Source organism: Patiria miniata, unplaced genomic scaffold, assembly GCF_015706575.1.
Source record: "Patiria miniata isolate m_02_andy unplaced genomic scaffold, ASM1570657v1 HiC_scaffold_4, whole genome shotgun sequence".
Classification (NCBI taxonomy): Eukaryota; Metazoa; Echinodermata; class Asteroidea; order Valvatida; family Asterinidae; genus Patiria; species Patiria miniata.
The window spans coordinates 7,999,064-8,143,242 of NW_024037071.1; the positions used below are offsets into that span (position 1 = coordinate 7,999,064).

General features: G+C 40.3%; 6 protein-coding genes across 11 annotated transcripts; 3 read left to right on the forward strand and 3 right to left on the reverse strand.

The window, feature by feature from the left end:
* Window positions 1-3,834: 3,834 nt before the first annotated feature.
* Window positions 3,835-65,493, forward strand: LOC119739682 (mitogen-activated protein kinase kinase kinase kinase 4-like). Of its 4 annotated transcripts, none has more exons than XM_038214699.1 (29): window positions 3,835-4,262; window positions 5,346-5,411; window positions 14,296-14,352; window positions 27,457-27,501; window positions 29,637-29,717; window positions 30,595-30,705; window positions 38,106-38,196; window positions 38,953-39,138; window positions 40,121-40,199; window positions 40,858-41,024; window positions 43,882-43,963; window positions 45,017-45,324; window positions 48,127-48,210; window positions 51,522-51,631; window positions 52,605-52,759; window positions 52,987-53,042; window positions 53,644-53,726; window positions 54,474-54,605; window positions 55,589-55,723; window positions 57,274-57,354; window positions 59,516-59,777; window positions 60,080-60,223; window positions 60,769-60,854; window positions 61,354-61,530; window positions 62,706-62,855; window positions 63,217-63,295; window positions 63,719-63,799; window positions 64,478-64,617; window positions 64,879-65,493. In XM_038214699.1, exons 1-29 carry the CDS (start codon window positions 4,215-4,217, stop codon window positions 64,954-64,956), a joined length of 3,354 nt encoding a protein of 1,117 aa, XP_038070627.1. In that variant the 5' UTR covers window positions 3,835-4,214; the 3' UTR covers window positions 64,957-65,493. The 4 variants fall into 4 exon arrangements, with proteins under 4 accessions (XP_038070627.1, XP_038070628.1, XP_038070629.1 ...); XM_038214700.1 differs by having other exon boundaries at window positions 53,644-53,720; XM_038214701.1 differs by lacking the exon at window positions 57,274-57,354 and having other exon boundaries at window positions 3,836-4,262.
* A 15,160-nt stretch (window positions 65,494-80,653) lies between these two features.
* Window positions 80,654-90,825, reverse strand: LOC119739914 (putative protein TPRXL). Its single transcript, XM_038215049.1, has 2 exons — window positions 89,433-90,825; window positions 80,654-81,042 (listed from the first exon to the last, which is right to left on the reverse strand). The coding sequence occupies exon 1, from the start codon at window positions 90,497-90,499 to the stop codon at window positions 89,471-89,473; it is 1,029 nt and encodes a 342-aa protein (XP_038070977.1). The 5' UTR covers window positions 90,500-90,825; the 3' UTR covers window positions 80,654-81,042; window positions 89,433-89,470.
* A 1,820-nt stretch (window positions 90,826-92,645) lies between these two features.
* Window positions 92,646-97,717, forward strand: LOC119739973. Of its 2 annotated transcripts, none has more exons than XM_038215140.1 (2): window positions 92,646-92,724; window positions 96,001-97,717. In XM_038215140.1, exon 2 carries the CDS (start codon window positions 96,070-96,072, stop codon window positions 96,475-96,477), a length of 408 nt encoding a protein of 135 aa, XP_038071068.1. In that variant the 5' UTR covers window positions 92,646-92,724; window positions 96,001-96,069; the 3' UTR covers window positions 96,478-97,717. The 2 variants fall into 2 exon arrangements, with proteins under 2 accessions (XP_038071068.1, XP_038071067.1); XM_038215139.1 differs by lacking the exon at window positions 92,646-92,724 and adding an exon at window positions 94,436-94,836.
* Window positions 97,718-99,818: 2,101 nt separating this feature from the next.
* Window positions 99,819-119,475, forward strand: LOC119739680 (tyrosine-protein kinase HTK16-like). Its single transcript, XM_038214696.1, has 13 exons — window positions 99,819-100,196; window positions 102,374-102,595; window positions 102,905-103,059; window positions 104,786-104,987; window positions 107,419-107,662; window positions 112,126-112,331; window positions 112,931-113,230; window positions 114,248-114,425; window positions 115,668-115,870; window positions 116,290-116,475; window positions 117,253-117,344; window positions 117,635-117,761; window positions 118,615-119,475. The coding sequence occupies exons 1-13, from the start codon at window positions 100,014-100,016 to the stop codon at window positions 118,819-118,821; spliced, it is 2,505 nt and encodes an 834-aa protein (XP_038070624.1). The 5' UTR covers window positions 99,819-100,013; the 3' UTR covers window positions 118,822-119,475.
* A 5,441-nt stretch (window positions 119,476-124,916) lies between these two features.
* Window positions 124,917-135,646, reverse strand: LOC119739681 (neutral cholesterol ester hydrolase 1-like). 2 transcript variants are annotated; one of them, XM_038214698.1, is made up of 5 exons: window positions 135,275-135,646; window positions 134,589-134,811; window positions 133,874-133,937; window positions 133,330-133,670; window positions 124,917-126,411 (listed from the first exon to the last, which is right to left on the reverse strand). In XM_038214698.1, the coding sequence occupies exons 1-5, from the start codon at window positions 135,410-135,412 to the stop codon at window positions 125,966-125,968; spliced, it is 1,212 nt and encodes a 403-aa protein (XP_038070626.1). In that variant the 5' UTR covers window positions 135,413-135,646; the 3' UTR covers window positions 124,917-125,965. The 2 variants fall into 2 exon arrangements, with proteins under 2 accessions (XP_038070626.1, XP_038070625.1); XM_038214697.1 differs by lacking the exons at window positions 133,330-133,670; window positions 133,874-133,937; window positions 134,589-134,811; window positions 135,275-135,646 and adding exons at window positions 126,955-127,018; window positions 127,561-127,783; window positions 128,419-128,913 and having other exon boundaries at window positions 124,917-126,752.
* Window positions 135,647-135,687: 41 nt separating this feature from the next.
* On the reverse strand, window positions 135,688-140,921 carry LOC119740160 (monocarboxylate transporter 13-like). Its single transcript, XM_038215370.1, has 4 exons — window positions 140,676-140,921; window positions 139,610-139,750; window positions 138,060-139,037; window positions 135,688-137,038 (listed from the first exon to the last, which is right to left on the reverse strand). Exons 1-4 carry the CDS (start codon window positions 140,914-140,916, stop codon window positions 136,893-136,895), a joined length of 1,506 nt encoding a protein of 501 aa, XP_038071298.1. The 5' UTR covers window positions 140,917-140,921; the 3' UTR covers window positions 135,688-136,892.
* Window positions 140,922-144,179: the final 3,258 nt, after the last annotated feature.

The following is a 144,179-nucleotide window of genomic DNA, read 5'->3' on the forward strand; positions in this document are numbered from 1 at the left end:
TTAATTATGCAATACAGCCTAACCACCGTAACATCCTGTTTCCAGAGCGAGCTTTATTAAACTCTATTAAAACCAACCGACAAAATTTATAAAAATCAAATTTAAACATTTAATGTGTCTAAATAAAGTAATTTCTGCGTTTTCTTGTGAAGTCTAATAACCAAAGTATACAAGAGCAGTCAGTACTTTTAAATGATTCAGTCCTTTCCTAGCTATAAGTCTGTAAGTCTAAAATGTAAAAAAAAAAATTCACAGTTGGTTTATTCATCAACTGGTTTATTCGAAACATTTACAAATTGGGGGCGGGGGTTTGGCCACTTTTTTCTTCATATATATATCATCTCAATGATGGTAATTCATTGTAGAAATGATGGTAAGACGTGAATCTTGGATAAAAACATCAGTTCCATAATATTTTCACGTAGCCTAAGTCTCTAAACGTAACGGCAGACTGCATCAATGTCACCGTGCACAGACGTCCATATTGACCGGTCAGCGCGGCGCAATAACCGTGTCACTTTGCACGGATGCCGCGTGGGCCTGTGCATGCCGCGCACACAGTGCGTGTAAGCTGCCGCGGCCGGCTTCGCGCTAAATAAATTCCTCTTTTTGGGGGCCCGGGGAAAGAGACCCCATACCAAAAAGAGATTCACCTTTATTTTAATAAGCAGTCCACTTCCAATGAGTTACGGTCCACTTATTTCAGCCTCGGATCATAATCCTGATTGACGGTACGACTTGTCTTACGCGTGATGGTACGAGTCGTCTTAACTGAAGGTACGACTTGCCGAAGGTACGAGTTGTCCAAGGTACGACTCGGTATAATGACGTCGAGTTGAAGGTACGAGTTGTCCAAGGTACGAGTTGCCCAAGGTACGAGATGACCTGTTACCGCACAGAAATACAAGCTCACGTTCCTGTGCACGGCTTCCATCCTCACTGTTTACGAACCCTCAAGTGCATGGCCCACAATATGCTCAAGTACTGAAGAATTCGAGGGCATGCAAATCGTGATTTGGCCGGCGCATGCTACTTCGGACCCATTTTACTGCCTCAACCCTGTAAACAGCCGCAGCCATAATTTTGTCTTTTAACCCTTGCATTTTTTCAAATTTCTTCAAACTTGCTTGAAAGATGCCCATAGGGCCCTAAAACACATTTCAATTCGATTTATGGACAGATGTGCTTTTTAAAATGAAATTTGGACGAAAATTTGGGATGAAATCGGTTAAAAATGAGGAAATTTTTCTCTAAAAATCCATGATTTTTGCCCAAATCTGCAAAATATTGGGTGTTTGAAGGTTGATTAATGCTCCTCTTACCTCTAAAGAAATTTCTGCCTCGTTTTGAGAAAAGTCATTTTTTGGCCAATTAGTTCATCAAAAAAGTAAGGCTATGTAGGTCATGATATATTACCCAGAATGCCATCCCCACTTCCTTCACAAGATTCTGTGAATAGCATCAGCTCTTAATTCCCGGCCCAGCGCCCTAGCCCCTGCTTGCAGGGCGGGGTTACGAGCGAAGCGTTATTTTACGAAACATAAAATATGGACATCATGAACAGGGCCCCCCAGTGTAATGTGGTGTCCTGGTTAATGTTGTTTTCATCTACGTTTAAATGTTTGTTTTTGGTTGTTTATAGAATTAAGGATGAGAACGTACTGTTCACATTATTTTTGAGGAAACAAATCCGTAAAAACAAATTATCGTTTCATTTTCTAAAGACGTGATAATGTTGAAATAGTAGTGACGGAGTTGAAAATCGGTAGCTGTCCAAATACAAATAGTAGAAGTCAGGCGCGGATCCAGAGGGAGACGAAACACCCCCCCCCCCCCCCCCCACCGGTCAGACACACACGAAAAATAAATAATTTTTAATCAAATATAATAATGACACGGTCCGCCTGTCCTCAATAATCGGATTTAAATATCTAAGGTGCCCGGACATCCCCCGCAAAAAATCCTGGATCCGCCCCTGAACGCACCCGATAGCACAAAAAAGCCTGCATAATAATAGTGTTCACTGTTGCGTAACTCTAAGACATTTAAGCACAAGATGTTTAATTTCCCGTCGTCAAATACCAAGTACCTTAGCTTAATCGGTAAGCTCTGCGGCTGGTACTGTCCGTGAGCTCCAGGTTGGCGTCTTCGTACAGGTTAAGGGCATGTGGTCCACTCGGAGGATCAGGGCTTAGGGTGCCGCCCTGTTCCTCCCTTAGCTCTTTGCTTTTACATGGCGCCTGACCCTCCGGGGTTACATGGATGGACAGGGAAGGAAGTGTGTATTGGTCGGGGACGCCGAGACACTGGAAGAGAACTAAGGGGTTGGCTGGGGCATTGTTATGGCTCAGACCGATCCCTGAAAGCTTGGCTAGCACATAACTTTTTGATTTTTTTTAAATCTTTTTTTTTTTTTTTTTTTTTTTTTTTTTAACTTTGCTTTAGTTGGATATTTACATCTGCCCGGCAGGTCTCCGGTAGTATTTAAAAAGGAATCAAAGGTATACGTCGTGAATCTATGAATATTAATACTTTTTAATACTTGACATCGACATGAGCTGATTTTTTTGGTTCATAGACAATTAATTAATTTGGATTTTCGAATTAAAGGGAATGTACATCATTGGCTTTTGCTGTAATTTTCAGAAATGAACTACTTGAGGGGTTAGTATAATAGGTCAAATATTGTTACACTGACATGTTTGAAGTTTTGTGTTCGAAAATGCTGGAAAAACCAAGAAAAACGAAAATGTTCAAGTAGTCTGGTTCCCTAACTCCACTAAGGATAAAATGGATCAATTTATAGATGCCGGAAAATTGTAAGGTAAGGGAATCAGTGTAGCTGGCCTGCACCCGTTCATGAACATGTTACCAAATAGCAAACAAAATTTGGACTGAATAAAATGGTAAATTTGAAGCAGAAGTTGAAAAATAGTTAGGTTTTTCCAACGGTGATCGGCCGACCACTGTTGGAAATGTATACAAAAATGCCAATTTCTTGAAAATGACTTCACACCAGGAGCCATAATTTTACAGGATGCTTTTGACTGTCATTTACCAACATCCAAGTAGGGTATTTCGTAAAAACCTGATAGTTTTATTTTTCGATGTTTGCAAATGTTGTATATTCCCTTTAAGAGAGTGATGCTCGGATCCTTATTCGTTTTGAATAGTGTGCGCAATTTCAAAACTGGAGCGCGCAATTTAAAACCAACTTTTCAAACTGTGTGAAGGCCTGCAAACTAGCTGGATATGTTTGTTCCCAGTCCTGTGCACGGCTTCCACCCATATTTTTTTACAAACCCTCAAGTTCATGGCCCACAGCATGCTGAAATACTGAAGAGTTTTAAGGGCATGCAAATCGTGATTTGGCCGGCGCATGCTACTTCGGACCCATTTTACTGCCTCAACCCTTTAAACAGCCGCAGCTATAATTTTGTCTTTTAACCCTTGCATTTTTTCCAATTTTGGCCCAAAAAAAATCAAATTTCTTCAAATTTGCTTGAAAGATGCCCATAGGACCCTAGAACACATTTCAATTCGATTTCTGGACAGATGTGCTTTTCAAAGAGAAATTTGGACGAAAATTTGGGGTGAAATCGGTTAAAAATGAGGATTTTTTTTCTCTAAAAATCCATGTAGGCAATTTTGGACCGATTTACTGGTCTGCACCCCTAAACGATTCTTTGGCAAGCAATGGTGATCCGAACTTAGTAAAGCCCGCCCTCAATCCAGAAGCAGCGGTTCCCTTTTGGGGCGTGTAAACAGTTAACGTACACGACGGCATAGCCGGGTACCAGTGTCGACCGTCAATATTTACATGCATGCATTCTATGGGATATTCTTTTCTACGACGATCGCACAATGCAATAATGGTTTACTGTGATGGCCACGGAGAATTTTTTGCCGTGAATCACTCTAGATTCGATCGGAATTCCTAAGCGGAAGTGGATGGTTAGTCACCCCCGAAAAAGCTGGCCCACTTTCGTGCACTCTACACACTCGCTTGTTGGCGACTTTGTCGTGTTGATGGATTTGTAAGCAGGCTGGGAGAGCGATCGAAGATTATCAAGAGCACCAGAGGGATACCACGAATTGTGTTCATGATCTTGGAAAGGTTCGGACCTCCGCTGCTTAGTGTACAAAATAAGGCAATGGTCGTCACTTGAAGAACTCGCAGAATCTGTTAAAAAAAATTACCTTTTTTATTAGCCATGGCGTCGATGCGAAGTTTGGACGACATTGATCTGTCAAGCTTGAGGGTAAGATTTTGTTTCACATCAATTGACGTTCCGAGGAAATAATGTATTTTGATTTTTCCCCCTAATTATTATGAAGATGAACTACCCAACCCAACTAGATCATTGAGGCCAACATGTTACTAGACGTAGACTACATGTGTTTGCATCATGGTCAGTTGTCAGTACAGTGTGTATCTGTGTTGTACAATGCGTGCTTATTGAACAATGGGATGAACAAGCATGACAAGCAGTTGCAGACTTCAGTGCAACACATAGGCCTACATTGTAGAAGACAAAAGAGTAAAGTCTGCAAGTGTGAATCTCATATCATAGTCATACTCATCACTCATAGACTCCCATAGTCATAGTCATACACAGATAGATTGCATTTTCCCTTTTGGAAATGTTTTTTTTTTTTTTTTTTTAAATATAAAATATAATACAATATACATGTAGTTTGTACTGTCATGACTGTGGGCTATTATATTCACAATCGTATCATGCTAAATGAAGTAAAAATAAAGGTAGGCCCTATCCTCGTCTTCCTAAATCGGCACAGAAAATTAGGCCTAAGGCTTTGCAACACACGCGCGTTGTCAAACCCAAATTAAAAGTGAGTGCTCACATGTAGATGTAGGGTCACATACTTTTTAAAGGGTCAGACGATATCCACAGTCTTTCCATTCATGTTTTTGATAAAATGTTGAATAATTTTTTTTATTGTTGGTATACATGTCCAACAATAATCAAAAGTTAAGGGAGATAGTGCGCTTGTTTAATGTGAGTATATCAGTACATACTTTCTCAGCACCTTGTAAACCCTTATTAGGTGCTACATAATGGGTCTCATATTTCTCATAAACTTTATTTACCTTTCCTTAATAAAAGACATAATTTCCAGCGCCTTGAGTACCGTAATTGTTGGTAGATACGTGCACTATATAAGACTTCATTATTATTATTATTAAATACTTTTCAGTCATACGTGTTTCATTGTAGCCACATACCTTTTAACATTTTACTTTATTAGTCGTGAGTAATCAATCTTTCAATCAGACGATCTTTTACTAATTTCAGCGACATTTTCAATCTTTTAAACCCCAGGATCCTGCCGGAATCTTTGATTTGATGGAAGTTGTTGGCAATGGAACCTACGGCCAAGTGTACAAGGTGAGTATGACACAAACATGTGTGCTTTGGAAAATGAAAATTGGATTTAGGACTGTGCACTTTCAAATAATTTTGTATACCTGTATTTCTAACTTGGTTTCAGTCAAATAATTAGTTGAAACACAGCGATCAAGCTTTGTGAGGCTTTTTTTAACCAATTACTGTTCATCCTTAATCCTAACGATCCCTAACCAGCCAAACTCCAACATCAGGCTTTGTTGGAATCTGTTTGGATGAGTACATGTACTGCACTAGTAAACTGAATTGTGCTTCACATGGGGTTAGGCATACCACAAATAAACAGAGTCCAACTGTTTATGTGTACAGTTTACCATATATGTAGACCCGTGAATGTGGCGTTGTATACAACACCACGCTGTTGTGTATTTTCGAACCTAGCGAAATCGATCCGCCATACATAATTTCGTATGGATGTTGAGTACTCACCTAGAAATCTAAAGTTGTCTGTCCGCGTGTTCAGGATGTGTCATTTCGACGAAATTTGCCATCAATGAAGACCCATACGAACGTGTAAAAATTAGATTTTAACCTGACAAGTGACCCTGACAAATGACCCTGGACAAGTACCCAGGGTCATTTGCGTGCAAAATTATCGGAGCCCTCCGAGCTACCCGTCTGCTTCATGCGGCGCATATGATAGGGGGCGTCTGATTGGCCAATAACGAGACCACGTGATAAACGCAGCTAATAATTTGGAATCGCACTTATGATCCGGACAAAAGGAATGCCCGGAGCATCAGTGCGATACCAAATTATCTGCAGCATTTATCACGTAGTAAATCACATGCATCAGGAGGAGGTTGCAGGACGTTGAGATCTTGCCAGATTTTACCTCGAATTTCGTTTAAATGCCAGATTTGGCGTAAAAGCAGATTTCAACATGTTGAAGAAAGCTTGATATGTGAATACTTATCACATGGTAAGGCAATGTTCAGTCTTTGTCACGGAAGGACGATTTCCCTTGGTTCGAACATGTACAGAGCGTGGCGTAGTTTACAAGCCACGTTCATGGGTCTACCATATATGGTGTTGGGATTTGCTACTTAAGGAATAGTTTGACTAGCCCGCCGCTGTTTTGACTAGCATTTGGCTGCGTGCCCCTTTAAGTACATGTATGCACACAAAGGCGTGTACTTGAATTTCTAGGACAATTTTTTTCTTCACACATTCAATACAGCTTCCCCGTTTCTTCTTCCTGGATGGCACCCTGTCGTCCAATCACAACCAGTTTTTGCCTGGATGTGATGCGTTCCAGTCCACGGCCTTGTGTTTCTCCAGCAAACACACTCCACTGCCTCCAGATCCGAGGGCAAATAAAATCTCACTTTGGGTTCACACCCTTGGGTATTTCCCCCTCGGTGTGTGCAGGAAGTGAGATGATGGCAGTGAATGCATGCACGCACATGCAGGAATGTTTAGTGTACCGTACTGCCCATTATCCTGCAAAATCCACTAAGGTTTTGGGAGATTTTACAGGATGGGGTCCTCGTGTGCTTGCATGCTCAGGAGCATGGGCTTCAAACCATACATATGTACTTAAAGGGAATATACAAGATTTGCAAACATCGAAAAATAAAACTACCAAGTTTTTACGAAATGCCTTGCTAGTATGTTGGTAAATGACAGTCTAAAGCACCCTGTAAAATTATGGCACCTGGTGTGAAGTCATTTTCAAGAAAATTGTATTTTTGTATACATTTCCAACAGTGGTCGGCCGACCACCGTTGGAAAAACCTAACTATTTAGCAACTACTGCTCAAAATTTACCATTTCTTCAGTCCAAATTTTGTTTTCTTATTGGTTTCATGTTCATGAACGGGTGCAGGTCAGCTAAACTGGTTCCCTTACCTTACAATTTTCCGGCATCTATAAATGGATCCATTTTGTCTTTAGTGGAGTCAGGGAACCAGACTACTTGAACATTTTTGTTTTTCTTGGTTTTTCCAGCATTTTAGAACACAAAACTTCAAACATGTCAGTGTAACAATATTTTATCTAGTATTATACTAACCCCTCAAATAGTTCATTTCTGAAAATTACAGCAAAAGCCAATGATGTACATTCCTCTTAATGATTTACCGACCGGTAGGAAGATTTTCAACCAAAAAAACAGGCGAGCATAATTAACAATAGACCTTTCATGCGTAGTGGCCATCTTACAGGGCATCTTGTTATTTTTATTCAGTAACAATGAATGTGCAAAAGGTTCACTCCTGCATATTCCAGGAAAACAAAGGCATTGCCCTCTAAGATGGCTGCTACCTATCCTAGATCCTTCAAAATCAGCCAAAATGTTTTGTACTGCACAGCCCAGCCACGTATCACATCACAACGCACTGGAGGCCAAATGAAAGCACATGTAAATGTATTGTAGTACATTTGGTACACATAAAATATTCGACAGAGGATTTGGTAGGATTCAGAAAGGTAGCACTGTAACTTGGTACTTGGTACTTGGTTGGTTCTTCTCCTAAGGTCTTCCACAAGGGAGTATAACTAGGAGGTCAGAAACACCGGGGCAAACCCCTTATCTTAGCGATGAGTGTTACTGGGTTCTTTTACGTGCGTTAGGCCTTAACTACAACACACAGGACCTCCGGCTTAACGTCCCATCCGAAGGACGAAGCAATAATGGTTAAGTGCCCTGCTTAAGGGCACAAGTGTCCGGGCCAGGGCTCGAACCCACGCCACTGTTGCCTCTGAAACACCGGGCGTGAGTCCGGTGTTCTCAACCGCTAGGCCATGACACTCCACAACCGTAACGGTAGATGTTCTACATGTGTAGCAAAATTCTGCCTGTAGGCCTACAGGTTTCAAATTTTATGTGTAAATTCACACTCACAGTCACAGAACAAGATGTACGGTACACAACAATGTACATTGTGGACAATGTACATCATAACAAAACAGTTGACTAGTGTCAGATGCCCACATTTCCTGCATGCGTTATCCACACTGGCTGGGATATCCTGGCCACAGGAACTGAAGGTGTGTGACATTTGTAGCTCAGGATATGCCAGGTCCATGTACAATGTACGCGACATGTTTGCCTGCCAAGGAGGCCTGCCTTTTTGTGAAATTTACAGACTGAAAAACTTGGGATACTGTGCAAGCCTGGAATTTCATATGATTCTATTCACAGAGCTCTGTGTACATGTACATCACTGTTTCAATGATTATCAACATGGATTTGACATACAGTGTAACAGTACATTTGTACATGCCTACGTGAAGACATGATGTACCTTTACTGGTACTTGTGACCCTTCAGTCGCCATCTCCACACAAGTCGAAAGTAAAAAAATGCACATACAAGTACATATGACTCATCCAAATTCTCTGTGTCAAATTCTTGGCGCATCATGTGAACATTAATGTTGCATGACAATACGCACAGGGCCTAAATTTGAAGTACATACATGTGTGTACCTGCCGGTACATGTACCAGTGTGAGTTTGTGTTACATACCCTATGTGGACTTGTGAACAAAAGAGGTCCACATAATGCAGGTTGTGTTAACCTTATGTGGACTAAGCCGTGTCCACATAAGGTTTTGCCCTTTCTGGAAAACAGGTTTAGAGGCATTTTTGGGTTAGGTTTATCTGTAGCAGAATGAAGAGAAACACTATAGGGAATCATAGAAAAAAAATGGGTTGAAAGAGTTTTCACAGTTTAAGTAAAGTTATTTTTTGTAGCGAGTTTTCTTAACTACACGAAAACAAAGGAATGTCCACATAGCGTATGTAAAACAAACATGGGTGTGTACACGTATACATACATGCTTAAAATTGTACCCTCACCTCCTAAATACAAACAGTTGTGTTGAACCTTCTTTTTTTTGGCAAGCTTGTGTTGTCAACTACAAATCTGTAAAGATTAGCAGACAATAGCAAGTCTGGGGTGCTGTGATTTGGGTCAGTAAACAAGCTCTGCAAGTTAATAATCCGGCCCCTATTTTACATGTAGGTGATGAAGTCCAGATATTGAAACCCAACTTGACATGAGTGCAAACAACAAACCCTGTGTAAAGTATCCCTTTGTGTGGCCCAGGGGCAAAGTTCAATTATTTTCCAATGAGGGGTTTCAGATTCCACTTGGGATCAATGATTTGCTTTGAATCATCACCCCATTTCCTCATGTACAGTGTGCAAGGAAGTTACAGTGTATGCATGAAAGGAGACTTCAATTTACTAAATATTTGGTCCCCCCCCCCAATCCTCCTAAAACAATACGCAACCAACAGTGGGCAGTAAATAGTCGCCATGTTCCACAAAATTCAGCAGGCTTCCACACTTACATACTTGATTTGTAAGATTTTGCTGGATTCAGCAGGGTCCATCAAAAACAAAATACAGAAAAAAAAAACACACGTATGTACCGGTATAACTGCAATGGGAATTCACAATTTAGTCCAAGACCCGTACTCTATCAACTCTGCATGTACCCTTTGCAGTGTGCATTGTCCTATGATAGTGTAATGAACTGATGCCTATCACTTTCATTGCCTTTCCGTTTACAATGTTCCGGTACAAGTTCAATGTAATGCAGTTTATTCTGTAGCCAAACAATTAATTTTGCACTAAATTAGTTCAGCACATACACGGTACCCACAATGACATTCATATACTTGTATTCATGTACAATGTATTGAGAAAGAACATTCATGAGTGAAAGGTACATTTAGAAACAGCTCGCATCACAATTAGTTACCGTACATACAGTGTACATTTGTACACATGTACACGGATCATGCACAAATTCATCATAAATATTGTACAGCTAACAACCAGACAATGAGCCCTTTGATACATAGGTGTACAACATCATAAACATGCCAAATGCTTAACATGTCTGGTGGCCTTACTAAGGCCCTTAGATCTGAGCCTTAAATCTTTGCTCAACCTATCCAACAGCTGCTCACAATGCATTGCATGCCTCTTTTGTTGCTCTTCTTCGTACACGTTATAAACCCACCCGTAAAATTCGATAAATATAATTGGTAGTCCTCATCATGGACCCTTAGGCGAGCACAAAAGATTATGGTGGGTTCCCAATCCATGCAAGGTCAAAATGGTGGACATGTACGGTACGGGTTGAAAGCATTTTTGTTGCAACAGAATCCGTTTGTATGCGTTTTGCAATTTGCATTGTTATTCCATCTTTTACCACACGGAGCCTTTGTCATCTGGTGGGAACTTGGTTTCACCTGGTGTCAGCTAGTAAAAACTTGTGGAAAAAATAGTAGGGCTGATCTGAATCAGAATAAAGAGTGAACCATTCTATACTGCCCTGCATAACTTGTGACATGGGATGTGCCGCACCGGTACTTTTGTCCAAGATTGACAATGGTTTATACGAAAAATTATGCACTTTGAAAGGTTGCAAATTTAAAGATTACTTGAGGAGAAACTGCTTAGCGCAAACACACATGCCCATAATTGACCCCTATCGACTGCACAATGCCCAAACAAAGCGCCGGTAATTCAATTTCGCATGTGCCATCGATATTTCCTGACATTTGTTGCGGACAATGTGACGTTGTCACGCAGCAATTTGTTGCGGACAATGTGACGTTGTCACGCAGCAATTTCCACTCGCGTACTCTTTAAAATTGCAACTTTTTTAAACTGCATCATTTTTCAATGTTGTCAGTGTTGGACGATTTACAGTCTTTGGTACATGTTACAAACAGGGTATGTAGAGCACAACATTCTAAATGACATTATTATAAGACAATTAGAGTTTAAAAAATGACCCCTCAAATGAGGAAGGGGGCCTTTTCCTTTTTTTGGCGGTGTTGACAGTAGGCCTACTTTTAAATTCCTGCATGAAATACGCACACATCTGGGTTTACGAGAGGTCAACATTTTCCAAATCCCTTTGACATGTGTGTAAGTGTACTGCATTATATTCCTGGCAGGGGATTTTTTTTTTACGTGGAAGGGAAGTCGTGAAAGAACCCTTTCATGGATAAAAAAAAAATCTGCTACGTGCCTCGGATCGGAAATTGTGTTAACACTGAACAGGCAGCAGGAGCTTTGTGTTACCTGTATGATAATGTGGTGGGTTTAAATGTCATCAAGCTGTGATGGGGGGGGGGGGGGGTGCCTTGACAACAGTGAGTTATTGTGTCATACATGTAGTCCCCCCCCCCCCCCCCAAAGGTTTGTAAGTTAAAACCCTGAGACCTAGCCTAGTGGATAGATAATTTGGTTTGATCATTTGGTGACAGCAGGCATGAGATTTTTCAGTCTTTTGTCTGAATTCAGATTTTTTTGAATCTGAGAATCACCCCATTTTCAGACTTTTTTGAAATTGACAATGTCATCCCTTTGACAAATAGGCCTTACGGTACTGGTATACGTTACCGGTATGTACGTTTTGTGTTAGCACTCGGCTGCAGTGCTCTGTGGTGGTACCCATACAAAGGAGTGATGGTACATGTACATGTACGTACATCACTACATGTACAAGTACATACATGTAAGGGGCAATTGCATTGTATGTATTGTAACAATACAGCATTAGTCTAACAAGGGTGTTTGCAGACAACACAAGTCTGACCCTGGGCTAACATGCCATGAAGGATTAAATGGAAATCACTACAGAGTGTGAGAATAGACCATAATCATGTTGCAGCCATTTGATTTTTTTTCCCATTCAAATCAGTGTAACCAAAGCGAGGCTGGAGGGAAAATAGTCTGGTTCCTTTTTTGCACAAAAACATTATCATTCAGTACTGTTATTGGATACAGGGAACATGACTAAAATGGCGGAAGCATGATATTAGGTCTTTAATGACAAGGGCACTTACAACATTAATCAGCTTGTTAGGGTCAAATACTAAACGAATGTACACAGTATGAGGAGTACATTTTACAGTGTGGTGTTATTACAATGGATATTATAAGAGGTGTGCATCCCCCCCTACCCGACCCCGCCCCTCCCCAACTCAAAATATTCTATTTTTATGCCCCGCGGCGAAGCCGAAGGGGCATACTGTTTCCGCCTTGTCCTTCCGTGGGTGGGTGGGTGTGTGGGTGTGTGTGTGGGTGTGTGTGTCCGGACAAATCTTGTCAGCGCGATAACTTGAGAAATACTTTACATATGAACTTCAAATTTGGTTTGTGGATTGTCCTTGGTAATCCTAAGAAGCCTTTTGCATTTGGGGCCGAAAGGTCAAGGGTCAAGGTCACAGTGACTGAAACAATAGAAATTTTGTCAGCGCGATAACTTGAGAAATACTTTACATATGAACTTCAAATTTGGTTTGTGGATTGTCCTTGGCAATTCTAAGAAGCCTTTTGCATTTGGGGCCAAAAGGTCAAGGGTCAAGGTCACAGTGGCTGAAACAATAGAAATTTTGTCAGCGCGATAACTTGAGAAATACTTTACATATGAACTTCAAATTTGGTTTGTGGATTGTCCTTGGCAATTCTAAGAAGCCTTTTGCATTTGGGGCCAAAAGGTCAAGGGTCAAGGTCACAGTGACTAAAACAAAAGAAATTTTGTCAGCGCGATAACTTGAGAAATACTTTACATATGAACTTCAAATTTGGTTTGTATATTGTTCTTGGTAATCCTAAGAAGCCTATTGCATTTGGGGCCGAAAGGTCAAGGGTCAAGGTCACAGTGGCTGAAACAATAGAAATTTTGTCAGCGCGATAACTTGAGAAATACTTTACATATGAACTTCAAATTTGGTTTGTGGATTGTCCTTGGCAATCCTAAGAAGCCTTTTGCATTTGGGGCCAAAAGGTCAAGGGTCAAGGTCACAGTGGCAAAAACAAAAGAAATGTTGTCAGCGTGATAACTTGAGATATACTTTACATATGAATTTCAAATTTGGTTTGTGGATTGTCCTTGGCAATCCTAAGAAGCCTATCGCATTGGGGGTCGAAAGGTCAAGGGTCAAGGTCACAGTGGCTAAAACAATAGAAATCTTGTATTTATTCTGAGATCATAGGGATTAGGGATTAATTCATATAAAACCTACAGAAGACACTAATGCTGTCAATGAACGTTCCATTTGACCAAGGTACATGTAAGTTGATGTTAGAGTGGTGTTATGTCATGGAAACAGTCACGGTTGCGGGGCATTTGTGTTTGTAAACACACCTGACTTGTTTTTATTCTGCATTCTTTTAAAATCAAATGCAGAAATAAGTATTCCATAGTGTTTTTCCAGAGCCCTTTCCTGAACCAGAAATTATACCCAGCACAATTTGAGACAAAGGGGTAACCCCCCCCCCCCCAATCTCGCTATACCCCATGCAAACCCTAGACTAATGTTACCTAATGCATACTGGTGCCCCCTAGATATCTCAACAGAATTTCTGAGATTGTGGTAACACAATGACCAATACTAAGGAGGGGGGGGGGGGGGGGAAGGGGGTCGTTCCGTCTCTTACATGTATCGTGCTACATTTGCCAGAATTAGTTGAAACGTAAGTTCAGGCCAAACATGGCATGCTTGGCCTAATGGCTGAACACAAACATCAGTTTCAATTTGAAACGTACACATTCCCCTTTACTGTTTCAAAAGTTGGAAACGGACAAAAAAAGTATAAATGTAGCCTAGGTTTTAAACAAGTAAACTGCATACCGCACGCTGTATATTTTATAAGAGTCAGGTTGGCGTAGCGGTACTTTCCTCGCCTTCCACCGCTGTGACCCGGGTTCGAATCCCGCCTGGGCCAATATGTGGATTGGGTTTTCAGTCCCTGCCTGAAAACTGTAACTTCTTCTCATTGGCTTCTCTCCATTTATCCATCCTGTTATTGGCGCTTGCGCTGTTGGATGTGGCTGAAATAAAATAGAATAATGTACTGATTGTGTGGGATTCTTTGTTTGTCTTTCCCAGGGTCGCCATGTCAAGACAGGTCAACTGGCAGCTATCAAGGTCATGGATGTCACAGAGGTGGGTCAAATGCAATGTTGCATTTGTGGTGTTCAATACCTCCTGGTTGTTAAGTTTAGGGGAAAGGATTGCATGTTCTTGAACAGACAGGGCTCTGGAGTGCTCTGAAACATGCAAAACTAAATCAGGCCCACTTTACTCACAGTTTAGCCAGCAAATTTCTCAAAAAATTCCACTGGGGCAAAGAAAATGTCCTCAGTATTTCACCAACCAAGTTTGCAGACTCAATTCAATTTTTTAAGGAGACTTTTCTTCAATATTTTGCACATGAGAGGGAAGTCAAGTGATTTCAAAATGGGGCTAAATACTAGACTGGTACATGTCCAACCATGGTCCAACTATTTGAAAAGACTGACTTCTTTTCAGTGTCAATAGTCTGGTGGCTTAACTATGGAGAAATGTGTAGTAAATTGAGACTAGTTCCCACTTCATGCCACATGTTTCTTAAATTCTTTTGGCATGGTTGATTGATGCAGTACTGAAGCTGTCTTGGACTGGTTGTTTTAGGCGCCAGTCTATTTTCTTGATTTGCATGTTTTCAGTGCCTTAAGTTTTTGGACTCTCATACACAGTATTGAGAGTCCCAAATTTTCGGACTAGTTCTTGATGTAACCCATTGGCCCCTGTGCAGTGGATCATGTACTGGTAGTCAGTCTGGGAAATATACCCATAGCTGAGTTTGATGACACATGTGTTTGATTGTTGGATAACAATTGGGAAAGTTTCCAAGGTTGTTGAAGGTGGAGCCAGATTTTTTTTTCATTCATCATTGTGGTTAGCAGGTTTGCATTGTTCTGGAGGAAAAAGGCAATTTGAAATTGTTGGCTCGGTGGAACAGGGGACTCCATTTTTGGAGCTGGTCCAGGAGGGGGCATAAATTAAACAATAGACAAAACAAGGCAGGGCTGCTTTTTATAAATTATATTGCTGAGAATTTGTTTTTGGCAAGATTGGAGACTGGTTCCTACCGGTATGCACTTCAAGCAAAAGCGAAGCGAATTTCATGAAGTCAATATTGTGAAATTTGCCGTTACCCAAACGAAGTTGCTGCGCACTGAAATTTGCGTGTGAATTATAATATGAACCAGCCTAGGCCTTACGGCAGCTAGAATTTGCAAAACAGCAGTGATCTGTGCACGTTGGTTTTAAGCTGTTATTGATGAGCAGAGCGTTTTTGTGCTGAACAAATTTGTGTGGGAACCAGTCACACACAGCATTTGCCCTATGACTTTTTGGCTGGTGACATGGGGCTGATTTCATTATGCTGCTTAACAGTATAGTTGAGCTACATGTGCATAGCAGAAAATTGTGCTAACCTAGCACCATTTCATGGCGTGGATCATGTACGGTACTAACGGTTGCTGAGTGCATGGAGATTTCTATTGATGCGACGACAGTTTAAGTTTAATCTTCGATGCAATAATTGCTTAAATTTTAAGCAACTTTTCCTCTGAGATACCTTCAAGCATTCCTTTTGCTGTGTTTATACTGCTTACGGTCTTGAAGTAGATGTAGGCTCTGTAAACAGAAACTGGTGTGCTTACATGTACCGTATGTGCCATGAAATTTGGCACTGTTGTTAAGAGCTATTAACTACATACATACATGTACATGCTTGGCAATTTTTTTTGTGCATAGCTGATTACATGTATGTACATCCAGGTCATTATCGCAAAGCAGCTCAAAGGTTGCACTTTTAGCTTTCTGTTCACTACAAAACAGTCAATATTCGCTTTGTCTGTGTTCACTGTACTGCATGGACTGGGGAGAGCAGCCACACTTACGAATGCAAATCCTCTGATAAGCAAATGAGCATCCTCCAAATCGCTCCATTTGGAGTCTTTGCCGATAAGGATTCCCATTTCAGATGCACTCCACATTGCATGCATTGAAGGTGCACAAATGTTTTATCTGGCCACGATCTGGCTGACAGCCAAAAGATCCTTCACCTAGGGGACCTTCCTGCAGTAGCCCACACATGTGCTGTGGCCTTGGGTCTCCCCAGCTCCTGTAATTTCCTGTTGATGGATGGGAGAGACCCAGTCAAAACAATGGGTGGGTCAACCAAGGTCATGTCGGGTCATGAGAGGTCATCAGGTTCCCCTGGATAGGCACTGTATGTCAACACAGTGCTGTTAGTGTTACAAACTTTGGAAAGGCAATATCAAACATTAAAACTTGCTTTAAATCTTAAGACCGAAACATTAGGACAGCTGCAGTACTTTTGGTGATTAAAAATTATTAAAAAGTACGTGTGTACCTGGCTGTCCACTTCCAAATATTTTGGTATTCCGTTATTCAAAACAGACCCAGTAGCGGCGTTTGACCAAATCTTCGAGTGTTCAAAACTCGCCGATCAAGTTTTAGACTACATGTGCCAGCTGCAACAGCATGCTGTGCCGCACCGGTGAAAAGTTGCATGTAAAGCGCGCCAGTTAAAATTCGTGTGCGACAATCGATGCTGTCGGCCGCTAGAGCCTAGAGTGTTCTGCAGTAGGCCTAAGTATTTTTCTGTCAATTGCTTTAACAATAAAGTGCTGCAACTTAACGATTAGAATAACATCACAGTCGTGTGTATAGTTTTTATTCCCAAATAACCAAACCAAATTCTGTGTATTCGGGACAGGCCTATTAAAAAAGTTAAATGTGGCTCTTTGATTGGCTGGTGCGATAGCGCAGAATTTTAATACGACACAGGAGTTGTCTGTTCTGCCCTGATAAAATAGCTCGGCATCACTGCTAGTGCAATAAGGAAGGTCTATAGTTACAGGAAATGCAGCCAGAAAGTTGATGCCTTCGTTGGAATGTGATATGACACAAGATCGTACCTTGGGTCTCAGATGCTAGACTAACTCGCTGTTTCGTACGTGCACATGTACATGTATGTTAATGATTATGTACCGGTACAAGATGATATGTATGCCGGTACATGTTTGTACAGTGCAGATTTTCCACAAGTCTGCAAAAATGCGTACACTGTACATACATGTAATTGGGCATTGTCTGATGACTGAGTTCCATCCAGAACTGTCGAAGATCAGTACATGTATGTCCTTGTATGGGTTCATGTGCAAATATCCAACTTGAATGTTCTTAGTGCAGTTCATCCAATGAGTGGGACTCCTTGTCAAGAGGTCAATAACAGTACCAGTACATTGTACATGTACACGCATGCAAACTGTACATACAGTCGACTCTCGTTAGTACAAACTCTGTTAATACAAAAATTCTGGTTATAACAAACATAAAGCCTTGGTCCCGACTGTGCATTTACAAATGTATGTGCACAATGAATTTTCCTCTTAATACAAAATTCTGATATAACAAACAATTTAGATAGGTCCGAACGAGTTTGTTATAACGAGACTCGACTGTACATGTACATGTATGTAAATGTACATGTAAGGCACATGGAAAAGTCGAATGCACTGTACTAGGTACATGTACCGTACCTGCATGTACGCAGATGATTCGTATGCAAAGCATCTGTGCAGTAATTACATGTACCCTACCACATACAATATTCATCTTCAGGCTATTGTCTGTTGTTCTGGGAATTAGAGTGAACAGCCTGTCCTACATGATTATCAAGGGCCCTCTATATATGCAGAGAGCCCAGGATTGGGTTACAGTTAAGGGCAATGATTGATTCTGACCCACATTGTTATTGCACAGATGGTCATTATGAATGTGCCGGTAGCTTCCTGTACTGCAAAATACACATAAAGGGGTGCACGCCAGCTTAGAAAAATACCTGAATCTGAACATTTTATTCAAATACAATATGTACATGTACAGTACAGTACATAAAAAATACATGTACATGTACAATGCATAAAAATTACATGTACATGTACAATGTACATGTACTTAATGTACATGAACATCTCATTAATTTCAAATAATTCCAGTAGTTATTGATATAAAGTAACTCTTGTTTTAATCATCGAATCCTCCCTATCATTGTGGCAGGATCCTTTCCATTAATAGCGGACGGGTCTCGCTTCGCTGAACCGTGGAAGTGTTTCTATCCCCCAAGTATTAATATCAGACGCTTTTTTGCAACTGCAAGAGAAACGAGGGAACTGCCAGCTAGCGCATTCATGTAGTGAGTGATAGACAAGCGTGGCGGTTGAAATGAACCGAAGTTTTGGCACCGGAACATGGCCCAGACAAAATGAATGTTAAAGCCATCAATGGTTCTACATGTACATGATCCCAGAGTTATGATTTCTATACCATATGCAGTGTGGTATATTTTGTCTTCATGGGAGTACATGTACATGTACATGTACATGACACGACACTTAAAGGTGCATTCCCTAGTGCTCTTCAACAAATTTTTTATTTTTTTATTGAGATTTCCAACTTGATTGTTTTATTCCAACAAAAAAAAACCCACTTTTTTCCCTTAGTTTGGATGTCTGCAACCGGCTGGGAAAAAAAAGGTTTTGTTCTGAACACAAACAGATCTGCTTTACGAGCAGACTGGCTCCCGGTCAGTACATACATGTATGTATTGATACTGATTGTGAGGCGGGAACCAGCCTACCCAGCGAGAAAGGAATTATAGTCTGGCACTTGCAGCCAGTACATGTAATTCAAAATAGTTCAATAAGATATGATGTTGTAATTTTGTGAAAACGTGCAACAGTGACACCTTTAAAAGGTGGAATACATACACATTTCAACTAAATAAATTCCGACTCATCTTGGCATCTGACCCCAAAAGCCCAAATGTTCTCGATCCCAATGGAATCAGAGGCTAAAATTCATTCACTTTTCAGGCCATAAAAAAACGGTACATATTTCAGAGATGACTCTTTCATGAACCAGGTGTCAATGACATCAATGAGGCACTATTCACATAAACACTGATAATTCATGTTTATCACCCAGTCCAATTTCAACCACAGTTGTTGTTTTTAAAACCAGTAGCCGATATTCAAATGTCAATATAAATGCATTGTGTTTAAGGGTGGCTTTTCCCATTAGGGTTGAAGTCGAGTTATGAGTCATCCGCATAGAACAACACTTGCTGGTAATCTATACTGTGATGATGGTCATTAGATGAATGGCATTGAGGTTTGGTGGAAGACAGCATCAGCAGCATCCTAAGGCCAGTTGTAAAAAAAAGTCTTGTTGATTGTTAACACTTCGAAAATTATTCTGGTGAGCTAAAAGTAAAATTCTGCAAAGATCAGGCACAGTACAGTGCACACCTATGCACACCTATGCAGTACTACATGTGTTAGGCCAATAAAAAAAAGTCTCCGGTTTCTGGTATGGAGCTTGCCCAAAAAGTGGTGCGGCGACACAGCTTTTTTTTTTTTTTTAACCTGATTTTTTTGCTTCAAATGTCGGCTGATGACTGCAAATGGTGCCCGACTAAACTTAATGCAAATATATGGGAGTCCAGAGAGGCCACATAAAAAAAAGCTTATTTTTCTCGACCATAACGCAATCTAAAAACATGTTAAAATTGTGCAGCAACAGGATTCCAGTCAAACCAGTGAGTTTGGCTGTTTTGAGACATCATCTTTCATTAAAAAAAAACCTTTTTCATTTTGCCGATGCGCATGGCTATTGCCACGTGCGCGCATACCAGAAACCGGAGACTTTTTTTTTGGCCTGAACTACATGTAACTGATGTGTTAACCTTAATCTTCCCAAAGCCGGCAAAATACTCTTTGAAGAATGGAGGATTTTGCAGGATTGAGGCTACATGGTACCTTACAAATGTGTGGCTGATTTTGGAGGATGCACTGTATCAAGTTCTAATTGGGCCGGACCTTCTGTTGTTTATGGTCAGCCGTGCATAAATTTAGGCCTAAGATTACATTTGAATCCTGCGAATTGCTCCAGGATGTCGTTGGCTCTGCCTCAACATATTGACAGTGATTGCTGGAGAATTTTGCAGGATTAAAGCTGTACATGCAATTTTTGCATGTACAGGGGGAGGGATGTAGAACACGTACATGCATACGTGTACATGTACAATGTACATGTACCTGTACATGTATGAGATTAAGCCATGCCATTGACCTTTTTAATTGTGGGGCTGAGCAAGGGGTTATAAACTAGACTACATTTGTATTTTATTGGCTGTCCCAGTGTCATTGTGTATACATGTACATGTACCTGTACCAGTGCTCATACGGAACATGAGTTTTTTGGGACAAAATCCATCCACAGTGCATTGTTTTGATGGCAAGGGAGGGTAAACAAGACTAAGTTATTGATTAGCCTCGGGTCGTTATGAGGTTAGAATGGCAATGCTGGTAGATCAGAGTGCAGTCTCCGTGCATTCTCATTTCCTGCGTGGTCTTACTGGACATGATAACCATATTGATGGATTGCTCTGTCCAGGTCATGTGCTTGGTTATCAATCATTCTGATATATTGCATTATGCTTTGAATTTACTGAATGTACGTGTATGTTTTAAACAAATACGCACTGGTAGTGAGAATGTAGTTCATTTTTGTGCATGTAAGTTGTAACATAATGTACATATATACAACATCACTAGGCATTCTGATGATTGTCGGAGCATACAAATGTATACTGATTGGAATGACGAGTTAAAGGGTATATACAACATTTGCAAACATCGAAAAATAAAACTACCAAGTTTTTAAGAAATACCTTACTAGGATGTTGGTAAATGACAGTCTAAAGCATCCTGTAAAATTATGGCACCTGGTGTGAAGTCATTTTCAAGAAAATTGTATTTTTGTATACATTTCCAACGGTGGTCGGCTGACCACCGTTGGAAAAACCTAACTATATTTAAACTACATGTACTACTCCAAATTTACCTTTTTAAAGTCCAAATTTTGTTTGGTATTGGTTACATGTTCATGAACGGGTGCAGGCCAGCTAGACTGGTTCCCTTACCTTACAATTTTCTGGCAACTATAAATTGATCCATTTCATCTTTAGTGGAGTCAGGGAACCAGACTACTTGAACAATTTTGTTTTTCTTGGTTTTCCCAGCATTTTCGAACATAAAACTTCAAACATGTCAGTGTAACAATATTTGATATATTAAACTAACCCCTCAAATACTCCATTTCTGAAAATTACAGCAAAAGCCAATGATGTACATTCCCTTTAACACCTCTTGTTCTACGAATAATTTATTTCCCAGAAAAATTCACTTCACGTGGTGTGTCTGTAAACTTTAATGACATATACAAATTTACAAAGAAGCACGGTTACAGGAAGTGGTAACAAAAAGGGGCTTATCAAGCAGTACCGGTAGTGACCAATGATGGAAAACGGTGAAAATGATGTCAATTTATGCAAATTAGTGAGAGAATTACTGGGTGACCTCAGTCGTAGCCAAGCTCCTTAAGGTGATGAACGTGTTGCAAGGTGATTTGGAAAAAATGCTCTGTTCATTATAAGCTCTTAAGTTTATCATGACCCTGAGGCATGAATGTGTACGATTTATACAAAACAAATGTATGTATCCCGCATTATAAACACTCGGTGTAAACACAGGGTGTGTTATGTCCTACATCGCTGCATTCAACAACATTTTCTGTTAAATGTCTTTTCTTTAAGCCAAACACAGAAATGTTGTGAATTACAAGGTAAATCATCACACCAGAACCTTAAAATCCATTCAGCTTTCCTGCTTGATGTGAGGAGCTACCGGTGTAGTCTATGGAATAGACGCTTGCACGGCTAGCGTCTTTGACATGCAAAGCAATACTGCATCTTGACCTCCAGATTCTGACCATTCAGCGGGCGCCCTCTATCGTGTCTTCGGTAACTTCATTGTTTTATGACAAAAACATGGCGGCTATTGGCCAATCAACAGCTTCTGCTGAATTTCTGCTCGAAGTGATGTCACAAATTCTAAAGACAGCTCCGACTGGCTGGCGTGTGGGATCGCATAAATTTTACATGCATGGAGCAGACATTTGTTGTGTGGCTCTGCAACATTCGTCTGGTACATATGTACTTCCACTGTTACGTCGCTGACTTGCGGGACATTTCTACACACATTGCCACATATGTACATGTGTATGTAGATCTCTCTCAAATGTCATCACTGCCTACAGATTGTCACATGCATCGGCATTTTGGGAGTCGAATTTTTCATATCGGCATCGTCTGTGCCGTATTTGGAAGAAATTTCGAGCAACATGCGCGCATGTTTAGAACAGTTTGCACACTGCGAGTACACATACCTGATGGCATTGAATGTACGCAGTTGTAATTTTCCTACGAAGATGGCTGTCTATTAGAGGAGTCTATTTTGCCTTGTACTGTATAAGTAACATGTACTCCCCCCCCCCCCCACTCCCCCCTCCCCTGATCCCCCTCCCCTTGCCAAAAAAAGTAATAGAGTAGAAAAGAAATCAGGCAATTTACGGCAATCAGTCTAAACTGCATGATTGATCTAAGCTGGGCTGTTTATGGAATAAACACCGGGGGGCATATGATTCATGTCGGAAAGTAGACTGCAATTTTTTTTCTGTTTTTTTTTTTTTTTTTTTTGCCAAAAAGAACGTTATTCTTATGCCGGTATGGCTGATCATGAAGGATTGGCGTACCCAGGGAAATAGAGTAAACGGAGCGGTTTGGCAGTGATGAAATTTCAGTTGATTAGTCTGCAAGATTTGGGTCATGATAACGCGCGAGCAAGAGACGCATGAATCATGTCTGTATGTTCATTGTAAATGTGTACATACAGCTACCAGTAGACATGGATACATGTATAACAAGCTGTGATTTTTCATAGATCTTGCATGGACAGGGTTTTTGTTTAAAGCTATAGTCCATCATTTGCAGCCATCCGAAAAAAGTAACTGGCGTATTATTGTTGAAAAACATACTTGGTTGAAAGATAGTAAGTGGACTAAACTCCCTGTGAAATTAATCTTTCTGGCAAGCTATCATTTTGAAGTAATCAACAAAAGAAGGCCTTTCCAACGGTGTGTCTTAAGACGCACCGCAGGAAAATTTAAATTAGTAGTTCGTTTTGCTATTCAGCGCAGCGCGCGCAAGCATTGGCACGACGCACAGGCGCACGCGGTTGCTATAATTCGTCGGATCAGTGCGCGACATCGCGTATAGCTGCAATTCAAAGCAATTCAAAACATGACTCAGCAACTTTTGATTTGAAATTGAGATCCTAGAATGCTGGTTTTCTCAGAATATACAGCTGAAGCTGAGCTGAAACTTCATCAGGTTTGTTGTTCAGTATCCTTCATTAGATTTTGAACACTTTTGTTGCTTCAAACGAACAAAATGCACAAATTACAAATGATGGACTATATCTTTAATATGAAATGCAAAATACTGGAGTGTTTTTTTTTAGTGATTTAGTGACAATATTTTAGTGTTGAAAAACAGCTACCAGTACTGGTACCTGGATAATCCTATGTGGATAAACAATGTGCAGTATTGTATACAGTACAAGGTACAAATGTATATGTATGTACAATGCTTTAAAGGGAAAATACAACATTTGCAAACATCGAAAAATAAAACTACTAAGTTTTTACAATTAACCTTACTAGGATGTTGGTAAATAACAGTCTAAAGCATCCTGTAAAATTATGGCACCTGGTTTGAAGTCATTTTCAAGAAAATGGTATTTTTGTATACATTTCCAACAATGGTCGGCCGACCACCGTTGGAAAAACCTAACTATTTTCAACTAATGCTCCAAATTTACCATTTTTTTTTCAGTCCAAATTTTGTTTGCTATTGGTTATACATGTTCATGAACGGGTGCAGGCCAGCTAGACTGGTTCCCTTACCTTACAAATTTCCGGCATCAATACATTGATCCATTTCATCAAATAGTGGAGTCAGGGAACCAGACTACTTGAACATTTTAGTTTTTCTTGGTTTTTTCCAGCATTTTCAAACACAAAACTTCAAACATGTCAATGTAACAATATTTGATCTATTATATTAACCCCTCAAATAGTTCATTTCTGAAAATTACAGCAAAAGCCAATGATGTACATTCCCTTTAATTATGCTGGGGTCCTATTGGGTGATTATCATTTCAGTTACCCAGTAGTCTGATCATAGTGAAAAGGGACTCTTAAATGCTAAATTAGTCGCTGATTTTCCAGAAGTGAACCACGTTATATTGCTGTCGACTGGTTTCTCACAAAGCAAGTCTACAATGTATGTCAGCACTTTCAGTACAAAGAGATGTTCATGATCTGTACATGTCCACATGTCTGTCCATACATGCTGTGCCGTTTGCAGTCTCCCTGTGGTTACAGATGGTGACCTCATCATTGGGAGATTCACCAGACACAAATATTTCAGCTGTTTGTTTAAGTATAAAAGGGGAAATTATGTACAGTATGCATGTAATATGAAAAAGTGGGTGTTTGTTCCGGTATGTTGCACACTAGCTTGTACAAAACAGTGTTAAAAACATACATTGTACATTGTACTTACAACCACTGTCACTTTTATGTAAATACCGGTATGTACATGTACATAGTACATGTACTGTATTAAAGTTGTATGGTTGTACATGTACATGTATCATGGAAGACGATTACATTCATTTAAGTTTTCCAAAGTTTTACTTGCAGTCACCATTCATTTTAAAGCAAAAGCTTAAAAACCTTCTTTTGTCGGGCTGGCTAAAATGTTGACATGTAATAGACCTGAGACTTAATGACGTAATGGCTTTGTTTACGTACATTGTATGCGCTTTCCTATGGGAGTGAAGTCGGACGCCAGACATAGAAGGGACCGTCTACCACATAGGAAAGCGCACAAACAAAGCGTGACGTCATTAGGTCACGTCATTAGGTCACGTCATCGGCACAATATTTGTCATCATACATCATTTACATGCAATACTATAATTTACACACTAAAAGCTGCTGTACCGATAGCTCAGCAACTCTGCCATGTACATTCTGTATATGTATTGTACCTTGAATATGTATTTTATGTACCGGACATGTACATGTACAAAAATATACCATGCAGTGCCAGTCATTACTGCCCGAAGTGGGTCTAATTTTAAAAACGATTGAGCTATTTGAAGCCCGCCCCACGTATTTGGAAAATTGCAGTCAATTTGGCCGGTATCCAAAATTAAGTTGGTTGCCCTTTTCTCCGGGGTTCAATCGGGGGTCGTTTCCTCTAATCCTTTGCCCATATGGCCAGGGATGGGATCAAGCCAAGTGAAGCGAATCAGTTATCCACCTACCGGTATTTCTTTGGAAAGTTTTTGTGTTGATCAAATGCAGTACGTTTGTTCAGTGTTTCATTATATCAATACAACTTGTTCTTAAGAACTTAATATTTTTCTCAATGCAATCATGTTCTGTGAAGTATTCAAAAAGGTCCAGACGCAGTCTTGTTTTTCATAATTCATTGCAGAATCTGCACAAATATCATACTTCAAAAAGTGGAATTGGCTATTCCATAGACTAGAAAAGCCTGTCTCAGGCCAAAAAAAATAAATTCTTCAGTCTTCACGTCATCTTTGTACTGAAGCATGCAGTGCGACGACGCTCCTATTTTGACAGAGCCTTTCCCTGCATTGCTTGCAAGGTCGGGGTGAGGGATGAGATGTGGTTAATAATGTAATTTACTACATTGAGTGTGGCACCAGACATTGTCAATTAATCGAAGGCTTTGCGCACACGTGGCAAAGGGCAGTTGCCAGGCAGTCGATATTAAAGAGAAATTCTTGGGTTGTTAAACTCGTACAAGAATGTTATGAGCAGATAAGCAGTGACCTGAAATGAAGATCATGTACAAAAAAAATGTGTGAACAAAATACACATTATGTCTTGTACGTGTGAGCGCAAATTTGTATCCATAATCCTTGTGGAGACATTTCCACAATAGGGAACAAAAGATTGTATAGGTCTCCACAGGGCAATTTCTATAGATGCATCGGTCTCCACAAGGTTTTCACGAAATAGATATATGGATTTTACTCAAAAACTAGGAATTTCCAAGGTGGGTTGATCTGTCGCAAATGGAAGAGTTTTAGAAAAGGGATATTAAGTCCGAATTTCAGTCAAGGAAATTAATTCTGGTTAGAATAAGAGCATTTTGAAACTTCACTTTCAAACTCGAAAACTTTACTACACGAGAACAAAGAAATGTCTCCACAAGGATACAAATTTGAGAATGTGTGCGTGCACACGTTGCCTATACTCATGTAACAGTACATGTATGTATTTCACTTACACTGTACGACACTGACATTTAATCATGCCATTTCCCCTTGTAGATGTCTCAAGAATAACAGACCTTAATTTGTTTACCGGTTAATATTACCATTGGGCTCCATGATATCACTATCTGTTTGCAGTTACACCCTGTAATTATTATGAAGACAGTTCCTACATGTACATGGAACCAAATACTTTCTGAACAGTTTCATGTGTGCTGCAGTTGTCAATTATACAAATAACGAATGTTTGTGAGTGCAATGGTAAGAATAATTTCATGAGGTGACAGATGAAATGTTCCATTCCACGAGGCGAAATGTTCCATTCCACGATGCGAAGCCGAGTGGAATGGAACATTTCATCTGTCACCTCATGAAATTATTCTTACCATTGCACGAATGTGAAACATTCATTATTTGTTTTATATAACACCTGTATAAATCCTTGTCATCTGATTGGTTGACTTTTAATAGCCAATTTATTCAGGTTGAAAATTGTTTAAAAGTTCGACAAGTTCATCATATTTATATTAATGCAAACTATTCAACAGGTTGAGAACAATCATATTCAATTTATCAATTTATCTCGATTTAAAACAGCGCCACCACCAGCAGCAGTGACAGCGTGCAATGGAAGTTCTATTCACCGTGCAATAGAGCTTCCATTGCACTGTGCGCTGCGCGCCACGCGCGCGCCGTGCGTTGGTACGAATAATTCAATGACATGTGATCAACGATCCTCCAATCAGATGACGGGGATTTATTCAGGTGTTGTATAAAAGATAATATTTTTAAGTCAATTGTGCAGCATGTATGGTACAAAATGGAGAGAGCAAACGCCCAATCAATAATTCTGAACATTACGTTTGTGCAATTTGTTTAATTTTTTTTTTTTCCTCTTTCCTTTTTTTTACAGGAAGAGGAAGAGGAAATCAAGTTGGAGATCAATGTTCTTAAAAAGGTAATAAATATGATTATATTATGCAACATTTAGGCATATTATCATCAATTCAAATAGTATTAGAGTGTAGTTTGTCAGTGTCCTGAATATTGTTTTTCTCGGTTTAGATTCCCCCCCCCCCCCTTATTTCAAGAAAACATTCTAGTTAGTAATTTTGTGAGCAAAACGCTATTGATTTGTAAATTAAATTAATTGCATGTAAATAATTAAATTTTGCATTTTCACAAGTTTAATTAATATGGCTTTTGGCTTTTGGTACAGAAAAGTTGATCTCTAAATTAGAACAATGTGAGTGGTTTCTTATTGATTGCATCAATGTTGTACTTGTTACGGTTTAAAAATACTGGTATCAGGAACTATCAGAAAAAACATGTTTTTCTTCAAAATTACCCTGCCCCTTCCTGAGTAAAAAAGTTAACTATTTAAACTCGACTGTATCAACGAGAGTCAAAACTTGTTAACCATCAGAAGTTGTTTTGCTCAATTTCCTTTGAAGATGCATTTTACTTACAAGGACAAATGTTAATGGTGTTGACAACATTTGTTACATTTACAAAAACTTCTCCCTTGACCTCACGCACCGTCACAACAATGAGTGATATATACGGGTACACACACATTAATATTGTGGTTGGAAGGTCAGAGTCAATAGTGCAGGATTTAAACCAGTAATCTTCAAAGGGCTTTTGGAATTAGTAGGAGGGTTATTAATTATAACTAATGGGTTTGGCTCTCTGATTGAGCTTGGCTTCTTTCTTTCTTTTTTTATTCTGGGTGGGTGTTGTTGAGAGCTAGTAGGTCAGTTTTGGTAGATGTAAAGTGGACAGGAAAGGCCATACAGTAGGCTGTTTGTATTATTGTAACACAAGTGTGCTTGATCCTTAGTAATTTTGTTTTCTTTACGGCCACCCATTTGCTACTGTAACAACAGGCACTGTTGCAATGGGCACTGTAGTACTAGTACTGTAGTCTGATTATTTTGGGAGGCACAAGCATTATTTTAATGATTAACTTATCAATTGCCTACAGTCAAGCATCTATAGAATTTACATGTACCTGTATGTTAACAGTCGCAGCCAGTCAATCCTGCTTTATGTACAGGTAGGCTGGGAGCTCTTAACTGTCGAAAACAGTCACTTGATTGAGTTTGACTGAAAGGACAGCTTGTCACAGAATGGATGTTCGCATCTGGGTTAAAGGCCTTTTTCTCATTGTTATCAATCATTACATTACATACATTTTGTACGCCGTAGGCAACCAAATCCTAATAACATTCATATTTTTTGTGTTTAATTGCGCAATTGCAATGAAACAAATGAAAAATTGTGAGACACTTTCATCCTCCAAGAATCCTACCAGTAATTGACATGCATCAGTTTTTACACAGCACTTTTTGAAATGAATAAAATGTTTGATTGTGGATAAATATAATAGTTTATTTGGGAGGTTTTCTCAACTCGTGTACCGGTTAGAGTGTCCAATGGCAAACGTATTTGCCCATGCTTGTATTCCCTGTGTTTCCATTTTAACCTGTGCACATTGCCTAGGCCTAAAGTCTTATCAGATGTATCTAGGATTTTTGGATAAGGAACATTGGTTTGAATTTTTGGAACTGAATAGTTTCCTATTCTGAGTGTTTCCTATTTACCAATAACCATGGCAACGGGTATCAATACAGGAAATGACATTGGTTTGTGCAGGAAGTTCTTCCCTGTTTGCTGTCAGTCAAAGAAAACTTGCGTCACAACTAAACTCCATTTTCCCTTTCGTTATCGTGTATGGTTTGGCATAAGAAAAAAAAAGTAAAAATGTATTTAACGTCATTAAGGTTCTCGGAAAAATTATAATAACGAAAAAATATGATTGTTACCTGCTGACACAAAACAAGAGAGAAAGTCACTTACATGTATTAACTTTTAGATTTTTAATCACTTTGAAAGAGAGCAGAAAATGAATTTGACGTAACTTTCCCGGATCCTTCTAAATCTTACAGGAACATTCTAGCTTGGGTAATTATCTCAGACTGAATAAATAATTAATGTAATATTAATTATTTTAATAAAAAAAAAATGTTTGTTTTTGGATTTAAACCTAATTGGTTAATACAAATGTTCCCCCTTTCTTTCACCACACAGTATTCACATCACAGAAACATTGCCACGTACTACGGGGCGTTCATCAAGAAAGGACTACGAGGGACCGACGACCAATTATGGGTATGTACATGTGTACATGTATGCAAGCTGAGTTTGCACCGTAACGCTGACAGCATACATACAGCTCTGTGGTTGTTCACAACCACAAACTCTAGTTTTTTGGGGTTTTTTCTTTTTCCACTTTTCCCCATAGGTTTTGTACACGTTGTTATTCTACAAGCCACTTTGGCAATTATTTTAAATCCGATCCGTGTACAAGAATTAGTCAAGACAATTGCCCATTAAAAATACGTATGTTGTTATTTGATTTGAATTGTTTTGTACCATGTACGTGTAGTCTCTGTTGTGCCCTTCCCATATGGATGGTACATGTACGTACATGTGCATGTACATGTACTATATGTGCAGGAGAAAATAGGGGTGTGCAAAAAAGTACAGGAACCGGGAACCGAATACCCTATTGAAGTAAAACACGGATACCCGGGTACCCGTAAAAGAAACCCAACCCCCAAATTCAAATCCCGGAAGTTGTCTGAAGCTTTGCAGTGTACCGTAAACTGCAACTTTTGCGAGCATCATCTGTTATGCATTAAAATGCGCATAAACGTGAAATCTGTTTTGGTTTTCCATGCAGCCTGGTTTTCATTTTTTGAAAATTTCCCACAAATGGCATTCAAAATCTTTCTTTTACATTGTCGTCGAAGTTGTTAAATGTGTAAAATTGGGTACCGGTACCCGATCCCATAATCTGGAACTGGTTCCTGACGTTTGCAGTCTGGTACTCAGGTCCCTGGTTTCGATGCACACCCTTACATGTAGGAGATAGGAGACAGCCTTTGTAAAGTATCAACTGTTTAATGGCGCCTGCATGAAAGTTTTAGTGAACGTTTAATAACCAAATTACAAATGTAGCGTGAATTCACATCCCGTTTTGCAGTTGGTGATGGAGTTTTGCGGAGCGGGATCCGTGACAGATCTGGTCAAAGCCACGAAGGGCAACGCTCTGAAGGAAGAGTGGATCGCGTACATCTGCAGAGAAATCCTGAGGGTGAGTCTGGAAAACCCTCAGCAGGTTGACCAGGGTTTTCATTCAGGGTTGGGGGGAAAATTCAAAATGGCAGCTTTTAACAAAGTTCAAGATGCAGGGGGAGGGGGGAGGAGTTTTTTGTTTCTGTTTGTTTTGAATGGGTATCGCCTAAACATTAAGGCGAAGGACGCGAAGGTTTGGGCTACAAACTAGAAAGAATAGAGAAAGAAAGAAGTCACAGTGAAAGAAGGTATCTTGAAAGATTGAATGTACATGTAGAAAGGAAGCATGATTTTGGTAGAGAGTTCCAAAGAGAGGCAGCATGAGGAAAGAAACTAGAGGAATACATGCACTTTCCATAACTAGTCTTGGAAACTATGGCAGTGAAAGAATGTGAATTAGGTAGCGAAGCGCATGGATTGCTAGAAAGAACGGTCGGGGGATCAAGTCAAGAGAGGCCGTTGGAACGATCCCGTGGTGGTTTAAAAAAAAAAAAGCTTTAGAGAAACTTCAGATCGTTGGACGTGAAGAGGTTCCGGGAAAGATGCCAGGTCCTCAACCACCAGCTTGGAGATGCGTCGCTAGATTTTATCTAAGAGGGATCAGGTAACACGCCGGCGCACCACTCCAGATGCGGCTGCAGTATTCCATCACGTTTCAAAATCGTGGTCTTGCACACATGGAGTATGGCCAATGCAGGGAGGAACTGTGAGCACAATCACATTATCATGTGGTTTTTTTTTATATTTTCTGTGCATTGTGGTGACATACATGTACATGTACATGTACAATGTAGGTAACTCACTACTCATTTTGAGCACGGCACTAATTTTCAAAGTGGCCAAAAGTTTTCCAATTTTTTTTTCGGTGTCAGGGAAAGCATTCTCAGTTCTTCCACAAGTGTGGAAGAAGTGCAGGTGCCTGGTGAGACTGCCGGTTGTCGATACTGCCTGCGAATGGGACACAAACATTCAAAGAGAAAAAATAGACAGGCTGTTAACAGAGTACATACATCACCACTTGCTGCTGGCTGAACAGTGAACATTAAACTGTATTGCCCCCTATCAGATTTCAAGTTTATTTGGTTTTCTAGTATACCCAGATAGAATAAATATACACAGAGTATGTTTTTTTCCCTACAAACCCCTCTGTGTTTATAAACATTGGAACCAGAAAGGGGCTACAAATGTTGTCAGTGTGACACATGTTCATTCTCTATGATTTGATGTAAATTGCTGTAGAAAAAAAATGTTCATTTTCTGTACTGATCACCTATAAGGCCCCCCCAAAAAAGTCTCCGGTTTCTGGTATGCGCGCGTGTCGCCGTAGCCATGCACGTTGGCAAAATGAAATTTTTTTTTTTTCCAATGAAAGATGATGTCTCAAAACCGCCAAACTCACTGGTTTGACTGGAATCCTGCTGCTGCACAATTTTAACGTGTTTTTAGATTGGGTTATGGTCGAGAATAAGCTTTATGTGGCCTCTCTGGACTCCCATATATTTGCACTAAGTTTAGTCGGGCACCATTTGCAGTCATCAGCCGACATTTGAAACAAAAAAAATCAGGTAAAAAAAAAAAAAGCTGCATCGCCCCACCACTTTTTGGACAAGCTCCATACCAGAAACCGGAGACTTTTTTTGTTTGCCTAAGAGAATGCATGAACTGGTTCCCACTTTGTAGGTTGAGTTTATTGTACACACAAGTTATTGTTTGGTCCTGGGTGATTCATTGACTTCCCTGCTTTTCACACTCTGTGTGGTTTTTTACACACAGATCAAACAATTCCCTTTTCAATTGGCCCTCCCGAAGTGGCTGTATCAAAAGCAGAGATTGACACACTACCCAGGACATTGTCCATTAACAAAACATGGGGTTTTGTGAACTCAACCATTTACTTGGAAATCTGTTGGTGAAGGTGTGAATTTCCGACAAATTATATATGAAGATTAATACAATAATCAGGATATTGTCCGTTAACAAATAATTGGGTTATGTGAACTCAACCATTTTACTTGGAAATCTCTACCGGTAGATGAATAAATATCTTTAAAATATTGAACAATTTGAACTTTGGGTCAAATATTTTTCTATCAGAATTATCAGAAAGGGGTTTTTGTGGGGGCAGTTGGATTTTGAAATCCTTCCGGTAATCATTTGAATTTGTGATATGCTCACACATGTTTTAGAATGTACAGACTATACCATATGCATGCACTTAGTTGTTCATGTACATGTACAGTAGGATACATGTACATACATTGTACAATTTACAAATGCATATTGACCACTGTGGGGAGATTGTAGAGGTCATTGACACCAGTTTGCCTGAATAATCATACCTCACGATCCTGCGGGCAAACTGAAAGTACAATTTCTTACAATGAGGTTATGTGTGTACACGTAAATGTTGTGAACATAGCAGTACATGTATTGATTACATTGTGCATACGCACATGTATAATGTCAATGGCCACATAATGTATACAAGTTCTGTACCTTTCAGCAACGTGCACGTACATTTGTACAATTACGTGTAATGCACGTATGGCAAAAGCCATCAACCTTCGTCAAACTTGGAAAGGAACTAGAAAGGAAAATCTGATGACTTGTGGGAGTCTATACACTGTATGCCTATGCTAATAATGCCAGAGCTTATACGTGTACGGTACAACACACTCAGTGTAAAAATATTATCGTTTGTTGATCTTGCAATCAAAATAGCTGGGCCCTAGAGTTGAAAAGGTCAGCATAAATACATGTAGCCTTATCTCTACAGGCAAAGACTGGGAAGAATTTGCACTGTCAGACTAGTAGTACATGTATGGTGAATTGTGTGACTGACCCAATAGGTGTTTTGATTGTTCAACTTGGCGAGCCCATGACTGGTCAAATTCTGCATGTCTATATTGTTATGGTCTTGTTAACAGGATTGAAATAACAAGAGGTCAAACAAACACGTACCGTGTATAATTTGTAATTTTACAAGTAAAAGCACGTCAATACTTGTACATGTACACATATGTAAACAGACCTCACAATATACATCCATGTAGTACAATATGTGCCCCAAAATGAGACAGACCTGGCACAGGCCCTAATGGACAAAAATGAAAACAAACTGAATGGAGGTGATTTTTTTTCGATTTTCAAATTTTAATATTTGTAACCTTTGATATAAATAGTATAAAAATCGTTGAATTAAAGTGTTCTTCAGGGGAAACAAAATTGGCATCTTTCATTTTCAAGGCCACAAAACTCAAACTTTAACGGCCTTTTTCTCAGTATGTTACTTTTTTTTAAAATGCCAATAAATGCGAAGTTAAACAGCCACAACTTGTCCACGGAATGTCCGAATGGAGTGCATCAAACAGTATTATAAGGAATCATTTCAATCTCTGCCCAGTTCTGTCTCATTTTTTGCCAGATCGCCTCACATTTATGACGTACGGCATGCTTTCACGCTGCGAATTTGCAAACGTTGAACACATTTCATCTCTGGGGAACTTCGCAGCGAATGTTTTATGACATATTCGCTTCACATAAATTTGCATTCGCGTGGACTACATGTACATGTGTCTGAGCCAGCATTTACATACATTTTGTGTACATACCGGTACATGTACATGTACATGTCTGCCCTGGATTGTTACATGTACAATCATGTTTAATGGTGCTCATGCATACAGACAATTATTTAATCATCTAAAGTTGATGGAAAATGACAGGAGGCTATGTACATGTGTATGTACAGTATACAATATCTGTGTTGCATCTTCTTTGAAATTTATTTACAACTTTTGTTTTGGCCTTGGCTATTAAAATGATTAAATATGGCCCACTTTATTTATTTCAGAGTTGAAGTACGGTAAGAGCATTAAACAGACACTTTATAATCATCATTGCTTAAAATAGTTTTAATGTACACAATGTGTAAGGAGTAAGCTGATGTCAAAAATTGGAAGTTACATGTAAATCATTAAACATCATGATACACCTCAGTTAAAGGTACTGCTAATATACAACATTTGCAAGCATCAAAAAACAAAACTACCAAATTATTATAAAATATACATTACTTGACTGTTTGTATGTAAATAATATTCTCAATCATCCTGTGAATTCATGGCACCTGGTGTGCTCTCATTTTCAAGAAAGTGGAATTTTTGTATCAATTTCCAACGATGGTCAGCCGACCATTGTTGGAAAAAACTGACTTTTTTTCAAACACTCGACTGCCCCCTATTTACCAAATCGAACTTTAAACAGGTCAGTGTACCAATATTTGCTATATAATAGTTTTAAACTAACCCCCAAGTCCATCCATTTCTGAACATTTACAGCAAAAGCAAATTACCTTTAAATCATTAAAATCCATGATACAGCTGAAGTTAAAAAAAACCTTCATAAGAATTTAAATACTGGTACATGTACTTCCCTTATTTTTAACCTGCAGGCCCTTAAAATATCTTTATTTGAGCTGGAAATCCGGATAATCTGCATTTGTCTACAGTCTTTCTTTCTTTCTTTTACCTGTGGCCACTTTGGCTCTGGAATACTCGGCAACAGAGGCATTTGTTTCCAAGTGGTTAGGCATGTAGGTCGACCGTGTGGTAATCTACATTCCCTGCAGCTGCTGCTTCAAGGAAATGAAAAGAAGCTGGATGTGAAAAGGTTTCTTCCCCTGGAGCAAAGAAAGGGGCTGAGGCGGTGGCGGAGGACAGAGGAACAACTTTGGAGCGGCGAACCGTGAACAATGTTGGGGGTTCTCTGATTGGATTTGCCTTCCTTATGGTGTGTGAACTGATGGGAGGTTTTGGAAGGTGCATGCATGTTGAGTGCGAATATATTTGGTCTACTCAGATGTGGGGGTTTTATTGAGATGAAGCTCACATTTATATGACGGTCTTAGTTTTTGCTACATTGTAAATTACCGGTAGTCCCTGAATTTATATATAGTGGATGCACTTTGCACACATACCGGTATTAGTATGCATTGTGTATACATACATATGTAAATTTGCAATACAAGAATTTTTTGTACTGATAGTAATCCTTTTGGTAATCCCGTTAATGGTTTCATTTGCCTATTTGTTGTTCTATGCAAGTCATTTTGTTCTGTGCGTATGTACGTACAAATGTAGGGGTATGTGTACTTCTTCAATTCAGTAGGGTACCACCTGAGACAAAAACTCGAAGGGGTTTCGGATTATAGAAACCATAATGTGACATTACAATGTACGGGCCCACGAAGTTGCATTGAAAATTTGTGAAGTAAGATGTACATGTACTGTACCGGTACATGTACATACGTGAACATGTACCGTATACTGCCCACATATGTACATGTGTCTTTTACCATAAAACCAGGGAGACAACAGATTATTCAGTAATTATGGTAAGAGTTGCATCTACCGGTACATGTACATGTATGTATATAGGCCAAAAAATACATGCTTACTATCTCAGATGCATGGGATTATACACACAAGTCACACTTTAATCCAAAATTAATAGCAAACTGAGTAATGGCTCTGTTTATCATAAGCGAAGAATCTTTGCATTTGTACATATCCTGCTACTAAGGATAGTGTGCTGACATGATTAACACAGAGTAGCAGAGACTATATAGCACAAATTCTGTGGATAGAGTCATTTTGCACTGTTGATCACTGCTAAAAAAAAATTAAAAAAATACCAATATGATCAAGTCTGCTACCAGTAGTAATGGGGCGTGGTCATCCCATCCAGATCTCACTGGTTAGTTCTGGATTCTCCTTATCCCTCCTCATCCGCGTCACCAGATCCTCTTGGTTTTCGGGAGGCTCCGCCTCTTGTGAGACTGCTGCGACGTTGGATGTCTGCGTATTGGTAGGGCTCCCTCTCTTGATGCAAAGATAGACCACCATCAGTGTTATCACGACATTAAGCAGAAGGCTCACGTAGATGCCAGTCACGAGATGCGGTTGCCCGGAGAAACGATTATCAGTTGCCGTGGGAGGGATTGAATCTTCGCAACGCCCTGTTGGCGCTGTTGGGCATGGCTGTCCATTGGGAAGAGCAGTCCGCGGTGACGTGGTCAAATCTTCACCTTGTGCTCTATGCGTTCTACCTTCTGTTGTGGGCATCATGCCAGACTTTTCATTTGGAGGGTTGACCACATCTACGTGAAGGATGTAATACTTCACTCGTTTGGCTACACATTTGTACACACCCGTGTCGTCACTGGTGACGTTGGACAAGTGAAGAGTTGAGGATGTTTCATTCCAAGTTATGAAGTGCTTGGTGTCATTGCTACTAATGATTCTTGGATGCCTCTCTCCGATTTTGAAAACTGACAACCACTTGAACGTCTCGTTAAACAATTTGCGCTTACTCCCGCATGAACAGTTACATGTGAACTGGACTTCACTTCTCTCTATTGCATTGAACTCTTCAACCGTAGGCTGTCTGCCCTCCGCTGGGGCTCTGGTCAGGAAGAACAGCAAAGCTGTGACAGTTAGGAAAACAGTGTATTGCATTGTTTTTGTATGACCCCAAAAATCATTCGATCTTGAAAAATGCTGAAGTTGCCGTTGTGAATCAGTTTTGTTGTGAATCAAACAAGGACCTGCATGTACATGTACATGTACGCATTCAACAAATTAAACACTGTGCCAGAGTGAATGATAACATGTATGATGACAGTGGTGATCGGCTTACATGCAGTGTTATAGGACTACTGGCTCGTTTATCATTGTCAAAATGTGTATTTGTGTGCGTGTACATGTACATATTTCTCACAAGGACATGACATGTACCGGTACGTGTGCAAATTTCTGTTTTCGGTTTCTGTTCGGTACGAGTACAGTTTAGTTTTTAAGTTCTTACACTAAAACAATCACAAAAGTGAAAGAAAGTGAGAGTATGGGAAAGAATGGGAACGTTATGGAAAATACTATTTTCTTGTTGTTTTGGTCATTACACCATCGTGACAACCCATCACATGCTGAAGTTGCGCAATTCTAGAAAAAAACTTCAGGATTCTCAACAAAATGTCCAACATGTGAAAGTTCAATAGCTGATATGGTAAGGAGTGACAATATGCACTATAAAAAAGAAAGCATGTCAAATCAGGCCAACACCACTTCATTACTGCAAGTTAATATTTGCACGTACAAAAGTTGTAAAAAGGAGCATCTGGATCCAAGACGACCAAGTCTCTCTTTCCATACATTCTCTCCATAAGTCTTGCCACCAGACTACTAGATTGTCGGTCTTAAAAATAAAAATGTGCAAATCTCGTTTTGCCTTCAATTTTTACTCTCTGATGAAAAAAAGGTTGAATAAAATAATGTTCAAACTTTTCATTACGACTTCAAAAGTATTATCAATTACAATTATTAATAATTGTTCGCATGTTTGTTTTTTTTTCGCTTGCAGGGACTAAGTCATCTCCATGCCAACCATGTCATCCACAGAGACATCAAGGGGCAGAATGTGTTGCTGACAGAGGATGCAGAGGTCAAACTAGGTCAGCCTCTTTCACTTGAAATGAAGTTATATATTTCAAGTGTATAATCTACTGTTGTCATTTTTAGTGCTTGGGATGGGTTATCGCCCCAGCGTGTGCAAGTTAGCCCATGGTCTCCGAACTTTCTATCACAAATTTCTATTCCGTTTCAAATGATAAGTGAAAAAATGGGGCAATCTACAATTCAAATTACACTGTATAAACATAATCACAACTTAACAGTGAAGGGAGAGTCTTTTGTCGCACTTTATTTGAATGTGGGAGCAGACATCAAGGGGGCAGAATGTTTTGCTGAAAGAGGAGGCAGAGGTCAAACTAGGTCAGCCTCTTTCACTTGAAATCAACTTATATTTCAAGTGTACAATCTGCACAAAATTGACTAGAGTTATGCATATTCAGACTTTTCTGATTATTTTTTTTGTGGTAAATTACAAAATGTGACACAACTTTTACATTTAAATTTATGGATTTGACACCAAAATGAAAGTTGAGAAAGCTGTAACAGTTTCACAGCTTTGCGGAAATGGGGAACTTAAACCTAACACATACATTTGCAATGCAACAGCATGTGGGCAACTCATGAACGATATATAACAGTACATACATGTCAAATCTAAACTATCATACCTTAAGTTAATGATGGGTATTGTGATACGTATCATGACCTTAGTATAAAGTTTGTAACATATCAGTAAGTTAACCTTACACCCTATACACAGAGTCTAAATGAATTTGTCCATACTTGTCTTCCTCCAGTTGACTTCGGCGTGAGCGCCCAACTGGACAAGACTATTGGTCGCCGCAACACCTTCATCGGTACCCCGTACTGGATGGCGCCTGAGGTCATCGCCTGCGACGAGAACCCCGACGCGACGTACGATAATCGCAGTGACCTGTGGTCCCTGGGGATCACCGCGCTGGAGATGGCTGAGGGACAGCCTCGTAAGTTCAGAGTCGGCATGATGTACATTATAATTAAGCATATCCAAAACAAAACAACATTGAGAAGGTCCCTAGATAGCTGATTATACAAATCATTTGGGTCCATTGTATTGCTTCTCTTAGCATAAGCGCAGAATTTCTACTAATTATCAGAAAGTTCTGTGTTAACAGAAAGTGCATTGCAGGGGCTAGCAAGGAATTTCGGCATGTGTAAATGCATATATTATCATCTTCAAGCAAACCTGAATTCTCGATCCTAATTGGTCAATGCATGGCAACAACAGTGTGGTGTTATTGGTCTGTATCGCACTAAGATTTGTAATGACTCGCGTCAATGACTCAACTGGAGTCCAACTTGAGTCACAATTTTTGGTGACTCGACTCGACACGAGTTCCTATGGGTAAATGACTCACCTCGACTGGAGTCACTGCGAGCAAGTGACTCGACGGAGTCACTGCGAGCAAGTGACTCGACTTGACTCGAGTCCCTCATCAAAAAACTCGACTCGACTCAAGTGAAGGCTAATAAGACTCAAGTCCCAAAAAATAAAAGCAAAACTTTGCAAAAAAAAGTTGCAATGACTGACAGTGCAACTTTATGTTCACGGCACTTTGCGAATATAGTACAGTACAGCAGCCGCTAGTCATGTTCAAACGTACAACGTGTCACAGACATGTTCCTCATTGTTCTTCTTCAACTTTCCCCATAAATGTCATCGACCTTCACTTCCTTGTCGTGATATGAATTAAAAACTTTCAATTTCAAATCTTCTTTGTCAAATCAAGGTTATTAAAATAAATGATGCTGCAGTGTATAATAGACACGCATCATAGTTTTACTTTCATGAATTTCATTGTGTGGTTACGGAAACCTTGTATTCACAACCATTCAGTGTGGGCTTGATTTCCAAAGTTCATCTTATTTTGTTTGAGGAACGACTTTTACATTGTGTTTTTTTCTTTTCCGCGTCTGTTTTTGCAGCTCTATGCGACATGCACCCCATGAGGGCGCTATTTCTCATCCCTCGGAATCCGCCGCCTAGGATGAAAAGCAAAAAATGGTGAGAGACAGGGTTGTCTGAAGAAAGCATTTAACTTGAAAATGTTAACTATTATATTGGGCTTTGCCCTTTGCCGACGCAGGCTCGGTGGTGGAGTGTGGCAAGATGTCCACACTAGTCAGCAGAAGGTCCTGGGTTCGAGTCCCAACTGAGTAAGCTTGTGATTTTTTTCTCACAAGCCATCAGACAACACTGAGTATACTGTATTTATAAATATGTCAGCAAAGGGCAAAACCCAATGTAAAAGGAACATCTCCCCATCTGATAAAAAGTTTGTAAAATGTACACAGACAAAATAATGTTTTCTGCAATAAACGGATATTCTCAACCCTAGTGTTTTCATTAAAAAATTTGAAACTACGGTATAAATTATTTTGGAAAATACAGGTATCTTTACATAATTTCAATGTTACATTTGTGTAGAGACCAACAGAAATGCACAAATACTTTCCAAAGAAACAAATACAGTTGTAGAAAAGGTGTTCCCCCCCCCCCCCCTGTGCCGTCTATTTGTTATTTTTGGCTAACCACTGCATTGATGGATGTCCAGCAGAAATATGCTCGTGTCTGAAACATGCACATGTTGACCTTAACAGTTATTCTGAAACGTTGTTTTGAACTGTCTGAGTGATCTCTTTCTTCCCTCCCTTAAACGCAGGAGTAAGAAATTCTCCAACTTTGTGGAGAAGTGTCTGGTAAAGAACTACCACGATCGGCCCAACACCACACAGCTGCTGAAGCACCCTTACATCAAAGACCTGCCCAATGAGAGGCAGGTTCGAATTCAACTCAAGGACCACATCGACCGCACCAAGAAGAAGAGAGGTGAGAATCCAGTTTTTTGCCTCTTTTTTGTTAATTTTTTTTGGGGGGGGGGATTTTTTTTTTGGAAAAAAAAAAGAAGAGGCCTCGTCATTCATAAAACCCTATAGTGTCCGTGTTGTAATTAAGCCTATCACATTAATAATAATAACTGGATTTATAGATCGCAAAATTGCCAAAGGATACAAAGTTGTCCGTGTTGTAATTAAGCCTATCACATTAATAATAATAACTGGATTTATAGATCGCAAAATTGCCAAAGGATACAAAGTTATTATTACCCTGGGTATTGGGCCAATGAAACATTCCAAATACCATCTCAGCTCCCTGGGGGATATACGGCTCGATGCTGCAATTTTGGCGCAGGCTTGATGCCATCATCCTCGGGCAGCACACTGATATTTCTGGCCTCGCTTGCTGCGAGCAGAGCGGGTCGCTGACAGATACTGCTGGCCTTGCTCCCTTCGTGTTTATCCGTCAGCCATTCCAAGTACCGCAAAATCTATGCATGTATATACAGGGGTGTGAAATCTCAGCTTTTTAGCTGATTTCAGCTTTTTTTGTTTTGGATTTCAGCTATTTCCCTTCACTTGCTGTGTACAAAAGTATAGGAGATTTCCAAAATTCAGCTTTTTTACACCTTTTTCAGCTGTTTTCAGCTATTTTTATCAGTGGTCACTCACACCCCTGTATATACGTCATCCGGCGCAAACTGGTTAAAATTATGATGTAAAATGAAGAAGTTCTCAAAAAGAAACACCCCCCCCAAAAAAAATAACAAAATTGTAGTGAACTTTATAGCAAAATTGAGGTTTATTTTCTCTGAGAGGTTTTGAGGAAAATTAACATTTGGCATGCAATTTTTTTTTTTTTCAAGAAAGCGTTTCTACAATTACATGTATAACCATTTCTATAAATCCCAAAATTGGGAACGAAGTGGTAATGAAATTGTAATACCTTTACATACCGGTACAAATCAAAACCTAAACTCCAAGTACATTGGCTTTTGCTCCATGAAGAGTTTTTTCCTCTAGACACAATGTTGGGCTGCCATAAGTGAAGTAGTTTTACATGCACATTATTTTGTAACACAACAAAATGTGTAGACTGCTGTTTCGACTTCACATGTGCATACCCTTCATTTTATTGTCAAGACCGTTTCAGTCGCATCTGATAATTTTTTTTCCAAAATCACGTCGCAAAATCACAGAAATGTTTGTTCTGATTCTTCATGCCTAACGTTTTGTGTCGTAACATTTTCCTGCCGCCATAGGACAGGGTATCACGGTTCCCATACACGGTAAATGCAATTCATCTCCCCTTTCTGAACAAAAATTCTTTTGAGGGGGACATTTTGTTGAAAAGTTACGTTTTGCAACCTTTTTTGCTACCAGTATTTAAAGAAGTTTATAATTTTCACATTTTGGTGTAGTTTTGTATGAAAGTTTTGCACATTTTTGGTTTGATATTGCCAAATGAGTTTCTTTTAAGATACCCCATTTTTTCTCCTAACCTCAATATTTTTGCATGTCGTCCTCCATTGGTGGAAGAATGTGAACCCATTTATTTTTATCCCCTTTTATTGTCTAATTTATAGTAACAATTTTTAAAAAATCCTATTCATGCTTGCCTTTTGGGTTCGTGGGAGGTTCTGTGAATGTGTAATGTTGGTTGTATCACAGACTGTTAATAAGGGAATAAATAATGTGCTTGGCCTGTTTTAAACAAGTTTGGAACCGGATAGGAGCCTGTACGCTAATCCGTGTCCAGACTCTAGCCGGTTTTAAACGTACTTGTTTAATACCTGCCAATTAAGCACACATTTATTCCCATTCATAAATACCTTTCGGTCAAAAAGTCAAAACAAGTAAAAAAAAATGTAAATTTCCAACGATTTTGTTCGACAGTTTTACTTCATTGCGAAACACCCCTCTATCTATGTTTATGGTATGTGCCTCGCGCGAGTACCGTACTTACTAAAAATATCCTTATGTGGAGATTGGCACACGTGTGGTGCATACTGCGTGATGTGGGCCAGAACGCAGTGATGCCGGTTGGAAAAAGTGTTTAAAACCAGTCCGTGTTTTATCAACTGTTTAAAGCCACCCACGTGACAAGCTCCCGACCAATAGGAATGGGTAAACGGTCTGAAGCCCGGTTCATACTCTGCGTTAAAGCGAACTTGAATTTGTGACGGCGTGGCAAGTATTCGCGCTGCAAATTCGTAAAAGTTGAACATATTGTAACTCGGGCGAATTTCGCAGCGAATGTTTCATGACGACAAATTCGCTTCGCATTCGTATGGAGTATGAACCGGGCTTTAGTTTCCAGGTATTTATGAAATGTGTGTTTGATACACGTTCGCCGATTCAGAAGAATATTTAAAGTCCTGTCTTGTTGAATTTTTTACAGTGTGTTGTCTGGTTTCTGTTTATTCAGTTTTCTTTCTGTACAAGCATGAATGAGTGTTTTTAACAAAAAAATGACATAAAATGTTGTGCTATATGTATTGTACATGTGGTTTCTTAACAAGGATTTCTCTTCTTCCTGCTGAGTTGAAACCGAAAATATTGTCTCCTGATCCGTGCAGATTCCCTGAGAGATTTTGGACAGAATTACAAAAAGAACTCCAAAATCTCACAAACAAATTAAAAAAATAATCTATTCAAACAACATTCAGATTTTGGGCATTGGTTGCCTTTTTATTCAGTCTGGGAAAAACAAAATGAATTTTACATGTCGTTTGTCATCTGGTAATCACCTCCCCCCCCCCCCTTCTTTGATTTAATAGAAATTGAAGACATGAGAATAACTTCAGATTTACACGATTGGTTTGTTTTCTCTCCTTGACTTTTGCCAGTGGAGGATTCAGCCACTGACTATGACTACAACAGTAACGAGAGCGAGGAAGACGGGGAGATCGAAGATGAAGGAGAACCAAGGTAACTAGCAATTGCAGTGACCTAATTAACTTACCAGCAACTTACTCAGCAAGCTAAGCTGGGACCATTCCTTTTTTAATTTTTTTTATTGGCATTCCTAAGCACACAATTGTCTGCTAATAAAAGCTGAAGGCTTGTTCATGCTCAGTGCCACTTGTGAATGCAAATTTATGCAAATTTGTGACATGATGGCAAGTTAAGCGTCTGCAAATTTGCAGGCGTTGAACACGTTTCAACTCCGGCAAATTTCGCAGTGAATATTCCGTGACATCAAATTTGGCTTCACAAATTTGCATTCGTGTGAAATGTGAATATTAGGCTTTAATAAGCCCCTATCACTGAGTCTGTTGCAAAAGTTAAACATGTTTAAACTCCGGCGAATTTTGTAGTGAACTTTTCGTGAAGTCAAAGTTGCTTCACAGTCGCATTTGCATGAAGTATGAATCGGCCTTTAGCCTCTATCTCTAAGACTGTAAACAATAAGCGTAGCAAAACGCATTTTAACTTCAGAGGCAGAATATGCCTGAAATAGTGATGCAGTGGGCAATCTTCATATTCGCACAAATGTACAAATGTGTTTAGCATGCTTCACTTTCAACAGCATTCGATTCAAACTTTCCAACATTTGTGAGCATTTTTAGTACTGGTATGTGTTCTGTAAAGGATGTTGATATATGTATTCGAATGTTGGCATCATTTGCACAATTTGAACGCTTTCCTGATGTTCTATATAGAGGAACAAGGACTTCAAGGCCAGGTTGTAAGGAAGCTCACATTAACTAGTCTGTCAAATTAATTCAAAAGTTGAACAAATTATTTGACTGCTGAGGGGTTTGAAGCTGTGAGATCTGGAGCACTGCTCCGGTGCTCTACCAACTGAGCTACCGGAATCTACCAGTAGCCCTATGTTGGCGGTTCCCCATGTACATACATGTATGTCAAAATAAGAAAAATATAAGGTATTGGCTTTCAGCACGTTCATGGAGAAATTGGATGGTTTAGGGTAAGTGAATCAGGCTGGAAATGAAATTCAATTTTGTAAATCCAATTCAGTTCCATGCTGCCGGGCCCGAGCGAGGCCACCCTCCGCAAGAACTTCCAGCGACTGCAGGCGGAGGAAGGGCGGAGACGGGAGTCCCCCGCTCCCCGCTACCGGCCCCCGGATAACCTACGCCCCATCCCCAACCAGGCACCCCAGCCAATCCGGCAGCCCCAACAGCCGCAGCAACAGTATCAGCCCCCTGCCAGGCAGCCCCAGCCCCAGCAACAGCCCCCGAGACAGCAGGGCAGGCCGCTCAGCGCCCAACTGCCGCCAGCCGCAGTGCAGAACAGGCAGCAGGCTAGGCTGAGCCAGGCTGTGGGTAAGTTGAATCAGCTCGTTTCAGGCACGACAAAATGGCAGCATTAACCCATTAGCAGCACCTTTACTACGTTCTTTGACATGCTATTTATGCCCTGATAAATCCATCAAACCGTAGAGTAGTGGGACAGATTTGGGTGGTACAGGGAGTAATAGGAAGGTGTGAGGTTGGCCCAGGGCCTAATACGTTTTTGGGTTTTTTTTGGTTTTTTTTTTCATTTTTCATTTTTTGCTGGGACAGATTTGGGTGGTACAGTGAGTAATACGAAGGCGTGAGGTTGACCCAGGGCCTAATACGTTTTTGGGTTTTTTTTGGTTTTTTTTTTCATTTTTCGCTGGGACACTTCTTAAATTCTAAAAAAAAACGGAGTTGTAGTTCAGTCCTTACAAATCTACTGTAAGGCAATCACAAGTCCTCCAGTGTAACGTCAAGTTGAAAAAGTTATTCAATTGAGCAAAATATATGAACAACACAATCCTTGTCTTGGTTCATCACCTGTTACTTGCCACCTGACACGTCATGTGACTTTTGATTGAGTTGGGATTTGACTTGGGACTGGCTCGTGATGGACTCGACAACAGCTGTGGCAAAAAAATTCTCCACAGTGCAGAAACCCAAAGGGCGCATTCTTTGCTCGTACTAAGACTTTGCTTGCAAAACCGTCTGGTAGATTTTCAATGATCTCGGAGGGTTTTGGTTAATCGACAAAGATCAGGAAAAAAAAAAAAAACAGAGTTAATGATTTGTTTTCATTGCTTCACAAGTTTTTGAGTCCTGTTTGCTGGTTTAGTTACTACATTTTGTGTACTTGTCCGTTCACTTTACTAAACTCTTTCTACAAATCATTATGTGTTCATTAGATTTACTATAATCAAGCCCGTAGAAGTTCATTACTGAACTAAAAAAAGCAGTTATGAGGTTTCGAAGCAAGGTTGCAGTGTGCGTATATCATCGCGTCAGCGCAACAAGGTCGTAACTCGGATTTCTCTCATCTCAAGTAATTCCAATGTTAAACTCTTGAGGCACCGTGTAAAGGTTTCATTGATGTGAAGCATGCAGAGTATTCTGCACTTTGTTGTGTAGATAAAATAAACCTTGTTGCACTGACAGGATGATGTTTAGTTTTGTTCTGAAAACTTGTGTTTTCCCCTTCCGTAGGTTTTCATAGAACTCAGGGAACAGACACGACTGGGTCCAATAAAGAAAAAAGAAAAAGAAAAAGGGAGACTTAACAGGGGGACTGTAGTTAAAAGTATTTTTGGAAATACAATTTCATTCAGAAATTATTATTATCCCTTCATACAACAATATTGATTTGGGGAAAGATCCTATTACCAAAAACAATCGGTAACCAAATAAATCATTTTAAATGTGACACTTGGCATATTTCCTCAGACCCAGGCAATGTACATTGTTATTTTCAAAATGAGATTTGTGCGTCCCGCTTGAGAAATTTGGCATACAGTAATTTTAAGTGCCAACTCTTTCTCGGGCCAGTTTGTCGTATGTACATGTACATGTACTGCAGTGTCATGATAAGCACGCCTCATTACATCAGTCCAAGATTCCCCTAGATTTCCCCCAAACCCGACCCTATTCAAAACAATTGGAAATGGGAAGGTTTCAAATGTTGGTAAAACTTTTTTTTGCAGTGATGCAATGAATTAATCTTTGCAGCGAAAGTTTGCAATGCTGTTTTAAAAAAAAAAATTCTCAAAGCAACTTTGAAGAGAGGAGGAACAAGTGTTGGCGGGGCAAGGCAATTTTATTTTTAAAGCGTGCGTTCACACCCATAGCAAAGTTAGTTAAATTTTAGGAATCTGTTGTGGCATGTTAGTTCAACGCTGCAATGAATCAGACAAAATGTGGTCCTCATTTTGTTTTTCATTTTTAGAGTTATCCATGTTCAATGTGGTCTTGTCCGCAATTGTGCATTTGATAAGCATGTTGTGCAGTATGGTGTATTTTTGAATGCTTTTCATTTTATTTTTAAATTGTCCGTTTTTGCCACATTGCTGTTTAATTTCACTTTGTTCAGGTAACTTTTCACAAAAATGTGTTGGTGATGGCTATTTAAAACTTAACTCCACACATTTTTTTCTTCAAATTTATGTTTGCAAATATCTAGTTGATGAGATATTTTTCCTTTTCACACCTTTTCCTTCAGGAATTAATTTCATATTTTCTACTCCAAATGTTGCATTCCACTCTTCCATTCCTTTTCAAACACATGCCCGACATTGTTTAAAATCTCTTCCATAGACCTCCGAAAGTTGTTGCTAGGCGGCCATTTTTTTTTTTTTTAAATTAGACTTGTACCAGTCTGTGGTTTGACCCAAAAAAAGTATCAGTGACAAGAGTCTTAGAAGATATTAGTTCTGAGAAGAACTTGTCCTGCTTATTATCAACTTGCTAAGTAGTTTTTGTTCTGTTTAGAACAGCAAGCACTCCTAATCCTAACAAATCCTACTTAAGGAGTAGCATCTCCAACTATCTTCAGTCTCCTGACGATGACTAGAGCAGGCTAGTCGAAACGTTGAGACCAAAGACAAGTTCTTTTAGAACTTACAGCAGGACTGTTCTAAACAGAACAAAAACTACTTAGCAAGTTGATAATAAGCAGGACAAGTTCTTCTCAGAACTAATACCTTCTAAGCAGTAGTTATTACCACATGGTGTTACCGCAAAACCGAAACGATACCGATACCCCACCATGCAAAGCCTCAAATCTTAGACAAGAGTCTTGTTGTTGTGCCACTTATTTTGTTGTGCATGACCCGTTTGCCTTGTCACCACACGCAGAGGAGCATACCCCGCCCCCTACGCCAAAAACTCCTGTCAGGGTCGAAGCCCCCAGGGCACAGCCGGTAATTACGCAACACATGGGTGAGTATCACGAGGACGGAGACATTTGGGGTCGAGGTTGTAATCCGTCTACCGAGGCCTGGCAGAGCTGCACCTTTTACTGCATGCTTTTTATCTTATTATTTTTTTTGGCGGCCAACTTTAAATGCATGTGATGTGGATATTTTGCATGCGTGGCATGATACGCTGTTTCTGCTTCAGTTGTCACTTTCACTGCTTGCCCATCAACCATTGTGTGTATACCTTAGGTTGAGATAGTAGGGGTAGGATAACTTTTAAAATTTGATAGAAACGTACTGTGGCTTCTTTAGTTTCTGTCCTTTTATTTTATTTTGCTTTGGTTACATAATTACTGCCAAACCTTTAAGGAAAACAGTGGCTGCATGAAAATTAAGATTTGTACACAGCATTTAGGTGGCCACAATACCGGTAGATACGGTAGGTGGAGTTGGGGATGGATCGACATGGCTGGCAATCTTTGAAGGCCACTTTTGGTGGCCACTTTTGGCGGCCGCTTTTGGTGGCCAATTCTGGTGGTTATCATCCATTAGGCCACCCATGTTTATGGACTACATGTACATTATACGTATACATGTACCGCATAGGGCCACACTGGGTGGAAATCTATGGTAACCAAGTGGCCACATTAGAGGCCAGAGTACATGTACATGTAGGTACACAGCCAAGGATGCATACATGGTTGACCACTCTGAATAAGGTACATGTACCCGGGATTGTAAAGATGAGTGCACAGTTTACGTAGGTTGAATGTCGTCCAAGCTTGTAATGTCCAGATTGGAACCAGGAAGCCACAAAGTACATGTACTTCAGATGTAATTCAGATGGTTGATAAAAAGATTAGATAAGTTTGAATGAATAAAGCAAAGTTTTGAAGGCCTACATGTACAAGCTACATGTGAACATACATGTTCATTTTGTTCCCCCCCCCCTCCCTTCCCCCCTCCCCCAAAAGGGTGTCCATTGTGAGACACTTGGGCAAATTTTGAATCAGAATTGTCCAAAATTGCATCTGAGGAAAGCATGTAACATATCTTGTGTGTAACTTCTGCCCCATCTGCAAGCATACCCGGTATCTACTAAAGGCTGTGATACCTGTTTGCATCCATCAGATTTGCAGTTTTTGCCCCTCTTACTTTTTTACTGCCAAAGTTACCGAAGCATAGCGCCCTCTGCTGTCTTTGCCGGCTGGCATTTGCAGTTGAAAATGCAGTTTACAAGTGCAGTTAGCAAGGACTTCAACGCATCTTTCCTACGTGCCGTGCATTTGAAGCAACAGCCTTTTTTGCTGTGGTGCAGTAACAGCAATGCATATTTCTTTCAATGTAGTAGTCACTATAAATTGCAATTGCACCCTGGCTATTGACGGAACACCCTATCCAAAACTACGTTCCCCACCCCCGCCCCCAAACTTATATGTAGACTAATATTGAGCACGCTTGATGCTTGTAATTACAGTTGATTTGCATAACATGCAGATGCTGCTGTAACTTCTTTGCAGTGACAACCGCGTTGAAGTTCCTGAAGTGTAGCCTAAAAATTGCTGTGATATATTTATTTCTGCCTTAACCTAAATTATGTATTGATGGCTCTACCTAAACTAAACAATCCTGCTACCCTGTGTGGAAATATTACCCCAATTGCTATATACACGTATTCATTCCTGTTCTTTCTGAAGCTACATTTGTTTGGAATTTCCTTGAAGAGTTTTTCTTCTCATGCTTTTAACTGTAAAGCTCTCATTGTAGTGTGCGATCTCAAAAATAGTCAAACAACAAAAGCACTATCATTGTTCTCCACGCTTTTACATGTACTTATTGTGGTCAGGACATCAGCTTTTTAGGTAAGCGCAACTTTTCAGCAACATTTGCAACAGCTTCTCTGCTAGCAGTTCAGTAGCTTTACAAACTGAACCTCTTGGATTGACAAGTGATTTTTGTCCCGTGACCAGCTTGTTTTCATGGTGGTTCCATAGACTTCCGTTAGAACAACAGTGACCCTCAACATCAATTCAAAGAGCATCAGTGTTAAAGTTTTAAGTGAGATTTCCGCCACGTTTCAAAGTTTGAACCCTCTGATATCCCCAAATTTATTGGTAGTGCAGTCATTATTAGCTCGTCATCTTCTCAATCACAGTCGATGAACTCATTAACTACTCACAAGGATTCAGGGGTGCGTCAACAAGATTTTTATCCTACGTGAACTGGGGCAAGAGGAAGGGATTGTCTATTTAAGAATGGAAAAAATCCCCATTCCTTGGGAACCTCCTCATTATAAAAAGTATAGGGTGGATTTCTATTTGTAATGAAAAGAAAACTGAAATCAACACAAGAGGTTGGACTGGGTCCGAACGGATGAATGAAAAACTTACCACATTCAAAAATATAAGGTTCCTCTTTTTAAGTTCTTCTAACAGCTGATGTTACCCAAAATTATGTACATTGTAATACGACATCATTTCAACCAATGGAAAGTCTGTAAATTTCAATCATTCAATTTAGGAATACTGTTTGAGTACTACATGTACATGTATGCCAGTACAACAACCTTATGAAAAACGATCTTTTTTTTTACTAATTACATGTATGATTTGTTTTTGTCCGTTTCATTAACGTTCATTTTGTGTTCACAGCTACACTGACATTCTAACACTGTGCACCCAAACTACTAATACTGTTCTCGAAATGTTTAAAAAGTTTCAAATCGTATTTAATAAAATTTCAGTAATTGCCATATCTTCTCTAGGTATGTGCACTTACATTTACCGGTACGTGCACAGTAAATGTATTTTTTTGTTACAATACCGGTATATTGTTGAATTATGGTCAATTGGTATTAAAACGACATGTTTTTTACGGACTCTTCCATTTGATGTTGGCAAATTTGATCGGTTCTCTATAATTTCAGCCTTTTGCTTTTAAAGTAGAGGCCATTTCCTGCTAAAATGAACATGTGCAAGAGTGCCATATAAATTCCATTCCTCTGTTCTTGTCCATTGCTGTATCTAAACAGTTAGCTTCTAACTAAAATTCACTTCAGATATAAATCTGGCTAAATTTCCATTTCTAGTGAAAGAAACGCATCTAGGTGTTTTTTTTTTCATCAGAATTATTTGCCAGATTTATTCCCATAATGTATGAATCTGGCTTTTTTTTTCAATTTGCAATAGAGTAAATGCACTTTTTATTCAAAATGGTTCCACAACGAAAACTTCTCTGATGTATTTATTTCCACAATTCATCTCTGGGAAAAAAAGTAAAAATGTGAACCACAGTTCTAAAAATTCAAGAATTTTTTATTTTGATTTGCTGCAGCCAACCGACCACAAGTAGCTCAGGTTAGCGAGGTGAGGGTAGACCCAGCCAGGAAGGAACAACAGCCACCCAAGCAGGTCAACAACCAAGGAAGGCCCAAGAATCCGGCGGTAAGTTCCGTCATGAGGATAAGTGGTGTGATTTTACGGGTAATTGTTGTCGGCCTCGGTGAATAATACTGAAAAATGGTATTGGGTAACCAGCATCTTCAGTCAAGATACCTGTTCTGTCAAAATCAGACTTTTCTGGGCATAAGGTAAAAAACGAGATTTTTGCATATTGTTAAAATACGTTCTTTTTCATTTTAATAGGTGGTTTAATTTTTGAAACCGGTCATTCCTGGGCAGAGTTATGCTATTTTGAAGTTCATTGAGTCGAAAAGTAGAAAACGGAGAAAATGGCCACAAACGTCACAAAACAGACATTTCTTTAACTGAAATCCCTTTACAAATCATCAAAAATACTATATTAAGAGTTCAAATTAGGGTGTCAAAAACTTTTATAGCATATTTTAGACATGTTCAGGATTACAAAGATGTAAAAATTTGAAAATCGAAAAAATCACCCCCACAGCATGTTTTGGCCATATCTTAATTTCAGCCTCTGCCCAGAAGCGTCTGCTTTTGACAGAACAGGTCACAAGTACCCGTGTACCCATGCCAGCCTTAGTGAGAATGGCTCAGTGTTATGACTGTGCTTAACATAAAATTCAGTGTTAACCCTCCTCGTGGGAAGTCAATATTCAGAGCAATAATGTCAAACTCTTTCAAACCCTGCAGGTCAGTTTCAGGTGAAGGGATATGAAGTGTTGCGTTGTGCATTGGTTCTCTCCTGTGCTGCAAGAGTTTGTCTCAGGGCCCTTCGGTTTTCCTACCTTCCAAAGAAATAAAACAGTTTCGCTTTCTGGCTGTGCTCTTCGGTCACATATGTGTCGTACGGCGGCTGCCAAAGGCGCCTTTACATGCCTGCAGCTCGACCACAATGTAGCCACGTCCTTCGCAATTCAGCTGTGAGTTACGATGATCAGTCTCCCAAATCATTAATATTATTATTCATGGTGTAAATATTTTGTTTTTGTGGCAGGACTTGGATGCCCTTGCAGCCCAGCTGAGCGCTATGGGAGGTCAAGGTGACGGAGGTAGCGATGGGGGTAGCCTGGATGATGAAGACGAGGAGGACGAGGTGCCAGAGGGTGGAGCTGACGGCACGGTGCTGGCCTCAGATGCTCCCATGCCACTGTGAGTATCAAGTCGTAACAATAACAACAATGCAAAGCACTCATCAGACACACAGAACCAGAATAAAGAAAACGGTTCAAAGGTGCCTGTTAAAGTTGGTCTTCTCTTCAACAAAGTTTAAAATTTCAAAGTTACGTTTTATTTTATTATGAATTTATTACTCTGTTGCTGTTTTGGTGTCTGCACACTTTTAAGTGTTTGTCCCTTTGTTGTTTTTTCTTTCACAGACCTGAACCAGAAGGATATGATGCAGATACTTTAGCAACATTTGTAGTCCACGAAGGTGAGGAAAAAACATATCCAATATTGATTTGTTAAAAAAATAATTATGTGCAGGGTTGATGGCAGAATTCTATGCAATAATAGTATTGTCTTTAACCCTAACGCTCTAGGGTGATTTACTAGAAACCTTCTTCATCCTTGCAAATCCCAACACCAAATAGTAAACTGTACACATAAACAGTTGGACTCTGCTTATTTGTGGTCTGCCTAACCTATGTAAAGCATGATCAGTTTACTAGTGCAGTACTCATCTTAACAGATCCCAACAAACCCAGGGGCCAATTTCATAGAGCTGCTTAAGCACAAAATTTGCTTAAGCACAAAAACGTCTTGCTTAATAAAATCAGGTTACCGGTCAAAACTCCATGCGATTGTTATGCTAAGTAAACAGCTAAATACCAGTCACAAGCAATGTACATCACATGGAGTTTTGGCCGGTAACCTAATTTTGCTAAGCAATGTTTTTTCGTGCTTAAGCGAATTTTCTGCTTAAGCAGCTCTATGAAATTGTGTTGGAGTTTGACTGGATAGGGATCCTTAGGGTTAATCTGATTGAAGTTGCTGACAGTAAATGTTTCATTGTTTTTTATTTCTTCTTCTAGATCCTAACGAGAGTAACATCAGCTCCGAGAGCTCATCAAGCTTTGTGCCGCAGCCCTCGGGACCAGGGCGGACACAGGTACCGGTACGAGACTTCTGACATTGCTGTTTGCCATGCTAATATACTAACACAAGTCTATGAGGCTCAGAACGAGGCTTTTAAAAACTTCGTGGATGTTGAAAGTTACAAAAGGAGTAGGGTTTCTATGAGAGGGGTCATGGGTAAGAGTTGTTCAAGAGGATTTAAAAAAAAAAGTATAGTTATTTTTTTTTTTAATGGAGGAATGAAAAATGTACTGTAGCTCACAAGTCAACCACTAGTTGTCCCGTCCCAAGTTCGGTAACTGCCCGTGCAAATGAGCTGTTGCAAAGGCATTTCTATGTCATTTGTCATTGGTCATCCCTTATAACACTCAGGGGTGTGAAATCTCAGCTTTAAAGCTGATTTCAGCTTCTTTGGTTTTGGATTTCAGCTTTTTTTTCAGCTTTTTCCCTCACTTGCTGTGTACAAAAGTATAAGAGATCTCAAAAATTCAGCTTTTTTACACCCTTTTCAGCTGTTTTCAGTTATTTTTATCAGCGGTCACTCACACCCCTGTGAACTGTTACAAAGGCATTTCTATGTCATTTGTCATTGGTCAACCCTTGTAAGACTGCACCTGTGACATGACTTGTGATTTGACGTACTTGTACAATTGGACTTGTGGTTGGCTTGATTCACAAATGTGCTGGCTTAGCCAAGCATTGACTACACAGCGAGGGGGACAGTGAGAATTTTGAGGTGGCATGTTTAGTTCTTGAACTGTGAGGCCACGCTTTGCTTTCCTATCAGATTGACGTGGGTCCTACCAGGCAAGGGGCTCCTCCAGTCAGCAGCCAGGCAGGGGGCAGCGGGCAAGGCAGGCCCCACTCAGGCTCCCCGGCCAACCAGAGGAAGACGGAGAGCCCTAACCAACAGAGAAGGGTAAGACCAGGGCCCACTTGCATGAAGCTGATAATTAATTGCAAAAACAATACAGCTTAGCAGATTTTTGTGCTAAGCAAAAACCAGCTGAGAATTGGTCCCAAGCAGTAACAAGATTCTGCTGGTAACTCAGAGAATTTAACATTGACCCAGAATGGAAAGGTTTTACGTCTTGTGTCATGTGTCCAAGTTGTGTTTTTTGACTGACTGGCTACGTTATATGATGGCTTTTTAGCGTCTGTGCAGTGTGAATATTATCAGTATCTTGTAGTTGCTTTGCTGCAACCACCTCTTGGCTTCCAAGCAACCTTGTTAAAGTGAAAAAATCTCATCGAATTTCGAAATTTCTTAGGAAAAAAAATTCAGGGAAACTTTGGGGAATTTTGTTCTCATGAATTGCTGGGAACCCTGGTCTTCTTGCTTACATTCTCCCTGAAGTGAACAAAAGCTATATCAGGAGAAATAAGCCATTTCGGAGTTACAAAAATGTACTACTGCACGTGCGCACATCAGATTCAACGATTTAGTGTCGGAAGATAAGCAAAGCAGATAAATGCACTCAAGTCTGTGGGGGACGTGGTAATTGAATCCACCTTTGCAATTTTGTTCTAGTAAAACAGAAGATGGAAATTTTTGTTCGCACAAAAGTTGGAGCACACGAAACAAGGTAAACCATGGTGCCGTTGAAAACAATCAACATTTTGCATCTACTTCAAAATAAGAACTTTTCTTTAATTTCGTTGGTACCCCGCTATGATTTTGCACGCGTGTGGCGAACTGTTTATCCCCTGACCCTAATCGTTGTCATGGGATGTGCGCATGCACAGTAGTACATTTTTGTAACTCCGAAATGGCTTATTGGTGTGCGTAGCGGTGCCATAAAGATTGGGCCGTCTGCAGCAACGTATGTTTGCCGTTAGCGCTCTGGACCTGACAAACTGCAATTTATTTCATGCCAATTAATTGTCTGATTGCCCAATCAGATTTCTAACGGCCAGTCACGACCAAGCAATCTGGAAGTTGGTAGCGATGTCCTACCAGACCTACTCATGCAGCAGCAGAGCCCTATCGGCGCTGGGAAGGCCCAGGCACCGCAGGACAAAGCTTCCTCAGATGAGGTGAGTTTTTGTGGACATTTCTTTGAGGAGATGAAGGCTTATATTTAGTTTAAACCAAGGATTTGCGAATAGGCCAATTTAGTGTTCCAGCGGCACAGGTGCGCATCAAGATTTGACGATTTTCCTTTCGGGATAAACGATTCACCCTATACTAGCGAAATCATAACGGGAACCGGGAAAATTAAGAATTGTCTTGTTCTAAAGTAAGCACAACATTTCAAAACAATTTGGACATTGAAGTGTTTTTAGCTGTTTTGTATGCCCCAACTTCATCTGTTTGATTGTATGAACAATTGCAGAATACAGATTTGGCTACCATGCCCCCCATAGACTCGTGTGTATTTATCGGCCATGTTTATTCCAAAGTAAAAATCGTGGAATCTTGTTGTGTACATGCGCAGTTGGAATACTGATTTGGCTTATAGCCACGAGTCATTTATCCCTTTCGTCACTGTAGCGCCCCAAACCGCCCTGCCTATTACTCACTGTAGCGCCCCAACCCGCCCCAGCACTCTATGGTTTTATTGATTCTTCAGTGATTAAACACAATGTAACACAATGTAATACAATGTAATACAATGTAGTACAGTTGCAGATGGGTTAACCTAACCCCCCTAGGCGTTTTTATAAGGCGCCTTGTCGCATCCTTTCAAGAACCTGCAAGAAGCTAATCGCACATTCTTTGTGCTTAAACTTTTAAGGGGCATAAAGCCCCATGTTAGGTAACGTGAAGTTGACTGTGCTCTACTTTACTAAATCCTGCCGAGTCCTTCAAACTTCCAGGCAGCTTTTGATAGGTGTGAGAGGGTTTGGGTTTAAGGAAACGATAACGTTTCAATAAAAGTCATTCAATCAATTTAAGCCCGGTTGATAGTCGGTCGCGCGATGTTCGCACAACTAAAAAACTGTTATTTATCTGCATTTTTAACAAATGTTACATGAAACAACAACCGCCGGTGCGAGAAATGGTGAAATTTTGTTAGGATGCTTGATCGTCACACTTCGTACCGGTATTTGAATTGTGCGCGCGTAGGGTTTGTGATGCGCGTATGCTTCCAACCGTAGCGCGTATTCTTACAACTGTCGCTTGACAAACTCTCCGAAAAGGGCTTAGCGTTCACCGACCATCAGCGTTTATCATTACGCGACCAACTATAAACCAGGCGTTACCTTTTTCCTGTCCTTGTTACCTTGGTACTTGGTAGTTTTCCATTCAAGTATCATTAAGAATGACCTCACAAGATTTTATTATTTGTGGGGTAGGTAGTTGGCTATTCATAATCAGTCTTGGAGGACGACTGCATTAAGGAGTGCACCAGAATTATACCGGTAGATGTTGTGTGCAGGAGGAACCGGAAAAAATAGACCCTTAATTTCTAGAATGACCCAAATTAGTCAGAACACCCAGTGGTTTATCACTGGAACGACTAGGTGGGCAGAGGGCACCAGGCGTAAAATGTAGCTTGCGTAACCTAAGTGTGGCATGTTCTTTCTGCATTCGTCAGTGCCCTGCCGTTCATATATTTGTGCGTGTGTGTGTATGTGTGTAGGTTGAGGGGCCCGATGACGACGTGTTCACTGAGCATGCCCAGACGGGCGTCAGTGATTCGTCGAGCTCAATTCACGCCCAGGTATGACTTCCAGATTTGCTCCGGCATTAATCCAGACAACTCCTCCCTGAAATTGCATCAAGTGTTTATTTTTTTTCCCCCGACTGCAATGATTTTGTTTTTTTGTTAACACAAAATAGAGCATGTCAATTCTTAACAGAATTTAGATGAGATATTTTCCCACCACGTTGCCATGTATTTGATTTAATAAAGATATCTGCCTGAACTATATGATTCATTTTGTTTCCAAAGCATGTTAAATATTTGTTGCGTTTAGTTCGCTAATTCAATAATTTACAGATGAGCTGTAGATATTTTTTTTTTAACAAGTATAACGTAATTTATGAAACGGTTGTTTTATTTCAGAGCTTTTTTCCCCCTGATGATTATTATTAGTTCAAAACTGCAGATTTACTTATCAGCATCAATGATTTTTTTTGGTTGACTTTTTGTTTTATTAGTTTCTTTGTCTAAGTTTTCTTTTGTTGATCTACATCTAAACGTAAATTTGTAAATTGTTCGTTTCATTGGGTATGTTCAGACAGAGGGCAGTTCTGGACCTACATGTAGATCTTTTTAAATTAATGAACTCAACGGGGGTTCGGTGGAGCTAGTGATAAATCTAAAATGTGCTCACGTTCATACAGCGATGATTACCTCCGGAGCTGGAGTTACAGTGAAGCTAAAAGGTCACCAAATAGGTTACGCAATATTGGTCAGAGAAATAATCAACGACCGGATGCATCAGCGTAGAGCTAGGTCAGCTGCGTCCACATGACAAATAACGCTTGAGCCAGGTCATAAAAGAAGCCCCACTGAGCTGAAAGTGGAGCCAGCCCCACAAATTTTGGGGGCTAGGATAGCTCCGGAGGTACGGGTAGCTCCAGAGGCAAAGTTCAGTTGCATCCAAACGACAACTATTTTGGGTGGAGCATGATGAAATTTAAAAAAATATTTTTAAAAGGCTTGTAAGAAACTTTTGTCTTGCAAATTTGATGTGGTATTTTCTTAATTCACAATGTTGAATTTTACAGTGGTGTGTGATAAGACACTGGGCTGATTCCGTTGACAGAGCTTTAGTAGCATAATGATTTGAGCTTAATTTTTTTTTCAGGCATAAGCAGTTTTAGTTTTCCTGTTTTGATGCTTGTTTTCCAGCCATGATGTTATGAAAAACTCCCCAAAAGTGTTTGCTGCATTGGCTGGTTCATAAGTTTTCTGTTGTTTTAATTTTACCTCCCAATTCCGCTGAAGTAACAGAAATATGGAATCGTGATAGTACATGGGCCCAATTTCATAGCACTGCTTAATAGTAAGCAGAAAAGTTGTGCTTACTATAGCAGAAAATTATACTGCTGCTTAAGCACTATTTCATGCTAACAGTTGCGCGCGCATGGAGATTTCTATTGTTACGTCACTGATTTAAGCAAAATTTTCTTCTGGGGTTAAGCATGCTTTTGCTGTGCTTACTGCTTAACGGTCCCTATGAAATGGATGGAGGCTCGGTAAGCACAAAGTCGGCTGCTAAGCAGTGCTATGAAATTGGGCCCTGTAGTGTCATCTTATGGATCTGCTACAGTACGTAGAAATAATGGCTCGGCATGTACGCGTCATTCACATGTTCATTAGAGGATCTCAGGGGAAGGCCACACAGCCCTATCTGTTCTGGGTTCCCAGACATTCTGGAAATCGGAGAAAACCTTGAAAATGAGTTTCCATTTTCAAGTCGGGCAAAACTCACGGAATTTGATGGGAAAAAAAAAACACCAAAAATCTGGGAAAACTCAGGGAATCTGACAGCGACCCAGAAGGGAAGGGGTTTCCCCAGTTTGGCGCATGTGCGTCTTGTGCCATGTGACCCAGTTATGGCCATTGACTGGCTGTGGTGGCTTAATATAACGCACCTCTCCAGACGATGACAATTAGCTGTGCTACATCACCTCTTGACTTCCCAGCAACTTCAAAAGTGAAAATATTTCTCCTGGAATTTTGGAAATTTCTCAGGGAAATTTCATGAAAAACTCAAAGGAATATTGTCATAAAGTGCTGGGAAGAACTCTGCTGTTGTTCCTGCTTATTGTTCCACGTTGAGTTTGAATTGACCGTTTGTTGAGACAAGAGCCAGACCAAATTTAAAATTCTGACTTTCTCTCCCCCCCCCCCTTCCCTCGCCCTCCCCCAGTATCGCCTAGCAATCAGCAATAACCCCAAGAATCCTGTCAGCAATGTCAAGTCCCCGATGCGCAAGCAGACCTCCTTCTCCGCGTTCGGCTTTGGGGCCAGCCCGACCACGCCCACCGCGCCAGGCTTCGTCCCCATGCGCCGAGGCTCCAACATCTCGGTCAACGTCAAGCCCACCACCCCGGACAGCCTCAACGACATGCCCGAGATACGCAAGTACCGCAAGAAGTTCAACTCAGAGATCCTGTGTGCATCACTGTGGGGTAAGTACCAAGAGATAAAAAACAAACAATTTAGCCGAAGTAATTTTATGGAGGGGAATGATGCTGTACGCAGTCAGGCAACTTTTCCCTTCAACTAGATTTTGTCATTTTGTTGGAAGTCAAGGGATAGCCTATCGTCCTGCAATAGACCAAGTTGCTGACCAACTTACGTCACGGAGAAATAAAAATATGCTGCAAGCACTCAGACAGCATTCCCTGTACAGTGATTAAAAGAAAATAACGCCAGCAAAAAACAAAACCCAGACTAAAAATGGATTGTTTCTTGGTTTTGCTCTCGCCAGGTGTAAATCTCTTAATAGGCACCGACAGCGGACTGATGCTGTTGGACAGGTCGGGCGAAGGGAAGGTCTATCCGCTGCTATCGCGCAAGCGATTTGAGCAGATGGACGTCCTGGAAAGCCAGAACATACTGGTCTGCATATCAGGTAAGAGATGATGGTCTTGAGTTCAGAGATATACTCACTTAACCTCGTAAGTCCTCGCAAGCCATCAAACGTCCTCACAAGTCCAAACAATTTCTCATAAGTCCTCGTAAGTCCTAAAAAATCCTGACAAGTCCTCATAAGTCTTCTAAAGGCCTTGCAAGGTCTCACAAGTGCACACAAATCTTTACAAGTCCTCATGAGCCATCACAACTCTTCTGAAGTTACAAGTCCTCACAAGCCATCACAGTCCTCAAAAGTCCTCAGAAGTCCTCAAAAGCCATTAAAAATCCTTACCAGTCGGCACAATTGTTCATAAGTCCTCACAAGTCCTGACAAGTCTCCATACATGTAAATCCTCTCAAGGCCTCTCAAGGCCACACAAGTCCTTGCAAGTCCTCACAATCAAGGAAAGTACTCGCAAGTCCTTTATTAGCCTTCACAGGTCCTCACAAATCCTCTGTAGTGATCGCAAGTCCTCACAAGTCTTCACTTCTCACAAGTCCCTACAACTCATCACTCATAATATCGATGCTTTATCATTTCAGGGAAGAAGGCTAAGCTACGTGCATATTTCTTGTCATGGCTGAAACAGAAGATCGTAAAAAACGAGGACAACAGCCACATCCAGTCAGTAAGTCAGAAAATCTTGCAAGTCATTTGTCAGCCATATTTTCGGTCTGGTATATAGACTGGACAAGTCAATACATTGAAAAATGTATGTTCGTCAAATTTTGGTCAGAAGCAATGTCATAAGTGGAATGCAAACATGTGCCTGTTGTGTTATTTTGAATTCCGATTTTCACTTTTCTGTTGTTTTATGGGATTGAAGAAGAGCTATTAGTGGTCACTACGTGTAGTTCTGCGGTTTGGATGCTGGATTCTGTGACTCACACTGTCTTCACTGGATTTGTCATCTTGGAAAAAGTAACCGAGTTAATTTTACCTGAGCAACATTTTGGTCAGTGAAAGTAGCAACTGATGGGAAAAGAAATTGAGAGAAAACTGTTCGGGCTGTTTGCACTGGGCTTAAAATGGCAAAAGTAACCACCGTCTTGGTGAGTTTTACCCCCCCCCCCAAAAAAAAGGTGTGAACATGGTTTAAAATTCTTGTATGTACCTTGATTCTACAGCAGCAGACGATGGACAAGCGTAAGATTGGTTTTGTCTCGGTGGGCGATCTGGAGGGTTGTATTCACTACAAGGTGGTCAAGTACGAGAAGATCAAATTCCTGGTGATCGCTCTGAAGGAGAGCATTGAGATCTACGCATGGGCACCCAAGCCCTACCACAAATTCATGGCTTTCAAGGTACGGCTTCATCCCCCCCATCCCTCCCCCATTTTATTGAATACTTATGATGGATTTACCAAATTATTTAAAAAGCGATTTAAAGGCAGTGTACATCATTTGTCATTGGCCAGTTTTTTTTTTCTTTTGAAGCAACAAAAATGCTCAAAATCTACAGACAGGTGCTGAACAACTAACCTGATATAGTTTGAGCCATGCGAATGCTGCGCATTCCGAGAAAACAATATTCTAGGATCTCTTTTTCAATTAACAGTTGCCGAGTCATGTTTTGAATTGTGCCCAAAATCAGCGTCTGGGACACATTCTCATTCAGCTGATTGGTGCTACGCGATGTCACGCACTGGATGACGAATAATAGCAACTGCGTGCATCGTGTCAACGCTTGTGCGCACCCGTTCACGGATTCGCCGAAATACATGTACAAACCAACTACTAACGGAAATTTTCAAAAGTGCGTCACTCAATGCATCTTTAGAAATGGCGTTGCTTTATTGTTTTCTTCAAAATGAGAGCATGCCAGAAAGAATTATTTCACAGGGAGTTTTAGTGCCATTACTATCTCAAAACCGAGTAAGCTTTTCAACGATAATTTTGTAAGTTACTATCTTTGGATCGCTGCAAATGATCTGCTCTACCTTTTGTTTAAAACCCACGTAGACAAACAAATGTGACCTGTTCCATCAAAATCAGACTTTTCTGGGCATAAGGTCGAAAATGATATTTTTACATATTGTTAACATATGTTCTTTTTCCTTTTAATAGGTGGTTTAATTTTTGAAACCGGTCATTCCTGGGCAGAGTTATGCTATTTTGAAGTTCATTGTGTCGAAAAGTAGAAAACAGAGAAAATGGCCACGAACGTCACAAAACAGTTATTTCTTTAACTGATATACCTTATCAAAATCATCAAAAATAGTATATGTAGAGTTCAAATCAGGGTTTCAAACTTTTATAATATATTTTAGACATGATCAGGATAACAAATATGCAAACATTTGAAAATCGATAAAAATCACCCCCACAGCGTTTTTTGGCCCTATCTCAATTTCAACCTCTGCCCAGAAGCGTCTGCTTTTGACAGAACAGGTCACATATATGTATTGTAATATTCGCGCATTGCATACTAGTTGAGGGCACTCTTACACAAAGTCTTGTACCCTGTCTTCTCCTGCCAGACGTTTCCCAACCTGACCCACCGGCCCCAGATCGTGGACCTGACCGTGGAGGACAACCAGAGGTTAAAGGTCATCTACGGGTCATCAGCTGGCTTCCATGCCATCGACCTGGACTCGGCCTCCGTGCAGGACATTCACATCCCGTCATTAGTAAGTGGTGGTTCCCTGTGTGTTAGCGCCCTCTGGAACTCATTTCTGGCAGTATAAAAACAAAACAGAAAATTCTGATTCTGTCATTGCTAACATGTGCAGAAATATGCATAGCTTTCTCTTTGGTTTGTGTTTTTACAAACTTATCTTTGTGCTTACTTCTTCTTTTTAGTAGGGAATTATATTCATTGAATGTGGAATCTATTACCTTTGTAATTAGTCAGAATTCAAACAATGTCAAATTAACATTAACTCTCTCCCGCACAATTCACCATCATTAAAATCTCAATTTCAATTAGAATTTTACATTTATTCTCAGATTACATTTACATCCACTGTTGGTTTTCGTTTCCCCCTCTAGGATATTGGAACTATCATCCCCCACTGTATAGTGATCTTGCCCAACAACCAAGGAAAGAACCTCTTGCTATGTTTCAACAGTAAGTCACTTTCGTTATTTGTATCAATTTTTTAGACTTTTACCGATGCTTTTCTTATCACCTCGGTTTTCACATTGCCAGTACTTACATGGACATGTATAAGAATTCGGTATCGATAACGAATTTGCACGAATTGCTTTAAATGTAAACGAAATTGTGCAGAAGACTTCACGATAAAAATAGTGCGATTTGCTCTATCAAATTGAGGGGTAGGTTACTTGGAAGACAAGCGCTACTTTCAGTTTTGCCAAAATTAAAAAAAATTAAAATAATAACAAGCAAAACGGAAAATCAATGTATTAGTATTAATACACAATTCAAAAGATGAGTTAAACCTCTTATTCCTCCTTTTGATGGAGTGGGGACATAAGTATCCATGGGAAATATGGTCGTGATTTGAATGCTTGTGTGATGTTTTTACAGATGAGGGAGTGTTTGTAGATACGAACGGTGCCGCAGTCAAGGACGTGACTCTGCAGTGGGGAGAGCTGCCTACTTCTGTGGGTAAGTCGGGGCAAATCATTGTTTGTTGAAGCACTCATTTGGGATTTGATTAGAGGTGTCTGTCACTACTGTTTTCTGATAATGTTCTAATTTTAGATGATACTACACCACATAAACTTCTCTTCCAACCTCAAAACTGTTTTTATTTCTCAACTCGTAGTTCTCAAAGTGTGTCCTGCGCGGAAAAGAGATTTTATGAAGTGCCATTACTGAACAATTTCTACAGCTCTGTTATGACAGCTCATTGCAGAAGCTGCGATCCACAACCTACACTGCATTTGTGTTCACTAACTATTTCGAGAAAATTATGACCAGATCCCATTCAATTTTTTTAAGCTTTGGAAATGGATCTGATACTCGCTTTTAAACATAAAAAACAAGTCAGTCACAAGTTTAGGGGATAAACAATGACAAAGGAATGCTTTTGTCACAGTTCAGTTGAATGATTAGCTTGTGACTTGAATTGTGTTTGATTCTGGTACCGTCAACTGCAAAGTACACTCATACAGCCCAGATTTAAAATATCCTTTATCTTAAATCTCTTCTGGAGGAAAACAACTGATGACCCTCATAAACAGCAAGACATTGAGAAGCCCTTTGTCAGCTTGAATGGTATTAATAAATACAAGCTTGATTGTCACGTTACATACCTTGCCTTTTCTCTTGTTCGTTGGCCAGCTTACATCAGTACAGGCCAGATCATGGGCTGGGGCAACAAAGCCATTGAGATACGCTCAGCAGAGACCGGCCACTTGGATGGCGTGTTCATGCACAAACGCAGTCAACAGCTGAGGTTCTTGTGTGAACGCAATGACAAGGTAGGGCTCCCTACTTCCTTACCGACCCCCTACTGCCACCCCTACCTCCATCCCTACCCCAATCCGCCCCCTCCCCCTATGATAGGAAACGATAAGGCGGGGCTTCCCACCTCTTTACCGACCCCCTACCCCTACCCCCTTTAAACCATCTTGGATTGTCCTTTCAAAAGCAAGTGTCACCTTTTATTATCACTAACGCCTCTTCATGTGCGAATATCCAATAAAGCCAGCATTTGATTCATCCTTTTTTTTCCCCGACAGGTGTTCTTTGCCTCGATTCGGCCCTCCAATTCTCAAGTGTACTTCCTGACACTGCGAGCAGGTCTCGGCAATTGGTAGTAGGAACCTCCCCTTTTTTCTCTATCAAGCCCCACCCCTCCCTTCTCCCATGTCCGACTCTAACCCCATACCAGATCCTTCAAGAGCCATCAGAGGGTTTGAAAGATTTCACAGGGTGGAGGAAGGTAAATCCCAGCCACTATGGCATTATGTGAGGGTTGATGTCTCTTGCAAGTTTCAAGTACATTTGTATGTGTACAGAGAATGTGCCATCGTTTTCCCACATAATGGTGGATTTTGTAGGATTCAGGAAGAATCCTATTTAAAAAAAATAGCCAAGGGAGTTACGGTCAGTCAGTTTTGCTGCATTCACGTGGGTCATTCTTGATACTCTAGAGACTAGGAAAATGTTGCGTGGGCACTGAACTTGTGGTCACATTGCTCAAAAAGGTTAATGTTGTTGTTAAGCATGCACAAAATGGCTGTCGGATGGCGGAAACTAATTCTTCGTGACAGAACATAGTTTTAATGAGGAAAAATGTGAATACTGTTTCAGATTTTTTGTTATTTATCGTAATAATTTAACAAGAATTCATCGGGAAAAATAAGCAACTGTACATCATGTTTACCCTTCCGCCATCTTGAAATCTCTAAAAATTAATGTGGCCTGACGTTGCGAACTTAGCAAGTTCTTCTTCAGAGGCTAAAACAGAAATGACAGAGGTACATACATTAACATGGGGGTGCACACAAACATGCAGGGCTGAAAGAAGAAACACAAAAGGAGGATTAAGTGGGAAAGGTGTAGAAAGATGCAGGGGAGGGTGGATGAGAGAACAAAGAAACAAAGGGAGATGGCAAACCACAAGGGGTCTGGTGTAAACAGGGGAGGGACCAGAAAGGGGAAGGATCAAAGGTCACAGGGAGTCTTGAAATCTCCTGATTTCACCGGTTGCAGGAGTGTACTCCCGCTCTGACTGAGAGTAAAGCCTCCCGTACCTACGGGTCATTCTCTTGCCGTCTGTGTGCTCGGACTCACTCGAACGCAGCCATGTACATGTAGTTTATCTCACAATCACAGAGGTGTGTGGTGAGCCAGTATATATGTGCCAAGAGCTGATTTATGATGCTGCTGAATGTACACACGTTTGCTGGGCAAAACGGGTCACCAGCCAAAAAGGACATGTAATGCAAACTGCTTGTGGCTGGTATTCAGCTGCAAGGTGGTTTGGTCTTGCAATTCCACGAAATTGGCTATAGACTGCGTATGTTTGCGTTAACCTGCTCCATCGAAATGAGGAATAGGGGGCAGGGTACGCCCTTATACATGTATATTGTTATAACTGTTGATCAGGCAGATGCACCATTGTCTTGTAACCCGAGGACATGTCATTCACGAAGTGCAGAAACACATTTTATGAACCAGCCCGCATTTTCACACACTCTTGGCTTTGTCATATTTGTAATATTTACAGAATAAAACAAAGATGGCTGCAGGGGGGTGAAAGAAATTGTTGCTAGGGAACCAAGTGCCAAAATGGCTGCCAAATTTATATTATTTAAACTTAATTTGATGGTTGTTTTTATTTTAATAAAATCACTCCTAAATTTCACATTAACTTACAATGAGGCTGAGGCCATACCAGTCTGACACCTAGAAGTCTGGTGCCATACATCCTAACATTTACCACTGTGTCTGTTGGGTACAAGACCAAGATGTCTGCCACAAGAAAGTAACTTAAAAAGTCCAGATGAACGTGGTTATGTTCAAGATGATAGGGTTGGTGGCGAATGTAAAACAAGAAGTTCACAAACAAGGGTGCTGCAATTTGTTTTTCATCTAATTTTATTCTGTATTTTAAGAATCAAAGCCTTTCTGTTTCATTCTTGTGGTTTTTTTTTTAATTACATTTTTTAATGTATATATTAAAATGTTTATAAACACTTCTGTTTTTAAAGAATAACAAAACGTTGTTACTCTTCCAGTTACAACAGGACATGCTATAAAATTGGAGCTGTTTTTGTTCCCTCATATGCAACAAAAGCAGAACCACACTCGTTGTGTTTAGTGTAATTTGGTATACTTCTAGACTGTTGATGTTTTATAAATATGTATAGTGTATCGTTATAGCGCAGTTTGGCGCAGTGTTTTTGTTCTTTTTTTATTGCTTTTATTTTACTGCTTTTGTCTTTCAATATATCAGGCATCTTTTGTTTCTTTTAATGATTGAACCCCAATATGGAAGTCAGTGTTATTGACAAAAGTTGGCCTTTTAGGAGCGAATCGGTTAGAAGCCGAATTTCACATACCGTTCTTGGGTTGAAAGTTCTCACAATACTGGAATCATTTCAACTGAGGAATTGCTGTCTTTTACTCGAGTAAAAAGAATGTGTCTTTGGTTTTCTGCACAGTGGAGATCTTCGGAGGTCTTGGGAAGATTCCAAGAAGTAAAAAAGTTCATAATAATGTGCAGTTTGGTAATCCTTATTTCAGTGATAATTTTTTTCCGAAGTCCAGGATGGTTGGTTAAATATTTTGCGCCGGAGGCCGTGAATACACGCAAAAAGTTTGGCGGTATTCGGAACGGATGACAGATAAACACGCAGGGAGCAAGGCCGGAAATATCTGTCAGCCACCTGCTCACAGCGAGCGAGGTCGGAAATGTGAGTGTGCTGCCTGAGGGTGATGGCTTCAACCCGCCTGGTTCAGGTCGAGTGAAAAGTAATCCTGCGCCACGTTCCGTTCTCTGTCAAACTAATCCCGGCGTGAACTGGTTAAACGCCTTTTAAATTTGTCTATTCCCGTCTCCCCCTTTCCACCAAATAACACACTGTTTGACTTTGTAACCCTTCATGTTAATCACCACCTGTCCAAAATCTTTGCTTCCACTGGAAAATTCTAGTTTCAGTTGCAAATGTTGTCCAAAAGCCTGCATCCTAACTTATTATAAAGGCAGATGCCGAAGCTTGAATCATGCTGTACAGTAATCGCTTGTAATCTTTTTTCTTATCTCTAATTTTGTCCCCGTTATAATGTCGTCGAAACTGCGTGGGGGGAAAGACCCTCCAGGCCCGATGTGTGTGTGTGTGTCCCCTAATCCCAAGCAAGGGAGGTTTTTCAAACTTTGGTCTCATCTACAGCATCGCCTTCATCACTGGTATCAGAAGCATTTAGAAGCCTTCACTGTCCAATCCAAATTGAAGTACATTTTGTATACTCTAATCTCTGGTCTCGTGTTATAACGTGATGTTCACAACGTAGAACATGAACTTACATTGAGCCGGAGTCCTCAAGAATCAGGGGCCAAAACATATCCTGAACCGAAGCTGAAGACGAACCGAGATTTAGAAACCCCCTCAGTAATTTTGAAAAACATATATGACGTCATCACCTTACAGTGCATGTATTATAGAATACATGCGATAGAGAGACATAGAGAATCCCGATTTTCCGTTGCTGTATTGTACAAAAAAAATAAACCTGTGTAATAGATATAACACTGTGTAGTCATGTCCTCAATGTAATGTATATACTATTCGCCGTGAAGAAATCCAGGGGTAATGGAGAAGAAAAAATGGCAATGAAATAAAAGAAACTTCCTGAAACTGTTGAAGTTGAATTATGTGTTTTGTGAGTTAGTTTATAAGGGTCCTTGCGTTGACGTATTACTCTCCGAATTGCGTCCTCATTTTGCGAGACGGGTATTTTTTTTCCCTGTGTACGTGATCTACATAACCCCGAGGACCGTCGCACAAACGGAGATCAACAGATCCTTTCAGTCCTCGGGAGTTGGGTCCTTCGTTGGAAAGTGGAAACGGTCTTCTCTTGTAAGTTTGTGTGCTAATAGTCTATCGGAGAGTGTTATATTACAGGGACAAAGGAAACTCGAAGCATTGTCCTCAAAGAGTATACTAAAACAAGAGTGTGTGTCCCGTTATGTGTCCCGTACCGAGAGGTACCGCACAAACTTTTATCCATAGTTACACGAAAATGTGTTTACATGCTTGGCTTGTTTCAGCTTTTTGACAAGGCCACGGTAACTTGAGTTGTTTAACCAAACAGTGAAGCCGATAGGCAGCGAGACTAGACACAGATTCGGCGAAGTTGTTTTTGTTTAAATGAAGTGCAGCGTCGTGAAATATTTGTACCCATTGTTCAAAATGACAGGGCCTGACTGAAATGAATCATTCATTCGCAATACCTGTAGAATGACTTCTTTTAATGCAATTTAATTCTGTGTTTCCAGAAAGGACGTCGACACCTCAAAGATATTTTTTTCTCTGTAAAAGAGGGTCATCTGTTCCTTACTGTATGATTTAAGAAGCCAGGTTTGATTGTTTCTGTTTTTTTTCTGTAAGACGTTTTTAGGAGACACGTTCAGGTACACAGACTTAAATCTTCTCACTTGGGAATGAATGTGTAGGCCTATAAAATAATTAGATAGCCCGGCGATTTGCGCGGATTTAGGCGAGATCCGTTTGACATTTCTTTAAATGTCAAGCAAGCAACATTGAACACCAGATCCTTGGGATTCATGTCCTATTCATGAGCCAGTGCTGTATGTTATAAAGACAGAACTTGACTCGATATTCAGTTGGTAGTTTGTTCGTTAAGTAGAATATTAAGTCAAGAAAGTGTTTTTGATTCATAGCTTGATCTGATGTGGCGGAAAAGTGAAGTCCAATTTATTGTTTAAAGGGTAATGAAGTGATTTTTTTCTTACGAACATATTTAGTTTTTGTTTTTTCTACTCTTAAATGTATGAAAATTGTATGACATCCCTTTTTTGTTAATTTGAGTGAATAGTGCACTTCTATAACCACTTTTTTTTTTAAACATGCCATGCTTTTCCGGACTACTGAGGGCGCTGTTGCTGTGATGTCATTTCAGGAAGACACTGTTCAGTCAAGGGTTTTCTCTCAAATTGTGAACCCAAAAATTTGCTTATTTCAAAATATCTGTGACAAATGTTTGCTCATAGGCTCACTGCAATGAACTGACAGTTAGTCCGAACAACGAGTCGCCAAACAAAGACAAGAACATGGGACACAAAGGTTCATTTTCAAAGATCATTGCTTTAACAAAATCACATTGACGTGCGCTTTAAACAAACTGCAAATGTGATTGGTTGCAGTTATTATAACGTGGTTGGTTTCATTAAAAAAAAGTACGGTTTCCTTGACATTGTGTTCTTTAATTTTGTCCCGTAACTGATTTTTAGTCAAAAATATATTATTATATGAGGGTTTGGAAATATTTTGAATTTCGCCCAAACCCAGTATCTTTGCAGCACATGAACGTCAGAAAATTCAATCCTTTATGTAAACTATGGTGGATGAGCTGTTTGCTGTACATTACCATGTTATGTCCTTTACACTAATCCATGGAAATCAAGCAAATCCAAGCAGGTGCATGCAGGGATTAGATGGATATCATGGGATTTATGTCACCTTAGAAAAGGAAAGACATGAATGTTTGCACTGGATCATGGATGTTGCATTTTCGATGCGGTATAGCATGACTTAATTGTCAGTTACCGTACGTAATAGTCTCGTGACGTGTTTTATGGGGAGTCCTGTATGATAGGCCCATTGTAGTATCGTCGCAGTCACAAGTGCGTGTAAGGTTCGGCAGAACTTGTCATTTTTTTCACCATAAAATACTGCTTTCTGTTTCAGATGTATTGTGTGTCTTCAAATCATAAATTACCCTGTACGCCGGTGTAGATTTCACACCAGTGATTTCGGTGTCGAAGGGAAACTTAACCAAGTCATGAATATACAATTCAACCATGGAGCTAGGTCCATGATTCAACACGCCGGGGTTATTTCTATGGATTTGTAACATCCTGTGTTAATTTTCAAGGTCTGTTGTTTTTTAAAACGGTGGGGAACACGGTTGGGAATCATGAGAATGCCGGTGGCGTGAATCCGTGCGGGGGATGGGGGATTTATTAGCTGTTGAAAAATAGGGGGGGGGGGGGTGGACAACACATGGCACTAGGGGCGCCGTTCGAGATACAAATCAACTTATTCCAACTTGTGCACTTACGTCCCTTTTAGTTTACGGCAAACTGGTGCACTGAGCTTTTGTACTGTTCTGAAGTTCTTATGTATGTGGACTATCGGAAAGTTATTACAAAAAAAATAACCTTATCATCTGCATGTCTCTGACAATGTGGGGGTGGGGGGGGGGTGGGAGGTGATCCAATGCCCCCCCCCCCTCCCGTTAAAAAAAAAGTGTGGGGACATATTCTCCCACCCCCTCCCCCCAGGATTTACGCCCTTGCCTTATCCTATCGAGATGTTTATTTTTAACAAGATGGAAGCCTCGTCTTAAAATTGAGTCAATTATGACAACTGCGTGGAGTTTCTTTCTACTTGACTCACATCCATGAGGCTTTAACACGAAGGTCACTAAGAGTTCAGTTGACCTCCCGTGTGTTTTATCCGGTTGCAAAGTTCGCCTGTCCGTCCTTTTTGTTTTGCCTAATTAAGGTCAACTGTTCAGTGAATGAATCACTGGACATTTCCGAAAATATAGGCCCTACTATTGGCAATATAGAGACTTTGTAGAAAGTGCATTAACCTCATCAGTGCGCTCGCATGTGCACCCGTACTGGAATTTGTATCCTTGTGGAGACATTTCTTCTCGTGTACTAAAGTTTTCGAGTTTGAAATTGAAGTTTCAAAATGCTCTTATTTTAACCAGAATTAATTTCCTGGGCTGAAATTCGGACTAAACTTCCCTTTTCTAAAACTCTTCCATTTGCGACGGATCAACCTACCTTGGAAATTCCTAGTTATTGAGTAAAATCCATATATCTATTTCGTGAAATTCTTGTGGAGACGTATTCATCTATAGAAATGTTCTTGTGGAGACGTATACAATCTTTTGTTCCCTATTGTGACGGTGCATGTCTCCGTAAGGTAGTAAATTCCAGCACATCTGTACTGTTTTGACGTATCGTGTTCATAAAACAACTTGATATTTTTTTACATCGTATTAGGCTATGTTTTTCGGAATTTTTGTCTCAAATCAGGCCTATTGAGAGAAAGATATAATAAGAAATGCGTCTTTCAGACCTTTCATCAAATTTCCAGGCCTTTTGTAAATTGAAAATCTCATCTGTATGTTGATATTCAAACATGTAGAGTGTTTAATAATTGAGCAACTAACGTATGCCTTTTTAACATGCATGGCTGGTCATGCATACGCAATCTAAACCAGGAAGAATACATGGTTTAATCATACCGAATCTAAATTTCATACGGAACAACGTAGAAAAGCACTTGCATTATCTCAACCTGTAGGCTAGTCTTCTCATGTCTTAAATACTGTTGCAAGTTGGGAATCGGTTTCGAAGACACGCCCCTTCGGGGAGGGGAGGGATCGTGGCAAGCTTCCCTGTAAATGTAAAACTGTAGATTATTTTGCCCGTTTTCGTTGTATTTTTGTGGGTATTTGATCTTTGTGATGAAATGTATAGATTGGAGTATCGATTTTTGTTGTGTCAACAATGATTATTTGTTAATCGCCAAGTGTGGTGCCTTGGTCGGGTAACTCGCATTGAGAAAAAGAACACTTCAGAAAAACAAGGAAACGAAACGTTGAAAAATTATGTGCAGTCCCAACACATTTCCCTGATACAGAACATGCAAATGGGTTTCGTAACAGAAAGCGCTTTTACACGAAAGATAAAATTCTTATAAATAGATTGAAAAGTGGGCACGTGAACACTCCAAACACATCGAAACGGGACAGAGTATCACAAATGCATTTCCGCCTTATTGCGGGCAGTGTTTTTGAAAGCGGGACTCCAGTTGATTGTGCATGTCCGGTGTAGCTAGAAAACTAATTCACGAATTTCCTTGTTGTTACTTTTTGTGTGGGGGTGTCAGCAACTTTGTTATAAATTTTGTTTTGATTTCACAGCCAACCTCCGTTTATGAAAAGGAAAAAGCACAACAAACATTCTGTCACCACATTATAACTATGCACGTTTAATGTGAAGAAGCTGATAGAGGGAAAACGCACACATTTTATGGCGAGTGCATATTATTATTCCTATAATGGTAAAAGCATAACTAATATGTGCTGAGGTCGAAAATGTAAACGCTATAGGTACTCTTGAAAAAAGTTTTCCAAAAGTAGAAAATGTATCCATAAAAAATATAGCGATAGGTAATTTGGTGCAAACGTCTTTGGACCGGTCCCCTTCGTCAAGACTTACCAGAAGGATGCTGCTGACATCATGATGACGTCACCACTCACCAAAAGCTCAGGGCGTGTCCTGCAGGGTTTTTCCCATCGTGAACTGCAGGACCTCGTACGATTAGCACGCGGGAAAAATACAGGTTTTAGTTTAAGGCACGGTAGGCCTATAGACGTCAGCGTTGTTTAAGACGCACATACCACGATCCGTCTTCTTTAATTGCCATTATGGGCTGTCACTTCTTATTTTCCAAGAGTTCGATTTTGTTCGTGTTAATGATGTAGGCCTACATGCGGAGCGTAGGAGGAGAATGCAGAACTCAATTTAACAACAACCAACTTGACCATATTAATGCACTAATGCATGGCTCTGATGTTAGGCTTAATAACATACATGTACACTCGAGCTGTTTCGGCTGCAAATACGGCCTTGTAAATTTGCGTCAAGAGAAAAAATAGCGTTCTTTCGGAAACATGGACGAGTGCATTGTGGAATCCGGGGGGGGGGTAATGGGGGCCATCCCCCCTTTTTTCAGGAAATAAATTAAAACGTTGCGTGTCTCCCTCACAAGCCATCAGCTACTGTACACAAACTGTTTGTTTGATACTACGCTGCGCCCGATAGCCTACTATATATTTAACCCCCTTCCACTTCTTGAAACAAAAATATTCGAGCCCTCCCCCCCCCTCCAAAAAAAATCATTCTTCTGGATCCGCCATTGGCACAGGAAATTTGCTTTAGGCCTACTTGGCATATTTTTTGGCAGGCGGAGAACTACAATTTACTACGTAGCTTTTGCATTTCGTGAAAGTATCATACATAATTATATTAAGAGCTAACACTTCTTTTCTGCCGCATTTTGTAGCTACTAACGTTTCCTATTTCTGCCCTGCTATAAAATATTAAATGGACAGCCATCAGACCGGAAACGTGCAGCAAAGCTTTATGTTATGCACTAGTAGGACAAGTTCCCAGCGGTGCCATAAATGCCTTGCAACTTTCAGTGTTTACTTCCGATCCACCCGATGCAGCAGTATGTGAGGAAGTGGCCCCTGGCCCCTATACTGAGACGTGAGTTGGCCACCCTTGAAGAAGTCCACACTCTCCCCAAGAAGTCCAAGTTCATTGTCGCTGTTCTTAGAAATATCGCTGACGACGTGACTTGGGTCGTCATTACTGGCACAGGCCCAAACGAACATTGTGACTTGCCTGTCCACGATTGCGAACGAAACGTGTGCATTGGTTGCATGTGCTTTTGGCAATGCTATATACTTTTCTAAGAAGGCAGGGCAAAACTTAATGCGATTATTATTACAAACGCAACACATGCATACACAATTCCAGGGTTGGTGTGGAAGGCCTGCAAATTATTAAACGGGGCCTGAGGCGGGGGAAATCTTACTTGCCCCCGTTGCTGTTTCTTTGAAACACGGAACACTAAGTTCCAAATTTCTCGAGCTGAGCCGAGAGAAAGATCCTTTCTCAAGGGATGTTGAGAGCGACGCTCCATTTTCCACGCGCGCTGTATTCTTTGGGGAAAACAGTATTGCTGTGCTCGAACCGCGAGCAAACCTTCATATAAGTTAAAGGGAATATACATCATTTGCTTTTGCTGTAATTTTCAGAAATGGATGGAATTGGGGGGTTGGAAATATAAAGCAAATATAGATGCACTGACTTTTTGAAGGTTTTGGGTTCGAAAATGCTATAAAAACCAAGAAAAACGATCATTTTCCTGTAGTCTGGTTCCCTGACTCCATATAAGAAGAAACAGAGCAGTTTACATACATTGGGGAATTGTAAGGTCAGGGAACCAGTCTAGCTGGCTCGTACCCGTTCATAGGTTTGTAATCGATTGCAAACAAGTGCAATGGTCAATTGGGGCCGGTATTTGAAAAAAAGCCAGTTGTTTCCAACGCTGATCGGCCGATCAGCGTTGGAAATTGATACAAAAATACCACTTTTCTTGAAAATGACAGTATACCAGGTGCCATAATTTTACAGGATGCTTTAGACTGTCATTTACCAACATCCTATTAAGGTATTTCGCAAAAACTTGGTAGTTTTGTTTTTCGATGTTTGCAAATGTTGTATATTCCCTTTAAGTGGCCTCCTGGGGAGTTGTGGGGAAAAAGGTCCATCATGGGAACTTCCGTAGTGGACTGCTCTCAATTCATGAAGACCTAAATTAGCAAAGTATACCTGTCAGCTTGTTCTCAGAGTCGAGTCGTTGCATGGTTTGCCCTTCTCAAGGCTACTTCGATCATTATAGACCAAGTAACAAGCTCGAAATGATCTCGAAAGCTGCGGGCCAACGCATCGTGTTCATGCGTGGGTGATGTGATTGTGCCATGAAGGAGAACGTGCTTTCTGTACAAATATCAGGGTTTTTTTTACAATAATAGTGACCCAAATCAGTAGTGTTCTCAGTACGAACTTATGTTGTTGTTGTTTTGGTTTTTTTTTACTCTTGTGACCCCTTTTTCCACGACTGCAATAAGGCATGCATGGTTGATGTGATTGTGCCATGAAGGAATAGTGTTTTGATTGATAAATACCCATTTGCAGGGCCTATTGGGACAAGGTGATTTAGAGCCATGCAAGGCTGTTGCTGACGTTTGTTACTAACTAACCAACTGATTTTAAATTCAATCAAAACTCGTGGTCATACCAGACTAAATTTAATTTGGTCTTGTATGACCACTAGTCTTGGTTTAATTTAACAGAAATTCTTACCCAAACAATTGGGTAAAGCACCACCCAATTTTGGGGAGCTGCAGTTTTCACACTTGCTTGCATGGGTAAAATTATCCCCGGCAATTTTTCAATGTTACATTTGGTCAAAAGTGCGGTATGTACCTAGACTGGGATGTGTTATATGAAAATTGAAGTGACATCATCATGACGTCATAACGTGTCACGTGACGTCATATTAAAAGTGCCTTTTCAATGGCCTATATCTACAGAGCTATAGGTCCGTTTTGGTTTTATCTTGATATGTACCTAGGTAGGGGTGTGTTGTGATGCTACATCGAATGTGCATTTTTATTGGCACTATCACTATGCAGCTTCCTACTGATATAATTATGTCTCATCAGTCAACATGTATAACTGCATAAAAAATACAACAACAAGTTGCCGAAACAGTTATGTCCAAAAAACATAAATTTAGTTATGGCCTCTATAGTTGTAGCCGCACCGTCGGAATTTACTCCCTATTATGCATGACGCAGAAGGACGATTGTGACGTCTTTCCACATTTATTACGCACAGATTTTATGGACGTAAAGTAAAACGAAAATTCGCAAGTTATGCAACAAGTCAACGAAGACCTTGTCTATAAACAAATAAATAGAGATGGGATGAATTCAACATATGCCGTGTGGCAGGGTGTTATAAGGCAACTATTGACGATTGTCATTGACTGCATATTCGTTAACTTATGTTTTATTCAATTTAAGTGCATTGTAATGATGAACTGTCCCTTTTGTTTTCGTTTATACACGCGTAGAAGCTGTAATTAAACTGAGTCAGCACCCATCAGAAAAGAATCACGGTTTAAACAAAACTAGAATAGCTTTACAACAGGGTAAATTCCAATGCATTTTATTTCAAAGCAAGCACGGATTAAAAACACGGTTACAAAACAAAACCCTGGCATCCAGAAATCCGAATAATAAAAAATTCAATGACTCTGTCGCATTAATGTATAACATACTCATTATGATTAAATAATGTAACAGCATTCAAGCGCACTGTTAGAAAAAGGGGGCGTGGCCAAGGGCTGGGGCTTCCGGTTCATTCAATGGACCGATCCAGTAAGCCCCTCCCACTGCGCACTGGGCAAATTAACACGTGCTCCTCTCCAATGCCACGCTGCATTTCCTTCCGCGCCGCGCGCATCATACGCGCGTGCACGCATGTCGGACTTCAGTGTGCACGCACGTCGGACATAAATCCCGGCTTTGATTGGTCAGAACACCATGGGGCGGTGCTTACTGGATCGGTCCATTACCCTTATGCCATGCATAAACAATCCAGCATGATGAGAGAAAGAATGCGTATATTAAATGCATAAAAAAATCAGGATTTTAAAAGTCTGAGTAAAAATTGGGAATGTATTACATGTATTAGGAAACTATACAAAATAAGATGTGCCATTAAAATCAGCACATAAAACCCCACATTTCAGGGCTCTTTTTCGATTTTTGAGCATGTAAAAACGAGAAGCCCCAAAATGAACAAATAATTACACTTTCTTTCATCAGTGTAAACATCTCTTTAACAGTAACACTGAACCATCTCGGGGATATTTAGACTTGAGGACAAGTCGCTAGACAGTCGTGTTTTGTCTGTCGGCGCCCAGATATTTACTAGCAGGGCGCTATATATCGTGATTATCATTTGCTGGCCTCGACATCTACCTATACGCATATTGGGGCCGAGGATGCACAGAGCGTCCCCGCAAGTTAGTGCCATACCGCCCGCTGTATAGACCTTTCTTTTGTTTGTAAACATTGGCGCCATTTTATATGGGCTGCCGTAAGTACATAAATTGAAGCCGTGGTTGGCATTTTTTTTTCCAGAAAAACGTCCTCATAACGCCCTCAATACATAGTAAAAAGGCAAGTTTAGGAATTATGTTTTAGCTTTGTTGAAAATGTTGTATTTCCAAGAATCAAATAAGATTTTGGTTATCTGTAATAACTCTTCTTCATTTTTGCAGTGTTGGACCTTCCATAGTTTTGCAACCCGTGGTTGGCAAAAGTGCAGTTTGCCAACCAAGCGTAGTAAGGTCTATATACCTTGGAACGGGTATTCAGATCTGTCCACGCCGGTGTGCGCAGTGGACCAACTAAACTTACCGACTTGATTTCGAGTCTAGGGGATATTTCGTACAGGCGCCAGAAATATGAATTTTACGAGCACATAAAAAGACTTGTTTATGTTCGTCTCTGAGCTGTCTGCCTCATGTTCAGAAGAGATCAATGCATTCTGATTATTGTACATCTGAAAAATTGGCCCCTTGTGATCTATCACTGAAAGCCATCGCCAATGGGTTGATTTACGAGTCCGCGTCATGTATTTCTATCAAAGTCGACCACAGTCATGATTGACTTTCGTAAAAACAACTGTTTGGATTCATCCGCGGACCCGCGAGGTAGTATATTTTGTTTCACGGTTGCTCGGATATTATCAACCATCGGTCTAAAAACAAGCACTCCCTTACTGACCGCAGCACGCCAAATACAAGACTAGTTAATTTCCGATGGAACAACCAGTCGTAATTAATTGACATTTTGTGACGGAATCCCCACAGACAGAAGGTCGAATGTGTTTGTTTCTTCGACTCTTTTAATATCTAGGTATAATCTATTTATACACAGCGTGTTAAGTCTTCGTAAAAAAAGTACAAGCACCCTAATGCATTAATAAGTTAAAGCAAAACCAGAAAAAAATACAAAAATAGTCAATGTTTACATTCGATATATACACAGGAGTTGCGGTCCTATAAATGAGGGGCTGACGTTGCCTTAAAATGTACAGATATTTACACACAACTTAATAATGCCGAGGCAAGTTTTACATGCTTCAAACTAAAAACAATAACTTATTTTACTGAGTAAACTTAAAGTTACAATGTTTAAAATTGAACAACTGTGGAGTAGAAACAAATTATGACAAGATGAAGTCCAACTTGAAAGCGAGACCAGATACTACTTTTATGGATAACAATAAAAGCATTTTGAAGAACAAAAACACCTCACTTGTTTATAGGTATGTCTATTCTTCCAAAATGTCCTTTGAGAAAATTATGTTTAAAGTCCCTTGCATACGAGAAAACCCTTCCCTTTTTTTAGAAGTACATGTATGTCATTCTGAGAATGTCATAAAGTAAGATTACAGTTCATGGTGCATTTCCTTGCAATTTTTCACAATATGTCGGTAAGGATCATATCCAAATGGTTGACATTGTGATAAAATATTTTTCCAAAAAAAAAAATCGGTCTTCAAAACTATGACTGGCACTTAATGGAAAACCCTGTAGCCGGAAATGCTTGTTACTCGCGTAATCACACCACCTTCCTCAGTGCACAAGGACTCAGAAAGGTGGTTAGGTAACTTTCCAATCAAAAATTATACTGAAGAAAGAATATTAAATAAGTATCTTTCCACACACAAAAACACAGAGGAGGACAGTTTTTAAGTAACAGGTCACTCGTTTGTAAGATTCACTTGATTTCATAAACCTATACACACAAGTGATTTTTATTTTACTGCAATTTTCCACTTTCATGATCACATGACGTCACATGACAACCTCGTACTCGTACCCAGTTATACTTCAATTCTATTTGTCCGCAGTAGCTGCCAACTGGTCAACGCCATGGGGACGAGGTTGTCTCATCATACTGATTGATTCTGTTGCCGTGGATACTAATTTTATATTCTCAATGCTGGCATAGAGTCTGTTTTGTCACTTTTATGTGACAAACGCCTAATGTAATGGACCAGCTGAGCCGAAAATCTCGCCCAGCAAAATCGGTTTACAAAGGAAAAAGTCACCTGCGAATGTTGGTCACGCGACATCTTTGCTGCCGTGGCCTTGCTTTTTTATCGCAGACAATTTTCCGGGGTCTCTGACGGAACGGAAAATTCCTTCACCGAGAATACGTCGTGATCTGAGCGACTGATATCGTCATCATTCATCAGGATTAGTCACCAAATTTGGACAGAGCAAACAAAAACAACGATGTGTCGTGCCCTAGAAAATATGAACACAGAGCAGAGCGTGCAGACACCAAAGGGGCCCACCATAAACAAACAATTATTGTGTGAATCCGAATGACAGTGGCATCACCCTGACGACAAACTGTCATCATTAATTTTAGGAATGATGTGTTTCTGAGACAATGTTGCGCCATTAATATGGCTCCAGGCTGACAAAGTGAAGATAATTAAGGGTGATAACTGATTCTTCTACTGGCAATTTTGAGGATGCAACTTGATTACCTAAGGCTCGATATGATATAAACAGATATGCATTTTCAGGATGGTAAAGGGAAGATAGATTTGGATTTCTACATATTGCTCAAGCCTCATTTTAAAACATCTTGCGAAAATCACAGCAGTAAAGTGTTTTCTGTCTGATTACTGATTGGAAATCGAGGTTACCTAGTACCCAGCCTCACTGATTTATCGAATTTTGAAGTAGAGCCAGATGACACGCACTGTTGACGTCATACTCAAGAAGCTTGGGCAAGGCACCAGGCTCTTCGCTGCATACTTCGTGTCTAATTATGCAAAATTCCATCTTATAATAATTATGTTTCTCTGATGGTTTTCAATATGTTTAACCGAATTGTGTTGTCTGCTAAAGCATTTCCATTGAAAAGAAACAATTTTCCCTTAAGCTTCAGGCCTTACTCTTCTAAAATATAAATGAAAAATAAGTTAAAGACGGATGCGCTAAACAGGAATCGCACATTAATAAAATTGATGCAAGATTTACAGCACGGTCCGTTGGTCCCTTCAATTTATTTTGTGTAAATATATCACCCCTAAATGAAATACTGACTTTTAGTCATGGAATTTTAAAACGGCTTTAACTTGTATTATCCTTGATGCCTCACTAGTCACAAGATTCTCAAAAGTTCAGCCAAAAGCTGGGATCTCCAAGAAAAGGCTGAGCGACCATTTTGCTCTTTCACGACTTGCCCTGGCCGGCTCAGTGAAACATGTCACTTTGCTCCATATATCTCTCCAGCACAGCACTTGACAGATTGGGCTTGGTCCCGCGAGGAGCGCGTAGCTGCGGGCGCGTCGGCCGTCATCGTCCCCCGTGTTGACTGATAGACGTCTCGGTCGGAGCCGGGGGAACGGCGCATGTTGCGTCAAACATCGGAGAGAACCGAAGAGGGAGAATAATCTGGAAGAATATCAAAAAATGGAAAAGAAAAACAGATTGAGAGATTTGTTTGCTTTGCGATGTTAACTGCTGGAATGTCTCGTCTTGGATCCGATGATTTTTTTCCGGGGGGAGGGAATGTGAACCGCACAGCGGTAAAACAACAATCATAGAACGGCACGATTTGGGATATTATACTCGTGCAATATTATGCAACTCTATGCTACATTTATTTACTCTGTCTTTATTCTCTCTTTACAAGTGCACGTTCGTAATGTAGATATGAAGTACATGTATTTAATTAAAAGTTAAGATTTTTATACAGACACACACTAATATCAAAATACTTTACCATTTAGATATTAAGTCTTTGGGACTTTTAAAAATCAACTCTACGAAATCTCCAATTCCTCGTCGTAGCAATTTATACACCACACTCCTTTGAATCTGTTTTTCAGAAATGTATCAATCCCAAGTTCAGTCGTTTCTCTTTGAAACTGGACTTTAATCTTTGTCATCCATTTTGATGTCCAGTATATATAATGACGAAATTACCCCACGAAGATTTATGCCGCCATTAATATTCATCCACGGCGCGGCGAGATCACTCGCGTGTTACAGAAGTTAAGCCGTCGCGCAATTTATAGTGGATGATGCTTTAATATTAACTCTCCTGTCTTCTGTAATACGTTCTCTAAACATCTCATTTATTTCTGAGATACGGGATAAATCTCTGGCGACAATCCAAATTTATAACTTGTTTTCATTTGTTGATAAATTCTCTCCTGCAGACATTTGTACCGGTATGCATAATGTGTTTTTCATTGATTCATAGTTTCAATGTACATGTATGTATTGTACATAGGCTCATAAACACACCGATTCGTTGATGATTAAATACAAAACAGTTCAAGTTGTTGCGCCGGTTTTATAAGACCAAAACACCAGAGATATATATTCAAGTGCCCGATTTGAGTATACCCAGCACGATATGCGACAGAGGGGTACCCCCCCCCCCATCTCCCTATACCATATGCAAACCCTATAGACTATTGTTACCTATTCTGGCAACACAATGACCAATGATTTGGGATTAGACTTGTGAAATAGCTTGTGGTTGGCTCAACTCTGCCAAATATCTCACATTTACACGATAATAGATATATGGGATTGTGAAACATCGATTATTTTTTCGAATTGCACATCGATGTTCATATCTTGATATTCACTATTATCAAGTAGAACGTGAGTTTGAAATTGAACTCAAATTTGAGCTTAGTTTTGGAGAAAATTGCCCCAAATGTTCAAAGTGCTGGCAAATGGAAAGTGCAAGTTTTAAACACGATTTTTTGTTGTTGGGGCAACGCTCGTGCAACATCGATTTTCAAGTTTGTGGTCGTGTGTTAGAATGCATGTGGAGTCAATAAGCTCACTTCCTTCCTTCCATAGAGTGCAGTCCTCAAAAGATTAGTATAGTCGCACTTATACAGCTGCAGTGGTTTTTAAGGATAAAGCAGCGAAACTAAATCTCATGGGTATACCCTAACTATCACTCCCATATGGTTGCGTCGTTGCTATAGTTCAATGGAAATGGTAAGTCAAGATATCCTTTGCCTGAAGACACCCACTCATGGAAGATGATAGTTGGTTCCGAAGATCATGGGGTGCTGTGGTCCAATGGTTACGGTGTTCGACTCGTGTGCCGTGGTACATGGGTTCGAACCCTGACATGGAAAATGGTGCTTGTGCGCTTGGGCAAGGCACTTTACCACGTTTGCCTCTCTCCACCCAGGAGTATAGATGGGTACCTAAATGAAGGTACAGACCATATTGCGCGGATCTCGAGCTGCTGCAGGGTCTCATTCCTGGTGAACAGGGATACTGTGATTCGCATTTGATCACATTGTTATGAAATTTGCGCAATATAAATGTAAATCATTATGATAAAACCCCTCTTGGCGAGACCAAAATGGCGGTCTGTTTGTATAAAGGTAACTTTTGTCGTTCAATGGGCCAACAAACGTTTACGGTCGAGCCGAACTCGGACAAAGCTATACAACAAAGGGATTAATAGGTCTACGTGCGACTGGTTCTGATCGCCTGCTGGGGACTCTTTTCAAGGAGTTCCTATGGGGTCTATTTCGTTCAGTGAGTTCTGTGATCCTTGCTCTATGGTTTTACTAATCAGCAAAAACCCTGACCTTCGGAGGAAAAAAAACTTTGTTTATGCAACTCGTCAAGCATAAAGAAAGGTTACTGAATTAAATATAATATTATTGCGTTTTGGTCTATGTAGGCTGCTCAAGCAGAAGTTGCTTGTATTTCATTGTTATTTCAATTATAACTGCATCACTCTATAAATAACAAATTATATTACTGTGTAATAAGTGTATATATAGGCTGTTCAGGCAGAAGTTGTTTGGTACATCATTGCTACATCTCAACTCTCCATGCCTGAACTTTGGTTTCCCGCCAAAACGAAGAGGCGGTATTAACAGTAAATTGAGATTAACATGTAATTGAGATATTCCCCCGGTTTTCTGTAGATAGTATTCAGTGAATACACTTGTAAGGCCAATATTTCAAAATCCGGACCAAAGTCTCCGGAAAAGGATTTGAGCTATCAGCCATTTTGGTGAAACACCTGGTGTCGTTCAAATACGTTTGTCTACAAATTTAATTGATAATAATATAAGCTTTGCACACGTGGTAACTACCAGCAGAAGTTGTTTTAGGCCGAACTGTTGTATCGCCCAAGTTTTCGATACAGTTCATTATCGTCCGTGGTTTCGGTTTTCCTTTTCTTTGTTTGGATTGCACGGGGAACAAATACTTGGCACCGGTGTATGGTAGCTCTTAAAAAATGTTTGCTTGTGGGTTGGTTAATTGCAGCCTTGTTCCGGGGTATTGTTGCCGAGCCGGAACTTTTAATGTCTAAACTTCTGTCTGCGGCGGCCGAAAATATAAATGGATGTGTTTACAAACTTTTGACCTTTCCGGTAGAATATACCACGTTGAGAATTTGAATAGGCGATTGTAAACAAACAAACAGAAGAGTACGAATTCAAAAGCTGGATCATAAGGGGCCCACACGTAAGGATGGGTTTGGTATATTGTTGCATTACTTTAGTGGGCAGATAGGGGACACATTTGGGGGATTTGTGTGCCTTTGATGATACAAACATGCAAGTATATCTTAAGAAAGATTTTTGGCTATAGGGCCATCGCAGATTGAAAAAAATATTTAGGTAGAATAACCAGCAATTTTCAAAATATTCACAATGGCTGCCATTGCTTGTTATTTTACCCTATATATTTTCAAAGGACAAATCTGCGATGGCCCTACAGCCGAATATCTTTCTCATGACATACTCTGACTGTGTGCCAAATACCATGCTTGTATCATGAGGCACAATCTCATCACCTATCTGCCGCACTAGTTGGAAGAAGTTTCATAATTGATTGTTTTTTTCACAGAGGTTAATATGAACGTGGAATACATATATCCAGGTGTCCCCTACCCAGTTTTCATATCATAAACGAGACAAACGTACAAGGAAATATGACATAAAATTTATAATCTCAACCTAAACTGCTGACAAAGAAATGTGTATTTCAATTGCTATTCTGTTACCCACAGAGATGTGTGTAGTATAAAAATCGTAGCGTCATGTGAAGCACTAACTCGGCATGTGGCTTTTGAGTTGTTTTTTTGCTATAAGTGTTCCGGGTTGCGATATACAAACTGAAAAGACATTGACAAGTTGAAGGATAAAAGGCTTGTCTTCACAGTGACCGCACAATGTGAATGGAACAGAAACAAAATGGAAAACACGGGATGGGTTGCATCGGGAGGTTTGCATATTGACGTGCATATGGAGCTGAGGCGCACACAAAGAGATTGTATTTTTTAAATAGAAACGAAACAAGCGCACAGTTGAATAGTGAAGTACATGTAATTTTAATAGAAGAAATACGTGTCACACAATGGCGAGTTCAACCTTGAATATAATGGTCTCATGCAATCATTTGGAAAATAAGTTATAGGCCTACGTGTTCGTTTGGGCGCACATGTGGAAGAAGTTCGCGTTGCTTAATTTGAACCCCTACAGAAACAAACCATGCCCCAAAATATGCCTATGATTGTTTGCATCATTTCAGTTCGCTTCGCTCATATCCAACACCCGGTACCAAGCGTCTATTTTTAGTCCAAGTTTAATTTGTTTCAAACAACATGTTTGCATTCCTCCCACTTAATTGGTAGCAACTAAATGACACGCCCCTGGAATGGTCGGCATTTCAGCCGGCCTTTCAAAAGCTTTAGACAATATTCCGTGCAACTCGTTTTCGCCGTGAAAAGATATCCGGCGTATTTCAAAACAAAGTGAAAGTTTCTCTATACCAAAAGTAAAACGGAACATACGCCTACAAATTCGATTGCGAATGATGCTACACTAAAAAAAAAAAAAGAGACAAGGTACATGTCAAGCCACATAACTGTTTAATTATAATCCACACAAGCTGTGTACCGTATAAAGGTATGCAGCATTTTCAACGCGATTATCTAGTGACGCAATGACATAATCCGTTATTTGCTGAAACACGATTCATCCGATCGATGTCTTATCTTGTTTTCGTTATCGGATCAAATGATATCTTAGCTAGTCTTTACGAGATTTAATGGTGTGTTTTCGTGGGTCATTAGTCGCGTCTACGTGGACAGTATATCTTCGTGCATTGAAGTCACCGGTGTGTTGTTCTTAATTAAAATTTTTTCAGGTGTTTGCAAATGTCAGTGAAACGTTACAGCAATTAATGTGGCTTCTCCATCTCCTAAGTAATTGTTATCGATGCATGTAGTAAATTGCTGTCTTACGCTCGTATCACGGATGTCAGCGAGCCGATTGTTTCCGTCCGGGCTGTTTTTGTCACAAATATCCCCTCTGACGTTACAACGCAGTTTGATAATCTTAAAAGCAATAGTCTTTGTTCACCGTGCATGCACACTGTACACTCAACGTAATTGTAAACAAAAAATATCCACCCATGATTTGTAACCGTACTCCCTGGAAATTAATTTTCTCCCTATTTTATGCAAACTCATAATAATAAAACATCTCGAACCCTTTTACTCATAAAAAGTACACGCATCAAGCATTCATTATGCACGATGGCATATCCCCAATTTGTTTAATCACAATAACCACGCATGGAGGAAGGATATACCATGCATGCATGAAAGTTGATTCGAGTAAACGGCGCAGACAATTGTAGCCTCTCAGGCTGCCTCTACGTAGGAAACAAATTTGAATACGACACACAAATATTCCTTTATAAGTAATGAGTTAAGAATTGATTTGTGCAGGTAGGTATGTGGGTCGACCGCAAACAAAATGCCAGCAGAAATCACCAACACCTTTAAGTTTTACACACGTAGGCGGCAAGCATAATACTATGTACATTATATTGCAGACGCCCGTCATATAAATACTAAGTTATCCAATGCTATTCAAAACCTACGTATACATTTACTTTGCTAATTTAATAGCATAAATATATTCTGCCTGTCAAGGACGTATATTTATGTTCACGACAGGGGACGATGATGGGAAAGAAATTGTTTTTTTCTCGAAATATATCACTCGTTCGCTGTTATGCATGGTTTTCTATATTCACCACCTTGTGCCGTCGTGTCGTTTTAAACACATACAGGGTGAGCAAAAAAAAAGAAACCCAAAATGACAGCTCAATTTTATTAATAAAGTTCCGCATGTGGCACTATCAAAATCTAGGATATGAAAACCTTTTATTAAACTCATTTGAAAAATGGTCCTGTTATTTTGTTTTCCTTTTTTTACTCACCCTGTAAACTTGAGGAAATTCTTGTCTCGTTCATAAGCAACAACACGTCGGCTACTTTTTGAAAATGTTGATCTCAACTTCTCAAGAGTTATAAAAACCACTTCAAATGTTTAGTCTGGGGCCTACACCTCTAATCCTTCGTGGCAAATAAGATAATTCATGTTTGTAAGTCCAGTATTTTTTTTCAAAATTGCAAAATTCCAAAGAATAAAGAGTACCATCTGAGACACTGTTGGAGCAGTCCAACAACACATAACCCTCGAAGTAAAAAAAAATCACGGTAAAAAAAAATGTTGCTCTAATGCACAACACATCACGGTCAATTGCACTTTTCAGGAGCGCATATATATCGTTCCCGACAGGAGATGTACTTAAGGGAGGATAATATTTACAATTCCCAGAGACATAACGTAAACTTAAACCCCTTTCCAGTTATTGACAGCACTTTGGCAAAGGCCAAAACACTTGAACCGGTATGCTGTAGCGGTCCATTGAAACACGTGTATGAAAATGTGTGCTAAAAATGTCAAGGGATCGATTTCCCATTTGATTTCGTGTCCAGAGTAAAAAAAAAAAGGTTAATTTATACTAGATGGATGGCACATTCGACATTTATTTATTCAATTTAGATTGGATAAAATAATGTGTTGTGCACTTGGTTGGGATTCCTTTATTCCGCGTGCATATTTCTCATTCTTAAAGGGTATTATTTTAAAACGGCTGTTTCATGTTTACGACTTGCAGTGAAGAAGGTGCTTCAATTTAAAACGCAAAAAAAAATTGAAGAAATAGAACAGTCTCAATTCCGAGGATATAAAATGGGCATTTTTCTGTCAATACACTTCTAATTTGTGGTACACAAGTACGTTTGAAATGAGAAATTATGTAAATATTTTTTTATAAATGCAGGCATGGATCTATGTCATAAAAATGAAGTCTGGTGTTCCACATAATCTAATCACTACTTGTACACGTCTGCTTAACTCTCTGAACAGAAATTAATTCGCAAAGCAATTAAATATTATACACTCCCCGCGAAAAAGCTATCTACCCCCTCCAATCCCCCCCCCCCCTTCAAAAAAGTGCTTTGCGGTTCAACAAATTTAACAAACCGTTTTGTTTTTGTGAAAGAGTATACAATTACATGTATGTATTACAGGTGTTCTCATACGCGCGTTTATTAATTTTGACAGTACACAAAGAAATCACCTGTCTCGATCGCCCTGTTTCGTAATAACTTCCTATGACGTTTGAGATGTCCTTTTTGTTATCAAAGTTGGATCATAAAAGCTTCGATTGTATAACAAGTATGGTGAAATCAATGTAGCTTGTATAAACAAGAATGAGATAACCTCTGACCTTCCGTATTTTTACAATCGAACTCAATATTATTTGCAAGGACACGCATTCTCTGTCAATCAGTTCCCTCACGATTTCGATTTCAATTTGTAATAATATCCAATTCTCTGTTCAAACAAGAATCGGAGAATAAATTCAATTTTGAAAACGCTTAATGGAATCAAGCTTCGGAACGCTGAGACGAAATATGGATTCTCCCCGCCGGTTTCCATGGCAGCAGATGGACGCAAGTTCAGCTAACAAAACCGTCTTCCGGGCGTCAAATTAAGTTAGAGATCCTTAACGTGATCGGACGTGAAACATACCATCCTTTAACTCAAACATCGTGTATGTACACGCTCAACTGCTCGATAAACGCTTCCACTATCTGCTTTTGCACTTCATGAGTACTCGAATGGAATTTTGAATGAGCTTGCTGAAAGTCACTCGCTAAAACAAAACAAAAACCTGCGACGACTTGTGTGGGCGTGGCTAAAAAGGTTAACCTTTTAATATTGACTAACGTTTTTGAAGTAGCTGCTGAGAAATTTGTGCAACCTGTTTCACCATCGGCATGCGTATGTACACATCCTTGGTATAACTATATATTTTACTAACGATTGAAAATAGGGACGCCGTCTAATTTCCCAGTAATAATTTTTTTGAGATGAGGATTAAATTTCCTTTCAAATTTAGACTTAAGCTAAAAAAAACTACAAAATATCGGTGCTGTCTTACAAAAAAAGATTAAAAAGAACTTTGTTCTCAAAGATTTTGATCAATATGAGGATTGATGGTCCAGAATACAAGTGAAAATCAAATCACCAAGTCAATACACAAGTCAAGTCACAAAGTGACACAGGATGGACAATGACAAATGAATACCTGTGTCACGTCACAGATCATTTGAATAGCTTGTGACTTAACTTGCAACTGGATGACTTGTGATGGACTTGTGATAGTGACATGTGACCTTTAGTTCCGAACCAATGAATTTGGCACATGAGACCGGCGTTTATGTTCGGTTTCCGCGGCATGAAACGACGGACAATATTTCCACACCCTCCCCGGATGGGATGCCAGCCCATCGCAGGTTACTCCCCTGGTAATGTCGGTATTTTGTTAAGTGGGGTAAAGTGGCTTACCCAAGGACACAATATAATGGCTAGCGGCAAGATTCGAACCCCGACCCTCTGCTTTTATAGGCTTACCTCCATTTCTTTGTTGGTTTTTAATGTGGTGCTATGTACTAATCATCATCGGGGCTGGAGGAGAAATCATCGTTCCTGATCTCGTAAGCTGAGTGCCTGTCCGGAGTGGTATTACCGGGGCTGCCACCCCGTCCTGTTCCGGTGATGTCTTGGGATCTCGACCGCCCACGGATAAAATACTCGTAGTTATTGTTGGTGAGATTTTGTCCGAGTCCCCCATGAGTGGCCGGGTCGTGCACGCTTTTAAAGTCCTGCCAGGCCGACTCGAAGGCCTTGCCGATGAAGGCTACGATCTTCTCAGACTTTTCCCGGGAAGTGCAGATGAAGACGTGGCACATCAAGACGCTACTGTGGGTCTTACAGATGAGGGACACGGCACGAGGGTAGCGCAGGTCCGTAGCGCAGTAGGCTACCGTGGCTATGGGGATGGTTTCGTTTACAAGCCGCTCCTCATCGTCGATGCAGACGCACTGCTTGGAGATGCTCAGGCAGCAGGATTTGTTGAGTGATTTGGGAGACTTGGCCGAGCGGGGAGACTTGGGCATGGCCGGGCTAGACGGTGAGGAGGCCCGGGGTAGCGTGGTGGTCGGTGATGCCAGAGATGATAAAGATGTTGAGGGCGAGACATTCAAGAGATCCTCTGTTGATGAGGCAGGCGAGTGTGTTGCCGTCAGCTCCGGGGCGAGTTTCTTGACCGCGTTGACCGCTTCGCTCACCTGCAGCGTGGTCACCCGCACCCGACCCTGATACTTCACATGGAACTCCTTGGCGGTGAACGACGATCCTGATGTAACGGGTGACGATGATGACGAAGTAGAATCCGGATTGTCCCAAGAATTCCGAGTGCTGTTGAGATGAGGGGGCTTCATCCGCCGCCTCAACATGGACGGGGAGTTCTTCAAAGTAGACAGGAGATTCCTCTTGGTCTTAGGGTGGGTCGGGGAGCAAGACTCGTGGTCCGTAGACAGGGTTACCGTCGGTGGCCGTTGGGGCACCGGTAGAGTTGTAGTGGTGCTGCTGTGATCAGACATGGTTAATCTGATCGCGGGAGCAGCCTGTGTCGGCATCTGCTGTTGGAATGATTACTTTAACCCTCCAAGAAGTTTTTAAAAAAGCAGCAAATATTGATCGAGCAGTAAATCGACTTAAGTTGATGTCTCGACGGCGAAGAAATGAATTCACGATCACGGGCCGGCCGGCCTTATAAATATGACTTGATGATTCGGAAGTAAAGGCCCGTCGCGCCGAGTGACTCATGCGTTGTGTGGTTCCACTCTGTGCCGCAAATAGTTCCCCACTACTTCACTACAAACACACGGTGTAAAGTCCATACGGTAGATCGGTTCTCACATGCTGGTCATGTGAGCCATGCAAACAAAATTATGAATGGGGTGGAAAAACCTTGCAACCAGCGAAACTGCGCGCTGTGTGCACTGACGCCATATACGCACGGAACACGTCATCTAATTACGGCTGTTTCGTGTTGTGACTCACATACCTATTTTGAGCGCAGGCGCGGGTTTTCGTCGGGGGGTCGCAATACATGACGTGAACAGCAGTTTGATGAGCGCTGGGATATATTTAGAACTTAACTACTGAAGTTAATTTTTGATTTATAAAAACTTGAACTCTGATACATCATCATGGGGCGCGTTTTGTTGTTTCACTGACATAATCGACAACACATGTCTCGCCCATGATTGAATGAGTGGACAGGAAAACAGTAGTGCGTGACTTAGTAATTATGGAACAACTCGTTGCCATGGATTCATGCGATATTTTGATTACTAAGTGTGTGACTCTGAATAAGAACGGCCAATTTGACGTGATGTGGGCACTGATTAAATTAAAACTGTGACACACATTTTCTTGTAGCTTTTACTGTAATTAACAAGAAAACCAGGTTTTTGAATTTCATGTTTCCTTTTTGCCCGTCCGCGAACACGTTCGTTCGGTGCCACAGAAAAGGTCCAGTCTTTACTTGCACTATTTTGCTGGCCATTTAGGCCAAGTAAAAAAAATAAACCAGTTTCTCGTCCCCACCTGCTTCCTTCTTTTGAGTCCCCCTCCTTTTTTCTTTTCTTTTAATTCACACATTTGCAATATTTGGCAAATAATTGTCAATACAGGGTGGTGAAAAAATCTTCGAGCACAAATCGTGAAACAAGTCATCATGTTTAACAATATTTGCTATAACATTCTAATACCCCAAATCCATTTACTAATGAAAATTGCAGCAAGAGCAAATTGTACATTCCCTTTTACCTGTTAACGTTCCCGAAGAACCTGGTTCTTTACAAATAATTTGAAAGTTTAAAAATGAAAGTATGGTTAAAAACGCAAATTAAGTAAAATGCTAATAAAACTTATTTCTTGAGGTGGATTGACGAGACAACAAAATCACAAGGAATAGACGAGAACATCACCATCACCAGGGTCATGGAACAGCCGTTCGGTATTTTGTTCTGAAAGTGATCTGGTTACCTTATTCAAAAGGAAAATGGGCCACTTTCCACCAGCGAACAATGCCACCGGTTTTGCGCCTCACTGACCCAACAAAGACCCGACCCAAGAGAGAAAAACAAATCGCGAATTCATAGCAGTTTCGTTATGCGTTCGGCAACGCCTGAAACGGCAAGTATGATGTCATCGTTAAATGCGGCAGTGATAATATCCTTTAGCGCGTTAACTTTTAACGGTGCACGGTGGCTTTTCCAAACCGCGGTTGTGTCTCTATCGCAGGACCCAGAATCCTTTTCGAGCTTTTCAAATTTAGCCAACACCAATGGTAAGTATACCCTAAACTTTGCACCTGATATAATAATGACATGATGTTTGTGACAAGAACGGTCCTGTTGTACTATATGGGTCAGTTTAAAACAAATATCTTGGAGCCCCACCGCAAATGGAGCCGAGGTCTGCAAACATTCTAAAAATTGGGCAAGCAGTGCGTGACAGCGCCCTCTGTTGAAATGTATAGTCCAACTTGCAGTGACGTGCAACAAAACTTTGACCGTATACCGAGACTTTTTCCCCCCTCAGATGACATCATTATATTATAAACCGCAATATCGGCTCAATCCATTGACAAAATAGGATTTGAGTACCTATATTATTAATGGTTCATTTCCGCAAATGCGTGTACACTGAATAACCTTGCCCTCTATGACAAACATTGACCTTACTAATTACAAGTTCACGTTCAAGTTGGCACACTGCATCAGTCGAGAGCTCATTTCTTGTGATTACTGCAAACGAGCCTTCATTCCCTCGCACTCAACCTCGACTAAAGGTAAGGAGTATAATTATTTCAGAACTTTCGTTTATGTTATACACCACGTATGCACTCAAGGTATGGACATGATGGCTTTCACTGATGCCTGAGCAACGTAACATTTCAACACTCTAAAAAATGAAGAGTTGAATTCAACACTTACATGTGTTCGGTCAGTGCAACACTTTGAAAGTGTTAAAATCCAGCATTTTAAATATTAAATCCAACACTTAAAATGTTAATTCAACATTTTAAATGTTGATTATGTTGATTCAACACTTTCAAAGTGTTAAAGTTGAAAAATGTTGAATGAACACTTTACAACATTTAAAATGTTGAATTAACATTGCTAGTGTTGGCTTAAACATTTAAAATGTTGGATTTAACACTTTCAAAGTGTTGCACTGACCGAACACATGTAAGTGTTGAATTCAACACTCCAGTTTTTAGAGTGTAGTTGTTGATGTCACTAACATGGCGCGGCCCCTAACGCGTGGCGCTCTTGATTTTTCGTCTCAAGTGTCTTGCATGCAAGAGCAAAAGGACGTGTTACCTCAAATTTCACAGAAAGTGAAATTGTATCCGGCTCTAAGCATTCCCGTACATAAATCTTAAGTTACCTATTCTTTACAAAATTAAAAGAGAAATTCTGATTTTGGCTTGATTTTCCGATTTCATTTCGAAGTGCACAATGAACATTTTATAAAAAAAAAAAAACCTCCCCAAAATAACCAAATAATATTCTGAAAAACTTGTAGTTGGGTTTGTCAGTGGAAATATATAATACAGGTTTATCGGAATTATTTTGTCAATTTTATGAAATGATTGAATGTTAACGTGGGATTTTCCAAGATTTGTTCAAGTGCGCCACGTTTGAACACTCGGTCGATTTTGTGCCCAATTTCCAGATGCCACCGTTTTTGAATTTCGAACTCAAATTCATGGCACTGAAATTGTACACAAAGGTTCAAAAGCAAGCGTTATTAAGGTTAATGTACCAGTATTTAAACAGAATGAATTTCAAGTTTGTCAACTAAAGATGTTTGTCAACACTGCATAAGTTAAAGTCAAGGGAAAAGTCGACTAAAGTGCGCCACGTTATAGGGGACTCCACTAAACTAGACCGAAGTCTCTCTTGCGCAATATCATGTATATGAGCTGCTATTACGACAGCCCCCCCCCCCCCCCATACCGTATTACAATCACTCTCTTAAAACTGGGTGTGGTGGTTGAAAACATCTTTTCTCCAGCGCCTTTTTGTTAATTCGATGTAGGCCCCACCAACAGCTGCTTGATCATAAATCTAGATCAAATCATCCCGAATCGGGGAACAACGTATCACACAAATACACTTTTATTGCATTGTAGGTCTCGGATGTGTTATAATGATGTCATGCAGCCTGCATCAGGTGAGCTCTACCTCAAACACTGGTACCGATAATCACCGGGTTCATTATCGAGGTACACTGTACGTATAATATTCAAATTTCGTGTCATGTCATATTGTTCTGCACGACCGCCAAAATTATGTTTGCTAGAATTTCGGAAGTGAAATATCGCCCCCTGTTGCCGACACAAATGGCCATCATGTCAACAAAACGTGCTTTTTTGTTTTCGTTATTGTTCCCTTTGATCAACAGGTGTTTGTGTTCGATTCAATTCAATAAGAATAGACCACGAATGCATTATTCATTGCTGTTCAATGAAGTGTGGTATCGAGCTTCCATCGCCACGGTGAACTAATGCGTAGTTTGCAGCTGGGTGGCAAGTAACGTCGGCCTATTTTAACCGTGCATAATATAATGGGGGTCGTAGGGTCACATCCAACGCACCATTGTCAGATTTCAACACCTTTGGTACTTGGTAGGCACGAACCAAAATAAGTCTTGTTTGCAGAGCACTTCAGAATGGTCGTAAATGTTGAGCAAGCTCGGTGTGCTTTGAGATTGACCTAAAATCTTTTAGGCGGTACCGACTATCGACTGCGTGCATTTGGAAGGTTGAGTGTAATTGGTGGCGTGAGGGCCGCTCGTACAGGTGCAAGATTTGTCCGTTTACTGATCATCATCGGCCTTGAGGAGACCATAACTTGATCACAGAGGCAGTCCTTTTCCTCCATGTTATAAGACCGTAAGTTGTGAGTAAGTTTAGACCATATGCAGTGCGTTTGTTTGGACTAAAACATTTATGGGTTTTAACTTTTTATCGTTTGAGATTCATGTATTCGGACTAATTCGGAGCAAGGTCCATGGTTTGTCAAAATTGTCTCGGTCGCCATTGCACCACTGCGATGCTGTTTTTTCTCAAGTCAACTTGATCGCAAGCTCTTCTGTCAACATGTTTTATGTTTGAGGTTAACCGGATATGCCTATGAGTGACGGGATGAGTATTGTGATTATGAAGTTGTGGTTCTTGGTGTTCTGAAGTTGGTGTGGGACTTAAAATAATAAACATATGTACGCAGGGAATGAATAAAATTCTGGAAAAGCCACTTTTTGGTTTTGTATCTTTTTATGTATGGAAACATTTTTGAAGAATTTTCGAACATTTCAACAGTTTCTCGGAAAGAATGTAGTGTCCAGACGCCACTTCAAGTTTACGGACGAGATTCTTCTAAAATTGTCTAAATATTTCTTAACAAAATTGGAAATGTTTCTCAGTTGCAAATTCATGTCTTTTTAACATTTTTGCAGTGACTGACCTTCATTGGGATAATAACAATGAAAAAAAAAACATGGTGTCAGGATGCAACATTCTTTATATGACCATCGAATACGGAGAAAAACAGTAGAGAAGGGAGTCTTTTCAAAAAGAAGTTGCATCCTAAGGCCACTTTTCACTTTCATCATATAATATTGTCTCAGTGACGGTCACTCATTGCATTTTTTTTTTGAAAAGACATGAATTGGTACTGAGAATCATTTCCAATTTTGTCCAATAATATACTTTGAAAATGCACTCGACTCTCCGACTTTGTCAACCAAAGAAGTGGGTCTGGATACTACATTCATTCCTTTTTGGCTTTTTAGACAATTATTGCAAAGGTCCAACAATTCGGGACTGAAATTGTACTCGTTTTCGGTCGCCAACCTATTGTGTGCCCCGCCAGAAACCAAATCCCACCCCACCCTCCAGAAAAACCCCTCTGGAAAATGAGGATACCCGCAGAAAATGAGGTCCCTTCAGAAAATACCCCCCCCCCCCGTGTAAATCAGACCCCTGGTTTACGTCACTACTGCATGTCATTATTTTTTTTTATCAATGCACGTCATTATTTTTCCTATCAATGTACAGGACCTGCCGATAGGGCTCCAAACCAAATCTCGGCGATCTCGCATCGACACATTTTGACCAGCGTCCACAATGATCGATCAAGCCGGTCTCTGGGCAGGCACCGGCATACTGTGCGCGATGCTGGTGCTACTGATCATCTTCGCAATGTACAAACAGTACTCAGGAACACTGGCATTGCCTCCTAGAAAACCCGAGGCTAAACCCGACGGCAAAACCGACGGCAAAACCGAAGATAAGACCGAGCAGGGAAAAGACCAAGTAGCCGATGGAAACTCCGCAAAACCGCCACCACCGTACCCCAGCGTGGACGACGGCCCGGCCGCCTACACTTACGATCAGCCGGTAGACGACGGCTTGGACGGCGTGGACGTCGCGGTGGAGGTACACGGGACGGAAGCGGCCTGCGCGGGCAGGGAGCCCGAGGCGAGTGTCCCTTATGTGTACGACCAAGCCATTCAGTTGGAGACCAGCACTTAACTCGTGCCGAACACAAACAACTTGAACAAAGACTGTTGGTGTATTTTGGTACAAAGGTTAAATATTATTTCATACTTCACACAAAACCTAGAGAAAGAACTTCAGAAATTCACTCGGCCACACCTCTGCCCTAGAGAGCTGGTAACCGCTACTCCCTTTCACACAACCTTTGAAGGAAACGCAAGCATCGAAAAGCACAGTGGGTAGGTTATACTTTCCACAAACAAGGTAATTTATGCAGATTTCGTGCTTCTGGTTTTACAAAATGTATCCAAGGAGAGCTCAAATAACAGGGATCAATGGGGTCCATTGAAAATGTACAGTAGGGACGAGCGCCTTTTAAGAAACTCTAAGAATTTGTGATTCATCAAAGGAACAGATTGTGTCAGACACTTTACTAGAAGAGAAAGAGTGTAGTTGGAAGACAATGCAAAACAGCACCAAAAAATAATTTGATATACATGTATAGTTCTTACCAAATAAATATCACTTGGGTCGTCAGAAAAGTTGAATGGGGGCGTGTGGCCATCATCAGATTCTGAGACACTGGGGACGCTGTTCAATATGAACGGGGAGGACTTGGAGGGACTCGGACTGGACCACAACTGACGGGCATGTCGACGTTGGCATGATTGTGCCTCCACAGACGATAGCTGCCCGACAAAAGTAACACATTCAGGGGTGTCACCCATGCGCCCCAATAAGCGACGGCCATGATGATCATTGTAAATAAAATATGCATATATTGTACTCATGTATTTTGATGATAAACTGGCAAAATCGACCTCATCATGTTATTGGAGTTTGAATACTTTTTTTCGTTTGAAAGACTAGATGAATTTTTATTCTAAAGAGTGATTCAAAATATGTTCTTCCAAAAAAAAAATAATGTTCCCCAGTATAACACTGTGTTTGCTGATTGGAACTATTAGCCCGTTATTTTTTAATTAGCAACTAAACAATTTTTTATCTAAGTTTATTTCTATATTTTATCACCCATTTCAGTCGTTTGAAAATAATCAAAATTTTGCTAAGAGTAGATTTTTTATCTATATTCCTCTTTGACAGAATTTTCTACTCTACCTTGTATTTGCTAAGCCTTTTATATTTGAATATATTGTACATGTATTCCTTTATCTATAAATGTGATGAAAGGTAACTATGAAAATACAAAAAAATGTATTGTTGTTCTAATAAATAACCAATAATTCGGCAGTATTGTTCAGTATTAAACGTGAAACCAACCTCAATATAATTATCATCGAGATTTATGCTTGAAATAAGCATCGACATTCGACAACGAGGATGTTCAATTTCGTAAGGGTAATTTTAGTACCCCGTTCCATATGAGAGAAAGAAAAGACACTTTAATGATTTGGGACTCAATGCCTATAAACATTTTGGCTATGAAACAAGCAGGAAAAGCGTCTTAATGTGTTTGGAAACATCTGAATAGTTCGCTAAGATACCATCATGTTGGTTCACTTTGTGGAGAGAGGGCATGGTTTTGATTTATGAACGGAACTTTGTAAAACATAAAGGTGTCATCAACTACACGATTATCCATTTCATTGTGTCGAGGAAAAAAGCCCTCAAAATGTCATAATTAATGTCTTACAGTGCCATAGCATAGACAGCCATCCCCAGATGTCAGTGTGAAAATCGTCAATAGCGTAAATTGTCCTAAAAAAACCCCCAAATCATCCAGTGGGCCCTTCGAACGGTTTGGGTTGAAACAGAGTCACCGAATGGATTCAATTAGAATAAGATTTTTAAATTTGGGCAATCTTCAATCAGTGTTGTACAGTCGAGTCTCGTTATAACAAACTCGTTCGGACCTAGTCAAATTGTTTGTTATATCAGAATTTTGTATTAAGAGGATGTCCCATTGATTGTGCACATGTAAATGCACAATCGGGACCAAGGCTTTATTTTGTTATAACCAGAATTTTGTATTAACAGAGTTTGCACTAACGAGAGTCGACTGTATATGTAGGAATCGAGTCGCAATTTCAGTGGCTGGCTTGGACTTTACACGAGCTAGAGGTGGCGCAGCCACGATTATTTCAAGGGTGGGGGAGGGGGGGGGGTAATATTTGTGGGTTTAGGAACAAAGAATGAGACCACTCAAGAAGTTAGTGAACGTGTACTACTTCCGTAATGCGACATGACCTATAAGCCTTTTCGGAGTTCCAACTGCGCATTCATAACCAGTGACCGTGACGCGCATTATTTGTCTCAAATGGCCTTTGACATCGTCGCGCCACTGACTTTACAAAAAGGCTGTTATGTTTGTGCATTGTGGGTACTGTCAAAGGGCATTTTGAGACAAACAATGTGCGTTGTCACAGGTTACGAATGCGCGCAGTTGGAACTCCGAAAAGGCTTATTGAACTGAAGAATATCTAACGAGCAATTCAGTATGGTCGAATGAGGGCGCTATTACAGATACTATACTGGGGCGGCGGCATCAGCATGTTATTGGGGGGGGGGTGGGGGGGGGGGTGGCCAAGGAAGGAAACATGGCACCGACATGTGTACTACTGCGTCAGCAGGGGTGTAAAATGGGGGTGTCAATGGCAAATGTCCCTTCGCCCATCCTCGAAAAAAAAATAAAAATTGAAAATGGTTCACTTCAGACCAGTGAATATGCCGAAAAGTACTTTCACGTTGACTCTACACTTTGAAGTTTGTAGAAAGTGTCCCAGCTCCAACCCGGTTGAACATTTCTGTTTCGCTGTATTTTGGCAATATAGACTTCGATAAATGATTTTCACTTTTGGGAATGATCATCTTTGGAGCGACAAAAAAACCACCCCAAAATCAGAGAGTGAAAGTAATTAAATCAAGCTATAATTTTGATGAGTGCCTAATGGGCACACGTGGTGAGAATGTTAATTTCGGCTCCGATTATTAGTGGGAGAATGTATTTACTGGTCTGCACCCATAATATCTATGAATGGATGGGCCGCTGTGTCGAGTTGGTCGGGGTGGGAGGGAGTCCTAAACTTAATTAAACAATTAAAAAGAAAAAAGAGGTTGATTGGTGAACAAAATTAAGATGAGTTCTTTTCCAAACCGAGGAATAAATATTTGTTGCCTTTTTCTTAGCAGACACTCTCTAATCTGTGACAGGGGAGGGCGCTGCAGCCACATCTGTTAATTTTTTTTATTTTTTTTTGTGCAGGGGGAAAGGTATAGTGTGCGTTTGTGATAATCTGGTTAAAAAAGAAAAAAGGGTTTCATAAGTGCTGAAGTGTACCGAAAGTACACGCAGTGTTTGTGTACTGTTTAGCGTGAATTTAGGTTTTCACAATATTGAGGGCGCACTTTAAACTTGTAGATGACCTTTGACTTACTTCTCAGAAACACACGGAAATTAAATGTGGTCGACTGAGTGCGTGCACGTTCCTCATTTTGGTTCGCTAAAAAGGGAAGTTTTTAGTATGACAGAAGGAATCGAAACCCGTCCGCGTGTCGACTGAGCACTCGGGACATTGCCAACATTGAAATCTGCAGCGGGAAACTCGGGGGAAATGTCTGCTTCGCGCGGAGAACACAACAACAGCGCCGGCGGCCCGTCGCTGGACTTCACCTTGCCGATGCCGCAAGACGAGTACGGGACCTACCCGGAAGTCAGTTGCGACACGGTGCGTCAGAAACTGACGCCTTTGGATGAGATCTTGAAGACGATACCACTGGAAGAATTCCTGATCAAGGTAAACCCTGGTGATTGTGTAGTTACGGGCCACCCTTTCAAAGTGTTCGTTTTCCTTAAACATGTTATAAGAGCTTTGTTTATAACTTTATCACTCGTCATGCTCGTCAATAATATTAAAAATTATCAGTCAATATAAACTTGGATTGGACGTTTGGGAGACATTCCCATAGACTTGTGCACAAAATTGTTCAAACTTAAATGTGCCCTAAACAATATTCCCTTGTCCTTTTTCCACAAATTTCTGTATGTTTACTACTAATAATAAGACCACGAGCAACAAAAATAACCTGATTGCAACAATACAATTTTGCCTCTAAAGGTGGGCTGTGACATTAAGGAGACTTGAAAATGTCTCCCTAATGACCGATGTCTCCCACCTTTCAAAGAAATTATGATATCATGTCTCCTGGCTTAGCATGCTTAATGGTTCATTTACACGAATAATAATTTTATTGTTAATAATAATGACTTCTGCAAAGTGAAATTTTTTTAAAAGGGGCACATCGTCCTGAAATCGCCGTAATTCAAGTTTTGAAAGGAAACTAACCTAATGTTGCACTGTTCATGAAACAAAGTTGGTTGTTTACTTCTGTGGTGGTGAACATTTTGTGGCATATGTTCATATCCTGCTGCGTAAAAGATGTTGCATCCTCTGCCACTTTTTCTTTCATCATATACATGTAGGCCTAAAATTATCTCAATGAAGGTCAGTCATTGCTGAAATGTTAAATACATGAATCTGGGACTGAGAAACATTTCCAATTTTGTAAGAAAATACTTTGTACTACTAGTTCTCGGCTCTCGGTAGACTTTGTACACGACCAAAGAAGTGGTGTCTGGATACTACATTCTTTCCCCTGCAGATATTATAATTTGCGCATATTAATATTCACGTGCTTACTTTTCCCATCCAGTAGGCCCCCCCCCCCCTTAATTTTTATATTTTCAAAGCTTCGCTCGCTGATTGTACATGTTGGAATGTCACTTCTCCTTTGTTTTTGTTTTCGGGCATAATCATTATTATTAACATTAATTTATAACTACAGACAATGATGTTCGATCTGAAGAATGTACAATAACTTGTTGATTACAATGTCCCATAGTCATAGAGTAGCAACAATTCCCGAAAAATTTCATGAGCATGTATATTGTCTGCAGGACAAAAATACAAACGATCGATTTTAACGATTTCCTCTTGTCGACAGGGTGTCTGAAAGAAATACGGAGCATCGGAAGGGGCTTTGCGCTTTTTAACCCCTTAAAGACTGGTTATAATGGGGACATTCCTCCACACATAGAGCAAGTGGCCCGCATGACTGCACAGCCTTTGTGTGGTAGCGGGACTGCACAAAAGCAGCAGCTGTGGAACTACCCACTAGCCATGTGCCATGGCATACCGCAGCTGGCAACTGCATTCCAATGAGGATTAGCGGCCGCGGCCATGACTGCTTCCGGTGCGCATGGGGTTAATATAATTTTTTTACACAAAAGAAAAAAATGAAAAGACGGATCCTAAGATGCAAGAATAACACAAGCAAAATGCCAGTTTTTGACAGGATGGTTGTGCGTATTTATTTTTGTTCTGTATGGCAACAACTGAAAAACAATATTAGGTAAAAACAAGTCATATTTATGCTACATAATGGGTCTCATATTGCTCATAAAACTTCAAAAAAAAACACCACACAATTACCAGCGCCTTCAGTACTAATTGTTGGTAGATACTGTAGTTAGACCATTCAAAACACCTCAAAATCTGGATTCTGGCAAATTGGAGGACAAAAAATGCAGGACCTTTTAAAATCCTCCAGAATTTATTGTTACTGCACTACCACACCTTTCAATTCCTTTCGAAAGGTATTGAAAGGCAACTTACTGAATTTGCCCACAGAGTTGCTTCACCTTCCGAAACCTTTCGAAAAGTTTCAAAGTTCCAGCACTATTGCACCTTTCAAAACCCTTTTAGTCAGGCAAATTTAAAATGTTTTGAAAGGTCTGATAATTCTCTGCCAACTGCACTGGGCATAGCAGGGATAAGACTCTGGTATTTTTTGTCAAAAACTAAAGAGAAAAGGAAGATTGCTTGAGGTTGTAGAAGTCAACTTGAACAATAAAAAAATGTTGTAGAACTTTGGAAATTTAGACTTCCTAAACTTCACTTGTACCCTTATCAAGGACAAAGCCAATGCCAAGGAACAAGAGAAGAACCTTCTGTGGTTCCACGGGAAGATCACGCGAGAGACCGCCGTTCACATCCTTCAGGACAACGGCAACACGGAGGGGTTGTTTCTTGTCCGGGAAAGCACCAGCTCGCCCGGTGACTTTGTCGTGTCGCTCATCCACGACTCCCAGCCCCAGCACTTTCAGATACACTGCCTGGGCGATTTCTACTATCAGGTAGGTGGAGCCTGCCTCAGTTTCGACATCTCTTTTTGGTTAATTTTTATTGAAAACTAGAGAGCCCTGAAAAATGCAACTTGTAAAAGTGTTTCCATTTGACGTGTCAAATTTTCAGTCATTTCAAAGTCTTTTTTTTTTCAAAACAATATATTTGCTATATATAAAAAGGAGTCATGTTTTTTTTTTATAAAAAAAAGCAGGATGATTATTGTTTATCTGTTAAATTAAAAGGAAAAAGTCGAAGCCCTTGCAAAAGTTTCGGAAAGTCGTTAATTTTTTTTTTTTTTTTTTTTTTTTACTATCCAGGTGGACAACGGTCCCTTATTTCAGGGACTGGATGCGCTGATTAACTTCTATGTGGAAGGAGCCAATGGATTGTCGACAAGACTAGTTGATTTTTGCAAGGGGGAGGTCCCACCAGCCATGGCCAGACGGAGGGGCAGGACCACACCCTTACACAGGTACAGAACATAGTACAGTAACGACATAAATCGGACCACAGTGTGTGTTTCTGTGAAAAGTGAGTAAACAAAAGGAAAGCAATAAACTTTGCCTTACATGTGCATATACCCGGTATGTTATGTAGGAAAAACCTTTAGAACAACGTACATGTACATGTGTGTGTTTACTAAGAAAAGTGTGGTCTCTAATGGGCCATATTGAATTGAAAGTTACAGTAGGTAAAATCTGAATTTTTATGCCCCGCGGCGAAGCCGAAGGGGCATACTGTTTCCGCCTTGTCCTTCCGTGGGTGGGTGGGTGGGTGGGTGGGTGTGTGGGTGGGTGTGTGGGTGGGTGTGTGTGTCCGGACAAATCTTGTCAGCACGATAACTTGAGAAATACTTAACATATGAACTTCAAATTTGGTCTGTGTATTGTTCTTGGCAATCCTAAGAGGCCTATTGCATTTGGGGCCGAAAGGTCAAGGGTCAAGGTCACAGTGGCTGAAACAATAGAAATTTTGTCAGCGCGATAACTTGAGAAATACTTTACATATGAACTTCAAATTTGGTTTGTGGATTGTCCTTGGTAATCCTAAGAAGCCTTTTGCATTTGGGGCCAAAAGGTCAAGGGTCAAGGTCACAGTGGCTAAAACAATCGAAATCTTGTATTTATTCTGAGATCATAGGGATTAGGGATTAATTCATATAAAACCTACAGAAGACACTAATGCTGTCAATGAACATTCCATGTGACCAAGGTACATGTAAGTTGATGTTAAAAGAGTGGTGTTATGTCATGGGAACAGTCACGGTTGCGGGGCATTTGTGTTTGTAAACACACCTGACTTGTTTTATCTTGCGAAGAGAAATGAAAGCAACTTAATTTATAATCATTCCCAGTCTGCCTCAATAAATAAGTCTAAATTTGTAATTAAACATTCCCTAATGTTTAAAGCCATATTTAAAAAATAAAAAATGACAGTAAAGAAAGGCTGCATTGTGCCTGCATAAATAGTCTGGCGCCATCCCATTCAACAGTTAACAATTAATGAAATACATTCAGGGAACTGGACAAAAATTGCCAACTCGTGAATAAGGCCCATGGGTTAAAGGGAAGATACAACATTTGCAAACATCAACAAATAAAACTACCAAATCATTTTGAATACCTTGCTGGACTGTTAGTGAATGACAGTGTAAAGCATCCTGTAAAATCATGGCACCTGGTGTGCTGTCACTTTCAAGAAAAGTGGTATTTTTGTATCAATTTCCAACGCTGGTCGGCCGAACAGCGTTGGAAAACACTGGCTTTTTTTCAAATACTGGCCCCAATTTACCATCGCACGTGTTTGCAATCGATTACACACCTATGAACGGGTACAAGCCAGCTAGACTGGTTCCCTGACCTTACAATTCCCCATTGTATGTAAAGTGCTCTGTTTCTTCTTATATGGAGTCAAGGAACCAGACTACAGGAAAATGATTGTTTTTCTTGGTTTTTATAGCATTTTCGAACCCAAAACCTCAAAAAAGTCAGTGTAACTATATTTGCTATATATTTCCAACCCCCCAATTCCATCCATTTCTGAAAATTACAGCAAAAGCAAATGATGTATATTCCCTTTAAAGATGGTTGAACTCAGATTCACTTTAAAGCGAGTTTACAATGTAGATATAGATGTGGTTTATGACTTGGGAAAAATAAAATGCTAAATTTGTCTTTTGTCGCCCATCACTTCACCAGGGCTGTGATAGACGGCGACCTGAAGCTCATCAACAGGATTCTACAGAGCCCGTACTGCTGCCCGCTGGATGCTCGCAACATGGCGGGCCAGACGGTGCTGCACGACGCCGCCATGTTGGGGGACGCCAAGGTGGTGGAGAAACTCCTGGAGAGTGGGGCCAGCGTCAACTGCAAGGACAGCAACTGTGTCACCCCGCTGCATGTAAGTCATGTCACCCTCGTCTCATCAGACACTCCTCTTGATTAAGGATGTGATATTTACACGTTTAAACGATAACAAGTCTAAATCCATCGGTGAGCGTAAAGTGTAGGGCCTCTGTTTTGTTTTGATCAAATTAAGAGTCAAAAATGATTTTTATTGCTCAAAAATCACCTTTACAGTCAAAAGCAGACTGACACCCATTTTACAATTTTGAACAGATTCTTAGGGTAGAAACCACGATTTTCCTGCGCTGTTTGTGCCTTGGGATTCAGCGCGCCGTGCGTGCTCACGGTACATCGCGCGGTGATCGCCATCTTTATTTTCGGGTCGCGTGTCGTCGCCGAGCTGTCATCGTCATTTTACCCCGAATTCCCCTAAAAAAATCAAAACCCTGCCCTCTATCTATGACATACCTGTTTATTGAGAATGTCGCCAACTACTTTGGTAGGTCCAATAATTTTAAAGTTGATTTTTTTCCCTTATAGGAACTGGGCCCTACACTACACGATTGCCAATCCATGTACAAATTTTCACAAACGTTTTAACAAAACCCACGTTGTAAAAATGGAGTCTTGTTGTAAAGTCCAGGCTTCTGCCTACATACTGCAGTGTTGAGATAATGAACATGTAGCCTCTCAACAAGCGTAGCCTTAATTTGATGTCTTAGATATGACTAAATTTTGTTGTAAAGTTTTAACAAACCCACGTTGTAAAAATGGAATCTTGTTGTAAAGTCCAGGTTTCCGCCCGCATACTTCAGTGTTGAGATGATGTAGCCTCTCAACAAGCGTAGCCTTAATTTGATGTCTTAGATATGACTAAATTTTGTTGTAAAGTTTTAAACAAACCCACGTTGTAAATATGGAATCTTGTTGTAAAGTCCAGGTTTCTGCCTGCATACTTCAGTGTTGAGATGATGTAGCCTCTCATCAAGCGTAGTCTTAATTTGATATATCTTAGATATGATTAATTGCTACCCGTCTGTGTCCTAAAATAGATAAAGTTGGCTGTATGTTATGATCGGAGGGAAGTGACAAGGCCGTAAGTGACTGATGAAGCCCCCGTGCTGTGTGTTAACGGCGAGCACATTGTGCCCATCTGCGGGTTATTGTAGGGAAATGACTTACACAGCGTACATGTGCCCGTAGTTCACCTTTCCTTGCAGCGTGGGGCTGGGGGCAATATATAGGAATGACACACTCCAGACTTTAATAGAACACTTCCCAGGAGCGTGTGAATGTTTCCTTGCGATAATCATGGGCATGTTCTTCATTTGCCTCCGGTCACACACATGGGGTCGTTTAGCTTTGCCAGGCATACTACTACGGTACGTGCATGGATTTTGGGCAAAAAGTGTTTTTAAAGGGAGATTTCAGCAGAGGAATTTACATGTACTCTGTGGAAAATGTATTGTTAATGGTACATGCAGTACACTGTAGCTTTCCAAGAAATATGCCAATAAGTTGAATTTCCTTGAAAAGCTATTTTTGTCACGGAAACCATGCCAAATGAGTGTTAATAACCCTTGAGCGCTACACTTGTATTAAATTGTATTACATTGTATACTGTACTCCTCCATAAATCAATGAAGCCGTACATGTAGCTTGCTGGGTGGTTTGGGGACTAAATGGCCGGGGCGGTTGCAGGATGCTTTGCGGGCTTAAAGGTTAAACTGTAATGTGAAAAATACCCACTTTTGTTACAAATTCTGTGAAAAATCAGCTACAGTATCAAGGAAATGTGTGCATAATATTAAAATGCATACTTTATCAACAAATAACATATTATTAATGTACATGTACATGTGCATGTACTATGCAAGGAGTAGGAACAGTTTTTGTGGCACTTTGTTGGGGAGGGGGGGAGGGGGCTGGTTCCACTTTCCAAAATAGGGGGTGCTCTTTAAAACTGACATTATGCAAACTACGCATTATATACCCATTTTCAGGGCGCATTGTATAGTGGGCATTTTCGTAACGTGAGTAACTGATTTTGTGTGTCTCGTTTATCATACATAACACATTTTTCTGGACGTCATCTTTGGTGCTTAGGTAGGTCTAGGTCTACTCTATCTACCATGGGGATAACAGTTATTAAACCTTTTCAGTAAGGTAATTACAGCCCAAGGAAACTCAAAAGTACATCAAAAATGTAACGTGAGTAACCGTGGAATCGCCCTAAGGGTTTTGGGGCTTGGTTTTCATACTTCTCGTTCATATCAGAACTCTCTCATTGGGAAAATTTACTAAAAACAAATTGTATCCGAAATTTTAGGGCCAGTTTTGTTTTCATCTCGAGGGGGCATGTTAATGCTCAAGGGTCCACATTTATGTCCGCAAGAGGGGCACTTGGGTAAAGTTTAAATTACCCTTAAAACTCATTGGATCCAGTCACATCTCATCTTGTTTTTGTTCTCATGATTTCTCGGCAGACCGCTTGCATCCACAACCTTCCGCACATCTGCAAGTTGCTTCTGCAGCGGGGTGCGGACCCCACCCTGCGCCACCCCATGACGGGCTGGGTGCCGCTCCACGAGGCCGCCATGCGCGGCCACAGCAAGTGCGTGGAGGAGCTGCTGCGATTCGGGGCGCCGTGCCACCCCCGGAGCGTGGACAACGACACGCCCCTGGATCTGGCCCGGCGGTACGAGCATGATGCCACGATCCGAGCATTGAGTAAGTCTGAGTATACAGCATTACTTGCATAGGCTTAGTGTACACGTACCGGGTACATGTTTTTAAACAATCCGGACACGCTATAATTTCTATCACAGAGGCCCCTTCAGTGGTAAGAGCTAGCTGTTGTTCAGACAATCTGTGACAGAGCAGTTGCTTTGTACAGTAGCATGCGCAATGTTTTCTCCATTAAAGGGGGCCTCATGATTGTACAGTGATCACTGGCCCGTATTCGTCAATCAAGCAAGAAAATACCAGTAAATGTAAGCCCCCCCCCCCAAAATAATCGGTCTCTGGTCAGACCAAAGAGAATTGATGCCGTGGTGCTTTTTGCTTTTTTTTCAAGCTTGGATTGTACCGACAAGGTGGGTACTTGATTTCTTTTTTTGTGTCCTCATATACCTTGGTGTCCTCCATCATTTACCCCGGTGCCCTCCATCATTTGGAGTCGAGCTGCCCACAAATTGAGGAGATGTGGCAATACAGGGCTCTGTTGTAGCTACCGCAGACAATTTTAAGAAAAAAAAAATTGACGCACACGATCAAAATTGACGCGCGCATTGACCAGAGACTAACTATTTTTTTGGTCTAATAATGTATTAGTTTTTTGGTATTAATGCAAGTGATGTACTGGTACCGGTATGAAGACCCATTAGGCCATCAGCCTCGGTCCAAAATGTTGGCAAAGTTCTGGTATCAAATGAGGAGAATAATCGTCATAGCGATTTTTGGCAAGGTATACACCTCCAGAGTTGGAAAATATGTGATAGCATTGCAGCGGTGGCAGCTTTTTGGGAGTTATCACCCTTTTTTTTCAAAATGTCCATCAAATTGCTTGTTGTCACTCTAGGGGCGGTATAGGTACCTTGCGCATGCACACTATAATCATTTATGCCCTGATTTGATACCGGCCAAACCCCGAAGCTGATGGCCTACATGCTGGGTTCCAAGTGCAAGCATGCCTTGGAATAAAGGGCAAGCTGGCTTTTTCCTATACATTTTGGTTCAATCTGCTTGAAAATAAAAACCAAAAATATTAAGGATGTACTCATGTCTGTGATATATACATGTACCTGTACTTGCATCGCAGATGTCAGTGTACAGTACACATGGTACATCTGAAAGTATAAAAACATGAAAAATGTAAATCGAAACGTTACCCAAACTTGCTGGATAGAAAGCAGGAGTGTAAACACTCTGCGACAATACTTTGTCTAACGTTCTGTCATTTCGCAGAAAACAGGAAATGTTTGTCATCACAGGAAGATCGGTATCCTGCAATTCCAGGCAGTGGTCATCGGCAGTTAAAGCAAACAAAGAGAAATATTTTAAAGACGAAATTGTTATATGATAAGTGGACTTCCTTTCTGGGGAAAAACACATTTAAATTGCCTTCATAAGTACCTAAGACAGTTTACCCATTCCTATTGGTCGAGAGCCCGTCACTTGGCCGGTCTTAAACGGTTGATAAAACACTAGCTGGCTGGTCTTACACACTTTTCCAGTGTCACATGAAATTGGGATTCCTATGAGATCTGGTCCCTTTTAGTCTTTTATTGGTTGAAGGTTCACAATCTTCTATGCAATACTACCAATGAGTCTGTATTTCATAGGTCCTAAATTCACACTACACCAGCACAGCTGCGCTCTGCGCCACATTGCGCAGTACACCCAACGTGCACGCCAATCTTCATATAAGGAGTTGTTTATGACTATTCGAGAGAGAGGCTTATGTATACATAGTAGCTAGAGGGGTGTTCCGAAAAACATGAAGTAAAATTGTTTAACAAAATCTTTGGGAATTTATTATTTTTGACTTGTTTTGACTTTTGGACTGAACATTTTTGATTTTTTGACCCATAAGGTATTTATGAATAGGAATAAATATGTGCTTGGCCGGTATTAAACACTACAGTGTTTCTGACAGTGGCTGCAATATGCGCCGCAGCACCTTGTAAACCCTTATAAAGGTGCTACATAATGGGTCCCGTATTTCTCATAAACTTATACATGTATAGACATAAGTGCCTTGAGTACCTAATTGTTTGTAGATACATGTACTTGCGCTATATAAGATCCGGTATTATTATTATTATTATTACAATGTGTAAGTTTATGACCGATTGGTGTCTGGATGCTGATAATTACCCGAGCCGAATTTCCCTTAATAACATCGTGGACATTTTTCATCTTTTCTTCAAGAGTGCTCACATTTTTGGATATTTGGGTTAAAAAAAAAAAATTGCTGTTCGGATGTTCAGCGTATGCGGCTCCACAGCCCTAATTTTAAGGGATCACAAACTGAGTGTTGCATCAATATCATTAACTTGTCACATGTACATGTTGCAACATTTTACCGATGATAAACTATTAGGGAGCTGCATATACATTGTATTCTATTAATTTTTTTGGGATGTCAGCAAATATTGTTTCTGGTCGAGGTTGTCATAATATGGAGATTCATGTTTTGTTTGCCTAGTACCGGTATGTATTCACGTACATGGTTTTGGCTCAAGATATGTATTCGATAATGAGTGTCATTATTTCAATTTTGTTAAAAGTTTGTGAAAGTGCTAGAATACTAAATTTCTTATAATTTGTTTTGTGTGGGTTAAGGAAACACTTTTTTTTTCATGTTGAAAATTCTCTCACAGAACCCCCCCCCCCCCAAAAAAAAATCCATTGTAAATTGTTGCAACAATGGCTGCAAGTACATTGTACATGTAATCGACCTTTCCATGATAAACAAAACTAAATGCAAATAGCTGGTTGTGATACTTATTTTTATGCAGCGTTACTTTTGGTTTCAGTGACGTACAATACAAAATGAAAAGGTAAATGAACGTTGAAGCCTCCCATGTGCATTGTTTGTACAGTGTGTGCAGCCAGTTTTTTCAAGCCGTAGCGTCAATGGAATTAGATCTGAGTTAAAATAATTTCCACTTCACTCCTCTTCTGTTTCGTTAATTAATTGATCAAAAAGATACTATGAAAATGCACTTCCTTAAAGACACCGCCATTGCAAACTGAAATATACTGTACAGGTAAAGTCTTGTGTGGTTTGGAGTTTCCTCGTTTTTATTCTAAATTCCCAGTTGCATGCCTGTTTGGGAATAAGTTATCCACAAAAGCTTCTTGTGTCCCCCAACAAAATTTCAATATTGAACAGTGCGAACGTAGAGGACTGACACACAAAAGGAGAACAACAGATCCTTTCAGTCCTCGGGAGTTGGGTCTTTTGTTAGAAACGGTTGTCTTTAGTAAGGTTGTGTGCTTAGTCTATGGGAGAGTGTTGTATTACAGGGACAAAGGGAAACACAAATCATTGTCCTCGAGAGTATAGTAAAACAAGAGTGTATGGGTGGTCTAAAGTGAAAAAGTGTTCGTGCATGGCACCCAGAGTGTGAAAATACAAAGGCACATAATTATTCGGACAAACTGAATTTAATAATTTGATAAATTTATATATACATGTGTTAAATTTCTTAAGCTGTTTGTAACTTAGAATGAGGATGAAATTACTTTAGAGATTAATTTTTTTTTCTGTTTAGAGGGTGAACGGTCCACATGTTAAAGGGAATATACAACATTTGCAAACATCAACAAATGAAACTACCAAATTATTATGAAAGATCTTACTGGACTGTTAATGAATGACAGTCTAAAGTATCCTGTAAAATCATGCCACCTGGTATGTTGACATTTCTAAGAAAAGTGGTATTTTTGTATCAATTTTCAACACTGGTCGGCCGACCAGCATTGGAAAAAACTGACTTTTTTAAAAACACTACCCCAAATTTACCATATTTAGTTTGTTTGTTTTGTTTGTAATCGATTATACACACCTATGAACGGGTGCAAGCCAGCTAGACTGGTTCCCTGACCTTACAATTCCCTGACGCCTACAAATTGCTTCGTTTCATCTTAGGTGGGGTCAGGGAACGAGACTACAGGAAATATGATTGTTTTTCGTGGTTTTTCAAGCATACGAACACACAACTTCAAACGAATCAGTGTAACAATATTTGCCAGTATCAACCCACAAATCCATCCATTTCTGAAATTACAGCCGTGCAGCAAATGTTGTATACCTTTCAAATGGTCAGTAAATGTGCCAGGTATGATGTTATTTTCACCCTCTTCAGCCCAGCACTGATGATACCAAACTGCTGTTTTTGGCTTCAGACTATTGTCTCTTGAACAAAAACATTGACAAGTTTGCAGTCCGCAATTGCAGCTAGATAGTTCAGTTGGTAGCGCACCGGTACAGCATTCCAGATGCCCGAGGTTCCAATCCCCCTTTCCAATCCAAGTCTTTGAACAAAGACGTTAACAAATTGGGAGACCACCAACATATGACTGGATAGCTTAGTTAGCAGTTTTCCGGAGGCCCAGGCTCAAATGCCGCCCCAGTCAATTTCCGTCTTGAATCTGATGAGTATTTTGATCTCCATTGACGACAGAAAACTACCAGCCTCTGGTCCCCAAGACCATGAAGGGACACTGGGACCACGGCATGCTGGACCGCAACAAAGCCATGGAGGTCATCCAGAAACAGGGGGCCAAAGACGGGCAGTTCCTGATCCGCAGCAGCTCCCACAAAGTGGGCATCTACGTCCTGTCCATGGCCGCCAACGGCAGCATCTACAACTTTGAAATCAACAAGAAGGTATTGTTTATGGTTTTGGACAGTCATAGCCCGTTCTGCAAGGTCAAGGCTCATGTAAAAATCAGTTCCCCCGAACATCCCCGTGCTCTAAAACCAATTAAATTGTTTTCTATTAATACATTTTCTACTTGTATGTTTTATTCCAACCAAAAACCCCTCTCCCCCCCCCCCCCTTTTTGGACATCTGCAACCCTCTGATAAAAAGGTTTTTGTTTGAGCATAAACAGATCCGCTTTGCAAGCAGACTGGCTCCTGTCAGTTTGGAAACGAAATATATTTCCCGGGATGAAACTCGAAAATGAGACGGGGAATGAAACTTTTGTGTAAACCATAAGCAAAGAATCAAATTATAACAGCATTTTTAGTCTATAACAAAAGAGTGCCTATGTAACTGTCAATTCAAATATCAGAACCAAAATCCATCACAAGTACATTTTGTGCCTTATCTACAAAGCTGATGGTTGGCGTATTTCACGGAATTGGGAGGACTTTCAGCTTGTGTGCATCCAGAAAGCCTGTATAGCTAATACCATGACATGCATGTAACAAATCCTCCCATTGGCTAATTTACGCAAGGGCTTGTTGATATCGCCCAATAGGGAGATAGCTTCTTCATCGACGACGGCCCCTACTTTGACACCATCGAGCACCTTGTGGACCACTACATGCACTACGACGACGGGCTTCCCATGCGGCTCTTGCAACCCATCAGCCAGTATGGCCCCCCTGCAAACCAGTACCCAGCGGTGCCGGACCACCCACCCAGGGGGGCAGTGAGAAATGGGGAACGGCCCCCTATACTGGGGCCGAGACCCCCCGATCTGGCCAGGGAGCTCCCTGTGCCGGCTAGTGGACCCCCTTCCAGTCCTTCAAAGAATATGAGGAAAGGACCGTTTGCGGTGAGTGTTGTGCTAATTGTGCCTGTGTATGTGTTCTATGTTACCCCCGAGGACCGATGCACAAAGGGAGTCCTCGGGAGTTGGGTCTTTTGTTGGAAACGGTTCTCTCTAGTTAGTTTGCGTGCTTAGTCTATGGGAGTGTGTTATATTACAGGGACAAAGGGAAACACAAAGCATTGTCCTCGAGAGTATAGTAAAACAAGAGTGTATTCTATTCATTGTTTGTTCTATTCATGTCAAGTAAACCCAACAAAAGATGGTGTCTGTTATGCCTAACTACTGTACAAGGGTGTGCATTTATGGGTATATTTATACACAATGTAGTACGGGATCCGGGGACCCATTTGAAAAAAAGACATAGGTACCCGGGTCCCTGTTAAAGAAACCCAACCCCAAACTTCAAATCTCGGAAGTTGCTGTTCAGATTGTTTATAAAGCTCGGTACGATAATCGTACCACTTCGATGCATCAATACAGCAAGACACAAGTGTGTACAGTGAGCATGGTGTTACGGTGTAAACTGCAACTTTGGGAGAGCGTCATAAATATGTTTTGTGAGTTACATTTTGTACGCCATAGACCAGGTTCGGACGAGGACCATTGGGCAACTAGTGGTTGATTTGTGACGTAACTTACGCCTGCGCACTTATAGCAACGCGCGAACGCCTCCAGTCAATTGATGGTCAAAACGTCATCACAAAACTTCTTGGTTCTGGTTCCCCGTTGTGCTTTATAATCCAAGTGCCTATTGGTAACCAGCGATGCAACCATGCCATTGGTCTAGTTCCAAATAGTCGACTAAAGTAGTCCAACCATCCTTCGTTCGAATGAAATTAGTCAAACTATGGTTAACTACACATGTAGTTCGCGCCCGAAGTTGCTCTCACGTTCAGAATACATATTTGACCTACCTGATCATCAGTCAATGTAAACAGTTTGGTTTGTAAATGTGTATCTAGGTTACAATGAGTAATATATATATCTTTCAACCATCTTGCCCCTGCTCTTTGGATCCAGGACCAGCAAGGGAGTCCCCCGAGCGCCAGGCCCAGCGGATTCTCTCGTCTCTTCTCCAAGACTAAAAAGCGAGCCACGCAGAAACTGCTGCAGCAGCAGCAACAGCAGCAGCAGGCAAAAGCGGCGGCCAACCGGGAGACTGACATGGTGAATATCAACGCAAAGGACATTGTGAAAGGTAAGGAGCAAGTATTTGGACTATTGGTCTCTAGTCCAGCGATGGCTAAAAGGTTGTTATGAAATTTCATGGTCGTGGCTCCCTGCTGTAGTACATTATGATGCCCACTGCTATCGTAACCAGCAATGCGACCAAACTTGGTAGACTAGTCGCGAATGGTTAGCTACACTATGGACTCCATACACAAGTGCGTGTGCCCTTGGGCAATATTTTGCACTTGACAGTGAAATCAAGTGATTTCAATTTGAAGCTAAGACTAGACTGGTACATTGAGAATATTGACCCTTCAGACGTATGGTGGCAGATTATGGAGAGATGTGTGGAAATAGAGACAGGTACCGGATGTTTCTTTTGACACCATTGATTGATGCAGTACTAAAGGGGTGTTGGACTGGTTGTTTCATGTGCCAGTCTATGTTCTTGTGTTGCATGTTTTCAGTATCTTAAGTTACTCTCATACACATTATTAAGAGTCCTAAATTATCAGACTTGTGACATATACATGTATGTACATGCATTATTGGCTGTGTATTTTAATGTCCTGCACCCGATTTCATCGAACTCTTCGTAACTGACGATGCATCGCAGCTGCGACGCGTCCTGCGATCCATTTCACTAAACACGTCGTAAGTGCGATGCGTCGTAGGTGTATTTATAGCACAACTCGGTGACTGTTTTATGTCTTTAGTCAGCGTACAGTAAATAGTCGTCTCATATTCAACAAAGAGTCGTCGGATCTCAGCTCGAAATTTGTTAAAACGTCAAACAAAATGGCGGCCGTGCGATGCAATTTTGAAGGAAAACAAGCTCTCATTGGACTGTATAGCTACTTTGAAATCAACTCTAATATTCCGGTTTAATTCATAATTATTCAATGAATTTTCTATTTACAACTTTACACACATTGCCTCGGTATTATAATCTCGTTAATGTGATGTTTGTGGCATAAAACTGGCTTAGAAATGACTCTTCTTATTTTGCGATGACCACTAGACACGTCGTAACTTGCGACGTGTTTTAAGCCGTTGTCAAGGAACTTACGACGCGTTCAACACATCGCAACTTTAGTGAAATGGAAGATACGACGTGTCGCGAGTTGCTACGTGTTACACGTCGTAACTCGAGTTGCGACGCGTCAAATCGGGTGCAGATCTCATGGACTTTGGTCACAGATCAGGATCAGCGAGTAAATCATGAACCAATCATGAATCATGAACCTATCGTTGATTCCTGCTTGTATAGGCCAAGAGATAGGCCAGGGGGAGTATGGCTCAGTCCTGCAAGGCAAGTGGCGCAACTACGACGTGGCACTGAAGACGTTACACCAGGAGCATCTGCAGGCGGGCCAGCGAGAATTCATCCGTGAGGCGCGGGTCATGCATGGCCTGGACCATCCCTGTATCGTCAAGCTGCACGGTGTGGTGAGAGGCCCACCCATGATGATGGTAAGTAGTGATAATCACCTCATACATATTCATCACCTCATGCATAGTCATCATCTCATACATATTCATAACTTTGTCTCGTTCATATTAATTATCATTGTTACATTCAGCTACGCCATCACAGCAGTCAAAATCAATCAAGTGACTGTTTTTAAACTGAGCTACGAATTCCCTTGTTAATTTGATAGAAACATGCTTTGACTGGAGGTGATTGATATGCCAGCTGCACCTACCAGTTACCTCTGTTGTCTGTTGATGGAAATTGACTAGTCACAGTGTTTACACTAACTGACTGGGTTTTTTTTTACTAGCCTGTATACAAATGCATGGCAGAGGAAGTGGAAGAAAGTTGTGACTGTGTGTGACTGATCAAACAGTAGGGGGGTTAAAGCAAGTTCTATTTGATCTCTGGAGCACAGGTGCAAGAGTTGGTGCCGATGGGATCGCTGCTGAACCTCCTAGAGGACCACCCCGATCAGGTCTTGGAGGAAAACTGTCGGCTCTGGGCCGCTCAGATAGCATGCGGGATGAAGTACCTGGAGACCAAGAAGTTTGTCCATCGGGATCTAGCCGCCAGGAATATCTTGCTGGAGAGCAAAGAACAGGTTGGTCGGACTTTTAAATAGAACTGATAAGTAAAAAGTTACACTGCTCATTCAGAAAGGTTACATTGCAAGTTCTGCTGCCACTTACTGAAAGAGAGTCAATATTGATTTACAAGTATTTTATGTCCTTGAAAATCTTGATAATTGTATTGTTATTTTTGCACTTGAAGTGTCCGTGAAATGAATATTTTTTTTAGGAACACTGAGCAGTGTCTTCCTGAAATGACATCACAGCAACAGCACCCTCAGTGTCCGGAAAAGCATGGAAAATTTTAATTGTTTAAACAAGTGCACTTTTAACTAATATTTACCAAAAAGGGATGTCAAATGGTTGTCATACATTTAAGAGGAGTAGAAAGTTACACAAAATCCCCCCCAAAAAATTGGATTCTGTTCGAACGTGAATCCAAAAGTTTGGTCATTGAAAACATTTGTGAGAAAAATTTGCTCATTTGGCTTACTGCCATGTACTGACACAACAATGCATCACCAAAGACAAAAAATTACAACAGCAAAATATCCAAAATTCTGGTAACTTTTTTGTGCTGAAATAGTTGTAACAGAGGTTTCTGCCTGTAATGACAATACACTTTGCTCATGAATATGGAAATTTGTATTAGCATGATAACCAAAAAGGCACCAAAATACCCTTGAAAAGTGGCAAAACGAAAATTGAAAATAAGGTCAAATGGGACACAGAGATGCTTTTTCAAGGATTGCATTAAAACATTAACGTTGCATGGGCCCTTTAATGAAAAATTAAATTTACTTTTTTAGGTCAAGATCAGTGATTTTGGGTTGTCACGTGCAACTGGCGAAAATAACGACTACTACCGGGCGACATCAGGGGGTCGATGGCCTGTCAAATGGTACGTTTATTAACCACCGAAAGGCTGGTTTATGCTCTGCACACAAGCGAACGCTAATGGGAATTTGTGACCTCTGGGCAAATTTTGGGTTGTCTATGGAATTCCCTTCCATAGCAAGGGTCTGTGATGTGCAAGAAGATTCGGCAATTAATTACGCAAAATCGTTCAACAGCCTGAGCCCAGTTCTGTCTCATTTGCCAGAACGGCTATGTCCTGGTTTTAATAAGACCTTTATGTCCTGCTGAACGACATTTGTTTGTTTCAATTTTCTCCATTCTCATGTTTTCAAGGTATGCGCCCGAGTCCATCTACTTCGGGACGTTCTCCCATGCGTCTGACGTATGGAGTTTTGGAGTCACTCTGTGGGAGATGTACACCTTTGGAGACCAACCTTACGGGGACATGATGGGATCTGATGTAAGATTGATGGAAACTTCATTCTCGACAATGACAACTTCACAGGAACATGTTAATATTAGACACAGCCTTGGTTCTGAAAGCCTGTTTACTCTGGTTGATTGGCAGGCCTGTCGCCAAGGGGGGGGGGGGGGGGGGAGGGTGCCTGGTGGGGCCGGGCCCCCCTTGGCGAGCACTTGGCCCCCCCAACGGCAAAAGCCATATATATATATATTTTGTATTTTTATGGTAGTGGGCCCCCTAGTTGATACTGTGCCCCCCCCCCCATACTCAGGGCTGGCGACGGGCCTGTTGATTGGTCTTACCAACTTATCAAGGTCGATACAAGACATTTACTGCTTTGTGTTTGAAGTAAATGATTTTTTAATTATTTTTAAGAGTTGCCGCACGATTCCGAAGAGCGTTGGACAAAATTATTTTTTAAATTGCAGGCTGAGGCGATTCAACGATTGTTTCGCAAACGGACAAAATCATACACAAACGGCCATCGTAAATGCTGTCATTGTCCTTGTCCAAAATGTTAAGATTATTTACAACATTGTGCGGCTATGCCAAGTGTCGTGAAATCGATCGTAAGTTTATTGGGCAGCTGCCCATCACATTTGTTGCGTAAGTCCTACGTATGGCGTAGTTTAAGCACTGTTTCGTGAAATCGGCTGCTGGAAACACCAAAAACGTCATAAAATCATTCTCTGAAAGATCTCGAAGATCGCCGTTGGACTCTTTGCACAATTGTCTCCTAAAAAAATGACCAAAGGAAGTGTTACATTGAGTTGATAAGCTGTCTGGAGGCAACATACGCTTTGTATGGCACATTTACACATCTCCCTTTTTTCCCACCGGTCCTTTTCAGGTGATTAAGATGATTGAAGCCGGCGGCCGGCTGCCCCAACCGGACGACTGTTCCCGCAAAATCTACGACATCATGCTCCGGTGCTGGTCGTACGACGCCAAGGATCGACCCACCTTCATGCAGCTCAATCAGTCGTTCAGCGAGGACCCGGACTATCGGGAGTTCTACCATGCCGGGGTGAAGCAGGCGCCCAGCAGGAAGAGATAAACAGGCTGAATAATGTTGGGGCATTTTGAAGCCATCCGGGTGTAATTTTCCATGATTGGTAGTAGTGTGTGTGGAGGATATGATCCCTTGATGGTGGGGTATGAGGAGGCAGAAAAAGAGCACTTCTTATCTAACAACTTTCAGGATTTTTTTTAGAACCCTCATCTCCCTGCAATCTTGATTTCAAGTTTCCTTGATTGTTTTGTACAGGAAATGGATCTGATGTTTAAAAGGGGTTATCATGGCTGTCTAATTGGGTTCTTTATAAGGTTGTCATTTCTCTTGATGCTGATTATTATAAATACACGGTTGATCCTGTGGCCTGGAAAAAAACCTCGAAAAGTCATTGAATTTTATTTTCAATTTCAAGGGTTGAACGAGTCTTGGAAATTTGTAAAAATGACAAAAGTCGTGGAAAAGTCATGATTTTTTTTTGTTATTTTAAATGTAAAACTTTGTAGTGTTTCTGGTGCAGTTTTGATCTGCATTTTGATGAATTTGATGGATTTTCATAATTCGGACAGGGAAAAGTCACGGAAAAGTCAGCAAATTTTATTGTCCTAAAGGTGCAGGAACCCTGCAAATAGTACATGATATGCTGGATATGAAAAAAGTATCACTTGCTGTTTAAGAAGGGTTTGAGTAGATTTTTGTCCCAATTAGAGGTAAATATCGGGCTTCTTTTTAAATAATTCAGCTGTTGTATATAATAAGCACAAAATACAGGGTGAGTCAGAATGATTTGGACCCAACTTAAAGAAAATCTGAAAAATATTTAGCAATTGTCAAGACAAATGCAAATGAGATATGTTACAGGCTGATACTTTGGACATATTTGGTAAAAGTTTCAAGTATATCCATGACACCATTTTGAAGAAAAGCACTAGCAAAGAACACACGCTAAAAACACTCTGACCACGGGTCCATGGTTTAACAAATGTATTGAAATCGCGCCCTGATGTTACGCAGTGTAATAACAAATAAAAACCTATTCATGGTGACTGACTCACTTGAAGTTATTGACACATTTTAAAAAAGGCAAAACCAATTCCGTGTGCAGACTGGAAAATGAGCCACTTCAATGAAAATGGCATAACTCCTCACCGCAGCCACTTAAAAAAATTCGAAATTCCTGTGGAAGACAAGGTAATAACCATTCATATAAAACACCCAGTTTGTTTCTCCATATACTCTATAAACTTGGGTCCAGATCGTTCTGAATCGCCCTGTATAAGTACATGCTACATGTAAAAGGGTATGTTCATCATGCCAAATATCAGATGGTAGCAATATAAATATTTATAGCCCTCTTCTGTACAGAAAAAAAGTCCTACACAATTCACCTCATTACGCCTGTCACAAAAAGTCAACTTTTTGTCGGATATTATAAATACTGGAATCAATTTTACAGACTTTCAATCAGTGTAGATCTAAGAACATTTAATATTGTTTAGCATTGGCATTGCTGGATCAGTGCCAAGCTTTGTAAAATGATCAAAGTAGGGGTTTGCCTCGGAGCCGGGTACCGGAGTACCCGACCAGCTGATGTCAGGAAGCGATTCCAGATCATGGGATCGGGTACCTGTAGCCAACTCTACAAATTACTTGGTAACTTCTCGGACAATAAAAAAAGAGGTTTGGAATGTCATTTGTGGAGAATTTTTAAAATGAAAACCACGCTACATGGAGAACAAAAACAGATTTCACGTTTTATGTGCATTTTAAGGCGCGACAGATGACGCTAGGGAAAGTTGCAGCTTACACCGTAAAGCCGCATGAATAATGCCCTTCGGGTAACTCCCGGGATTTGAATTTTAGGGTTGGGTTTCTTTTACGGGTACCCGGATACCCGTGTTTTACTTCAATAGGGTACCCGGTTACTGAACTACCCGTTAATGCACACCACTGGACAAAAGTATAACTACTAAAATCAGGAAATGTAAACTATACCCTCCAAAATTTTCGGGAAAATAATATCCTTTTTTTTGTTGAATAAATGAGGGGATGCATGTTTATGGATGATTATCAACTTATGGACAAAATTAAACAACTATCATTTTGTAAAATCTGTAACTTTATTGATAATGACAACTACTGTGAAACTAATCTCAGTATTGATCAGTTAGAACTTATATTTAAAATGTGTTGCTTGCCATTACCTCTAGAAATGTAAATATATCTTGAAGAGCAGATATTTTTGATAATTATTGAGAACATCTCAATCAGTAGTGTAACCTAGAAGGAAATTAGACTTCAGCTTGTCTCATGAACCTCTTTTTTGTATTGTTGAATCCTAGTTTTTTTGGTAGTTTCGAGACCATTCTAGCCAACTTTAAACAAAAAAAAGAGTTTTTTTTTGGTAATAATAATATTAATAATAATAATAACAACCGTGGTGCTTATATAGCGCTTTCCATCGTATCAACGATCTCAAAGCGTTTTACACTTAATACCCCGTTCATCAGGCCATGAGACCACGCGGCAGCCGATATCAGCGCTCAATCGGTCCTCGACCCTCACAGGTACCCATTCATACTCCTGGGTGGATAGAGGCAATTGTAGTTAAGTGTCTTGCCCAAGGGTACAAACACCATGTTCCTGGAAGGAATTTGAACCCATCTTGTGAGATTAAGATGTAAAAAATCACCCACATTTAAAAAAAATATGTATTTACAGGGGAAAAATTGTGGAATCAGTTATGATTGAATTAGTTTTTGTAAACAAACTACTTCCTCAGCAAACTTAATGATGCTGCTAAAAGTAAAACGATGTACTAACAAGGCTAATGCTTATGCTCTTCCAGAAAATTGGTACTCGATCTACAATTAATTTACACGATGCAATAATATTGGTTAAAAAACATTTACTGTATGACATTGGATGAGTCACTTGTTGAAGATGCTTATCATTTGTTTTTTTGTTACTTTGTTCATACGTAGTTTTACTCTCTTTTTTTGATTATGCAATTGATATGCAACGAGGCATATTTTTAAATATATTTTTGTTACTTTTTTAAAGTTTGTATGTCGCAATTAACCTTACGTTTTGTTAGCAGTTTATGAATTTGATTTAATTCTTGTGAAGAAGAGTGATTTGATGTTTCTTTGACTACTCAGATTTGTGGAGAAAAGCGGATTTTAATTTAATTTTTGATTTTCGTGATCTGCAGGAATAAGAAAGGTATTTGTTGCTGTTGGAACTTAGCCATCATTATGAAAAGTTAATGAAAATCTAGTTGTCAGTAGCAGTTGAACTTGAAAGCATTGGAAATCATGTTAAAGGAACCATGGTATGAATTTCACTTGGGAACATGTTGCATGCAACTGTCTACTCCTAAATGTATGAAAACTTGCCATTGGACATCCCCTTTTGGCAAATTACATTGAAAGTGCACGTCTGTTCCATGTTGTTTCCGGACAGCTGAGGGCGCTGTTGCTGTGACGTCATTTCAGGAAGACACTGTTCAGACTAGGGGGTTTTCTGTTCAAATGTGAACTCAAACATTTGCTCATTGAACACATTGTTTTGTGCAAAATAGTTTGCTCATTGGCTTACTGCCATGTACTGAAACAACGAAAAACAAAGAAAGGAAATTTACGACTCGCAGCAAAATATTCAAAATTCTGGCAATTTTTTTGTGCTGAAAGAGCTGTAACATTGAGGTTTCTTCCTGAAATGACATCATACTTTTGCTCATGAATATGGACATTTTCATTAGCATAAAAAGTCACCAAAATACCCTTGAAGCGGCAAAACGAAAATTGAAAATAAGGTGAAGTGGGACACAAAGGTGTATAGTCAAGAGTTGCACTAAAATAATTACATTGCATAGGCCCCTTAAGTTATATTACTTGATCATTTTCTTTGGCCAGTGCAGTGGTAATCTTATTCGACTAGCTATGGAGTCAATGATTGTAAATATTCGTATTTGGTCAAAGAACATTTACGTATCAAGAATCAGTTATTTTTACAATCTGTTTGAATCACTAAGGCCTACATTTATCCGGTCAATGTTCTGTTATGTTCTGTATTAATGTAACAATGTTACGTAGTAGCAATGGAACTTCCACATTCGGAAGTTTGCATATTTTGTCGTAGAATTTCCATCATTGTCGTGGATGTTGGGTTCCACAACCTTGTCCCCGTGGTGTCAGAGCTATGCTTCACATAGGGAACGAGGCTGGAGTTTCTGCATCTGATAGTGGAATTTCTGTTTTTGGACATACATGAAAAATGTCTGTTCAGTAGATTTAGATTTGTTTAAAGAAAATATGTGCTGAAACACTTAAACATGTTATCTGGAAATTTAGAGAAGTATGAGTCCACTAGATGCTCTTGCTGGCAGGAGAGGAGTATTTAATTTCCTTTCACCTTTTTCACCTTCCCCTTATGACGCCATAGTGAGGACAGGTGTTCGTTCCTCTGTGATATGTGCATGGTAGACACACTGTACATGTACTTTCATTGTCACTGAGTTTGCATCGGTGAGGGCGTACCGTACCATGCAAGGGGTCTAATTAGGAGCTATTTACGTATCTGCAGGTGTTGCATTGATTCACAAATGTTACTGTTTTTTTATTTTTATTTCCTTGTTGTTGTTTTTTAACAGACACGCCTATAATTAGTAGTCTATGGAATATCCCCTTGCGCAGCAAGGGTATATGATATGCGGTGATTGATTATGCAAAACATGACTGCGTCTTGACCTCGAGATTCTGACCATTCAGCGGGCGCCTTGTATCGGGTCTTCTGTAACCCGTTTAAATATGTCAGCCAAATTGACCAATCAGCAGCTTCAGTCCACATTTCTGATCGAAATGACTTCTAAACAGTTTCTAAAGTCGACACCGATTGGCTGGCGCGCGGGGTCGCATAAAATTTGCATTGCTCAGATGTATCAGACGTTGGATACGGGAGAAGGCTCCGTGGGACAACGGTTGATACTCAGACTAATAACTATGGGCTATCAATAATAATAACTCAGACTAATAACTATTGGAGCCAGTTTGATTTTTGTAACCTGAATGCAAATACTGAACAATAATGTGAATATCTGTCACCCTTATTGAGCTAAACAATAGACCATTATTTCGTTTGTAAACACGGAGCGCCATTTTGCCATGGGCTGCCACAGCACAAGGGCAAACATTATGTCGTGGCTGGCAACAGATTTTGCCAAAATTGTTTATTAAAAACCCTGTGTAAGAAAGGCATTTGGAAAGAGTTCCATACCTTGACATCACTTGACACACTGTTCACAAATCCTGTGAGACTGGTCTGAAAAAGTGTTTTCTCAGTAAATGCTTCAATACTTTCCCTGCTTGACTTTTTAGGACATGTTATCGCTTTCTGATTGCTAAATTGGTCACTGCAGGGAGAACTAATTGATGTACAGGCATGAAATTCTTTCCAGGCATTTTATTAAGACTTTGTACCATTTTGTTGGTAATTATATTTTCAGGAACGTAATGATCTGTTTTGAAAATAATATCTTCTCTTCATTGTTTGCAAAGTTGGCCTTCCATATTTTGCCAACTTGTGGTTGGCGAAGTGCCAACATGCATATGCATTCATGCATACTTATGCATCATGCATGCTTATGCATTCGTGCATAATTACTTGGCAATTAAGAGTCGTCTCTTTACTTTCGACCGAATGTTTTGCTCGATTGATCAGTGTAGTCACTTGATAATACATGTAGATGTACTTCCATAGCTCAAGTTTATTAAAGCATTTGTTCCAATCAATGCCGCAATTGTTAACTTCGTTCTGTGGCATTCGCTTATGCATCGATAATTGTATAATTGTAAAAGAATATTTGGGGAAAAAAACCGTTTTCTTGGCGCACGAGGGCCATCGTAATAGTTATAGAATTCACTAAATATTTGAAATTAAGGTCTTTTAAGATCTCGAAAATCGATAAGAACCGTGAAAGATTGAATTTAATATATTATAAGGAAGTTGCATTTTTAGGACACTCCGTATGTTATCGTCATCAGTTTCTTCCAAAAGGGGGCGCGCTATATAAACACTGTTCACTGCGCGCCAACATCTGTCCATTAGCGATGTAAACAAAGATTTGTAAAGAAGAAATCTCACGATTAACACTTAATAAACTTTTCCTGTATTTTGTTTTTAACTTACGGTTCATTAACTTAGAATGTTTCCAAGCCTAATTTAACTGAACCACCATGAATAAACAAACTCTGACGAAAACTGACACTACTTACTATTCTTAAGTTTAATTAGCGAAATTACGGTTTTGTTTGTCAAATTTAGCAAAGCTCTCAAAGGAAATTGATAATAAGTATGTACATTTCTAATGCATGCGTTTAAAAAATACAAATTCAATCAAAAATCAAGCGCTTCGTAAGACAAGATGCGAAACAAAATTTCGTCAAGATACGCCAGAGTGCTTGCACTCTCGAAAATGTATAATTAAATGTATTTTTTTTATCAGTTTATTAACAATAAATCAAAATCTCTCTTTATTGGTTAAAGGGGCAATGCGATTGATTTTACACTGGAACATATTGTGTGTAGGACTTCATTGCTCTTATTTGTTTTCAGACTTTGCGACATCATTTTTTAGTAAAAAAAAATAATTGTGAAGAGCATGTATTTTTAACAATGCTCACATATCCCGTACTTATCCTGACATTTGAGGGCACTGTTGTTACGTTTTTTTCAGGGCTCAATCTCCGTGTTGGTGGATTTCTGCTCAAGTTGCAAACCAAAAAAAACCCCTGAAGTAATGCCTCGTAAGGCATCACATTTTTGCTAAATGAATTTGGAAATTCGCATTAGCATAAAAACCCCAAAAAACGCCAAAGACGCTCAGGGTCGGAAAAAAAGTCAACATGGGGATTGGAATAAAATGGAAATGGGCACAAAGGTGCATTTTCTAGGACTGCATGCATAAGAAAAAGAATTCTATTTCATTCACCCTTTAACTTAGGCAACAAGAGTTTCTTCGCGCAAATTCAGAATCGTTACACCATAACTCGAGCTGTTCCGCACTGTTTGCATTCGCGAAAATATCGGTAGATATTCTCTATTTTGATATGATTGTCGTTTCTTGATAAAAAAAAAAGTAAACAAAAGCCCCAAACAATATCACCTACTGGTTTTGAACTTCGTGCGCTTACAGTTTCTTCAGTGCAAATTGCAGAAAATCCTTATCGCCTTGCTTGCCCACTTCAGAGGGAATCAAATTGCCAAACAAGGCGTGAAAACCCGTCTTGTAGTGTTTCCAAGTGACTGGCACTCCCGCCTTCTCCAGTCGCTTGGCGTACATGATGCCGTCATCCCTCAAGACGTCATACTCGGCGGTCAGGATGTAAGCCTCTGGGAGTCCTCTCAGGTCTTCTCGCATGAGAGGAGCGTAGTCTGGATCCAAGAGGACGTCTTTGATCTCCTCGTAGAGGGCGTCATCGCCGAAGTCGTTTGAGGGCGCTCTGTAGTCTGGTCTCTTAAACTCGTCAGGGATGAGGTCGCGCGAGAGGCATTTTTGGACCAACGGGGAGCTTTTGGCGGCAGCCGAGGTGTGATTATTGATCAGCATTGCCTCCGTGACGTCACCCTTGTTACCAAGGAGATACTTATTCCAATAAGTAGCCATAGTTATTCTCCTCAATATGAGTGTATTGTATTTTCCATTTTGCTGATAGGAAGGCGTGTGGAAGTCAAAGGCCTGCAAGCACGGAACGATCAAGACTTGCAACTTGGGTCTGGGCAGGTCACGGTACTCGGGGTCAAAGGTTAACCGTTGTGCCGTGGCTGCTGCCAGGTTGCCCCCAGCGCTGTCGCCCATGATGGCAACTCTCCCAGGATCAACGTTGAAATCGCCAATGTGCTTCAGGAACCAGACTGTAGCTGCTGTGCAGTCATCTATTGCCGCGGGGAATGGATATTTTGGCGCCAAACGGTAACTATTAAAAAAAAAAAATCAAACAAAATCTTACACTTGTAGGCATAAAAGAAGCATATCATTGACAGTATTCAAGTTACATCAAAATCGAGTGTGTGACTTCAATAATGCATTGAGCATGATGAGGCAATTTCTGGATGAGGAGGGAGCAAAACTTGTTACTTTTTCTGACGAAAAGTCACTGTTAAAAATGGTTAACTTACTCAACAGAAACCACAACGACATTCAGTTCCCGTGCCAGCATCGCCGTTAACGAGTGGTGCATATCTGGCGGAGTAAACGTTTATATATATATTAAACGGGCGTCCCATATACATTTCACATATCCTGCACCAATTATATATCACTCATAAAGGCTTTTTACCCCCAAACACGTATCTTTGAAACAGTATATGTTTCCCTATTACTGTTCAAGTATTATATCCACATGATCCCCAATTATTCAAATGATGATGACAGCAAATAACATCTGCACGACATTTTGGTCAAGACTTAATTGTCTGGCTTGCTGTGGTTAAGAAGAAATCAAGAAACGTAGACAATTTCCAGCGATCAGTCAATTTTATTGACTGGTAGTTGGAAATAAAGTTTGATATTGACGAAAATCACGAGATCGTGTTTTTGTGATCTAAAGATTGTGCATGGTTTGTCACTGTTTTCTTGAAGTTAGTGAATATCCTCCCAGCTAACACTACAACAGCTTAATATGGTTTCGAACATATAGTTGGATTTTGAGTGGTGTTATTATAAACCGAGTAAAATACATGTTTAACGAATATTAATATATACAATGAAAGTTGGGATCTTACCTACGCTACTACTTACAAAACCTCCGCCGTGGTAGAAGACGATGGCCGGCCGTTTATCGGTCTTCTCTCCCGCGGGCTCATCGGCAAATATCCGGACTGGTACCCGGTCAAACACCGCGTCTCTGTACGGTACTCGCGGCTCGCTCGCCCGGGAGTGCGCCCTGAATCGCTCATCCAGCCAGTCGACGAGCCCAGTCGGTAGGGCCTTCATACCATAAGGAGACTAACAAAATAACCAAGAAATAACATATGGCCAGTCTCTGATCCACTTTTTCTTTTTGCACATTTTAATCCAATGAAAAAAGAACAACTGGCGTGATGTAAACCCATTACCCACTCGATCATAACCGAAGACAAGGGAAGGCCAGTAATGCTATAAAATATAAGATTTTAGGTTTTGCATCAGTGGTGGAGTATATCAGTATCGTTTCGGTTTGCGGCACATCATGTGGTAATCAATATGTCGCCCAGTAAATATATAGTTTAGTTCTGATAAGAACTTGTCCTGCTGATATCAAATTTCGCTAAGTGGTTTTAGTTCTGATAAGAACAGTCCTGCTTTAACTTGGTTTACAAGAACTTGTCTTTGGTCTCTTTTGGTCCCACCCCCCCCCCCCCCCCCCCCACCCACCTATTGATTTTCGGAGGCAAAAGTGTCTGGAAAAAATTCTGGATCCACCGTGCTAGCCCCCCAAAAATATTGGTTCTAGAACCGCGCCTGGAAATAATAAAGACATTGCAGAAAATGTTCATGTAGATTTGGAGCAGGTCTAAAATGTGCATGGGCCTCATCATGAATGGTTTATGGCCAGTCTCACAAGACTAGTGTCAAAACCTACGATGCTAGTGCATACTTACCAATATCAGAAAATTCGAAACAATTTTCAGCGTGCATGGGCTGTCTACACCCTCAGGGATAGGCTCGAGCACTATATAGGTCGCCACTGCAACCACCGCCACCACAAACGCTAGCAGTATTCCTCGTACGTGCACCATTATTGCTTCGCCATTCGCCAAAAATATGAACACCACCGCATGTGTGTACCGAGGTGTTTGATCGGCAGACTGCGAAACCAACAAAGCGTTTGTGCAGACGTGAATTAACTCAAGGTTCACTGCCATTGTACACCAGCTCTGTCTGACCGTATTCAGTATTTACACTCAACCTTTTGATAAGCTTACAAGTAAAAAAGAAACACAATTGAAATCGCATTGCTATCGGCAGTGCACAAAACTGCTCAGTCACTGCTTTAAATACTTCCAGCCCGCATGGTTACAAGTGGTTAATTGAGTTTACTAGCAATTATTTAAACGTCTTTTTTGTTTAGCAGTGGGGAAAAAGACATCAACTTTTGAGCAAAAGTCACGATTATAGACTGGTGCCGCATGAAATGCAAATCACATAAAGAACCTGTTAAATCAGGTCCCAAGCTTCAATTCACTATAATTCAAACATTTCAATTATTTCTTTACAATTAAAAAAAAAATTGTGAAAGTAAAAGTCGTTTTCCCAAAAGTGCATAAAGTATAAATATATCGAAAACATATAAGAATTATCATTGTCGAAAAAGACAACTTTTAATTTAAATAAAGCTAAAACATACAAATAATGAAAAACGTATAGAGAACACAACAAAAGAGGATATACGAATCTACACAAAAATCTCATTGTAACCAATTTAAATCTGCATAAAAACATGCTAAGTGTTATTAACAAAAATCAAACACATTCATTGTCACATTACAATTATTTATGTCTAAGTCAAGTTAAAAAGTTTAGTTGTAAGACGCGGTATAACTTCTAAAAGACAACACAGAATCCGTCTTTCCGACGCAGACTGAAATTTGATCTATGAGGCATACCTACACCGCGCATCTTCAATGGGCCATCCTCAAGATCGACAGCGACAGGAATAGCGCTCGCGTGATTGTGGATAAGATTGGTGCAGCGGGCTACGAGGAGTTTGTTTATGCTCTGGAATCATCCGTATCGGGAGAACCGCGATACGCTCACTTCGATGCTCCTAAAGAATGGAATGTATAGGAGACGTGCTGGCCTTCATCTTCTGGTTCGTACAATTATTGTACATTGACCCTGTATTCAGCAAATGTGTCGGAAAAGAACCCTTTATTGACTCGGAACTCTGTTACAATCCCTTCAATGTTGTCTTCTTTCTGCCCATTAAATAATAATAATAATCAAAATCAGAATATTAAAGATGAATCCCTATGCTATTTTTCGAGTTTCACCTCGAGTTTTCACCTCGAAAAATACATTGTTTTTTTTTTTTCAATTGCTATATTCTTATCAATATACAGGGTGGATAAAAAAGGCAACCCACGTGGCGCCCCTATTTTTAAGGAAGGTCTGCAAGATGTATCGCTTTCCAGATCTAGGATATAAAAGCCCAATTAATAAGCTTTCATTTTACTGAAAGAAACATTCAAATCACTCATGTACTGTTCGAGTTATGGAATTTTAAACACAAACACATTTTTAAACCTTTGCCCACGGATCACATTAAGATACGTGATATTTCAGTCCAATGAAACCATGTGGTATCATGAAAACGATATCAGAATAATCACATATGTCTCCGGGGTAGCCACGTAGAACTTCGAAGGCAGGCCAAGACTACACTTTTTATTATTCCTTCTGTCAAATGTAGATATAGACTGTTTCTTTAATCTTGTATGTCTTCCCGCAGCATAGCTAATTCATACTCAGGTGAAGAAACACAATAGTCTTTAGATTGTATTCTCCCATCCAGCACATCTAGGGTTTTCAAGTAGGGCCATAGTTTAATTAGATCGTTGTTGCAATATGGACCTCAGGAATTTAGTGAACCTCATACACTGTAGAAGAGATTGATTGGAATTTGTATTGTTCTTTAACTGGTATATTTAAGCTTGGGCGTAGTCCCACATCCCAGAACACTCACTAGACGCCAGAGGTGTAGGACCTGTCCGCCCGGTCAGATAGTTTGCCCGTATATTTTGATTGGAGCTGAGATATTTTGACTTCGTGATTTTGTGCCCGTTTTGGTACCTTTTGCTTCTGTGTGAAGCCAGTGCTGTATGCGTTTTCGGCTTTTGCCAAGATTTCTGAGTGAAATTCTGAGCCAGTTTCTCCACCCCTTTATGCCAGATTGGGCATCCTGTGTGGAGGAAGATTTGGACGTTTAATAATATTTGTATGGGTTATTGTAAATAAGATCATCCAAAAGAGAAATTGAATTTGTTTGTGCATTATTTTAGCTAACTTTATTTCCTTTGAGTTTGAGATTGTTCTCTGTCCGGCTGAAAATGGCGGGCGCTGCCTTTAGCCGTGACAAAGACTGTAGACATTTTATTTAATTAATTATTCCTTCGCACATCTGCCAGACAATAATTCGGCTCTCGCACAGAGGGTCGGTTTCTTCACAAAAGGAAAGCCCTCTTTCAGAGGGTTGAAGACGCCCAAAATCGAAATAAAGTACTTTCTGTTTGTTTGAACAAAACAGACAAATTGGAACTTACACAAAATTACCCGGGTAAGCTTGTGATTTTTTTTTTCGTCGCTGAGACCCGCTATTCTGTTGGGATTAATTTAAAGGGAATATACAATATTTGCAAACATCGACAAATAAAACTACCAAGTTTTTACGAAATACGTCACTAGGATGTTGGTTAATGACAGTCTAAAGCATCCTGTAAAATTATGGCACTTGGTGTGAAGTCATTTTCAAGAAAATGGTATTTTTGTATAAATTTCCAACGGTGGTCGGCCGATCACCGTTGGAAAAACCTAACTATTTTTCAGCTACTGCTCCAAATTTACCATTTTGTTCAGTCAAAATTTTGTTTGCTATTGGTTACATGTTCATGAACGGGTGCAGGTCAGCTAGACTGGTTCCCTGACCTAACAATTTTCCGGCATCTATAAGTTGATCCATTTCATCTTTAGTGGAGTCAGGGAACCAGACTACTTCAACGTTTTTGTTTTTCTTGGCTTTTCCAGCATTTTCGAACACAAAACTTCAAACATGTCAGTGTAACAATATTTGATCTATTATACTTACCCCTCAAATAGTTCATTTTTAAAAATAACAGCAAAAGCCAATGATGTACATTCCCTTTAAGTATTTGACAATTTTTTTATATTTACACGCCGTCTTTTAAACACTCATTTAACAGACGAAATTTCAATTGAATACGAATAAAATGTTTCCCGATTTATTGGACCCACATCGAGTGTGTTGTTTTTGTTGAAATATCTCGAGACAGCGTCAGTGTTGACCACAGCATCTAATATCACAAATATCTCTAATACTCTGTGTGTATATAGAAATTAGTGATCTCCATTAGAAAGAAAACAGCAACGATACTTATACGAACGACACGCGAACTTAACAGGACATGGCTGTTACATGTCGCAGCGTTTTGATATAAACACAACTTAAAAACTTAAGAATGTCATGTCGAGGTGTCTAAGATGTCTAATATGGTTTATTCTAGCAAAATGGCGCCCTCCTATTGTGTTCACAATATCTACAAAGAAAAATGCCAAATGAATATTTTAGTTACACGATCTTTCAGATTTAAAAAAGGTATAATGTGTTTGGTGACCTTGCTGTTTTGCTTCGGATTGGGAGGACATAATCGTCATAACTTTTAAATCATTTTGACTTCTTTTATTTTCAGGAACCCTGATGAAGCACACAGTAAATTGCGCATGACCTACGCCAGTTCCATGGTAACTATATTGACGGAATTCCCTGGTTTGAAGGTAGTTCTAATCGGGCAGAACGTCTCAATCAAAGACGAGATAATCGAAGAGGTCAGTCTTGATTAAAAGGAATATGACAATACACAGCCTACGAGCTAATCGTTAGTTTATTTTATACAAAGTCTAATACATTCCTCCCATCGGATTAGGTAGCTGATCTCATGTCATTGAATTATTTGTCCCAACAGCCACTGCCCAGCCGCACCGAAGTTTTATTCCATGGTAAACAAATGTTCCACGAGAAGGTCCATGTGTTGTAGCAAGATTGGTGACAGAGGGCCCCCCCCCCTTATTAACTACAAAAAAGGTAAGTTTTATAAATTAATTCAACAAATGTAAATTATTTCAGCTTTATATCGTATTGCGTTTCTCAATTTCAGTTAATTGTCTTAGAATTGTCTTCCGCGCAAACAGCAGAATCACTTATACATCATCTAAATAATCATAACACCAATACGGTCCTTCGTACTGTTATCCATCATATCAAATATCAATTAGACTACTGTTTTATTTACATGTGCTAGTTATTGACAATAACAGAACGTTTTGAACTTCATGAACTTACAGTTTTTCCCGCGCAAATTGCAGAAAATCATTTACGCCTTGCTTACCCACTTCAGAGGGAAAGCTAAACAAGCCGTGAAAACCCTTCTTGTAGTTTTTCAAAGTGGCTGGCACTCCCGCCATCTCCAGCCGCTTGGCATACATGATGCCTTCATCCCTCAAGACGTCATACTCGGCGGTCAGGATGTAAGCCTCTGGGAGTCCTCTCAGGTCTTCTCGCATGAGAGGAGCGTAGTCTGGATCCAAGAGGACGTCCTTGATCTCCTCGTAGAGGGCGTCATCGCCGAAGTCGGTTGAGGGCGCTCTGTAGTCTGGTCTCTTAAACTCGTCAGGGATGAGGTCGTGCGAGAGGCATTTTTGGACCAACGGGGAGCTTTTGGCGGCAGCCGAGGTGTGGTTATTGATCACCATTGCCTCCGTGACGTCACCCCTGTTACCACGGAGATACTTATTCCAAGCCGTCACCGCAAATCTTCTGTTCACTATGAGTGTATTGTAGTCGCCATTTTGCTGATAGGAAGGCGTGTGGAAATCAAACGCTTGCAAGCACGGATAGATCAAGACTTGCAACTTGAGTCTGGGCAGGTCACGGTACTCGGGGTCAAAGGTTAACCGTTGTGCCGCGGCTGCTGCCAGGTTGCCCCCAGCGCTGTCGCCCATGATGGCAACTCTCGCAGGATCGACGTTGAAATCGCCTAGGTGCTTCAGGAACCAGACTATGGCAGCTGTGGAGTCGTCTATTGCCGCGGGGAATGGATATTTTGGCGCCAAAAGGTAACTGTTTTAAAGACCATACATAAAATATTATACTTGTAGGCATAAAAGAAACACAGCATTGACAGTATTTTAATTAACTCAAAATCGAGGGTGTTGTGTCATCAAGAGTGCCTTGAGAAAAAATGAAGCAATTCTTGGGTGGGGTTGTGGCAAAAGAAATGTCTTTTCTGACGAAACGTCACCCTTAAAAAAATGTTAACTTACTTGACAGAAACCACAACAGCATTCAGTTCCCGCGCCAGCATCGCCGTTAACGGGTGGTAGACATCTGGAGAAGTGAATGTTTATAGGATTATTGCACGGGTGGTTTGGACGAATCAAGGCGTCCAAATTAAATTTTACATAACCTGCAGCACCAACTATACCGATCACTCATAAAGGCTTTTCACCCAAATACCTGTATCGTCATTTCGTACAGGCTATTGTTTGAATTTATTCTCTGATACACTATGTGTTCCTGTTCAAGTATTATTTACACTTAATCACCCCCGAAAATCAAAATGATGATGAGAGCACATTTATCTACCTGACTTATACCATATTTTTCCACAGCAAAAGGGAGGGTGCAAAAACGATAGTAGTTTTGACCAAAACTAAAAGGAACACGGGATCATTAATTTGCATTCGTCTGCCTTGCTGTCATTAAGAAGAATCAAGAAATATCTAGATGATTTCCAACTATCAGTCAATAATGACTGATTTCTGATGGTTGGAAATAAAGTATGCTATTGACAAATGGTGTTTTGCGATCAAAAGGCTGTGCATAGTGTTTCACTGTTTTCTCGAATAGTGAAACCACTCAAGTACTCAACTGAAACTGGTTAGGTTTCGAACATTCTTATTTGGATTTTGAGTGGTGATATGATTGGAAACTGATACGTATGTTTATGCATTTAAAGTTAAATGTTTTAGATCTTACCTATGTGACCTGATACAAAACCTCCGCCGTGGTAGAAGACGATTGCCGGCCGTTTATCGGTCTTCCCTTCCGCTGGCTCGGCGGCAAATATCCGGACTTGAACCCGGTCAAACACCGCGTCTCTGTACGGTACTCCCGGCTCGCTCGCCCGTGCGTTTGCCCTGAATCGCTCATCTAACCAATCGACGAGACCACACGGTAGAAACATCCCAACATAATGACCCTAACAAAATAATCAAGAAAAAAATATAACGATGCCCACTCTCTGATCTTTTTTCTTAGAGTCTGGATTGAATTTATACATTTTGTTAATCCCACCAAGAAAAGAAGAATAGACTTAATATAAACCCATTTGATACGCACTCGTGATCAGATCAGGCAAATTGTAATAATTTCTATGTAGATAAGATTTTAAAACACGGACAACGCACCATAGTGAGCTTTGAATGTCGTGCAACACAACAGCTAATCCACATTTTGAAACATTGGGAAATAAGACATTGCATAAAATGTTCATGTGTAGCATAGATTAAGAGAAAGTCTAAAACGAGGGCCTCGTTCATGTGGTTTATAGCCAGTCCAAATGTCCAACTAGAACTATGGGTATCATTACGTGTAATACCCATGTCCAACCTCAATGAATTATATATGGCAATATCATATATAAAAACTGTTAGCATACTTACATTTGTCATCAATGGCGAAATAAGTTTGAGCATCCATGGGCTGTCTACATCCTCAGGGATAGGCGCGAACACTACATAGGTCGCCACTGCAACCACCGCCACCACAAACGCTACCAGTATTCCTCGTACGAGCACCATTATTGCTTTGTCTTCCGCAAAAATTATGAGCACCGCTGTATATATAAAATCGAACTAGCCTCACTACACGGATCGGTGCAAGGCCTTCGACACAAACAGAGCCTTTGTGCAGACGTGCACAATTATATCTATTCATAACCTTTGTAAAGGCCTGTACTTGAGCGCATTGCACTATGAATACGTGAATATTGACAAAGCAGATATGCACTGCGTTAATTTTAGGGGAGCGGGCACAAGGACATGATGGAAAGAGATAACTCATATTATGGCAGCCATTTTTCACGAGACACTCCACTTTATTTCACATCGAGAGAGGGCGCTCTTCGACAATAACAGTAATATAATAACGTTGTAACTCTAAATATTGTGACACACTCGATCCTCACCCTTAGATTGGAGAAGTACAAAATGCAATGTATACATTTCCACAACACAAGTCATTGGCCCTGATGATGGATACACTAAATGTTGTTATTAATTTTTTTTTTTTGGAGACTGATAACATCAATGAACTTGGTTAAGTTTGTATAACTTACTGGCTGTTAAATGCATTGTTCTGACAAGGTTTCCGAATTGTGATACAATCGAATGTAACTTGTGCACTTCCATTTTGTTTTTGTTTTGTGTGCACTGTATGCTTTTCAGGAAGAATTAACCTTTTTTGCACCCCCGTCCCTATGCGGTCCTTTTACGTCAACCCCAAACAAAAAAGACCTGGCCATGTCGGCACTACGCAAATTTTTAATATACATGTGTTACAACCTTAAGGGTTCATTGGTGTTGAGACCTCACCTTCAGGGTTTATTGTTGAAATGAACTGTACCGTCATGGTCGTCTTGAAGCTGGATCACAACCATTACGCCTTCATGGGCATAATATAGGTGCACATGTATCGGGTGTATTTCATTATACTTCTTACGAAGCAAAAGGCACCAAGACACATTAGGGTCACACCTCGTACTGCAATTAAGGTAATTATTATTTTTTATTCCCTTTTCCAGAGCATCTTCAGCTTTCAGAAAACAGCAATGTTTGTGTAGTCGTTCGAAACCACTCTACTTCGTTTTTGTTTTCTAACGTCGCCATAGTCAATAGGACATTAGCGAGTACACTTTGCTTGCCCAAAACCACAGTAGTTTGGTCGACCCGAGTCGGTTTTGAAATTCTGGTACTGATATGATGAGACTTGTTGCCTCGTCTGGCGCATGCGTCTGTAAGGTTGTTCCTGGAAGCTCATCTATTAAACTCTAGTCTAGCCCCGAGGGTTCTATCTGGTTCTTCATCTTACACATGGCAAACGATAATAGACAAGGCTGAATGAGAACAATCCCGAATGCAACAAAATCTTCAAAGCACGAACGTGGCCGAAATCAATGCATTTCTTTAAATAGAACGATTGCAATGGCAATAATGATTCAATTTTGCAAAAGCGAGCTATATTACAATACTAAACAAGTTTCCATTGGTACGGTAATTGCTGCTATCGATCCGATGGGAGTATGTCAATTCCTGGCTCGATTCTTTTCAGCAGGGGAAGCAGTAATATTTGGACAACACACATGAAATACACACCGGCAAGCACATAAAAGACGGTCTGATAGTTCCCAGTTACGTCCAGCAACCAACCTGCAGGAAGACAATATCATAATTATACAAATAATGAATGTTTATGAGTGCAATGGCCAGAATAGTTTCATGGGGTGACAACCTGAAGGAATGTTCCATTCCATGAGTAGGTGGTGAGTGAGTAGAGGTAGCGAACGAGTAGAGGTGAACATTGAAATTATTCTTTCCATTGCACGAATGTGACAACATTCATTATTGGTTTTATACAATGCCTAAATGTATAGGGTGAGTACAAAAATAATGTCCCTTTGGAGTACAGTAGTTCTTGTCTCCCCCCAAAACGGGTATAGTTTAATACCAACGTTATTGTTCAGCCAACAATCGGTCTAGGTATTGACCACGGTCAGTTAAATTTCCACTGATAATTAGCCATGCATGAATAGGATATGGGCCTATCTTTGTCAACACTGCCAACACAATTTTCAGGATAGGCCTCTTGCTATCAACACAACAGAAACAATGGGTCTCTGGACGGACAATAAGGAAATATAAGTAACAACAGAACAGGATATGAATGGAATTAAATAAACATTTAATGAACTTGAATCTCAAATACAGATGAGGTTCACATTTTCTCTGTCCTGCTGCTCGATCGACCTTCCACCTGAGTGTGCCATTCAGAGCAATGCATGGTTAAAGCGAAGAACGCGGATGGTCCGCAAAGCTGTTGAAGGCATGAGGACACTACATACATTGCCCTGAATGCTTCCGCCCGACAATTCGGAAACCAATTTACTCGCAACTCTTGATCTGTGTCTGAACAGCGGCAACGCAAATAGTTCTTTTTAACAGACGCACGAAAAGAAAGAAGAGAAAAAGTAGGCCTGCTGGTTGAATATGTAAAAAAAAAAAAGGGGGGTTTCAAGAGCCCGGACGGGACATGCATTGGTAAGTAGTTATGATGCTTGTGATCTATTGCTTACTGTGTTGCTAAATATTGCTGGAAATTGGCCACATCAGTTTTGTTTTCGCTGTAATCCTTAAAATGCCAACTCAAGCATTTTTCATCTACACCACTTACCTGCCATGACCGGTCCAGTGAGAACCCCAGCCCCGAAGAAGATACCAAAAATCGCCACGCTGAGGGCGAAGTTGGCCATTCCAACGTAGCGCCGAGTCAGGACGACCATGACGGCGACAAGGAAGCCGATGGCGAAGCCTTTCACGAACGAGACCACTGCCAGGACGGCATAGTGGTCCACGTTCAAGAGCATCATGCTCAAACCGGCTAGGGTCATGCCGGCCGCCGTCACGTGCTCGGCGGTTGGTCTCCAGCTGATCAGCACACCGTTGGCCAACCGGCCGAGCAGGGTACCAATGCCGAAGAGACTGAGCAAGAAGGCGGCGCTGGAGGGCGTCACACCCAGGCTCTCCGCGCGGGGAATAAGGAACTGAACGAATCCCATATACGGCAGGCTGAACTGGAACTGCAGGAGACACAGCAAGGCGAAACGATAACTCTTCAGAAATATGTTTAATCCCAACAATTCCGAGTATGTCTTGAGCAGGGTAGCCGCCACACACAATTTCTTAGCCTCTTTTGGAGGCACATACCCGCTGTTATTACTCATATCGCTTAGAACATTCTCGTCGCTTGTATTTTGAAGTTCATCAGGCGCGTTACAGCACCGATCATCTCCTGTAATTGAATCCTCTTCAACATTATCCCCCTCGTCACTTGCAACCAAGACACCCCCTTGAGCGAATGGACCGGCCCTATCATCGCTTTCAGATGACTCCGCTGCGGACTGTTCCACTCTCCTCGGGAGGGGTCTGAAGAGGAGACAAAATGCTACGCCGTTCGCCATGATTGCCGAGCTGATGAAAACAGCTCCTCTCCAACCGAAGTTCTCGGAAAGCAGTTGCAAGAGTGGTGGTGCAGCGATCATCCCCGTGCCACAACCAGAGAAGGCAATGGCGTTGGCCGTCTTGTACTTTTTCTTGAAGTAAAGGGCGACTGCAACTATACCGGCGTTGTAGGTAATTCCCATCCCAGCACCTTTACCAATGTAATAAGCAAATCGCAAAAAAATGAAGCTCGATCGTCTCGATTGGCAGTTTTCGTACAAACGTCTGGTAGTATAATCATACATTCTACATCCTCTTTAGTCAAAGAATATCCTCCCCCATTCTCGTAATGTTTCCAAACTAAGGATAGCTATAGACCAGTTCTCTGATAGATTCCAATTTATGGAACATACGCAAAAACATAGCATCTGAAGCAAGGAGCACAAGCAGTATTCCCCACCCCTATGTAGTGTCTGCACCCGTTTTGGCCGTGCGTCCGAGGTCACTCATGTCGATCATGCTTTTTCATGTTCTCAGCCTTTCAACGCAAAAAAACACCAATACTTGAGAAATTTGCCTAAGATATTTGTTTCCCATGTTTTACCACTGCACTTAATGCCACGATTGTTTCTGCGTATGTTGAATACGTTGAATGCATGTAGTAAACTATTACTTTTGTCATCGGCACTCTTTTTATGCTTTTGCGTACGTTGAATACGTTGAATACATGTAAATTAGTGAACTGGGTTTTTTTCATCGGCACTTTTTAAATTAATGAAATACCTGTGATTGCGGCAGTGACGTACAGCTGGTATATGTTGGCCACCCAGCAGCTTACGAACAGGCCACAAGACGCTAAAGCCCCGCCAAGCATTCCCGAAAACCTGCAGCTGTATCGCTTGGTCAGGATACCGCCGATAATGCCTGAAAGAGCAACGATAGATGAAATCACAGTGTCTAAATCGATAATCGTGATGCAGTTTTCCCCAATTATCAGGCTATTTTGGGGAGCATGAAAAACTTATAAGTATTTTCTTATATAAACGTAAAGTTTTGAATATCTTAATTATTTGTAATAATTATTACTAATGCTATAATAGGACGACTTTGCCATAGACTTGTTCACAAACCTAAAATATCATCTAACCCAAGTTTACCTTTATATTCTGCCTCCACGAATTTCGGTATCGGTACGTTTTGTACCACAAGGAATCGATCGAGATGGTTTGCGACATTAAATTTCTTGTCCTTAGGGTCGTTTTAACATTAGAGCGACACCAATTTGTCGCAGACGCGATAAGCAAACCTGTCGCCCAATGTGTTATTTTGTAGTTGGTAAGAACCATAAACATAGGAAGAACATCGTTCTGAATTGTTAATTGCGGCTGGTCTTGGTACTGTCATTTTCACAACTAGAAGCAAAATGAAATGGAAAGGGTGCTAAAAGTATGAATCAAAGGCCATCATCAGCATGAGTCAAGCTTTAAAGCCGCATAGTCGCATTCAAGCATGAGTAAACCGTAAATAAGTAGGAACAAAGGCAATCACACGCCTTTGTCAAGGTCCACTTGAATAACTTGTAGTAAGTTAATTGTGATACATTGTGATGAATTCTGATGCCTTAATTCTATTTAAGTCTGGAAATAGCTCCTCCAAATGTGCATCCACCCTGTTAATGGATCGTTCCGTGATTTGGTCTAAGCCCCGCCTACTTTTGGTTGCGTACATTTCTCACTTTCCCCATGACCGTGATTCACTGAGATACCGTCACTGTGGTCACCTGGTGAAAAGGTTTGATCTAATTGGTCAATGCGCTCTGTGTGATTGACAGACATGGAAGTTCCATTACCACTGAAGGAGGACAAGGAGGCCGTGATGCTTTGGACAGCGGCCGTTTCCTTGGCGCCGGTGTTGAACTCGTTCTTCCAGCTCTGGTAGAAGACCCCGCTACACCGGATAAGTCCGAGCACTAGCGCCATGATCAGATGGGAGGCGACGACCACCACGATGCCCCACCCACCTTCTGGAGGGTCAGAGGTTACCTTTGTGTAGCGCCCTCCGCGGCGCGTTTTACCTGGCGACTGTTTCATGTTCTGTTAACTGGCCATGACAAAATGTAAGTGTTTGTGCTTAGCATCAAAAATTATGTTAAACACTAATACAAAGTATTTATTACTTTTGTTTCGGTTTCTTCACAATCTTAAAACAACAAACGCAAAATACTTAAGTTACTTTTTTACTGCTTAGAGACTGTAAATCTGGTCGCTGCAAAACAATACATAAACCAATGTATTAAGCTGTAAATTAACGTTTCAGTTAAATCCTGAGTGGACTTTTTAGCACCAATGTTGGCACCTATTTGACAATATTAAGGGACGGCTAGGATTATACTTGACTCTGTGTTGAAAGTCAAATTTGACCACAGGCTTTACGAGTTCAGACCCAGTTCTTCCTACACTTATCAGACTCACACACATTCCTTATTTGCATAACTTGAAGACTCCTTTCCCATGTAGGCGAGCAACACAACTCTTAGTACGTCAGCCACCTTGACTCAGCTCTGTTAATATGTTCAGTTACAGATTTAAGTTGCCATCTGTTGACACACGCGCAAGTCTCGCTAGCTTAGTGATCAAGCAGAGTAGAACTATCGTAGCTAGGCTACATGTAAAGCCCCAGTCACACATTCACGGTTGGAGCTACGAATCACCAAGAATCAATCGCTCACGGTGAACCGTCGAGATTCGTGGAATCGACTTTCTACGAATTAACTAAGGTTTCAGGACGGATGTATTATAGCCACGACTTTCCTGAGGGTTTTCTACGAATACACCACGGTTTGTCAAGAAAACGGACTGATTGTTGAAGAATATCGACGGTATTACTAAGAATAATGACGTTAACGCCACGGTTGCTGCGATTGGGTCATGTATGACCAAGGTTCTCCTACGAATAAAGCGTGGATATTCGTAGTACAATCTTAGCAGAACCCTAGCACATCCGGGCATATCCGTTGGACATTCGTAGCGATTCTTAGAGATTTCTACTACGATTAAGCTACGAATCTCCGCGACTATGTACGAATAGCCACGAATAACACTACGAATTAGCACGGTTGTCCTACGGATGTCCCACGGTTGCACTATGAATTGATTTCATGGCGATTCACCACGGAAGTTTGGAACAGTTTAAAACTTCCGTAGCCCCCCCCCCCCCCACGAATACCGAAGGAAGATGACGGATAACCACGGATGTACTAAGGATGAATACGGTACTCCCACGGTTTATCACGAATTTTAAACCGTGGAGCTCCAAACCGTGAAAGTGTGACTTGGGCTTTAGTTTCCTTCGAGAAATTAGGCAAATCCGATAACGTTATAAGTTACAGAATATTACCTTAGGCCTAATTGGTGCCGCTACGAGGAGAAAGAACGCTTTTCTTCCACGGATGATTGCTTGCCGTATAGCTTCGTCACTCAAAAAGGCACAGGCTTGTGATAATGCATTTAACCTTAAATTAGAAGTATCGGCTGCACGTAACCACTCGAACACAAGATTAGATTGTATTTTTGTATATACTTGGAGATATTTTAGTCCTTGCTGTCAGCCAAAGGCTATTTCAGATAATGTGACCTTCGAACGATAAGGCCTAAAAATAGATACTAAACAGAGATTAAAATATTCAATTGTGTATCCAAATAAAAATTAACGTGTAGTTCATCCCAACAGATGAGAAGCATTAAAGGGAAAATACAACATTTGCAAACATCAAAAAATAAAACTACCAAATCATTTTGAAATACCTTGCTGGACTGTTAGTGAATGACAGTGTAAAGCATCCTGTAAAATCATGCCACCTGGTATACTGTCATTTTCAAGAAAAGTGGTATTTTTGTATCAATTTCCAAAGCTGGTCGGCCGACCAGCGTTGGAAAAAACTGGCTTTTTTTCAAATACTGGCCCCAATTGACCATCGCACTTGTTTGCAATCGATTACAAACCTATGAACGGGTACGAGCCAGCTAGACGGGTTCCCTGACCTTACAATTCCCCAATGTATGTTAACTGCTCTGTTTCTTCTTATATGGAGTCAGGGAACCAGACTACAGGAAAATGATTGTTTTTCTTGGTTTTTATAGCATTTTCGAACCCAAAACCTCAAAAAAGTCAGTGTAACTATATTTGCTATATATTTCCAACCCCCAATTCCATCCATTTCTGAAAATTACAGCAAAAGCAAATGATGTATATTCCCTTTAAACAAAGTGTCATGGTTAAAGAATCTATGGTTTATTTGTTCTTAACAATACAAATCAATAAACCTTAGATTTAGTGTGTTTGATAAACTGTGCATTATGTCCATTGCTTCTAACGCTATAGACTAATATAGCGGGTACTTTAATTCTGACAAGGTTCAGGTTTCAGGTTCAGGTTCAGGTCACAAGATCGTGACCGATTGGCCCAAAGCACCAAACTTAGCAGATAGATTCTTAGCCCAAGATATTTAGAAGGGGTGATTTCTGAAATTCATTTTAGTAGGGTACCTAATTTGCATAAATAAATAGCTGCCGCATATAGTAACATATTAATTTCCATATTTTGGGATGAAATTTAAAAAAGAGTATATTTTGGGGATTCTACATACTTATCCTTACTTAAATAACATTTTCAGAAGCATAAGTGACTGGATAATTGTGATAGATTCAAAATGGCTACCATTGTATGGCCCGCATGCATTCACCTTTTCCACAGATATCGTCAAGCAGTCTTGCCAAAACTCAGTATTGATGAGCTTCAAATTCACAAAGACGCATACTGTCACATCTACCCTGATAAATATATAGGCTATAGAAACTCTTATGGACAAGGAAAATATTATGAAATTTAGCCCAGAAACTTACAAAGGGAGAATGAGGTGTCCGTAAATTGGGGTGTTATTTATTTATTTATTTATTTATTTCTGATCTTTTACCAGGGTAGCCCGTTCACAAAATAATGTGGTCTTCCACGGGGCCCTGAGCATATAATTTAAAATTAATAAAACAAAACTAACAATTTAAAGGATTAAAAGTGTATAAAATTATCAAAACAAATAGGAAATAAGATCATATAAAACTATAACCGTTAAAAAATAATCATTAAATAAAAGAAACATGAACGGGTTTAACATAAACAATATAAATGTGTATATGAAAACGACGATAGACAAAAGTGCAGATTAAGAAGTTTAATTTAAGAATAAGATCACAAAATAAGTCCTAGTTGCAAATACAAACGAAAAACAAGTTAAAAAAAACTATTGTAAATAATAAAAACAGTAAAAATGAGTACATGCATCCCTAACATGCTAAAA

What these genes read in the sequence shown, in the direction of transcription:
- LOC119739682 (XM_038214699.1), top strand. Translation starts at nt 4,215, where the DNA reads ATGGCGTCGATGCGAAGTTTGGACGACATTGATCTGTCAAGCTTGAGG. An exon ending in CCTACGGCCAAGTGTACAAG is followed by an intron (nt 5,412 to 14,295) that starts GTGAGTATGACA and finishes TGTCTTTCCCAG; the next exon opens with GGTCGCCATGTCAAGACAGG. An exon ending in TAGGCTGAGCCAGGCTGTGG is followed by an intron (nt 45,325 to 48,126) that starts GTAAGTTGAATC and finishes CACCACACGCAG; the next exon opens with AGGAGCATACCCCGCCCCCT.
- LOC119739914 (XM_038215049.1), bottom strand. Translation starts at nt 90,499, where the DNA reads ATGCCGACACAGGCTGCTCCCGCGATCAGATTAACCATGTCTGATCAC.
- LOC119739973 (XM_038215140.1), top strand. Translation starts at nt 96,070, where the DNA reads ATGATCGATCAAGCCGGTCTCTGGGCAGGCACCGGCATACTGTGCGCG.
- LOC119739680 (XM_038214696.1), top strand. Translation starts at nt 100,014, where the DNA reads ATGTCTGCTTCGCGCGGAGAACACAACAACAGCGCCGGCGGCCCGTCG. An exon ending in TGGAAGAATTCCTGATCAAG is followed by an intron (nt 100,197 to 102,373) that starts GTAAACCCTGGT and finishes ACCCTTATCAAG; the next exon opens with GACAAAGCCAATGCCAAGGA. An exon ending in TGCTGGAGAGCAAAGAACAG is followed by an intron (nt 116,476 to 117,252) that starts GTTGGTCGGACT and finishes TTACTTTTTTAG; the next exon opens with GTCAAGATCAGTGATTTTGG.
- LOC119739681 (XM_038214697.1), bottom strand. Translation starts at nt 128,682, where the DNA reads ATGGCAGTGAACCTTGAGTTAATTCACGTCTGCACAAACGCTTTGTTG. An exon ending in TTTCGAATTTTCTGATATTG is followed by an intron (nt 127,784 to 128,418) that starts GTAAGTATGCAC and finishes TTATTTTGTTAG; the next exon opens with TCTCCTTATGGTATGAAGGC. An exon ending in GTCGTTGTGGTTTCTGTTGA is followed by an intron (nt 126,753 to 126,954) that starts GTAAGTTAACCA and finishes TTTTTTTAATAG; the next exon opens with TTACCGTTTGGCGCCAAAAT.
- LOC119740160 (XM_038215370.1), bottom strand. Translation starts at nt 140,916, where the DNA reads ATGAAACAGTCGCCAGGTAAAACGCGCCGCGGAGGGCGCTACACAAAG. An exon ending in CTCCTTGTCCTCCTTCAGTG is followed by an intron (nt 139,751 to 140,675) that starts GTAATGGAACTT and finishes TTGCTCTTTCAG; the next exon opens with GCATTATCGGCGGTATCCTG. An exon ending in CGTCACTGCCGCAATCACAG is followed by an intron (nt 139,038 to 139,609) that starts GTATTTCATTAA and finishes ACATTGGTAAAG; the next exon opens with GTGCTGGGATGGGAATTACC.